Consider the following 123,950-nt stretch of genomic DNA (forward strand, 5'->3'; position numbering starts at 1 on the left):
CCTGAAAAGTGCCCAGTCTATCTCAGATTACCCTGGAAGGGCAAGGTATTGCAAAAATTTGAGCAACAGGTAAAGCTAGCTGTTTCACTATGCAGTAGCAACATGAATGGTATTCATCACTAACAGGGTGCTGCCATCACACAAATGAGTAATATGGTGTATGAATTTCAGTGCCAGTATGATGCTAGGTATATAGGCCATATGCCCCAAAGACTGGCAGATTGTGTCAAACAGCATGTCCTAGCGGGGACACAGCAGTTCACAATGGACAGGGTACAGACTGTACCCAACCAGCCCGTATTTGCAAAACTCACAACACAGTGTCCAACATTAGATCAATGTGCTAAAAGTTACATTGACATCCAACTTAAGATTGTTAGTTGGACTCGCAACATGGTGACATATATTAGGCTACATATATTAATACACAGGGCCCTGTTCTTTGCAGGCAGATAGAACATGTACATACATTTTGCCTGTTTCAGCTAAACAAAATAAGTGACAGCCACTTACTGGCTCATTCAAAAAGGCAATGCCTTGACCAATCAGGGTCAAGCTGCCTGGTTTAAATTTCAAACAATGCTTCACAGTTAGCTGTCAGCCACCATCAGTGCTGCATTCTCCATTGCAATGCCACTTGTCAGCCAATCAGCATTCTCTTCACATGCAGTATAAATTGTTGCTTTCCCCCTTATATTGGTATTCTTGAGTGTCCTAATAAGTGCAAGATGAAAAGCTTAGACAAGTCTCTTTTTTCAGCAATACAAACGACATGTATTAATGAAGCATTCAAGGGGTTGTAGTCTCAAATCTACGTTATCATGAGAACTTACATAAAGAACCACACAACTCCAGGAACCTAAATTAGACTCCTAAGGGCTGGTATTGGTAAACTTTCAAAAAGGTTTGGTCTGCTTAGACATACCTTGCTGTATGTTCAGTCCTAAGATAACCCAACCAGAATCGCCCCTCCCCAAACCCATCTGATCATTCGCACTGCCAGCGGGAAATCACACCAGTCCAGAACACACCTGGACCAACGTGGCTTGTACATCTCGGCACTTACCTTAAAAATGCCTCACGGCGATGAGGAGAAGATGGGGGCCTCCAGCGACTGGGTCCTGAAACACCACGTGCAACACTGGGTGGGTGGAGCATCAACCACATGCAGCATCCAGGAGGTGGATGTTTTCAGTGCGGAAACTTCTTCCATTCTTCCAGGGTTTGGATCTTCAAGCCGCAGGTGGTAATGATGGGCAGCAAGGGTCTGTGCTGGGTGGTTGGGGTTGGGGGCGGGGGGGGTGCATAGATTGGGAGAGGAGGAATGAAAAGGTGAGGCAGTTGTAGAGGCCTAGAGTGGGGCGCAGGAGATTGGGGATAGTAGGGGGAAGAGAGAAATGCTGTGGAGATCATGGAAAGGGTGAGCTAGTATGGGGCAGGAGGGTGTGAAGGGCTGTGCTGGAATGCGGGCGGGGCGGAGTTGTGCAGATGTGAAGGGGCATGGGGCTGTGTAGGGGTGTGAAGGGGTATGGGGGGATGTAGCGGGGAAAGGGGTTCAGCGGGAGGGGTCAGTGGAGTCAATGGTGGGCATACTGAGGGTACCGGTGGTAGGGAGTGATGGTGATGGTTAAAGGGAGGAGTGAGAGCCGGTAGAGTGGGAGGGTGAGGGTGAAGTGATGTCAAATGGAGGGGCAGTGGGAGTTATTGAAGGGGATGCGGAAGGTGAGGCGGATTCAGGGGGGTGCGGGGAGGATGGTCGGCTGAGGGGGGCAGGGGGCGTGTCTATTGTTCGGGAGGGTAGAGGACATCTCCATTTACCTGTATGGTGGAGGGTTGAAGGGTGACCGTAGGGAGGTCAAATGTGATTCCTGGGGGATCAATGGTGATGGGGGTGGTGGGATATGGGTAATGGGGGTAGGGGAAAAGCTATTAGACTCTACTTCAAATGTTACTAGCACCATGGCTGCTCGTATCCAAGCAGAACCTCATGGTGGGGATCTTGAGAAGATGAATGGGAATTGGGTCATTAAGGGTGGACGGAGATGCAACTCTGCTCAACTGGACAACTGAAGGCAAACCCCAGCATGTAGTTTTGACAAAGCTAGGGCCTTGGGATAGATGAGAGTATGAAGGACAAAGGCTCAGGATGCATGGGAGACTTCTTGCATATGGTTCGCAAGGGCCCTGGCAAAGACCTTTGTCTCCTGCACATGTCTGATTCCAGGGGACATGGGGTATCCCTTAGAAGATGATGGGGTGGGGAGTGGGGCGGGGGTGCGCACAGGTTTAATAACTATAGCAAATACACCACATCAGGATGATTAAAGTGCAAGTGAACTACATTTACAAAGGTGTAATATGTGTAACAATCATAGTGCGCGTCCATGCAACCACTTGTAAATTCAGGACTTCTTAAGTTTTCTTTTCCTAACACGTCTTCTAGGTGCTCCCCCGACATCCAGAGCAGGGGTGGAGGCAGCCTGCTGACCAGTTGGCCCTGTTGTCTTGGATGATCTTGGCGGCCATCCTCTGGAGACCCAAGGCCTGGAGGACCCTGGCTTACTTTGGTTGTCCTTCTGTGGGGCAGCTACTCCCTCTGCAGTCACAGAGGACAAGGCTGATGGGGTCACAGGCAAAAGGGGATTCAGAAATGCTGGACACAATCAGAGTCCTGAGCGAAGGTGGTGATTGTCCAACTGCTGCTCCTCCTCCCTTTGGGTAGCCAAAGGCCCCTGCCTGACTCCTTGAGGGGAAGTGGCACTTGGAGTGAGGTCGAGGTGCCCCATCATCCTCTCACATAGTTGCTGCAAAGCTCACCCATGGCTACAGCAATAGAGCGCAGCTCTGCATGCATCTCTGGCAGAATCCACTGGACCAGGTTCTCCATGGAGTCCACCACTCTCCCCATGGAGACCTCCATGCATGCACAGGTCGAAACCACTTCATCAGCCAGCAGGCAGACTCCTCCACCTGTTGAGAGCCTCCAACATCTCTGCTGATTTTCCCCCGTCTCTCGCTGCCTCTCCAACATCTCTTTGGAAGCCCAATTCCAAAGGTCCATCATCAGGCACAAACCTTGCAGATGCCTCTTCCCCAGCATTCCTCCAAGTGCCAGTGAGCTTGACTGACCCTGCCTCCTCCTGCTGCGGGCACATGTTGGTGCAGTGACAACCAGATGTTGAGATCCTTCCTAAACTAGAATCAATACCCACCAAGGTGTGTCTCTCGGACTTTATCTGCGTGCTAGACAGGGCTTCCTCACTTTTGGGCCTTGCCCTCTTCCTCGTGGCAACTGTAAGTGAGAGGGGAGGGAGTGGGTGATTGCATGCGCTCCGTCCAACATTGATCCTGAGGTTTCTATGACATGCATGGATCCTTACTGGATGGAGGCCACAAGCCAATCTCTCCATCTTCAATTGATCTGTCCCACTCCATCCCTGCCAGCTGGGCTGCCTGCTCCTTGAAGTCAGTCAGTTGTTTTTTGTGTGTGGCCGGCCCTCTTCCATCTTCCCCCTCTCTCCTCTATTGAGGCTTAACTTCTCCTGCACAAAGAGAGAAGATGGGGGTAAGAGCATTTAGGTTTCATGTATTTTTCGCATGCTTCCAATCTTACAAATAACCCACTGGATTGTCTGCCATCTGATTGTTGCACTGCAGGTTGTCCACAAGGATTCTGAGCCATGGTCCAAAGCATTGAGCCCAGGCAGATATAAGGATAAGGCTTAGAAAGGCATGTCATTAGCGGTGCTTGCTGGTGCCCTCAACACCTGAGCCCATTCCCCACCCCCCCATCCCCTCCACTCCCCATCAGATAGCAAGTGAGCTCTATGTGTGGTGGGGTGAGGGACCCACAGATGGACTGTAGCGGGGCTATGAGCTATCACCTTATCATGTTGCCACTGAGGCCCATGTCCCCTGTATCTTACATTGAGGTAAGTGTGAGCAGCTGAGGGTTCACTTGGCCTGCGGCATGGATGAGGCTATTCATCCTTTCTTGGCATTATAGGCCATTCGTCTGCTGGAGTTCCCAGGCACTAACTGCCCTGGAGATTTCCTCCCATGCCGGGTTCATCTCTCTGATCGGCCTCCTCCTCCTATCTGGTAGATAGAGGATGTCACTGCTGGCCTCCACTTGGTCGAGCAGGATGCCCAGAGAGGCGTTGCTGAATTTGGGTGCCAGAGCTCCCTGTCCTCTTCTAGCCAACTTCTCAATCAGTGTGTACATTGATGCCCGGCACCTTTTCAATATGAAGTCCAGATAGGACAGTGGGGAGCATGTCATCTAGCCCTCCCCACCATGCAAAACATCGGGAAACACCTGACTACATAATTAACAATGCTGGGTCATACGATACTATGCAAATTCTCAGTGGCCTTTGCAGCAGGAAGCTCATCCCGTTCCCTTCCCCACCTTTGTTTTTCTATTCAATGTCTCTATTAATAAATCTAAAGTTGCAATTCACTTTTTTAACAGGCTTCTTGTCATGTCCCATCATTTCCAACAATTTGCACTCATACATTCCCAGATCTCCCTGTTCCTGCATTTAAAATTGTACTACCTGGATTTGGTTTATATCACCTCTCATTATTCCTACCAAAATATATCACTCCACACTGTGCATCACTCTGCATTAAATTTTGTTTGCTATGTGTCTGCCCATTTCATCAGTCTCTTTCCTCCTGAAGTACATTAGTATCCTCCTGATTGTATACTACATTCCCACAATTTGTGTTATTTGAAAACTTTGAAAATATCAACCACATTCTACTGAAGTTATCACTTTCTACAAAAACAAGATTAAAAATTGACGAACACATTCTGCAAAAGTAAACTGTTAGGGTCCAGCTAGGAATATGAAAAGAATCTGTTGCCAGCAACAATAAATTAACAGTTAAAAATACTGAATTAAAATAAAATCAGATATAAAATAGTCATCAATCATTCAACTTAAGTACCAATGCCCATTTTGCCTGACATTGAGCCCTCGGTCTTCCTCATGCCTCCCAATCCAAGTCTTGGCTCCTTGCTTCCTTCTGGCTCAAGCTCTAGCTTCTCCAGATCCATCAAGTCAAGGGAACTATCTGACTGTCTGGCACCCCACCTGATTGACACAATACTCTGGAGGAGTATTTCAAGAGGAAAGTCGATTGGAAATGGATAATTGTGGATATTATGGAAACACGCAGCTGCCAATATGTTCCTCATTGGCCTTGAGATGTACAATTTTGTGAGGGAATTTTGATACCTAACTAGATATCTCATTTGATGGAAGCCAGGGAAAAACTGTGTTGTTAGACAGGGGAAAAAGTAAGGGGATGCAAGAGAAACATGCAACAAAAGGGATAAAAGTGGAAATATTTTTTCAAAAGCTAAATGAGAAAGAGAGGTAACAACAGGGAAAATGACCCATGTTGATTTGGAAAAGATGGGAACAATAAGGGAAAATGAAAAGAAGGAATGAAATGGGAAAAAAATATTTTACACTTTTCCCCCTTTGCGCAATAAGCGCCACTTTTTCATCCCATATAGAAAGCGAGACAGCGTCAGCTTTAATGTGTGCTCACTCATAGGGCTGAGCAGCAGAGTGGAAATAAGAGCCAAATTTCAGTACAATTTCATAAGAAATGCCACAGTTGGTGTATATGAATAAAATGACAATACATGGATTCAATTACATGATACTATCTCATTTAATGATGGTTTGTTACATCAACCAAACTCCTTAATGAGCTTCCTGCCTTTGGTGTATCTGATATTCTCTCTATTGACTTGTTTTGAAATTTGATGCATTAATACAACCCTATTTGGCTGTCATTTGAAATATGAGAAGATCAGCCAAACCACAGCTGTAAGTGCCAACCAGCTGGTCTAGTTCGCAAGACAACATGCTGTTTAGCCTAGTGTTGAAATATTAATTGCTATAGATCTGGACTGATTTCATGGACTTAGCATGAACAGGAAAGCAATCAAGAAACATGACACAGGAATGCAAACTGAAAGAGAAGATGAATTAGCTCATCTAATTCATTTAATACATTGAAGAATGACAGTAAATGGATTAACAATTCCATTAAGATAGAATTCTCTGTTATCTGATACTATAAGTACATTAAATATCTGTATCATAATACCTCACAGTCGTTTCTGAACTTTGGTATATCAACTTGTAACAAGTTTATTGTCTCTGCAATTAGAGGGCACAATCTTCCACACATTTAAAGCTGAGATGAGCTCCCGCCCATATATCTGTGCCATCACCAAAACCACCTACTTCCACGTCCATAACGTTGCTCAACACTGTCCCTGCCTCAGCTCACCTGCTGCTGAAACTTATTCACACTTTTGTTATCTCGAGATTTGACAATTACAATTCACAGTTGGTTGGCCTCTCATCTTCCACACTCCATAAACTCGAACTTATCCAAACCTCTCTGCTGCATGTATTCTAACTTGCATCCCTGACCTCACTGACCTACCTTGGTTCCCGGTCCAGCAATGCCTCAATTTGAAAATTCTCATGTTTCTTTACAAATCCCTCCGCAGTTTCATCTACTCCCTATCTATGTAGCCTTCTCCAGTCCTACAATCCTTCAAGATTTCTCTGCTTCTCCCATTTTAGCCCTTTGAGTATCCCCAATTTTAATCATTCCACCATTGGCAGCTGTGCTTTCTGCTGCCTAGGCCATAAACTCTGGAATTCCCTCCCTAAACCTCGCCACCTCACTACCTCTCTTTGTTCCTTAAAACCTACCTCTTCGATCCAGCTGTTGATCACCCGTCCTAATATCTCCTTCATGTGGCTCTGTATCAAGTAGCAAAGCCCTTTGAGACCTTTTACAATGTGAGAGGATATAAATCCAAAATGTCACTGTTGTCATTCTTGTACATAACAGTAAGAAATGTTTTGCTATTTTTAATGCCTTACATCTTTTACTGATCATTTTCTACCTGACAAGAGAAACTTATATTTATACATTACCTTTAACAAAATAAAATGTTCCAAAGTGCTTCACAGGAATGTTATAAAGCAAAATTAGATACCGAGTTGCCCAAAGCGATATTAGGGCAGATCACAAAAAACATTGTCAAACAGGTAGTTTTTAAAGAATGTCATAAAGGAACAAAAGGAGATAGCAAATCCAAGAGATTTAGGGAGAAAACTTCAGAGCTTAGGACCCAGGTAGCTGAAGCAACAGTCACCAATGATGGAGCAATTAAAATTGGGGATGCCCAAGAGGCCAGAATTAGATGAGCTCAGATATCTCAGAGGTTTGTGCAGCTGGAGGAGATTACAGTGACAGGGGGAGGGGGGAAGCCATTGTTATGATCCCCGTAGAGACCAATGTCTTTTAAAAAAGAGATGAATTTTCCAAGCGACTGACAAAAGGAATCACAGGATCAGATTTTACATTTTAAGACTTCTACTGTGCAAACAATCCAAAAATAATTTTGATCAAACATCACTTAAGAGGCAACTATTACACCAATCTAGAGAAAAGGTACTTTTGCATTAACTAATTAACTCACTTGAAATATGCCATATGAAACATGTTTACTTTGCGCCATGCAGATGGGTAGCAATACATGTTTCAGTCCCAAATTAATCCTAGTTTCCAGCAGGCTCACTTCTCCCTGCCAGACCCAGACGAATCTTCCAGTGTCCTTCCAAAATTGTTCCACTCAGTCTGAGTATTTGAGGACAGACTTATTGTTCCTTAAATCTTGATTAATCCTATTAGTCCTGTTCCCTTCATTCTAAACAGGAAACCAACTTTTACAAGCATTCTGTTTTGTCAAGGCAGTGGCTGCTGCTTCTCCCCCACAGCAGTAATTCATTTGTCCCTCTCTTTTTCCTATCTGTCTCTCTCTCCATAAAGCAGCTGACCCTTTTCTGTGTGAAAACTGTCATTTGATTTTCAATAGGTTTCAATTTGGGCTTCTTTCCCCATGACAACCAGATCTCTGGGCAGAAATTGAATATGAGTTCCACCTTCACCCCCACCCCCCACCAATGCAAAGCATTCTGTTTCACTTTAAGTTAAAAGAGACATTTTAAGTTGTAACTGTTTTGTAAACTCCAACATTTGTAACATATTGGAGGGATTTGAGAACAAGGATGAGCGTTTTAAAATCGAGGCATTGTTTGACTGGGAGCCAATTTTAGTTCAGAAGGTACAGTTGTAATAGATGAAAGGGACTTAGTCAAGAAAGTACACGGCAGCAGAAATTTGGATGACCTCAAGTTCATGATGAGTAGATTGTGGGAGGCCAGCCCGGACCGCACTGTAAAAGTCAAGTCTGTATACAGGAGGTTTTCAGCAACATGTGAGTTGAGACAGGGGTGAAGTCAGGTGATGTTACTGAGGTGGAAATACTAATGTTAGTAATGTTAGATATATTGGCAGAAGCTGATATCTTGCTCAAATATGACACCAAGATTGCAAACAATCTGGTTTAGTCTCCAACAGTTGCCAAAGAGAGGGATGGAATTTGTAATAGCTAGGGAACAGAGGTTGGAGCAGGGTCCAAAGATAATGGCTTCAATCTTTCCAATATTTAATCAGAGGAGCTATCTGTTGATCCATTGCTGGATGTCAGATAAGCAATCTGATGATTTCGCAAAAATTGAGGAATTGAGAGAGTTGGTGGTGAGGTAGAGCTGGGTGTCATTAGCGTGCATGTGCAAACAAATGCAATGCTGCTGAGGTGCATTGCATAGATAAGAAATAGAGGCAAGATTGAGTCTTGAGGGACAGCTGAGGTCCCTGTGTGGGTACGGTGTGGGAACGGGAAAGAGAAGCCATTCCAAATGATACAATTAAATAGATAAGAACAGAACCAATCAAGTTCAGTCTCACATAGCTGCATAGATAGGCTTTGGAGAATAATGGCTTGGTCAACCATATCAGAGTCTGCAGACATTTCAAGAAGGACAAGGAGTGTAAGATTTAGGTTGGGTTCAGCAGTCACAGATTACCCAAAATAGGGGACTAAGTAATAAATCGTTTAAATCTAGTTTATTAAGTATTACAGTCATATAAGGGGGTCATAGTCGACTCAAAATGTTAACTCTGTTCTCTCTCCACAGAAACTGCCTGACCTGTAGAGTTTTTCCAGCACTTTGTTTTTTTTTCAGATTTCCAACATCCGCAGTATTTTAATTTTATTTATTTATTAAGTTTTAAATAGTTTATCAAGGAGGTCCTGTGGCGCAGTGAGTAGTATCCCTGTCTCTGTGCCAGAAGCTCCAGATTCAAGTCCCACTCCAGGACTTGATGACCAAGGAGGTGTGTTCATAATACAGCCAAACAGGTATCAACTTGTAAATCCTTCCAACACACACCAATGGCAGATGGTGAGAATAGGAGAGGTTCTTCTTCAACCATGAGATGGAAAGAAATTGGAGTCTCTACCATCATTATAGCTCCAAACTATGACCTGCACTTAAATTGTAAATTACCGCAACAGCTCAGACTCCTTGGGGAACCAGTTGGCTGGACAGCCTGTGTAGACCACATTGGTGCCAGCAGCACAGGGTTTGATCCCAATTCTGACTGGGTTGGATTTGGGACCTGTCTCCTTGTCCTACCCGTTGTGGAGATCATGGCGCTGTGGGTCAGACCTGCATTCAGGCAGAGAACTCAATAAGAAATAGAAGTAGTTGATTAAGAAGAAGCAGGTCAAATGTTATGCAGAAGCCAGATATACAGGAAAAGTATACAACTCGTGACAGGTAAGAGCAGTTTACTGATCCCAGAAGGCGAACAGACAGATGCGTAGATTGAGTATTGATCTTTGTAGCTTGTGGCAGCAGTCTTCTGCTCTGTAGCTGAACTGATAGGAAGTTCCTGCCCCAGTGTTGCTCTTCTCCAGTCTTGTTCCATTTGAAGAAGGCAACCACCTGATGGGGACTGCCCCTCAATCCCCAATCACCCATTAATATACTTTGTTTCCAGAGACTGGTTGTTTACCCTTTGTCAATCACTTGTTCAAGTAGCTCTGACCAATAACCAGTTACCCAAGGTGCCACTTCCCCTCTTTCTGTCAATTTGACTGAGATCATCTTTCAGCTTATCTCATGCTGGCTACCATTTGTTAACTCCTACTAGACACTTGTACTGATAAGAGGATACACAAGGTGCCACAAGACTCCCTGAAAGAACCATTCTCCTTGGCTACAATCTTTGTTTATCTCAGTCTCAGACTGTGTATGTGTTTTCCAGAGAGACAAGAGAAACAGCATTCTGCCAGGTGTCCTCATGCTGTGCCTGCTAATTCGATATAAGAATTTTATAAAATTCTGAGACATATAATTTCTTACAGGAGGACCAATTTATCTTTGTCACGGTGACATAGGACATCATATGTGACTTTGATAAGCAAGATTTGGGCTTCATTGAATCATTGAAATATCTTCAATAAAAAAATTTCCCTACAATAGTGGCTCTCTCATTAGTTAGGCCTAATTCTTGATGAAATGGCCACAAACCTTCATACACGCAAAATTTACCCAGTCAACTGTGAGATTGCTTTAAAGAAACTGAGCCAAATTCTCATGCAAACATTGTGGAAGTGAAAAAGTCTGGAACCTTTATCCAGATAAATATTGTGTAATTGTTGGCCATTACCATTTTACTGTTTTAGTGTTGATATAAAGTGGCATCAAATACAAAACTACCATTAGTACTGAGGATTTAATATACGAACATACAAAAATAGGAATTAGGAGCAGGAACAGGCCACTCAAGCCTGCTCCGCCATTCAATAAGATCATGGCTGCTATGAATGTAACCTCAGCTCCACATTCCTATATACCCCCGATAATCTTTCACTCCTTGTTAATCAAGAATCTATCTAGCTCTGCCTTAAAAATATCCAAAGACTCTGCTTTTGTCCCCTTTTGAGGAAGAGAGTTCCAAAGACACTAAATCCTCTGAGAGAAACAAATTCTCCTTATTTCTGTCTTAAATGAGTGACTCCTTATTTTTAAACAGTGACCCCTAGTTTTAGATTCTCTCACAAGAGGAAATATCCTCTCCACATCCACTCTGTAATATAACTCAGCAACTAACTTCCAAACTCCTATCAGTTCACTAACATAAAAAGAATGTATAACAATTGCAACAACTTGCATTTATACAGGCCGTTGAATGCAAAAAACACCCCAATGCAATTTACTAACTTTTAGCTTTGGCTACTGATTTTTAAAATTCTCTCTTTGTTTCAGCCCATATGTCTTTCTCATCCCAAACCCACTACTCCAATATTCTCCTTCCATTAGTCACTCACCATAAACCAGTTCATTGAAAATTCTGCTGCTTGGGTCTGAATGTACACCGGGTCCCCGCTCACCTATCACTAATGTGCTTGGTGACTTATTTTGACACCTAGTCACCAAATGCCTCCAGTTTAAACAACTTCTCCTTGTGTGCAAATCCCCTCTTGACCAGTCCCTTCCCTATCTCTGTAACCCCCTCTAGCCTTACAATCTTCGAATAAGTTTGCATTTCTTCAACTCTGCCCATATGCATCTCCCACTCCCTTGACCCCAACACTGCTATCAGGCCTTCATTCATCTAGGCCTTAAATTCCTTTCCTGAACCTCTCTAATTTTCCACCTCTCTCGCCACCTCCAAAGACCCTCCCGAGATCCAATCTCTTTAGTCACCTCTCTTAGGTTTCCTCATTGCTGGATTCCCTCCTAGAAGAGCAATTTATCTAAAGATATGGACTCAGCATCCTCACCATGCCAGCTGATCCCTGTACATTCAGATTAGCTGTTGCTCTGTGTCACTGTACCAGCAGTGTGATTTTGAAATGGCTACTTGCCTCGTGACTTCGGCCCAGGCTCATTGGTTTAAAATTGGAGGCAGTCAATTGATACTGCTATTTCTGCTAAAGTACTACTATATAACAAAGTCTCTGTACGATCACAAGATTAAAATATTATTATGGATGTGGATAGGTATTTGGCACATCATAGCTAATCCGTGCAGAATGACCCTGAAGTCCCTCTCCTCATTGCAGCATCCTGTTGTCTATTAAACAACTGTCCTGTCAGTTCCAACATTAAAGTGAAACCAGAATTTGAATGTCAGTCAGCATAGGAGAGCAACATGGAGCTAGCAGTATAACTCATTTCTGCAGGCTCCACGTAACTCAAACCAGTTTGTTTCTAAATCATTCCTAGGTATAATGATATCATTATCAGCAGTACATGACTGCGGCAGTCCTCTCTATCCAAACGTGGTTCCAAAGGAATATTTTTATTGTTCATGATCTCAAAATAATTCTCCGACTATACCAAGGCCTGAGTAGGGAATACTAATTCTCATTTCATGCAATACCCCACTATGTCAAAACTGTATTGAAAAATCTTAATACGTAATTGTCATGTTTGATTATATTTCACAGAATGAATTTGAAAATTGCAGCTAATTTTAACTTTGTTATTTTTAAGCAAAGTGCACTCTTACAAGTTTGGAAAAAGACACCTAGGTGCAAAATGTTTAATAGGCTATTGCTTCCCTCTCAGAGAATATACCATTTGCAGCATGTTAGCTTGTGTGGACAATTGCTAAATACCTACATCATTGATTTGAAAAGTTCTTCGATCTCGGTCTGTGGACAGATAGGAGATAAAAAGGAGGCCAAAGGCAGGCTTATGGGAGGTAGGTAAGCTGAAGGGGCAACCAGGCCTTTCAGCATCAAGACCAAAAACTTTTAGGCAGGCAAAGCAAGTCAGAAATTTTAAAGCAACAGTTAGAAGATAACGCTTTTATCAAGTTTAAGCATGGATTTATCACTTACGCTTAGAGTTTTTTTCATGATGCATAAATGGGCTCATTTCAAACTTTTCTACATGATCTAGTCCAAAAGGTATTAATTATTAAACAGGTCAGGTATGTCAACAGCAGGACTGATTATTGTTTTTCCCCTTTTTGTGTGAAAAAGAAACAGACAATGAAATTGGGCTCTATTGGCTGAAATTCAGTGGTGCAGAAATCCTGAAGTCAAAGAATGGGGTCCAGAATGTTTCTGGCCACCTCAGCACAGCCCCTGTGGTGCACCCTGACTGGCAGAGCTCTAGCTTGGGTATTCTGTGTGTTGGCCAGAAGCAAGCAGAATGGATTGTGAAATCAATCAGCCACTATCACTGATTTTGTGCATATGTGCCATTTTACACCTCCCAGAAACCAGTTAACGCTCTCCCACAATCACTCCAAGCTGAACTAGTGCCATTTAAAGAGATAACCATTCAACTTATAGGTAAATTGCATATGATTTTTTGACTTATTTTTGCTGGTACAGAGTTTGTTAAAAAGCTATGTTATGTTCTTGAAGGAGTTTTGCTAACTTTTTGGATTTTCAAGGAAGTGATGTTGGTTTCTGTCAAGGAAGTCAGAGGAGTTTTTTGCCCTGTCAAGAGAAAGCCTCCCTCAGTAATGGGAGATATAATGTGTCCCTCCTGGGCTGCAGCATCACATGGAAATGGAGCTTAGACAGCAGAGCAGGGAGAAGTGCGCAGAAGGAGGAGAAGGAGAGCTTTCAACAGAAGGCCACCAAGGCTCTTTCAGGTGCACTTCTCCTACCTTCACCTCAGCCAGGAGTGGTGTCTGAAGCACTGGTGATTCACCAAGGAGGTGGTTACTGACCTGTGTCGCCTCTTCCAACTTGGCCTGCTGCCTCACACCAGGGCAGTTAGAGATGGGAAACATTCTGGCCTAGCCAGCGATGCTCACATCCTGTGAATGAGTAAAAAACACTCAGCCGCCTCATTAGCATTTTACTTCTAGGATACCTATTCAATTAACGTCAGCAGATATAATGATGGCTTGCATGACATGATCTGATCTGCAGTATTTAAAGGGACACTTACAAGCTGAAGGAGTTGGACATATGAACATACAAATTAAGAGCAGGAGCAGGCCACTTGCCCCCTCGAGCCTGCTCTGCCATTCACTAAGATCACGGCTGATCAATGATATCCAATTGAATATGGTCTGGGGATCTTAACAGCACAACCTCCAGCGAAGCATAGAATCACTGACAGCAACTTCTAGATTTCTGCAACTGCACACATGCGAACGCCAGAAGTTTTTGATCAGCTTCAGAATGGTTATAGTGGCAAACTCTGACAGATCCACTCTCATTTCCAGCACAAAATCCAGACAACTGGCATATTTCCCTTCCCTGGCCTCAGTCATTGCTGCCATCTTGTCCCCGTGTTCTCACTGGTGAGTTCCAGGAGGCCCAGGAAAGCCTTGGACCCAAAGTTAAGGTAAAAAGCCCATGTCAATATCAATCGAGCAATCAAAATATCTCAAGTGGTAACCTACCTCTTCTGGGATGGTTGCTCTCACATTGCTCCTAACTTTCACTTGCAGTGAAATATGGGTTGGAACCAGCTTCCTGACACCCTGTCAATTTTGCTAATTTTAATACCCCCACCCACTCCCAAACCCATGCGCTCCTGCGGATTAAAATTCAACCCTTCGTCTTCAGCCTCAACCCAAACTCCATTCTCTCACTAGCTCTTCCATATGGCCCCCAGCCCCTGTCTCAGGCTGAAACACAGTTTCGCAGCTTGGAGTCCTATTTAACTCTGGGCTGAAGTTCTGACCCCAGCACCTCTCCAACACAAAAGCTGCCTCCTTAACAGCGCCTTGGGATGTTTTACTCTGAGGATGGTGCTATATAAATGCAGATTGTTTATATTTCCGTTTGGTTTTGAAAAATGAACAATGTTTAAACAGTAAAATAAAGTTAAGCTTTGCGAATAATTACAAAGAATGGTAAGCTATGTTTTACGTCATTTTTGTAACATACTCTGGGAGGGACGAATGAAAACTTGAAATTCTGTGAATCTGTGTTAACCGTTAGCGAGTGAAAGGAGGCGGTTGTTGATAAGGTTTAGTAATTGGGTTTTCATCTAATCGCAGCGCCAGGGCAGCGTGGAGGGAGCAGTTTGGGGATGTGAATGTAATAAGTCACATGACAACCTTCATTCCACCCGCACCAAGTACAGAAGCAACGTGCAAGTAACTGTAAAGTTAAAGTGTCTTTGTGAGTGCACTGTCAATGTCATCTTGTACGGGTTGCTGTAAACTGGGTTGAGATTCTAGGGTATTGCATGCGGAGGAATTTACTTTCGGCTTTTGGGTTTGTGTTGTGTAGATAAGGAAGTGGATCAACCTAGTTTATGTAACATTGGATTTGCTGATCCGATGCTGAGAGTTGAAGTTGAAGGAAGTCTGATCTTGGTCTCCCAGAACTTTCTGGCTGACTTTATAGCAACAAATACTAAACCTGATCTGCGTTCATTGCAAACTGAATGATACTACAGCCCCCCGCGGGTTCTTGGAAAAGGCCTGTTTAACGCGGCCGCTAACTTCAAACAAAAGTATCGCATGAACCTGAAAGCGTAGAAAATGCACGGCCCAGTCCATGAGTAAAATGACGCTATCTCTGAGCAGGAGGCATGCATAGTACAATATTATTCTGTAATTCGTATGGTCACGCGAATTAGTTTATTTTAAGCCTTCTACTTAGATGGAGCCATAAATAAGCCGGTGTATTTTGGTAGGACTGGAGAGAAGCAACACAAAGTGCAGTTGGGGTATGTTTTAACAGGATTGGTATCATTCATTTCATATGTGTTGAATTGCAGAACGGCTTTATGATTAACTTTTGCTGATGGTGAGTGCTTACAGTATATTTTGTTAACTACCAAAGAAGGACTATGTTTTGGAATTATTTGCGCCGAGATCCCACAAAGTCTTAAATCTATGGGCAGGTGTGCATGTTCCTCAGTGCGCTGTATGTGCCCTTTTTACATGGAGCAGTAGCCCATTTAACCCCTCAAGCCTGTCCTACCATTCAGTGAAATCATTACTGATCTGTGACTAAACTTCAGGCCTTTGCCCTGTTATCCCACGATACCTTAGGATAAAAATCTGTTAATATCAGATTTAAAATTGATCTAACATCAGCTGCTATTTGCAGAAAAGAGTTCTGAAAGTGTTTCCTAAATTCACTCCTGAAGGTCTGGCTATTTTTAAAAACTGTGCCACCTAGACTTAGACTCCCCAACCAGCAAAAATATTTTCTCTCTATCTACCCTATCTGTTTCCCTTAATATCTTGAAAGCCTCATTCAAATCTAAATTCCTGAGAATACAACCTTAGTTTTTGCCATCTCTCTTTGTAATTTAAACCTTTGTCAGATATCAATGTGGAAAACCTACATTGCACTTTCTATTCTTTCTAAGGAGTGGTGTGTCCAGAACTGCCTGCCAACTTCGGTCTAACCAGGGTTTTATATAGCTATAGAATGTTTTTTACACCCTTGTATTCTAGTCCTTTTGATATAAAGGCCAACATTCCATTAGCCCTTTTAATTATTTTCTGTATCTGCTCATAGATTTCTGAAAGCCTGTGGATTAAGTTCCATATGAAAGGCTGTCACAGAATCTTAAAGTAGTTTGGGTTGTAGGTAAAAGTTTTAGGACAACAGAAATTGGCTGAAATGTATAAACTGCACAACTAAGTTGATTTGGTTTTGGAATTTCTGGGCTATAAAGTGACCCACTTTCAGATGTGTAATGCAATTTGGCCAAGTTTGTAGAAGAAGATTACTAAATGAACTGTTGACAATATTAACTCCGATAACATGGCCAAAGTAGCACAGAGTTCAAAACTAATCAGAACTATGATTGATGAAATTCAACACACATAATCACACATGTTACACATAGTAAAATAACATAATAAATTGTGATGAATGAAGTTAGTGTTTGGTGTTTGCTCCTATTCTTCATTTAATTACACTGGGAATCACTTGAGATGTCTTTTTGCTAAACTTCCTCTTTTTCCCACAGTCTTCCCTTTGGTGTTTATTCATTCTTTTTAAATTCTGGGTTGTGGAATGTAGAATGAGAAATATTTGAATGAAAACAAATTTAAATTTGCCTCTGAATGCAATGTTGTCCAATATATTTGTTACTAGCCCCATGTGGCTAATTGGGAATCATGATGTGGCTCTTTTCTCATCAGTTTTTTTTTAAAAGTATTCGACAACATTATTATCTCACAGACAGAGGAGGCCATTTGGCCCATCATGCCTGTGCCTGTTCTTTAAAAGTGCCATCCAATTAGTTGCATACTGCTGGCTCTTGTTATACCATTTTTTTCCTTTCAATCCTCATGTAGTGAACCCAAAACTGATTTCTTTTTACTTTGTCATTTTCTGGGGCAGTAACAAGAATAAGATTCTTACTGGTATTGGACTGTACATTGTTGATTTGTGGATTCTCCTGTAGTTTGTGGTCATTGCCCAGTTTGGTTTCCAAATCATAAATGGTTAAATCAATCAGTGGATGGTTGCCACAGTAGTGCGTTATTGGTTGTGTTTGGTTTAGATTGTTTTGGGGATCTTCCATGTTTCAGAATTTTTTTTAAATTGTTCTATCAAATGAACAGTAATGGAAGCAGCAGGAATGATTTTTTTCCTTGTACATGTTGCTCTTCTCTGCATCTGATCTTTGAGTCTACTTTCAGGCTGAGATGTACAGGCAGAATTATTGATCCCACTGCCATTCTTGTCTTGTTTTATATGAGTATTTTTGTTTTCTCTTCAAATCTCCATTGGATACGTCAAGTTCTATGAAACATCTTCAGGTGGTTATGATGTGTTTGTGAACTCTTCCTCCTCTTGAATGACATGGGTAGGCAGGTAAAGGTGAAGTCCTTCACTGACATTTACTTCAGCCTGCTGAAATTCTGAAACAGTGGTCACAGATGAAACAACTGTTTCACAGGTTGTTTCCAACATAAATTCTTCTTTCCTTGAAAGATGATTCTCGGCATCATGCTTAGTATCTCTATTCTCCTGTAAGATTCTGTTCATCAAGAATCTGTTGAATAGGTTTTCTAGTTCATCAACTAGATTTTGAATGTTGTGTCGCCTGATATGTGAGTCTTTCTTTATGAAAGGAAGGCTACAGTATGAAAATACACTGCTGTTTGTTAACTCCAGAAGGTCACTCTTTATTACATGTTCTTTAATTCTTTCACAGGATGTGGGTGTCGCTGGCTAGGCCAGCATTTATTGCCCATCTCTAATTGCCCTTGAGAAGGTGGTGGTGAGCCACCACCATGAACCCCTGCAGTCCATGTGATGTAGGTACACCCACAGTGCTTTTAGAGAGGAGGTTCCAGGATTTTGACCCAGCAACAGTGAAGGAACAGCAATAGTTCCAAATCAGGATGGTGTGTGACTTGGAGGGGAACATGCAGGTGCTGGGCCTTGTCCTTGTAAGTGGTAGAGGTCCCGGGTTTGGAAGGTGCTATTGAAGAAGCCTTGGTGAGTTCTGCAGTACATCTTGTAGATGGTACATACTGCTGCCACTATATGTCAGTGGTGGAGGGAATGGATGTTGAAGGTGGTGGATAGGGTGCTAATCAAGAGGGCTGCTTGGTCCTGGATGGTGTCAAGCTTCTTGTGCTTCATTGTTGGAGCTGCACTCATCCAGCCAAGTGGAGAGTATTCCATCACATTCCTAATTTGTGCCTAGTAGATGGTACACAAGTTTTGGGGAGTCAGGAGGTGAATTATTCTCCACAGAATTCCCAGCCTCTGACCTGCTCTTGTAGACACCATATTTATCTGGCTAGTCCAGCTCAGTTCCTGATCAATGGTAAGCCCCCAGGATGTTGATAGTGGGGGATTCAGTGATGGCAAAGCCATTGAGTGTCATGGGAAGGTGGTTGGAGAAGGTCATTGCCTGACACTGATGTGGCACAAATGTTACTTGCCATTTGTCAGTCCAAGCCTGGATGTTGTCCAGGTCCTGATGAATATGGACATGGACTGCTTCAGTATCTGAGGATTCGTGAATGGTGCTGAACATTTCACAATCTTCAGTGAATGTCCCCAACCTGACCTTATGATGAAAGGAAGGTCATTGATGAACCAGCTGAAGATGGTTGGGCCAAGGACACTACCCTGAGGAACTCCTGTAATGATGTCCTGGAGCTGAGATGACTGACCTCCAACAACCACAACAATCTTCCTTTGTGCTAGGTATGACTCCAACCAGTGGAGAGTTTTCCCCCTGATTCCCATTGACTCCAGTTTTGCTCTGGCTCTGTGATGCCACACTCAAGTCAAATGCTGCCTTGATGTCAAGGGCAGTCACTCTCACCTCACCTCTGGAATTCAGCTCTTTTGGCCTTGACGAAGGCTGAAAGGAGGTCAGGAGCTGAGTGGCCCTGACAGAACCCAAGTTGAGCATCAGTGAGCAGATTATTGCTGAGTAAGTGCCACTTGATAGTACTGTTGACAACACCTTCCACAACTTTGCTGATGATCGAGAGTAGACTGTTGGAGCGATAATTGGCCAAGTTGGATTTGCCCTGCTTTTTGTGGACAGGACATACCTAGACAATTTTTCAGTTGCTGGGTAGATGCCAGTGTTGTAGTTATACTAAAATATCTTGGCTAGAGGCAAAGCTAGTTCTGGAACAGCAGTCTTCAGTCCTATTGCCAGAATGTTATCAGGTCCCATATCCTTTGCAGTATCTAGTGCCTTCAGCTATTTCTTGATATTTCATGGAGTGAATCAACTTGGCTGAAGACTGGCGTCTGTAATGCTGGGGACCTCTTGGAGGAGGAGGAGTTGGATCATCCACTCATCACTTTTGGCAGAAGATTGTTGTAAATGCTTCTGCGTTATCTTTTGCATTGAGGTGCTGTGCCGCCCATCATTGAGGGTGTGGAGCCTCCTCCTCCAGTGAGTTGTTTAATTGTCCACCACCATTTATGACTTGATGTGGCAGGAGAGGAGAGTTTAGGTCTGAACCATTGGTGTGCTATTGCTTAGCTTTGTCTGTCACATGCTGCTTTTGCTGTTTGGCATATTAGTAGCTCTGTATTGTAGCTTTACAAGGTAACATCTCATTTTTAGGTGTGCCTGGTGCTGCTCCTGGCATTCCCACCTGCACTCTTCATTGAATGAAGGTTGATCACCTAGCTTGATGGTAATCTTAGAGTGGGGGATATGCTGGGCTATGAGGTTACTGACTGCAGTTGTATATAATTCTGCTGCTGCTGTTAGCCCACAGCGCCTCATGAATGCCCAGTTTCGAGTTGTTAGATCTGTTTGAAGTCTATCGCATTTAGCACAGTGGTAATGTCATACAACACAGTGGAGGGTATCGTCAATGTGAAGGTAGGTTTTCGTCTCCACAAGGACGCAGTAGTCACACTTACCAATACTGTCATGGACAGATGTGTCTGCAACAGGTAGATTGGTGAGGACAAGGTCAAGTAGGTTTTTCCCTTTTGGTTCCCTCACCACCTGCCGCAGACCTAGTCTAGTAGCTATGCCCTTTAAGCCTTGGCCAGTATTGGTGCTACCGAGCCACTCTTGGTGATGGACATTGAAGTCCCCTACCTAGAGTACATTCTGCGTCCTTTCCACTCTCAGTGCTTCCTCCAAGTGGTGTTCAACATGGAGGAGCACTGATTCATCAGCTAGGGGGCAGGGTGGGGTGGGGTTGGTGGGTTGGGGGTGGTAGGTGGTAGATGGTAATTAGCAGCAGGAGATTTCCTTACCCATGTTTGCCCTGATGCCATGAGACTTCATGGGGGCCTGGAGTCAATGTTGAGGACTCCCAGGGCAACTCTCTCCTGACTGTCTACACCGTACCACCACCTCTGTTGGGTCTGACCTACTGGTGAGCCCGGACATAACCAGGGATAGTGACAGTAGGGACTGGGATATTGTCTGTAAGGTATAATTCAGTGAATATGACTGTCATGCTGTTGCTTGACTAGTCTGTGGGACAACTCTCCCAACTTTGGCACAAGCCTCAGAGGTTAGTAAGGGGGACTTTGCAGGGTCAACAGGGCTGGGTTTGCCTTTGTTGTTTCTGGTGCCTAAAATGTCTCGGCTGAAAGATGGCACCTCTGACAATGCAGTGCTCCCTCAGTAGTGCACTGCAGTGTCAGCCTTGAATTTTGTGATAGCCCTAGAGTGGGACTTGAACCTGTGATTCAGAGACAAGTGTACTACCAACTACACCATATCTGACAACTTTGAACCATCTATCCATTTAACAAGTGTGGCATCACTAAAGCATAAAAGCATTTCCTGCTTGATCAGGTACATCATAGCAGTTTCTAAAAACCAATACTTTGTTCACAAGAAATTAATATTTTAAAATGGGATTTTCAGTGGTGATGGTGCATTAACCAGTATTATTTCATGAGTCATTGAAGACCTGAATGAATTTTAATTCTTTCCAAGACTAGGCTAGGAACATGTCATTAGTCACTGCAGTGAGTTATTCTGTGGCCAGTGAGTAACTAATCACCACGCCCAGGACATTGCGATATAGCTTCGTTTCTGTTACACCACTGACAAAATTCATCTACATTCTTGAATTCCATCCAGAAAGACATGTACTTGTCACATTGCAAAATCAGTAGTGTATTTAAGGAGATGGCTATCATTAAGATACTGTAATATTTTAGGTGCCGTACCTGCCTCAGCCAGTATTTAACATAACGCTCAATTTCTGAGTGAAGTATGTGATGCAAGGTTTCTTTATTACCTATACATTGATTGGTGCTGTTTATTTTTCCCCTACATTAAATGTTGCTGTTCTAACCTAGGAAATTTTTAAATATATATTTTTATATTTGCAGTGCTAACCAGTTACCCTATTGAGATAATATGGGGTAAATAAATTGGATCACCCAGACCTGCTTATCTTAAATAAGATGGCCCAGGTTTTGCTGGAGGAGGCATCTTGCTCCATGCCCCATTAGTCCATGATCTTACAAAAAGTTCCCTCAAAGCTGCTGTGTGATCTGATAATAATGCATGGAGGGACCTTGGCAAACAACAGAAGAAATAATGAACAGAGGAAGGACTGAGGAACAAAGTGAATTAGAATAAGGAAATGTATATATTTCTCACTGATAGTTTCATGGTAACTAATATTAATTGTCATAAAACCCACCTGATTCACTAATGTCCTTTAGGGAAGGAAATCATACCTGGTCTGGCCTAAATGTAACTCCAAACCTTCATTAATGTGTGCTTACTCTTAACTGCTCTCTGCCCTCAGTTCAAGGGCAATTTGGCATGGACAACAAATGCCAGCCTCACCAGCGACGCCCACGAGCCATGAAAGAGTAAAGAAAAAAAAATGTTTTTTGCCAAATTTCTTATCTATCCCCTTCTGCAATGGATCTTAGATATTTACAGCATTAAGGGTGCTATATAAGTGCAAACTTTTGTTATTTTGCAAAACAGTAATTTTATATCCCATTTATATTAGGACTTTGGCACTGGTTCAAGTAGCATTACCGTCACTGGCTCACACTATATCAGAGATAATTACGTTCAAAGTTTGTGGTTTTCAGCTACCCTCCAATAGTAATGCTGTCTAATGTAGCTGCAAGCGGTGCAGTTTTTTTTTCACTTTTTTGAAATTTTTTCAGTAACTTGGTGAGATTCCACAATATCTGCCTCTTGACTACAGCCCCATCTACAAATAATGCACCAGTATTTACACAAATATTAACTTAAAATGTTTTGTGTATTGCACAATGTGCATGAACTCCCGAGTAGAGACTTCAACTGATTTAAACATTTTCAGCCTCAAAATAGTCCTGTTGACATTGAGTAACCATTAGATCCTTAGGCATTGTGCGTAAAGAGAGTTTGAAATAAAAATAGATTGTATAACCCAATGTTGCAATGTCTTACAGCATGGCCGACTGTCTGTGGCCATGATTCCTTCGGTAAGGGTTCTGAATTTGCCTCATGTTCTAGGGGGAAGAGTTGAGCAGACAATTGTTTCTGCAGCAGGGCAATGGAAAAAGACAAAAGTTATTTTGGGGTATTTCCTTGAAGTAAGTTAGAAAAGCCAGCATTGACTGAAGCCTAGTCACAGATCACTTACCTGAGTTATGCTTTAAAGTTGAGAGTAGTAGTTCTGAGTAAAATAAAACTTCAGTGAATAATATAACTTCAAATAATCCAAATTTGTGATTTTGGGAACTCTGCAAGTTATATTACACAAGGAGAGGGATTAGTTGAGTTGTTCTTGCAGAGAGCCAGTATAAACAGAAAGGGCCGAATAGCTTTGTTATAATTGTTATATGATTCAGTGATGTGGTGAATAAGTTGCGCCATTTACACTCAGCAAATGAAAGAGACTGAAATTACTAATACTAATATGTTTAATGCTTTCATTTGGATTTCCCCAGGCAAATTAATCAGCAGAGGTAATAAATCATTTAAAATAGTGGAGGGAGGAATTTCAAAGAAATTAGTTAAGTTACAAAACATAAACAAAAATACCTGGAAAAACTCAGCAGGTCTGGCAGCATCTGCGGAGAGGGACACAGTTAACGTTTCGAGTCCAAACGACCCTTCAACAGAACTAAGTAAAAATAGAAGAGTGGTGAAATATAAGCTGGTTTAAGGTGGGGTGGGACAGGTAGAGCTGGATATAGGGCCAGTGATAGGTGGAGCTAACCAAAAGATGTCACAGACAAAAGGACAAAGAGGTGTTGAAGGTGGTGATATTATCTAAAGAATGTGCTAGTTAAGTGTAGAAAGCAGGACAAGCAAGGTACAGATAGCCCTAGTGGGGGTGGGGTGGGGTGAATGAATCGACAAAGGCTAAAAGGTAGAGATAAAACAATGGATGGAAATACATTTAAAAATAATGGAAATAGGTGGGAAAAGAAAAATCTATATAAATTATTGGAAAAAAAATGGGGGTAGATCGGAAAGGGGGTGGGGATGGAGGAGAGAGCTCATGTTCTAAAATTGTTGAACTAAGTATTCAGTCCGGAAGGTTGTAAAGTGCCTAGTCGGAAGATGAGGTGCCGTTCCTCCAGTTTGTGTTGGGCTTCACTGGAACATTGCAGCAGGCCAAGGACAGACATGTGGGCATGAGAGCAGGGTGGAGTATTGAAATGGCCAGCGATAGGGAGGTCTGGGTAATGCTTGCGGACAGACCGAAGGTGTTCTGCAAAGCGGTCACCCAGTCTGCGTTTGGTCTCTCCAACGTAGAGGAAACTGCATTGGGAGCAACGAATGCAGTAGACTAAATTGAGGGAAGTGCAGGTGAAATGCTGCTTCACTTGAAATGAATGTTTGGGCCCTTGGACGGTGAGGAGAGAGGAAATGAAGGGGCAGGTGTTGCACCTTCTGCAGTTGCATGGGAAGGTGCCTTGGGAGGGGTTCAAGGTGTAGGGAGTGATGGAGGAGTGGACCAGGGTGTCCCGGAGGGAACTATCCCTGCGGAATGCCGCCGGGGGGGGTGAAAGGAAGATGTGTTTGGTGGTGGCATCATGCTGGAGTTGGCGGAAATGGCGGAGGATGATCCTTTGAATGCGGAGGCTGGTGGGGTGATAAGTGAGGACAAGGAGGACCCTATCATGTTTCTGGGAGGGAGAGGAAAGTGTGAGGGGGGATGCACGGGAGATGGGCCGGACACGGTTGAGGGCCCTGTCAACCACCGTGGGTGGAAAACCTCGGTTAAGGAAGAAGGAAGACATGTCAGAGGAACTGTTTTTGAAAGTGGCATCATCAGAACAGATGCGATGGAGGCGAAGGAACTAAGAGAATGGGATGGAGTCCTTACAGGAAGCGGGGTGTGAGGAGCTGTAGTCGAGGTAGCTGTGGGAGTCGGTAGGCTTGTAATGGATATTGGTGGACAGTGTATCACCAGAAATTAAGACAGAGAGGTCAAGGAAGGGAAGGGAAGTGTCAGAGGTGAACCATGTGAAAATGATGGAGGCGTGGAAATTGGAAGCAAAATTAATAAATTTTTCCAGGTCCAGACGAGAGAATGAAACAGCACCGAAGTAATCATCGATGCACCGGGGAAAGAGTTGTCGGATGGGGCCGGAGTAGGACTGGGACAAGGAATGTTCCACATATCCCATGAAGAGACAGGCATAGCTGGGGCCCATGCGGGTACCCATAGCTACACCTTTTATTTGGAGGAAGTGAAAGGAGTTGAAGGAGAAATTGTTCAGTGTGAGAATAAGTTCAGCCAGGCGGAGGAGAGTAGTGGTGGATGGGGATTGTTCGAGCCTCTGTTCGAAGAAGAAGCTAAGGGCCCTCAGACCATCCTGGTGGGGGATGGAGGTGTAGAGGGATTGGACTTCCATGGTGAAGAGGAGGCGGTTGGGGCCAGGGAACTGGAAATTGTTGTTGTGATGAAGGGTGTCAGAAGAATCACAGATGTAGGTGGGAAGGGACTGGACAAAGGGAGAGAGAATGGTTCAAGATAGCAAGAAATGAGTTCCGTGGGGCAGGAACAGGCTGACACGATCGGTCTGCTGGGACAGTCCTGTTTGTGGATTTTGGGTAGGAGGTAGGAGCGGGCCATCCGAGCTTGGGAGACTATCAGGTTGGAGGCTGTGGGAGGAAGATCTCCAGAGGAGATGAGGTCAGTAACAGTTCTGGAAACAATGGCTTAATGTTCAGTGGTGGGGTCATGGTCCAGGGGGAGGTAGGAGGAAGTGCCTACGAGTGTGATGCTCAGCTTCTGTGGCGTAGAGGTCAGTGCGCCAGACAACAACAGCACCACCCTTGTCAGCGGGTTTGATGACAATGCTGGGGCTGGACCTGAGAGAATGGAGTGCAGCAAGTTCAGAGAGAGACAGGTTAGAATGGGTGAGAGGAGCAGAGAAATTGAGACGACTAATGTCATGCCGACAGTTCTCAATGAAAAGATCAGGAGAAGGTAGGAATCCAGAGGGAGGGGTCCAGGTGGAGGGAGAATATTGGAAGTTGGTAAAAGGATCAGTTGAATGGGGAGAGGACTCCTGCCCAAAGAAGTGAGCCCGGAGACGAAGACGGCGGAAGAAGAGTTCAGCATCGTGCCGAGCCCGGAATTTATTGAGATGAAGGCATAAGGGTATGAAACTAGGACCTTTGCTGAGCACTGAACGTTCAGCGTCAGAGAGGGGAAGGTCAGGGGGTATAGTGAATACATGGCCGGGGCTGGGATTGGAAGACGGAATGGGGACCGAGGGACAGGCAGTGGAGGAGGGTCCTGGATGGGTGTTGGTATCAATGAGTTGTTGGAGCTTGTGTTCCTTTGCACCTGAAAGAAAGAGACAAAGTTTCTTGTTGAGGCGTCGGATGAGATGAAGAATAAAATGAAACTGGTGGCACGGGCAGCTTAGAAATAGGGTGCATCAGTGCTGCTGGAGGGAGAGGTCGAGTGTGTTCATATGGCGGCGCATGGCACTGAGTGTGGTTCTCAGGATGCTACGAGAACAGCAGTCCGAGGAGCGTTGTATGTCCCCGAGATACCTGTAATCCTGGGTGGGTTCGAAAAATGAGCGATCGAACTTCAGTTGTAATCCACGTGGGGCAAGTCAGAGACGGCGACAGTCACTGAGAAAGGAGATATGGCTGTGAAAGCGGGTTTTAGTAAACACCTTGTCAAACACCAGGAGAGAAATGGAAAACAGTGAAGGTGAAGAAGGGGTTCACCACCATATGAACATACTCGACCTCTCCCTCCAGCAGCACCGACGCATTCTGCAGGGTTTTTAAAATTTTAAACTGCAGCACTGCTTTCTACTCCGATTGCTGGCTGTCACCTATTTAAAGTTAAGTGCAGATGCTCTTTCCAATGCTTTGCTCACCTGTCTTGAAATGTATTCTCTTTTGTTCTTTATCTTCATCGCCACTTTAATGTCTTGGGTAAATGAGTTTGTTGGCCAACTGAACTCTAACCGCACGCCTTCCTATTTTCTCATCAATTGCTGCTTGCAATCAATAATGGGGAGAGACTGATGTAAGAATAAACAGTGATGGTTTATTAAGGGATAGGGCAGAGCATCAAATCATATGTGCTCACTCAGAAACCTCCAGGACCTGACTTACAATTCCCAGTTGCCCATGCTGTACAGTGATTCATCAGTGCTGTCACATGATCAGTACACTTCCTTTCTCTTAAAGGGACAGGGTATCTCATTTTTTACCACAACATGCTGTTTACTTACCCAAGTAACAAAATACTAACACAATGCGTGCTTCTCCAACCAGACCCTACTCTAAACTACTCATTAACATTGTAGCCCGCGCTACAATGAGTAATACAGTCACATGGTCAATCTGCTCACATTCTCTTAAAGGTGTATTGCACCCCAGATTACCACAAAGGTCATTTTCAAATAGTGGAGAGAGGAATTTTAAACAACTGATTTAAATTTGTATTTTAATTTCAGAGCCATCGGAGTTAATGTGGCACTGAAATAAAGGTAAACCAGATATACCAAGGTGTGATTCGTGCCTTGTATTTCACAGTAAATCCCTGATATTTAAAAAGTAAACAAGTTTTCGGGGCATACTTTAATTGTCGTTTTCTGTAACCCACTATTATGGTTTACTTTTAAGTGGATTTAATAGTTTCTTTGGCTCATGGCTCCAGTTATTGGAAAGACTTTAAAAAGCTTCATTTTTGGGAATACTAGTTCTTCAACCAGGCCAGTTAATGGCACAATTATTAGTTGGATACTACTCTGTTTGCAGTATATGTTACTAACTTGCCTGCGAGATTTTCAGCCAAGTACAGATCTAGTGTTCACCAAGGGGAATTTGCTTGTGGGTGGCTATGGTGAATGAATTCTCTCACTGGGCAAATGTGTTTTCTGAAGAGTTGGAATAGTATTAATAATTCAGTTCTAGGTTGTTTTCTTTCTGGCTTGAGAATTAAGATCACACCAAAAGTTTTTTGGGGCTGGGGAATTGGAACTCTCATTGGTTCTGTGTACTCTGGTGGAAGTGTAAATTTTCAAAGTTGAATTTTTTAGTTCATCGGCCATTTGGCTTCATCCTGTCAGGATGCATTTATATTGCAAATTTGGCATTGTTATGTCGTTTCTACTTTTCAGCAATGATTGCAGTGTTAGAATATGCTGGAGGAGAGAGTCTTGCACTTCTTGGTTTGAAACCACATTAAGTCTAACTTCAGTGCAGTGTGAAGCCTGCTTTTATAAAAAGAAATGCCTGTGGGCCTGTTGGACCTCTGGAGCATGTTTTAAAATTACAGGGAGGTCAGTGGCTACTTCTATCCATGATCTTGAAGCATTGAATTTGTAACCTTTAGAAGTGGGGTTCTGTGCACGTCTACAATCTGCATGTGCAAGCAGCCTTCTGGGTGTCTCCTGAGAGAAATTCAGTTTGAACCAGGTAGTATAAATGAGAGGGAGCTTTCATGGAACTATTAGTTACAGCTGTCACTAAATTCTTGAGTCTGTCCTATGTTGCTTTTTTTTGCTCAAAAATGTAACTGTTAAATATTTTGGAATATTGTTAAAATCACCTGTCAGGATTGGATAGCAATAAGCTGGGATCTTCCTTGTAAACCCTACTTTCTGCTAGAAGAGCAACTAAAGCCCTGTTTTCCAGTAAACTGGAATTCCAGTAAATTTCTCTGAAGAAATGGGAGCAGATCTGGTAAAATTCCTGGCCACAGACTGTAGTTGTTTTAGTAAAGAATAAGGCATTCTTCACAACATGCCTGTGCTAATTCCATATCAGAGGTATTTATTTTAGTCCAATCTGTTCACTTTCTTGTCCTTTTTAATATGCTTATCTAATTACTAGTCATCAACTTGTATTTATAAAGTGCCTCTAAGCTAATAAAATATTCCAAGGTGCTTCACGAAGCATTGTAAAACAAAATTAGTCACCAAGCCACATAAGGTGATACCAAGGCTGAAAGACATAAAATCTACCACTTTGACCAAGTTTAAGGAGCATCTCAAAAGAAGAGAGAGAGAGAGAGGTGGAAAAGTTTAGGGAGGGACGTCCAGTATGTAGGCAGTTAAAGGCACACCCAGAAATGAGGGAGCAATTAAAACTGGGGATGTTCAAGCGGCCAGAATCAAATCAGCGCAGATATATCAAACATTTGTGGGGCTGGTGATTACAAAGATAGGAGGAGGCGAAAGTCACTTGGTAAAGTGTATTGCCACATTGTAAATCGAGAACTACAGGCCAGATAGCCTAACAGTTGTTGTTGGGAAAATGCTAGAATCTATTCAGGAAGTTGTAATAATGCATTCAGAAAAACATAGTATGATTAGAGCAAGTCAACATGGTTTTACTAAGGAGAAATCCTGTTTGACAAATTTATAAGACTTTGAGCATTTAACTAGGAAAGTAGATAAAGGGGAATCAGTAGAAGTAGTATGCCTGCATTTCCAAAAGGCATTCAATAAGGTGCCGTACAAAAGGTTAATAGGCAAGTTAGGGCTCATGGAGTTGGGGGTAATATATTAGCGTGGATAAAGGGTTGGTTAGTGGAGAGAAAACAGGGAGTGTGCATAAACAAGGTTTTTCAAGATGGCAGACAGTGAAGTGCTGCAAGGATCAGTGCTGGGGTCTCAGCTATTTACAATCTATATTAATCTGTCTCTTCATATAAGCTTGCTGATGATACCAAACTAGAAGGTGGAAAGGTAAGCTGTGGGGAGGACACAGAGGCTGCAAAGAGATTACAACAGGTTAGGTGACTGAGCAATAAGATGGAGTATAGTACTGGGAATTGTGAAGTTATTCATTTTGGTCATAATAAAAAAGCAGAATATCTTTCAAAAGTTGAGAAACTTGTAAGTTTTGCTGTTCAAAGACTTGGATGTGCTTGTAAAAGGAATGCAGGAAATTAGCATGCAGGTGCAGTAAGCAATTAGGAAGGCAAATGGCATGTTGGCCTTTATTGCAAGGAATACAAGAATAAAGAATTCACGGTACAGTTGTACAGGGTTTTGGTAAGACTGCACCTGGAATACTGTGTGCAGTTTTGGTCTCCGCATGTAAGAAAGGATGTAGGGTACAGCAAAGGTTTACTAAATTCGCCCTTGGGATGAGGGGGTTGACCTATGATAACAGGCTGAGTAAATTGGGCTTAAATTCTCTAGAGTTTAGAAGAGTGAGAGAGAATCTCATTGAAACTTACTTGGTTGTTTCTGCCTGTTGGGGAATCTAAAACACGATGGGGGACACAGTCTCAGGATAAGGGGTCAATAATTTAGCACTGAGATGAGGGGAAATTACTTCACTCAAAAGGTTGTGAATCTTTGGAATGCTCTACTCCAGAGGATTGTAGATGCTCCATCGTTGAATACCTTTAAGGCTGGGATAGGCAGATTTTTGGTCTGTCAGAGAATTAAAGGATAGGAGGAGCGGGCAGGAAAATGGAGTTGAAGCCCAAGATCAGCCATGATCATATTGAATGCAGAGCAGGTTCGATGGACCGGAAGGTCTACTCTTGCACCTGTTTCTTGTGTTCTCATGTGTTCTTGAGTATTAATACCAGCTTTATGTCTTTACCTTCAATGTAATCAACCAGTTGAAATATTTCTTCATAATTCATTCTCATTTTTCAAAATTCTGAGTTAAGTCAATAACATTTGCACACATGCTTCTATTAGATAATGACCAGAAAGAAGACATTCACTTTTCATTCCCTCTCCTTAGCAGCTTCATAACCAATTTCAGGCAATGTGGTAAACACATGAATTAAAGCCGAGTCAGGGTGTTGCTGAGGCATTTAGAAAAGGCACCATGTCCTCTGTATTAGTGACATCTGGTTTATGGAAGGTCATCCATAACAGTGGCATTATCGATCTCATTACAAATCCTGCTGTAGGTTTAAAATTATTTAGAAAGGGTAGTTGATGTTAAGAATTGCAATTTCATAAAACAAATACTTTCTAAGATGTGACCTTGTACTGAACAAGGATTGGCTTATCAATGTTTAATAAGTTCCTATTACATTATTTTGTAATTTAATTTCAATTATGCATTAACAGGTCACTGTCTCTGTTAAAATAATAGACTAAGGATTTTAATGTGAACACATTAACAACAATGACAGTTTGCACTTGTGTAACACTATTAACATAGAGAATTAGAACATAAGAAATAGGAGCAGGTAGGCCATTTGGTCCCTTGGGCCTGCTCTGCCATTCAGTAGATCATGTCTGATCTGATTGTGGCCTTAACTCCACTCTCTTGTCTGCCGCCCGCCCCCCCTCCTTACTCTTAACTACCTTGTAGATCAAAAATATGTGTTGGAATATTCCAAAGCATTTCGCAGATATGGTAATGGACAGTGAGAGATGAAGAGTTGAACTTTGAGCTTTTTAATGAGTTGGTGGAAGGTCAGAGTCAAAGGAACAAAGGGGCTTGATAAGGTTGCAAAGATTCAGTGGGGTGAAACTATGGATAGTTTTGAAGTCTTTTAAGAATTTTAAGTTTAATATCCTGATGGAGACCTGTGGTTAATATAGGCCCTTAAGGGCAGAGGTGATTGCTGAGCAAGATTTAATGTGGAACAGGATGTATGCAGCACAGTTTTGTGCAAGTTGCTACTGTAAGGAGGATGAAAGGAGGCCAGCAAAAATTGTTCAAATTGACAAAGGCACTTGAGTGTGTGTTCAGCTGCTAATCTTGCAGCATAATTCCAAACTCTTGCATTTCTAAATTATTTACATTTGAAGACCTGAAGAATACCTAAAACTTAACTTCCTCTGCATCCCCAAAAAGAGAAAAATGAGCCAACCTAAAAAAAAAGGATAAAAACAAAAAACTGCGAAGGCTGGAAATCCAAAACAAAAACAGAATTACCTGGAAAACTCAGCCGGTCTGGCAGCATCGGCGGAGAAGAAAAGAGTTGACGTTTCGAGTCCTCATGACCGTTCAACAGAACTGATTTTTCTTTACAAGGAGAGGGTTGAAATAAATGGGGGGTGGGGGTGGGGGAGAGAAGTGGAGGGAGGGGGTGTTGTTGTAGGGACAAGCAAGCAGTGGTAGGAGCAGACCATCAAAAGATGTCACATACAAAAGAACACAGAGGTGTTGTAGTTGGTGATATTATCTAAACGAATGTGCTAATTAAGAATGGATGGTAGGGCACTCAAGGTATAGCTCTAGTGGGGGTGGGGGGGCATAAAAGATTTAAAAATAATGGAAATAGGTGGGAAAAGAAAAATTTATATAAATTATTGGAAAAAAAACAAAAGGAAGGGGGAAGAAACAGAAAGGGGGTGGGGATGGAGGAGGGAGCTCAAGACCTAAAGTTGTTGAATTCAATATTCAGTCCGGAAGGCTGTAAAGTGCCTATCCGGAAGATGAGGTGCTGTTCCTCCAGTTTGTGTTGGGCTTCACTGGAACAATGCAGCAGGCCAAGGACAGACATGTGGGCAAGAGAGCAGGGTGGAGTGTTAAAATGGCAAGTGACAGGGAGGTTTGGGTCATTCTTGCAGACAGACCGCAGGTGTTTTGCAAAGCGGTCGCACAGTTTACGTTTGGTCTCTCCAATGTAGAGGAGACCGCATTGGGAGCAATGAATACAGTAGACTAAGTTGGGGGAAATGCAAGTGAAATGCTGCTTCACTTGAAAGGAGTGTTTGGGTCCTTGGACGGTGAGGAGAGAGGAAGTGAAGGGGCAGGTGTTACATCTTTTGCGTGGGCATGGGGAGGTGCCATAGGTGGGGGTTGAGGAGTAGGGGGTGATGGAGGAGTGGACCAGGGTGTCCCGGAGGGAGCGATCCCTACGGACTGCTGCCGGGGGTGTGAAGGGAAGATGTGTTTGGTGGTGGCATCATGCTGGAGTTGGCGGAAATGGCGGAGGATGATCCTTTGAATGCGGAGGCTGGTGGGGTGATAAGTGAGGACAAGGGGGACCCTATCATGTTTCTGGGAGGGAGGAGAAGGCGTGAGGGCGGATGCGCGGCAGATGGGCCGGACACGGTTGAGGGCCCTGTCAACCACCGTGGGTGGAAAACCTCGGTTAAGGAAGAAGGAGGACATGTCAGAGGAACTGTTTTTGAATGTAGCATCATCAGAACAGATGCGACGGAGGCGAAGGAACTGAGAGAATGGGATGGAGTCCTTACAGGAAGTGGGGTGTGAGGAGATGTAGTCGAGGTAGCTGTGGGAGTCGGTAGGTTTGCAATGGATATTGGTGGACAGTCTATCACCAGAGATTGAGACAGAGAGGTCAAGGAAGGGAAGGGAAGTGTCAAAGATGGACCAGTGAAAATGATGGAGGGGTGGAGATTGGAAGCAAAATTAAGAAATTTTTCCAAGTCCCGACGAGAGCATGAAGCAGCACTGAAGTAATCATCGATGTACCGGAGAAAGAGTTGTGGAAGGGGGCCGGAGTAGGACTGGAACAAGGAATGTTCCACATACCCCATGAAGAGACAGGCATAGCTGGGGCCCATGTGGGTACCCATAGCTACACCTTTTATTTGGAGGAAGTGAGAGGAGTTGAAGGAGAAATATTTCAGTGTGAGAACAAGTTCAGCCAGGCGGAGGAGGGTAGTGGTGCATGGGGATTGTTCGAGCCTCTGTTCGAGGAAGAAGCTAAGGGCCCTCAGACCATCCTGGTGGGGGATAGAGGTGTAGAGGGATTGGACATCCATGATGAAGAGGAAGCGGTTGGGGCCAGGGAACAGGAAATTGTTGATGTGACGTAAGGTGTCAAAGGAATCACGGATGTAGGTGGGAAGGACTGGACAAGGGGAGAGAGAATGGAGTCAGGATAACGAAAAATGGAGTTCCATGGGGCAGGAGCAAGCTGACACGATCGGTCTACCGGGACAGTTCTGTTTGTGGATTTTGGGTAGGAGGTAGAAGCGGGCCGTCCGAGGTTGGGCGACTATCAGGTTGGAAGCTGTGGGAGGAAGATCCCCAGAGGAGATGAGGTCAGTGACAGTCCTGGAAACAGTGGCTTGATGTTCAGTGGTGGGGTCATGGTCCAGGGAGAGGTAGGAGGAAGTGTCTGCGAGTTGACGCTCAGCCTCCGCAAGGTAGAGATCAGGCGCCAGACAACAACAGCACCACCCTTGTCAGCGGGTTTGATGACAATGTCAGGGTTGGACCTGAGAGAATGGAGTACAGTAAGTTCAGAGAGAGAGAGATTAGAATGGGTGACAGGAACAGAGAAATTGAGACAACTAATGTCGCGCCGACAGTTCTCAATGAAAAAATCAAGAGAAGGTAAGAATCCAGAGGGAGGGGTCCAGGTGGAGGGAGAATATTGGAGGTGGGTAAAAGGATCCGTTGAACGTGGAGAGGACTCCTGCCCAAAGAAGTGATCCCAGAGACGAAGACGGCGGAAGAAGAGTTCAGCATCATGCCAAGCCTGAAATTCATTGAGGTGAGGGCGTAAGGGTATGAAACTAAGACCTTTGCTAAGCACTGAACATTCAGCGTCGGAGAGGGGAAGGTCAGGGGGTATAGTGAATACACGGCTGGGGCTGGGATTGGAAGATGGGAAGATGGGGTCAGGACGGAGGGACAGGCAGGGTTGGAGGGTCCTAGATGGGTGTTGGTGTTGATGAGTTCTTGGAGCTTGTGTTCCTTAGCACTTGAGAGAAAGAGAAAAACTTTTTTGTTGAGGCGTCGGATGAGACGAAGAATAAAATGAAACTGGGGGCACGCGCAGATTTGAAAAAGGGTACGGCGGTGCTGCTGGAGGGAGAGGTCGAGTGTGTTCATATGGCGGCACATGGCACTGAGTGTGGATCTTTGAATGTGACGGGAACAGCAGTCCGAGAAACGTTTTATGTCCCGGAGATACCTGTAATCCTGGGTGGGTTCGAAACATGAGGGGTGGAATTTCAGTTGAAATCAACGTGGGGTAAGTTGGAGACGGAGACATTCACTGAGAAAGGAGATATGGCTGTGAAAGCGGGTTTTAGTAAACACCTTGTCAAACACCAGGAGAGAAATGGAAAGCAATGAAGGTGAACAAGGCAAACGAGAGATACGAAAATTTTGTCGCAGAGACGAACAGAACTTTCTCAAGGTTGGCATTTCTTGAAGAGCAGTGGCAGTCAATTAAACACAGAGATAAAAACAAAAAACTGTGGATGCTGGAAATCCAAAACAAAAACAGAATTACCTGGAAAAACTCAGCAGGTCTGGCAGCATCGACGGAGAAGAACAGAGTTGACGTTTCGTGTCCTCATGACCCTTCAACAGAACTGATTTTTCTTTACAAGGAGAGGGTTGAAATATAAGCTGGTTTAAGGTGGGGGTGGGGGAGAGAAGTGGAGGGAGGGAGGGGGTGTTGTAGGGACAAGCAAGCAGTGATAGGAGCAGATCATCAAAAGATGTCACAGACAGAAGAACAAAGAGGTGTTGAAGGTGGTGATATTATCCAAACGAATGTGCTAATTAAGAATGGATGGTAGAGCACTCAAGGTATAGCTCTAGTGGGGGTGGGACTGTCACTGACCTCATCTCCTCTGGGGATCTTCCTCCCACAGCTTCCAACCTGATAGTCGCCCAACCTCGGACGGCCCGCTTCTACCTCCTACCCAAAATCCACAAACAGAACTGTCCCAGTAGACCGATCATGTCAGCTTGTTCCTGCCCCACGGAACTCATTTCTCGTTATCTTGACTCCCTTCTCTCTCCCCTTGTCCAGTCCCTTCCCACCTACATCCATGATTCCTCTGACACCTTACGTCACATCAACAATTTCCAGTTCCCTGGCCCCAAACGCTTCCTCTTCACCATGGACGTCCAATCCCTCTACACCTCCATCCCCCACCAGGATAGTCTGAGGGCCCTTAGCTTCTTCCTCGAACAGAGGCCCAAACAATCCCCATGCACCACTACTCTCCTCCATCTGGCTGAACTTGTTCTCACACTGAAATATTTCTCCTTCAACCCATCTCACTTCCTCCAAATAAAAGGTGTGGCTATGGGTACCCGCATGGGCCCCAGCTATGCCTGTCTCTTTATGGGGTATGTGGAACATTCCTTTCCAGTCCTACTCCGGCCCCCTTCCACAATTCTTTCTCTGGTACATCAATGATTACTTCGGTGCTGCTTCATGCTCTCGTCGGGACTTGGAAAAATTTATTAATTTTGCTTCCAATCTCCACCCCTCCATCATTTTCACGTGGTCCATCTCTGACACTTTCCTCCCCTTCCTTGACCTCTCTGTCTCAATCTCTGGTGATAGACTGTCCACCAATATCCATTACAAGCCTACTGACTCCCACAGCTACCTCGACTACATCTCCTCACACCCCGCTTCCTGTAAGGACTCCATCCCATTCTCTCAGTTCCTTCGCCTCCGTCGCATCTGTTCCGATGATGCTACCTTCAAAAACAGTTCCTCTGACATGTCCTCCTCCTTCCTTAACCGAGGTTTTCCACCCACGGTGGTTGACAGGGCCCTCAACCCTGTCCGGCCCATCTCCCACGCATCCGCCCTCACGCCTTCTCCTCCCTCCCAGAAACATGATACGATCCCCTTGTCCTCACTTATCACCCCACCAGCCTCCGCATTCAAAGGATCATCCTCCGCCATTTCCGCCAACTCCAGCATGATGCCACCACCAAACACAACTTCCCTTCACCCCCCCCACCCCCGTCGGCATTCCGTAGGGATCATTCCCTCCGGGACACCCTGGTCCACTCCTCCATCACCCCCTACACCTCAACCCCCACCTATGGCACCTCCTCATGCTGATGCAAAAGATGTAACACCTGCCCCTTCACTTCCTCTCTCCTCACCGTTCAAGGGCCCAAACACTCCTTTCAAGTGAAGCAGCATTTCACTTGCATTTCCCCCTACTTAGTCTACTGTATTCGTTGCTCCCAATGCGGTCTCCTCTACATTGGAGAGACCAAACATAAACTGGGCGACCGCTTTGCAGAACACCTGCGGTCTGTCCGCAAGAATGACCCAAACCTCCCTGTCGCTTGCCATTTTAACACTCCATCCTGCTCTCTTGCCCACATGTCTGTCCTTGGCCTGCTGCATTGTTCCAGTGAAGCTCAACGCAAACTGGAGGAACAGCACCTCATCTTCCGACTAGGCACTTTACAGCCTTCTGGACTGAATATTGAATTCAACAACTTTAGGTCTTGAGCTCCCTCCTCCAACCCCACCCCCTTTCTGTTTCTTCCCCCTTCCTTTTGTTTTTTTTTCCAATAATTTATATAGATTTTTCTTTTCCCACCTATTTCCATTATTTTTAAATCTTTTATGCCCCCCCACCCCCATTAGAGCTATACCTTGAGTGCCCTACCATCCATTCTTAATTAGCACATTCGTTTAGATAATATCACCAACTTCAACACCTCTGTGTTCTTTTGTTCTTTTGCCTGTGACATCTTTTGATGATCTGCTCCTATCACTGCTTGCTTGTCCCTACAACAACACCCCCCCCCCCCACCTTAAACCAGCTTATATTTCAACCCTCTCCTTGTAGGAGAAATCAGTTCTGTTGAAGGGTCATGAGGCCTAGAAACGTAAACTCTTTCCTTCTCCACCGATGCTGCCAGACCGGCTGAGTTTTTCCAGGTAATTCTGTTTTTGTAAAAAAAAGGAACCGCAAATTAAGAGCTCCCCTTTCCCAAACTGTACCAAGGTGTTGGCCCAAACCTGTTGCAGCATTAATCCACTGAGAGAGGAGCTTCTATCTCTGTCCCAGCCAAACATTAGGAGCCATTTCCAAACCATCTTGATTCCCAAACATTGCCCTGTGCCCAAGTTGAGCACAACAACATCAATAACTCCAAAGTACTGGCTTGTACCATGTGAAAAAACAGTAACTCCACAGCACACATTTCTTTCTTATATAATATTTAAATTAGAAGTAAAATATGATATAAGTGCAATCCCTTAGTTGCATGAAGAGTTTTTAAATAAAACCATTTAAAACTATTCTGCCCAAAACTATGGTTGTGCTGATGTAAGATAAGCAGACATATTTCAAGCGATTCACAGTTCATGATCAGTTATAGTGCATCGCATTCCCATTGATGCAAAGTTGGTTATACAATTTTATCCTTCAGGGCAGAACATAAACAATATAAAGTCTTTGTCATAAACAAGGGCTGGTGTATATGCTGAGGACAAGATTGGTAGGAGTGTCGACCGCACAGGTCTTGTGGATACCAAGCCTCATCTTCAAACTGAGGCCATCTGCCATCATGTTGTATGGCATGACCACCATGCTAAATGGGATAGATTCCATGAAGTGCTGTGGGCCATCGGCAGCAGCAGAAATGAACATCCCCACAATCTGTAACCTCATAGCTTGATATATCTCTTTCTGTACCATTACTATCAAACCAAGGGACCAACCCTGGTTCATTGAGGAGTGTACCAATCCAATCCTGCCAATTTTCACCCCCATCAGTTTAATCCCAGTTATCAGCAAAGTGATGGAAAGTGTCATCAATATTGCTATAAAGCAACACTTAGCAATTACCTGATCACTGATGCTCAGTTAGGGATCCATGAAGGACCAAACAACTCCAAACCTCGTTGGACAAAACATGGACAAAAGAGCTGAATTCCAGAGGTGGTGACAATGACTGCCCTTGAATTCAAGGCAGCATCTGACCAAATGTGACTCAAGAAAAACTAGCAAAATTGAAGTCAGTGAGAATCAGAGAAAATTCTCCACTGGCTGGAGTCATGCCTAGCCCAAAAAAATGATGATTGGAGGCGAGTTATCTCAGCCCCAGGGCATTGCTGCAGGAATTCCTCGGGGTGGTGTCGTAGGTGCAACCATCTTCAGCTGCTTCATCAGTGACCTTCATTAGGTCAGAAGTGGGAATGTTCGCTAATGATTGCACAATGTTCAAGTCCATTCACAATTCCTCAGATATTGAAGCAGTCTGTACCAATATGCAGGAAGTCTTGGACAAACTGCATTGCCCACCTTAGACATTCATTCCAAGATCTGAAAGATGCACTCCATCACGTGCAGTCTCCCCTCCAAGTCACACATCACCCTGACTTCTATTTATGTTTATTTCACTGTTGCTGGGTCAAAATCCAGTACCTTGCTCCCTTACAGAACTGTGGGTGTACCTACACTACAATGACTGGAGTGGTTCAAGAAGGCAGCTTACCACAACCCTCTCAATTAGGGATGGGCAATAAATGCTGGTCTTGTCAGCAATGTCCATAACCCAGGAAGAAATTTTTTTAAGAATCTAATAGTTTCTGGGCTAGCACGAGAAAATTGTCTTCAAGCTACCATTTTTTTATACAAATACTAATGCCCTTCAAGGAAAGGAAACTGTCAACTCTACCTGTGCTTCCTGTTCCCATATTATGTGATTAACTTTATCTTCCGTAGCAACCAGTGATAGCCAATAAAGTATAACATTTGGGGGTGGATTTCAAATAAGAGAAGGGCAAACAAAGCACTAATGGATCTTGAGAGTTGGAAAAGTGATAAATGGCATTTTATGAATCAATGAAACTTTGGAAAAGAAACATAAACTGAATGACTTGACAGGATTGCAGCTACAGGACATAACCCATGAGAGGGATCTTGGACATTCTGGTGAATAGCTCACTGAAATCAAGAGAGTTGGCAGCAGTAAGGAAGACTAGCCAGATTGCATGGAGGACTAGAACATACATCCCAGGAGGTGGTGCTGAATCTGTCTGGTATGTGCAATTTTGATCACTATGTTACAGGAAAGATATCCTGTCTGGATACAATTTGTGGTAGGATGATTGAACTCTGTGGAGAGATTGAAAAGCCTGGGAGTGCTTACTCTGGAAAAGAGAAGGCTCCTGGTGTATGTTATTCATGATTATTCAGGGAATAGGTGAATTGAACCTCAATCGTACTGCAAACTCTGGAACCAGGTTGACATGGCTATAGCTTAGGTTATAGCTTTAAAAAGGGAAGATTCACATGCAGTTTAGATTTGATTTATTTTCTTCAGAGCATACTGAACATATAGAACAGAACTCTCGAGAGTGGAGGCAGCTATTGTGGAAAAAAATTGCAGGAAAATTTCAGTTGTCCATTCCACCAAATATTAATAGCCTATTAATTTTGAGACCTGCCAATTGGACTGGGAAGTCTTTTCTGATCTTATCTTTGTTACTGTGTAATATTAGAGAAAACTCAGTATTGCTTTGCTGTTGATATAAAAGCAAAAATGTGCACCAATTTTTTTCCACTATACTCTTGAGCTGTTTCCTAGAAGGTAAAAAAAGCAATGTCTCTAATAATATACCACAGATCAGGGAAGTTGTAAGTGTGAACTTGCTTCATCTTTTTCATAACATTGCAAGTGTTTTTTATTATTGGTCCTTTAAGAAGGGAAAGTAGTTTTAGGTGCTAGAGCCTACAATTCAATGGATGGAAAGAACGCAATATGTGCAAAAAATATTTGGTAATAGAAAAAACAATATTTATTTTCAGATCATTGTTCTGGATGGAGGAAGCTTCATGAATATCCCCATTCTCAACCATGGGTGGAGCCCAGAACATGAGTACAAGAAGCAAGCTAAAGTGTTTGCAAGTGTCTTCAGCCAAATTGGCCTCCTCCAAAAGACCTCAACATCATTGGTTAGACAGTAGTTATCAACCTGGTGCATGCCATAAAGCATTAAGCAGCAGCTGAGTGCACTGGATGCAGCAAAAGGTCTTGGAGCCATAGTATTCTGGTTGTAGTGCTTCAAAACCTGTGCACTAGAGCTAGCTGTTCTGCTCGCAATGCAAGTTGAGCATAGCTATGACAATGACATCAACCTGATGATGGGGAGGATTGCCCAGGTTGATTCTATCCATAGACATACAAGGTAAATCTAACCCAGTCAATTACTCTCTATCTACCTCCTCCAATCATCTAATTGATGGATAAAATTGAACAATAACATCAACCAGCATGTGTCTCCCCGCCCCCCGCCCCCACCCCCCCCACCCATAACCTGGTCAGTGCCAGAACAATTCTGTTCTAAGCCTCATCAGGCTGTTAATCAAGATTGAGATGCTAATTGGTGAGAGTATTTTCCTTCATTATTAAAGCAACATTTGACCCAGTACAGCACGAGCAGCCCTAGCAAGACTGATGTCAACGGAGTCAAAGGAAAAATCCTCCATTGGTTGGAGTGCTGCCCGACACACAGATTGTGGTGATCAGCCACCAGACATCACAATCACTGACTTATCACTGAAAGAGTTCTTTGGGGAAGGGCCCTTAGCCCAACCATCTTCAGCTGCTGCTATTACAAAAGTTCACAAACAGGGCTGTTTACTTTTGCTTCCACAGCGCTAATTTCCATTTGCAACTCTTCCAATAATAAAGTAGTCCATGCCAGCCCACAGCAGGATTTGGATAATATCCAGGTTTGGGCTGGAAAGTAACAGGTAGTATTTGCATGCAAGTGCCAGGTAATGACTTTCCTAACTAGAGAGAGCTCAGTTATCTCTCCTTGACCTTCGAAATTACCATCATCTACATGGTGGCGATCACTGTTGACCAGAACTGAACTGGGCCAACAATATCAACAGTATGGCTTGGAGCAGCAATTGGGTCTTTGTGTTGAGCAGCTCACCATCTAATCCATCATTGATAAGATTCAACTCAATATGATCAAATACCCACGCTGCACCCTTCCCCCCAGCACACTTTGCTAGATTGGAACAACTGCAACAACGCTTGAAATTTGACATCATCCAAGAGAGATCAATTCTTTTGCCCTTTCCACTGGTTTCAGTAGCCACCCCCTCTACCACCAACACTGGCTGCAGTGTTAACTATCTTCAGGATGTACGGCAGCAACTTGGCACCACCCTCCCCTGAATTACTACTGAGAGGGACATGGGCAGCAATGTTTTATGAACACAATCACCTCCATATTCCCCTCAAATGCACACACCATCCAAACTTGGATAGACATTGCCGTTCCTACAGGGTCACTGGGTCAATATCCTGGGGTTCCTATCTAACACCATTGCCACCAGGACTACAAATATTCAAGTAGAAAGCTCACCACCTTTTCAGGGTAACTGAAATGGGTAATAAAAGTCAACTTGCTTGTGTTGCACATCCTTGGAACGATTTTTTTTAAAATTGTGTTTTAACAGACAGTAGAAACTCTCAGTTGCAGATTAAAGATTTACAGCTGAATGTTTGGAACAAGATAGCAGATCAATTGAAGGTCAGCTACCACTTTTCTAGTTACTCTCTCCCACACATTGTGTTGTTTAACGGAGTGTCCTTGGTTGAGGATCCTGAGTATTTGCTTTGTAAAAATAAATGATTACAAAGTGAAATTTTTTTATGAATACAAGTTTTGAGGTTCAAAAGTTTGAATTAACTCCTCCCCCTGCCATTTTACTAACCTTGTCTGGATTATCATGACATAGCTGAGGGTATAGGTAGCATTTAGTCGCTGGTATTCCAATGTACAGCTTTGTCCTACTGTAGAAATATGCTCCAATATACTTGTGTGTCATTACCAGTATATATGTTCTTGTAATGGTCAGTTTCATTATTCTGAGAGATTTCATTTTGAATAGATAGTTTTCAAATAAAATGCTGTCAAAAACATGAAAGCTTTCAAGGTAACGCACACATTTATTTTTAAATTGTATAATGTCCACTTTTGTGTGATTACAAACATTGCGGAATTCCTTTATTACATCCAGTTGTACATGTGCTTTTAGGACCAAAAACTAAATGCCCATTCTTTTCTTTCTGCTGTTTATATCAAATACATCTTCAATCATCAAAAAAAATCAGAAGCAACACTATTCAAAATTCGCAAGGCCAGGATAGCAATACTTAATGGTTTTATTGACTCGACTCTGGGAGAGATCATAGAATAACTGTATTCAGTAATGGTGCAGTACACATTGTACCAAACTATACTCTGGTTGTAACATACTAATTACCCTAGGAAGACTGTCAGTCTCAGATGTTGTGCATTGTGGAATATATGATGCAAAAAAATTCTTAGACAGCTTTTCACTTTGTCCTTAGCACCACACTGTACCATATGGACACATGGCTTTTACTTTGGAGGGTTTGGTGATACAAAGTTGCTCAATCCTACTGAAGAGGTAGCTAGATATTGCAGCTTTTCTGGAATCTGATCAGATCTCCTCATCAGTGTTAATTTTTTGCCACTAAATAATGCAGCACTTTAATGTAGCACTTCCACTGCTGTGATGCTGTTCTTGCCTTTTTCTCATGGTGGTCATAATTTGAGAGAAAATTTAAAATAGAAACCTGCAGAAAGCTACGGGATGACAGAATAATTCCAAACAAAATGTATTGACACATGTCAAGCTCATTGCAATTATCATCATTCATTACTGGTAAAAGCAAAGTACCGCGGGTGCTGGAAATCGGAAATAAAAACAGAAAATGCTGGTAAAACTCAGCAGGTCTGGCAGCATCTGTGGAGAGAGAAACAGAGTTAACGTTTCAAGTCCATATGACTTCTTCAGAGCTAAAGAGAAGTAGAAATATGATGTGATGGATTTTGTTCTGTTTAAGAGAGAGTGAAGCAAGATGGAAGGTCAGGGATAGTGAAAGCTAAGAAGAGATTAACAAAGATGTCATGGACACAAGACAAAGGGAGTGTTAAACAAAAACAGAATTGCCTGGAAAAACTCAGCAGGTCTAGCAGCATCGGCGGAGAAGAAAAAAGTTGATGGTTCGAGTCCTCATGACCCTTCAACAGAACCCTTCAACAGTGTTAATGTGGTAGTGATAAAGAGTAAAGAAGGTGCTGAAAGTGGCATAAAGGTAAGATAGCAGAAGTTGTTAATAGCAGAACAAGGGTCAGTGCTCTGTGAAAACATTATATGGAAACAAGTGACAGGTGGCTCTGGCGGGGGAGAGGGGTTGGGGGGAAGCGGATTTTTAAAATTAACAAAAAAAAGAGTAAATAAAAAAAAAATTGGATGGAAGAGAGAGATCATGGTCTGACGTTGTTGAACACAATGTTAAGTCCGGAAGACTGTAAAGTGCCTAATCTGAAGATGAGGTGTGGTTCCTCTAGTTTTTGTCAGGTTTCACTGGAACATTGCATTAGGCCAAGAATGAACATAAGAACTAGGAGCAGAAGTAGGCAATTCAACACCTCGAGCCTGCCCCGCCATTTATTACGATCATGGCTGATCATTTTGGCCTCAACTCTAATTTCCCGCCTTCTCCATTTAACCTTTCAACCCATTACTAATTAAAGATCTGTCCATCTCCTCCTCAAATTTATTCAGCATCCTGGCACCCACTGCACTCTGAGATAGTGAATTCCGCAGATTCACGACCCTTTGAGAAAAATAATTCCTCCTCATCTCTGATTTAAATCTACCACCCCTAAGCCTAAAACTATGAACATTTGGGCATGAAAGTAAGATGTTGAGTTGAAATGGCGAGCAACAGGAAGATATGGGCCATGCTTGCGCACTGAGCGAAGGTGTCCTGCAAAGCGGTCACCCAGTCTGCGTTTAGTCTCCCCAGTGTAGAGGAGACTGCATTGGGAGCAGCGAATACAGTAGAACAAATTGAAGGAGATGCAAGTGAAGCACTGCTTCACCTGAAAGGAGTGTTTGGGGCCTTCATCAATGAGGAGGGAAGAGGTAAGGGGCAGGTGTTACATCTTTTGCGATTGCATGGGAAGGGGATGAGGAGTTGGGGGTGATGGAGTAGACTAAGGTGCCACAGCAGGAATGGTCCCTATGCAGTGCTGACGGTTGTGGGGGGGGGGGTGGCAAGGGGGAGATGTGTTTGGTGGTGGCATCATGCTGGAGTTGGCAGAAATGGCAGATGATGATCCTTTGAATGCAGAGGCTGGTGGGGTGAAAAGTGAGGACAAGGGGGATGAATAAATACATCACATCACATTTCTACTCTTTAGCTCTGAAGAAGTCATATGGACTCGAAACAATAACTCTTGTTTCTCTCTCCACACATGCTGCCACACTTGCTGAGTTTTACCAGCATTTTCTGTTCTTATCATCGTCCATCACTTTATCATTTCATAGCATCTAACCTTTTTTGGGATGTGATGTTGCTGGCTAGGCCAGCATTTATTGCCAATCCCTAATTGCCCTTGAGAAGGTGGTGCCAAGCTGCCTTCTTGAATCACTGCATGTGGTGTAGAAACACCCACAGTGCTGTTAGGAAGGGAGTTCCAAAGTTTTGACCCAGTGGCAGTGAAGGAATGGCAATATATTTCCAAGTCAGGATGGTGAGTGACTTGGAGAGAACCTCCAGGTGGTGGTGTTCCCATCTATCTTCTGCCCTTGTCCTTCCTGGTGGTAGTGGTCATGGGTTTGGAAGATGCTGTCTAAGGATCCTTGATGAATTCATGCAGTGCATCTTGTAGATCGTAAACACTGCTGCTACTGTGCACCGGTGGTGGAGGGAGTGAATATTTGTGGATGGGGTGCCAATCAAGCGGGCTGCCTTGTCCTGGACGGTGTCCAGCTTCTTCAGTGTTGTGGGAGCTGCACTTATCTAGGCAAGTGGAGAGCATTCAATCACACACCTGACTTGTGCCTTGTAGATGGTGGGCAGGCTTTGGGGAGTCAGGAGGTGAGTTACTCACCGCAGAATTCCTAGACTCTGACCTGCTCTTGTAGCCACAGTATTTATATGGCTAGTCCAGTTCAGTTTCTGGTCAGTGGTAACCCCCAGGATTTGATAGTGGGGGATTCAGCAATGATAATGACATTGAATGTCAAGGGACGATGGTTAGGTTCTCTTTTGTTGGAGATGGTCATTGTATGGCACAAATGTTACTTGCCACTTTTCAGCCTAAGCCTGGATATTGTCCAAGTTTTGCTGTTTTTGGACATGGACTGTTTCAGTATCTGAGGAGTTGCTAATGTTGCGAAACATTGTGCAATCATCAGCGAACATGCCCAATTCTGACCTTATGATGAAAGAAAGGTCATTGATGAAGCAGCTGAAGATGATTGGGCCTAGGACAATACCCTGAGGAACTCCTGCAGTGATGTCCTGGGATTGAGATGATTGACCTCCAACAACCACAACCATCTTTCTTTGTGCTAGGTATGACTCCAACTAGCAGACAGTTTTCCCCCGATTTCCACTGACTTCAGTTTTGCCATACACAATCAAATGCTACCTTGGTGTCAAGGGCAGTCACTCCCACCTCACCTTTTTTGTTCATCTTTGAACCAAGGTCAGGTAATGAGGTCAGGAGCTGCGTGACGCTGGCGGAACCCAAACTGAGTGTCAGTGAGCAAGCTATTGCTAGGCAAGAGCCACTTGATAGCACTGTTGATGACCCCTTCCATCACTTTACTGATGGGGCAGTAGTTGATCGGGTTGGATTTGTGCTGTTTTTTGTGCACTGTACATACCTGAGCAACTTTCCACATTGACAGGTAGATGCTAGTGTTGTAGCTGCACTGGAACAGCTTGGCTAGGGCCACAGCAAGTGTGGCCCAGTACTAATGCTGGAATATTGTCAGGGCCCATAGCCTTTGCAGTATCCAGTACCTTCAACTGTTTCTTGATATCACGTGGAATGAATCGAATTGGCTAAAGACTGGCATCTGCGTTGCTCAGGACCTCCAGAGGAGGCCAAGGTGGATCAGCACTTCTGGCTGAAGATTATTGAAATGCTTCAGCCTTATCTTTTGCACTGATGTGCTGGACTGCCTCTTCATTGAGGATAGGGATATTTGTGGAGCCTTCTCCTCCAGTGAGTTGTTTAATTGTCCACCACCATTCACAACTGGATGTGGCAGGACTGCAGAGCTTAGATCTGATCCGTTGGTTGTAGAATTGCTTAGCTCCATCTACAATTTGCTACTTATGCTGTTTGGCATGCAAGTATTCCTGTGTTGTGGCTTCACCGATTGACACCTCATTTTCAGGTTTGCCTGGTGCTGCTCCTGGCATGTCCTCCTGCACTCTTCATTGAACAGGGTAAATCCCCTGGCTCGGTGGTAATTGCAGAGTGGAGGATATGCTGGGCCATGAGGTTACAGATTGTGATTGTGTACAATTCTGCTGCCGATGGCCCGCAGCACCTCATGGTTGCCCAGTCTTCAGTTGCTAGAGCTGTTCGAGATCTATCATTTAGCGCTGTGGTAGTGCCAGACAACACAATGGAAGTATTCTCAATGTGCAGACGGGATTTCGTCTCCACAGCGACTGTGAAGTTATCACTCCTACCAATACTGTCATGGACAGATGCATCTGCATCAGGCAGGTTGGTGAGGTTGAGGTCAAGTGTGCTTTTCCCTCTTGCTGGTTCCCTCACGACCTGCCACAGGTCCAATCCAGCAGCTATGCCCTTTAGAACCCAGTCAGCTCGGCTTGTATTGGTGCTACCGAGCCACTCTTGGTGAAAGACATTTAAGTCCCTCACCCAGAATACATACTACGCCCTTGCCACGCTCAGTGCTTACTCTTAAGTGGTTTTCAACATGGAAGAGTAATGATTTATCAGCTGAGGGAAGGCGGGATGTGGTAATCAGCAGGAGGTTTCCTTGCCCATATTTGACCTGATCCCACGGGACAGGATATACCCAGGGATGGTGATGGTGGTGTCTAGGACATGGTCACACTCACGCAATCATAGCTTACAGACAATGTCAGGCTGTTGCTTGGTTAGTCTGTAGGACAGCTCTCCCAATTTTGGCACTAGCCCCCAAATATTAAGAAGTACTTTGCAGGGTTGAAGGGCTGAGTTTGCCATTGTCATTTCCGGTGCTTAGCTCAATGCCAGGTGGTCCGCCCAATTTCATTCCCTTTTGACTTTCTAGTGGTTTGATACAACTGAGTGGCTTGCTAGGCTATTCCAGAGGGCATTTAAGAGATAACCACATTGCTGTGGGTCTGGAGTCATACGTAGGCCAGACTAGGTAAGGACAGCAGATTTCCTTCACTTAAAGGGCATTAGTGAACCAGGTGAGTCTTTACGACAATCTACAAAGGTATCATGGTCATCATTAGACTTTTAATTCCAGATTTGTATTGGTTTCAAATTTCACCATCTGATGATGGTCAGATTGCCAGTAAATTCCCCAAAGTGATGCTGCTGAGCACTTCTTCCAGTACCTTGTGAGCCTGGTTTTTACAGAAATGCACAACGCAGCATCTCCCAGGGAACTCCGTCAGAGTGAACTAGAGTCAGGTGGAAGACAGGACAAGCCTCCTTTTTATTGCATTAGCTGCTGTACAGTCAGTTTAAATGTCCAGTCTTTGAATGTCAGTCACAGGGTAGGGAAGAGACCTCATCAGTTCGGGTTTGGGGGGAGGTGGGGGGCGGTGGTGGGGGGGAAGGTGTTGAATCGGGGTTCATTATGGGAGTGGGATGGTTAGTTGTGTAGCTTCTCAGATGTTAGTCTAGGTTTTAATCTGTGTAAAATTTCCTGAGTAACTATTCAGGTGAGTACCATGGAACAGTCTGAAGTCTCTGACTATAGCCCAGTGTCGGACATTCACTAAGGGTCCCAGGGTACCGGGCAATTACCTGTTGAAAGTTTAAACTTCCTGAGCCATTCCCAGGAGGTCCACACATCAGAACTTCTACTAGATCACAACATGCATCTTCAGTCATATGTCTGGTCTCCGACAATCCTTAGGCAGGAAGATTTGGCCCTTTTGTGTTCATTCTTGCAAAGCCGATAATGTGGTAAAAACATGAACTCTGCTTCCAGACTTCAAGTTACTTTGCAGGGTTACAGGAGATGGCCAGTAGCATAAACAGAAGATTTCAATTTGTATATGCTTTCTCCCCCCACCTTATCCTATGTATTTTAGTCCCTGGGAGACCTGAGGGCATACTCCTGGAAATTTGTTTCTGAAATTTGTATTATAAATGGGTGTTATGGTTAATCATAAACACAGGCATGAGGATCTGCTTGCATATTGGTCTGAGCCCTCATGCGTAGAATATCAGTTTCAGGGTTAACACATCTGTGGAATAAATGCTGAAGGAAGCTGAGGTAATGGAGACAAACCTAGTTTGCCAAGATTCTGACCTGTTCAGAGGAGACCAGGAAATTCCAGTGGGGTGGTTTAACTTCCAACACCTCCATTATTGTTGGTCTCTTTCCTATAGTATTTATACCTCTTCCAGTTCTCTCTTGGGTCTTTGAAAGCCCCAGAAATGCAGGAGGAAGAAAATTATTGATCATGGAGAGGATCGATATTCCACAGATAGTAAGAGGAGCTGAAGAGTTGAGTTGCTTGGTCACTGGGGTGGCCCTTTCTGATCTACCAGTGCCGCATTGAAGTAGCAAGGCACTAGTTCAAACCTGTGGGCCTTCATCATGGTTGATGCCACTGATGCACTCTCATGGACACTAGTAGACTGCTTCCAACATGCTAAAGATCCTGTTTCATCCTTCCTTCTCCACCCTCCAAATAGGGACAGAGACTATGGTGGCTCCATGGGTGTTTGTTCTGCTGACAGAGAAAGCCTTATGAAATTTTGGGTTTGAAATCTTTAATTGGCAAACTTCACACCAGTGCCCAAAAATATGTACGGTTAAGCATGCTGTGGGCATTCAAACTGTTCAAAAGAAAGATTATGAACTTAAACTGTTCTGGTTACTTAGGGATTTATGTTATTTGTTGACTGATTCAATCTGTAAATCCTCGCAACTATTTTGTGTTGTTTTTCACATTTTTCTAAACATGCAAGTGAAGAACCTCCACAGGGTGGAATGACTATTACAGTAAACATTAAATAGATGAAGGTTTGGCCAGGTTCTTTTATCCAGCCAGTTAATGTTGTTCAACGAGTAAATATCTCTAATTTTTTAATATTCTTGACAATCAAATTATACCTCCCAATTACAACAATAAGTTATGTTTACAGTAGTATTCTTTGTGCATAAGTAGATATCTTAGACTTCCAAGGGTGGTAAACAGCAAGGCACTTTAAGTCAGATGGGGAGCAAAGGAAGGGGCAAAAAATTGTCAAAAAGGAGGATCTTTTTTCTAGACAGGAAGAGAGATGGCAAGGCAGAGATGCTAAGTGTCAGAGTTCCAGAAATTGGGGAAGGGAGAAAGTGTCTGAATGAGTAGACACAAATGAGTGGAATGGGGAGAACTTGTAGTTTATGACTAGTGGGAACAGGGAGGCTAGCACGGAATGCAATTGAGAAATCAAGTTATGAGGTGGTGGTGTGGATTGAGGCCTTGTCGGCAAGGGGAAGACGTTGGGGTAAAGGTGGATTATAATGCAGAAGTTAAAGAAAGCAGTCTTGGTGACACATCAAATGTGGGGGAGGAAGCTAAGCTCAGGGTCATGTAAGAATATGATAAATAGGACTAGGAGTCGACCATTAGGCCTGTTGAGTCTGCTCCATCATTCAATACGATAATGACAGATTGTCAGCTTCAACTCCACTTTCACACCCGCTCCCCATATCCTTTGATTCCCCAAGAGAGCAAAAATCTGTCTATCTCAGCCTTAAACATACAAGAGCACAAGAAATAGTAATATGCAATATGCTGAAATTCTATAATTATATACTAAGCCTGATGCAACAGCTGGGGAATTGAGGTCAAAGACATTTGGGTGTTTGCAGGAGCTGAAGAGCATGGTTTTTGGCCTTGTTGATAGTAAGCTGGAGGAACTGTGAGCTTGTTGCAGTCATTAATGTCTGACAGTTGGAGTCTATTAAAGTCAAGGGTTGATAGATAAGCAGGAGCTTGGCATTGGTTGGCATGCGAGTGTAAGGTCACTCCCGTGTGTTTATATAACATTGACAAGGGGAATTCCATAAATGAAAAAGTTAGAAGCTGGGGTAAAAGCACGTACAATTTTAAATGTTCTGCTTATGCTGCTGACTATTTCCTTTTAATTCTATGGATTTCAACTTTGCTGGCAAGCCTATGAGATGGCACTTCATCAAAAGCCTTTTGGAAGTCCAGGTATTTCTGGCTTCTGTGCCCTCTTTAGAATTGTACCCTCTATTTTTTATTTCTTTACATCTTTCTGCATTAGATGTCATGTGCCACTTGTCTGCCTATTTCATTAGCCTGTCTATGTCCTTGCGTAGTCGATCATTATCCTCCTGACACAGGAGCAGGAATAGACCCCTCAGGCCTGCTCCGCCATTCAATTAGATCATGACTGATCTTCTACCTCAATGCCATTTTCCCATATCCCTTGAGGTCTTTAATATCTACAAAGCTATCTCAGTCTTGAACATACTCCATTACTGAGCCTCCATAGCCTTCTGGGGTAGAGAACTTCAAAGATTCAACATCCCCTGAGTGAAGAAATTCCTCCTCATCTCAGTTCCTAAATAGCCTACCCCTTATTCTGAGACTATGGCCATCACAAAACCTGGCTAATTCTCTTCAAGGTTCACTGTCATTCTCATCATTTACACCTCATGAAATGGGAGGAGTTCATGGACAAGTTCATATCCAGAATCAACAAGCAGCCTTCCACCATGGACACATCCTCCCTTTTACCTGCTCACTATCTGTTTTCAAAGTCATAGTGAAGGAGGGATAGTCAAGATACTGGAAGGGCTATAAATGGATGAAGTAGCTAGAAAGTCTGGCTGTACGTAAAGTTGAGAAGTCAAATGGACCAGATGCGATGCATCTGAGGATACTGAGGGAAGTAAGGGTAAACATTGTGGACATAATCTTCAAATACTCCTTGGATATGGAGAGTAGTGTCAGAGAATAGGAGAATGGGAAATATTACTACCTTGTTCAAAAAGGGAGTAAGGATGAACCTAACAACTGTAGGCCAATCAGTTTATCCTCGATGGTGGAAAGCTTTGAGGTGATAATCTGATTCTAGACACCCCCAGCCACTGACAACATTACAGTTCACAATACTTTCAAGTTTTGTGTCATCTGCAAATTCTGCCCTGTACACCAAGTATACATCATTAATATAGATCAAGAAAAGCGGTGATCCTAGTTTTGACCCCCGGGGAACTCTATTGTATCCCTTCAATCTGTTCATCACTTCTATTTCCTGTTATTCAACCAACTCATATATCCATGCTGCTACTGTTCCTATTATTCCATGGACTTCAACTTTGCTGGCAAGCCTATTAATTGGGGTTCACTCTAGCTAACAATTAAGACCTAATTGCAATTACAATTGTTAGAATCAATTGGGAGAGTTATCTAAAAGGAACCTACAGTTCCTAATGACCACTCTGGGTTCGAGTAAATTATCACAAGTTTCACATAACGTATTAAGTTAATTGCAATACCTAGTATAGGTATAGCAGTGGAAACAGTCAGTTCACTCTGGGCGCCAGCTCTTTACTTCCGGTTGACTGTGGCACTGTTTATTGTTCTGTTGACCGAAGTGTAACTTCCTGCTACTTCATGTTGCGTGCTAGCTGCTGAAAGTTGCTGCTTATTAACCCTTCTAGCCATTACCCCTCTGCATGGTCAGTCGCATCCCTGAGTATTGATTGGTCCAGGCAATGCATGATCAGTCCCTGATTGGTTAAGTGGTGCATGCTTAGTGTCCGATTGGTCTCTTAAGGGTGATGGTCACCTTACTGATGTCACTTGCTGTTAACTCGTGACTGGTACCCTAAAATGGCAGTCACTTGTAGGAACATCCTTCTCATTACAGCTTTTCCCTGTTATTTTATTAAATTTATACCTTTCCACCAAGATAATGAGACACCCAAGGTAGTTTGTGTGTCTGCTTATTTGAGGTAAGGGGATGTGTGGTGTCACTTCCTAATGATTAATACTTTAGTCTCCATATCCCACAATGCCTAATTGATCCATCTCTTGGTTGTTCTGGAGAGTTCTAACACCTATATGTCGCACCCTAGTGACTGTTGATGCCTGGAGCAATTTACTTAAGAAAATAACTAAAGAGTACAAAAGGCCGATTAATTGGCACTTCATAAAAAAACCTTTTGGAAATCCATGTAAGCTACATCAACCCTTTATGTTGCCTCAATCAAAAAACTCAATCAGATTAGTTAAACATGATTTGACTTTAATATACTCATGCTGACTTTCCTTAATTAAATCAATACTTATCCAAGCATCTGTTAATTTTGTTCTAGATTATCACCTCAAAGCTTTCCACCATCGAGGATAAACTGATTGGCCTACAGTTGTTAGGTTCATCCTTACTCCCTTTTTGAACAAGTTAGTAATATTTCCCATTCTCCTATCCTCTGACACTACTCTCCGTATCCAAGGAGTATTTGAAGATTATGTCCAGTACCTCCACAATGTTTACCCTTCCCTCAGTATCCTCAGATGCATCGCATCTGGTCTATTTGACTTCTCAACTTTAAGTACAGCCAGACTTTCTAGTACCTACTTCATCAATTTATAGCCCTTCCAGTATCTTGACTATCCCTCCTTCACTATGATTTTGGCAGCATAATCTTTCTATGTAAAAGCAAATGCAAAGTTAGCACCTCAATCATGCCCTATGCCTCCAGATGTGGATTTTCTTTTTGGTTGATTTTAGAGATAAGATTGCTGCTAGTGAAAATCAATGGACTGGGAATGGGAGGTTGGGTAGTTGGGAGTTAGGACAGGCAGGGATTAGAAAACAGATAGTGAGCAGGTAAAAGGGAGGATATGTCCATGGTGGAAGGCTGCTTGTTGATTCTGGATATGAACTTGTCCATGAACTCCTCCCATTTCATGAGGTGTAAATGATGAGAATGACAGTGAACCTTGAAGAGATTTAGTCAGGTTTTGTGATGGCCAACCAGACCAATTCCTTGTCTAGGAACGTACCAGCTTGTAACCAAATGATATTTGGCCACAACTGCTGTAGTGGGGGTACAGTGGACATGAAAGGGCTTATGTGAGAAAGTTGGAGGGAGGCAGCTTTTTCCAGAGATCAGTTGTGTTGATGGAGCATTTAGGAGCAGATGGAAGCAATAAAGTGAAAGCGATTGAACAAAGCTCTGCCACTGGAGATCTAAGAGGTAATGTGTGCTGATGAGGTCAAAAGGAGTGGCTGACAGTTGATGTGAGTTAGGAGGACCGTTATTTGGCTATGCCGTGTTTTAGGTAGAGGTTGAAATCACCAAGGATAAGTAGTCTCTCTGTTCAATCATTGACATAAGACATAGACAAGAGGCTCCAGTGAGGAGGATATTTTAGAAGAGGTGGTGATGGGTGAGGTCTCCAGTTTATGGAGAATCAGGATGAGTAGGGGGAGCGAATGAAGGAGGGATTTGGAGATTAATATTATGCTATCTGTTTAGCTGCTTAGTTGAGGAACGTATTGGAAGCGTGTTGGAACATGAAGCAAGGGGATGCCTTGGCTACGGGGGAAAGTTGACATCTGTGTTAATTCTATGGCTGCGCTAGTGCAGTCTGATAAGCTGTGGCATGTGCAGCAGTTTCGAAAGAACCATGTTGCTGAATCAAAGCACAAACCTTATTTAGACATTAGGCTTTGGAATGCTTCAAAGCAATTAATAATTCTGAGCTGTCTTGTTCCCTGTGTATGCAGATGGTATCCTCATCATCGCCTCCCTCAATTTCTCCAGTGTCTCAAAATTGTCAGACTGTCTGCTATCCAATAATGAGTAGAAATTTCCTTCAACTAAATATTGTGAAGACCACAGTCATTGGCCAGGATTTTCTGGTCCCGCCAGTGGCACGAGCCGTCTGGTAGGTTAGAAAATTTGACGGACCAGCCAAAGGCCCATCGACTCAGATCGGGAATTAAATCTCAGTCTTTGTCTTTGAATGCTGCCACAAACTCCGTTCCCTAGTCGTCAAACTCAATTTGACTCCCTGGCAAGCGCTTGAAGCTGAACCAGACCATTGGTGTCATATTTGACTCGGAGATGAGCTGCCAACCAGAAGTGATTAGATCACCAAGGCCGCCGACTTCTACTTCTGTAATTTCACCCAAATCTACCTCAACTCTTCTGCTGAAAAGGCATCCATGCCTTTGTTACCTCTAGTTTAGTCTAATGCGTGACACTGCTGGCCAGCATCCCATCTTCCACCCTCTATAAACTGGAGCACTTTGATGATTCTGCTGCTCATATGCTAACCTGCAGCAACTCCTGTTCATCCAGCGCCTCTGGAATGTGTTTGCTGACTACATTGGATCTCAGTCCAACAATGCTCGAATTTTAAAACTTTCATCATTGTTTTCAAATTCCCCATGGCTTCACCCCTCCATATCTCTGTAGTCTCCTCCAACTCTACAACCCTCCAAGATATCTCTGTTCCCCCAATTCTGACTTCTTGCACATCCCCTAGTTTAATCGCTCCATTATTAGAGGCCTCTCTCTTTCCCCAAGCTGTCCGAATATTGCCATATGTGGCTCAGTGTCAAATTTTGCTTGATAATACTCCTGTGAAACATCTTTGGACATTTTATTACATTAAAGATGCTACATAAATGCAAATTGTAATGCGTACCCAAGAAATGTTTTGCCCTTTTCAATTGATATGTTTTTTTTACTGGCCATTTTCTGCTAGTCAATCAAGATTTGGATTTTATTGAAACATGCAGCAAAATCAAACAAAAATCAAATCAGGCGTAGATGGGAATGTGGTGTTAAAGTTACTGCTCCTAACCTATATGTTTGTATGTATGTACACATTAGCGCTGGTTCTCCTAATAATTAAGCCTAATCATGTGACATGATGTCAAATTTTATTTCATAATGTTTCTATGAAGTGTCTTGGGATATTGACTATGTTAAAGGGGCTGTATAAATGCAAATTCTTGTTCTGAGAGTTAAACTGACTGAGTCATGTAACTCACAGTAAGACTGATGCGCCCATCACAAACTACTGGAGATTAGTGTTGATTTATTGCAATAGTGGGTTGTCCACAGAAAATAACATGTTCCCCTCTCTTTCAGCTATAAAGAATGGCTAAAAAAGAAATGGCAAAACCGCTCTTGGGAAAGGAGAGTGAAATTCATCAATATGACCTCCAGAAAATAACTGTTGGCATTCTGGGAACTGGAGATTTTGCTCGCTCTTTGGCTGCACGTCTGGTCTGTTCTGGTTATAGCGTGATTGTAGGAAGTCGGCATCCTAAACGCACTGCATCTTTGTTTCCCACTGCAAATGAAGTTACCAGTCAACGGGAAGCCATAAGCAAGGTCAACATTATCTTTATAGCAGTGTACCGTGAACATTACAGCACATTGAGTGAACTAAGAGATGTACTGACTGGGAAGATTTTGGTGGATGTCAGTAACAACATGCAACTGAATGTATATGACGAATCAAATGCTGAACACCTTGCCTCTCTGTTCCCAGGGTGCACAGTTGTGAAAGCATTTAACGTCATCTCAGCCTGGGCTTTGCAATTTGGTGCAAGAGATGGAAATAAACAGGTGAGTATCATAAATAAAATGGTGCAAAGTAATTCCTTTGTTATGATTATGATGGAGTCATTTGTGCATTAAAGTGCCTCCCAATAAAGGCAAGACCAAACATTTACATTCTTCTTTACGGCTTGGCTTGACACATTTTATAGTCAGCATATAAATCAACTCCTGTTTTTGGAAAGAATTTTGAAGCTTCAAAGGTTGACCTATATGCTGCAATCTACAGTACTCAGTCATTTCATGCAGCCCCTTTCAAAATTAATCTAATCTGAGGTGAATTGAAAGATTTACATTCAACATTCATGTGAAGTTCAGCACAATTCATATATGGTGGTGATTATGGTCATGTCTGCAATACACCCTCTAGAAGAGATCTACATTTTTAGATCCCAAGCATCATGCATTTATACTGGAACTTTAGCATTGATTCAAAGCAGTTTCTACTTTGTACTGAAGCAAAATTGGAAATCTGGAATTGGGACATGACTTTACTCCACAGTAAAGTTCACCAGAGTGAGATTGTTAAATAATGCAAGACGTGAGTTCCTTTCATGGGTATAAAAGTTTCCTCTGGTCTGCTACAGAATTCTGCATACTGCAGAGAAGTGCAAACTGATACATTTTGGTAAGAAGAAAGAAGAAAAGGCAATATAAAATGAAGGAGCTTGAGTATTGCTGATAAAAAGAGACATGCTGTCAAAGCTGTTTGTCTTGTACTCATCAAGACAGATTTGCAAGAATACTAATCGTAAAGAGAACAATAAGTTATATTTCATGAGAAGAGAGTGCTGATTGGACCAGGGAACAGTTAAATGCCAAGCTTTTGTTTAAATTCAAATCATGCAGGTGAACTCTGGTCAAGGAATTGCAATGGGAAATGAACCCATGAGAGATGAGCCAAAGGGAATTGCTGTCTGCCAAGTTTTTGTTGAGTTGAAAAAGCTACAATGCATAGACATGCTCCTTCTGTCTGCAAAAGACAGGGCACTGTGAATTTATAAAAGTTTCTAGCATGCGTAAGTGAGCCACACTGTGAGCATGACTGTTAGTCTTAAATTGGTTGTCAGCAATTTTCAAGTAATATAATAGGGACAATTCTAAAGTTGCTGCAGGAACAGATCAGAGCTCTGGGGGTATATGTGCACAAATTATTGAAGTTGACAAAGCAAGTTGAGAAAGTGCCCCATCTGCTCATAAAATCCAGCACTTCACCTTCATCCACCTACCTGCCCACCCCACAGAGGGCAGTGTTGGGCAGCCTGCCTACCCTTGGGCCTATTCAGGCTCTTAAGTGACCAATTAACATCCACTTTAGCGCTTCCTGTGCTTCCACCTCTATTTTACCTGCAGCAGTGGAGGTCCACACCATGTGGAAAACCTGGCAGCTTTAGCTGCATGGGCAGGTGATTGGCAAAGTCGGGGCGGTAAGGAGAGGGGCGAGACTACTTTGCAGGTCCCCATGCCTCCTCCCTCTTTACCTACACCCGTGTCCTCTCAAACCAGGCCCCACACTCCCATCTCCCCTCTCCCAAGGTCAGGTGGTCAGGTCCTGATGGAATGCCCCACTTATAAGGCTGAATTCCCCCCCCCCCACAGAAGCGCTATGTGCTCTCTATGCAGGGGGATTCCAAAATCAAGAGTGCACTCTCTCGCTCATGCACACTGGGGAGAGGGGACGGGGACATGGTGGTGTCCCCCTCCTCTCTCCCCCAGGCACAGGGACATCTCACACCACCATGAAGCTAAGTGCAGCCTCAGGGAGATCAGTTCAAAATGTACAAAACCTAAAAATAGAAAAGTAAAATTTCCCAAACATGTCCCCTCATGTGACAATGTCACTTGAGTTGGGACATGTCCATAATTTTAACAAAGACTTTATTAAATTTTTTAAAAAGTTAACATGAAACCTCATCCCGCCTGCGGATGAGGTTTCATGCTTTTTCCAGTTTGCGCCGGGACTCCTGGCCTGCCCGCCAACGTTAAGGTTGGACGGGCAGGTCCTTTAATTAAATAATTGACTCTGTTAATGGCCTTAAATGGCCATTGACAGGTTGGCAGATGTGCAGCTTATTTCACTGAGCCCCCGCCTTCCTGAAAATTTAAATGAGGTACGGTGACGACCGCGCGTCATTTTATGCGTCGGCGAGCAGGTCCCGTCCCCGCTTGCCGATTCATAAAATCCTGCCCATAGTGTCTGGCTCCAATAATTATCTCCATTGGCGACTGCCTGTAGTTGCACTTGTGGTCACCATTCCTGCCTGCCACTACTGGGACCACAGAGCTGCCAGCCCATTGAGGTGGGACTTCCTGTCCCTGAGGGGGCAGGAACCCTATCTCCAGCCCATTAATGGCCATTGATGACAATTAAATGACAGTGGGGCAGTCGTTCTTCTTCTGGGGGTGGGCTCCAAACTGACATTTAGGCTGGCAGGTGAGGACCACAGCACCTGGTAAAACCCGGTCCCAGTTCTAGACACCACTTTGGGAAGGATGTGGTGGCATTGGAAAGGGTGTAGAAAAAATTTACAAGAATAGTTCCAGGGATGAGGGATTTTTTTTTTACATGGATAGATTGGAGAAACTGGTGTTGTTCTTGAAGAAATGCTTGAGGTTATATTTGTTAGAGATGTTCAAAACCATGAAGGGTCTGGACAGTAGATAGAGAGAAGCCATTCCCATTAGCAGAATGGTCAAAAACTAGAGGACATTATAAAGTGAATGACAAAAGAACCAATGGCAACATGAGGTAAAGATTTTTTACGTAGCATGTGGTTAGAATCGGGAATACATTGCCTGAAGAGTGGGTGAGGAAGATTCTATTGTGGCATTCAAATGAGAATTGGATAAGCGCCTGAAGGAAAAAAATTGCAGTGCTGTGAGGAAAGGACTGGTGAGTGGAAGGAGTTAAATTGCTGTTGCAGAGAGCAGGCATAGATTTTAGCTGAATAATTATGGCACAGGAGGAGACCATTGAATGATTCTCTAAAGCTAATTCCTTGATGAAAAAGTGATACTTTTTAAACAGTCTAACTTCATGCGCATAATTTTAAACTTTAGAAGGACACCACTTTTCCTGATCTGAATTAATTAAGTTGGAAAAATAAGATACCCTATTCTCCTACAGGTGCTGATCTGCAGTGACAGCCAAGAAGCTAGATGTATAGTGGCTGAAATGACACGCAATATGGGATTCATTCCTGTGGATATGGGCGCATTATCATCTGCAAGAGAGATTGAGAATCTTCCACTACGCCTCTTTCCTTCATGGAAAATACCTGTTCTGCTAGCACTTGCCTTATTTGTATTTTTCTATATCTATAATTTTATTAGAAAGGTTATTCATCCATACTTAATGAAAGGACAGAACACATTTTATAAAATCCCAATTGATCTCGTTAATGTCACACTACCATGTGTTGCATTTGTGATGCTATCCCTTGTTTACCTGCCAGGAGTCCTTGCAGCCATTTTTCAGCTACGCAATGGCACCAAGTATAAATGCTTTCCACGTTGGTTAGATCAGTGGCTTCAACAAAGAAAACAGCTTGGCCTGTTGAGCTTTTTCTGTGCTACTTTGCATGCAGTCTATAGTCTCAGTCTTCCTATGCGCAGATCTGCACGTTACAATCTCCTGAATGACGCTTACACCCAGGTAAGAGAATTGTAATTTTAAACATTGCTAACAGTTCGTTCGTTCTTATGCAAAGATCAAAGATGGTGCAGCAAGCACACCACCAAGTGGGAGGTTTCATTAACAAATAATTATATGACCATTTTACAATGGTGCCAAATTAGGTGTCCCCCCCCCAGTTTTTAAATAAAACTGGTGTTTAGGAGAAACCTAAAATAGTCTATTCCTGGGGCGGTTGAGAGTGTTGGGAGGAGGGGAACAATTTTTGAATTACCACAAAATTTTAGTCAAGGTTGCACTTTTAAGTGCACTTAAAATGATCTACTAATTTGAACTGACAATCAATAGGACTAAAATACTATTAACAAAGATTGTTAACCTGTCTTTCTATTTAAATTTAGAGTATGTTATTTAATATACGAGATGTGTTCTCCAGTTTTCCAGAGTTACATTGATATATTAAGTGAAAAATTGCTCTTTGACTGGAAAGGAGTTTGCTGTAATCATTGGAATATAAATACTTCACATTTTAAAAATAAAATTAGTAATCAACAGACAATAACAGCAGCTATTATACTGAAAATGTACCATCACAAATAATAATTAACCACCTCAGACTATTGTATTGAGTCTACAGAATCTGCTCTCGATTGGTCTACCTGCCAATCACATTTGGGGTTGTAACTTGTTTGGGTTTAGTACTACTGTTTTCAGATACATTGAATGAAATTTTATTTCTGAAGAACCACTGTTAAGTAGCACTAACAATGCTGTCTGTGGCATTTTTAAAAAATCATGTAAATTAACACAACCATGACAAAAGCCGTGAATCCTGACTGTCTTTGTTACTTTCCTAGTTTTTTTTTATTCACTTCAAATTTGATCATGCGTTGAGGACCCTTAACTCCTATGTCATGTTTACTTAATGCTTAGAACAAGGTGAAAGTTTACCTTATACTTAAAACTGCCTAAAGTGGCTTACTGCAAGCAACAGAAAACTGAGGAGTCCTTTTACTTTGTACAGGACTTACTATGAAGTTCTGGGGTCCAAATTGCAGTGTTTGCCAAATGTTTTGAAGAATTAGGAATTCTATTTAGAAAACATCATTATTCAGCATCAAATTTCCAGGGTCTTACAATCAATGTAGTGATTGGAGAGGTTATTTTGATCTTTGTTCTCAACCATGCCACTTACACATTGTAAACTCCCAACACATAGCTGTGGTGACAGTAGGATATCAAATATGCAGTTCCTGGTACCCAAAAGATTGCAAGCGCTGCACTGAGGGAGGAGAAAAAACATCCATAAGGTGATGGAGTCCAAACTGAAATGGTTACATTCCCTCCTCTCGTAGTAAACATCACGTACAGCCTAAGAAACAGTTTACTCGACCAGTTAAGAAATCATCCATTTTGAAATATTAATGAACATTGTGGTTCTAGGATCTCAGATTAAAAACAATTTGATAGCTGATTAGACTCCGTAACAACACATTGACATCATTGTGTGGCATTTTATTTATATGGCACCTTTTCACATTTCTGACATCTCAAAACATACCAAATAGAGTGAAGTACTTTGAAGTGAGCAGTAACTGTTCCAATAAAAAAAAAATTGCAAATGCTAAAAATACACAGCAGGTCAGTCTGTCAGCATTTGTAAAAAGAAAAGGCAGGTTGATGTTTTGGATGTGGACTTCTCACCAAAACTGAAAACTGAAAGATTGTTTTCAATCCTTGCTAAATTGAGATAAAAGGGGAGATGATCAAGCATTAAACTAATCACATTGTGTTCCTGTTAAGTAGCCTGTAAACTGCTTGATAAAAAACGGATTATTCTAAAGGTACATTTATATATGGTGATCTTTTTCTGTTATCTTATCAGATTAAAAATGACAAAGATAATGCTTGGGTAGAGGAAGAAGTGTGGAGGATGGAAATTTATCTTTTCTTTGGAATTCTGGCTATAGGCGTGCTTTCACTGCTTGCTGTGACCTCACTGCCATCAGTGGCAGGTTCTCTGAACTGGAGAGAATTTAGCTTTATTCAAGTAAGAGAATTTATTTTTTTTAATTGTGCCATTTTTTCCACTAACTCAGTATTCTGATCAGTGATGAACTAAAATTACTTCAAGTGAAGTTTTCTTAGAATTGCTGAGGTGGGCATCTATTTTTGTTAAGATTCTTGCAAAATCAACAATGTGGCTGTTTATAACGTAAAGCATTGGCACCAGTTCTTCAGTGGGATTTAATTGTAAAGCTTGAACTTTGGTCTGTAATTTGAAAGCTGAGGTTAATTTTGCCGATTTACCAACCACATGCTGGTACTCCTTCAGTCTTCCATTAGGAACAGCACTCTCCTGCTGGTCACATTTTTAATTCAACTGGCAGAAATTCAGATGTAAAACAATGTGTCCTTTGATTTTTTTTGTATATTACTGTATACAGTAAACATATTTTAATTGTTTCTGAATCCAATATCTGTCAATTCAACAACAAGAAAAGGTCTTTGTCATAGATTATAGAAAATTTACAGAACAGGAGGGAGAAGGCCATTCAGTCAATCATATCATTTTGCTGTGTTAGATTGGCGGTATGTGCATTTTTTCTTAATTTATTTCATGGGAAGTGGGCATCATTGGACAGGGCTGCATTTATTGCCCATTCGTAATTGAAGTTGAGAAGGTGGTGGTGACCCATCTTCTTGAACCCAGCAGTCCATGTGGTGTAGGTACACCCACAGTCCTGTTAGGAAGGGAGTTCCAGGATTTTGACCCAGCGACAGTGAAGGAACAGTGATATAGTTCTAACTCAGGATAGTGTTGTGGCGTGGCGGGCAACTGGCAGGTAGTGGTGCTCCCATGCATCTGCTGGCCTCTTCCAGTAGGTGGTAGAGGTCCCGGGTTTGGAAGGCGCTGACGATGGAGCCTTGATGAGTTGCTGGAGTGCATCTTGTAGCTGCTACACACTGCTGCCGCTGTGCTTCAATGATGGAGTGGTTGAAGGTGATGGATGAGGTGCCAGTCAAGTGGGCTACTTTGTTCTGGATGGTGTCAAGCTTCTTGTGTTGTTGGAGCTGCACTCATCCAGGCAAGTGGAGAGTATTCCATCATGCTCCTGACAAGTAGATGGTGAGGCCTTGGGGAGTCAGGTGGTGATTTACTCACCACAGAATTCCCAACTTATGTCCTACTCTCGAAACTGCAGAATTTATATAGCTGGTCCAGTTCAGTTTCTGATCAGTGGAATCCCCAGGATGTTGTTAGTGGGGAGTCAATGACAGTAATGCCATTGAAGGTCAAAGGGAGATGGTCAAGTTCTCTTTAGTTGGAGATGGTCATTGATTGGCACTTATGTGGCATGAATGTTACTTGTCACTTATCAGCCCAAGGCTGAATGTTGTCCGTCTTTCTGCATATGGACGTAGACTGCTTCAGTATCTGAGGAGTTGTGAATGGTGCTGAACATTGTGCAATCTTCAGCGAACATCCCCACTCCTTACCTTATGATGGTCATTGATGAAGCAACTAGGATGGTTGGGCCTAGGACACTACCCTGAGGAACTCCCGCAGCAACGTTCTGGGACTGAACTGATTGACCTCCAACAACAATCTTCTTTCGTGCTTGTTATGACTCCAACCAATGGAGAGTTTTTCCCGTGATTTTCATTGACTCGAGTTTTGCTTGGGCTCCTTCATGCCCCACAGTGTCAAATGCTGCCTTGGTGTCCAGGGTAGTCACTCTCACCTCATCTCTGGAGTTCAATTCTTTTGTCCATGTTTGAGTCAAGGCTGTAATGAGGTTAATGAGTGAGTGGCCCTGGTGGAATCCAAATTGAGTGTCAGTAAACTAGTTATTGCAGAGTAAGTTGTCGCTTGATTGCACTATTGACGACACCTTGCTGATGATTGAGAGTAGGCTGATGGGGTGGTAATTGACTGAGTTGGATTTGTCCTGCTTTTTGTGGTGCATCATATCTGGGAAATTTTCCACATTTGTCAGACAGATGCCAGTGTTGTAGCTGTACTGAAACAGCTTGGCTAGGGCCGCAATTGGTTCGGGAGCATATTTTTAGTCCTATTGCCGGAATATTGTCAGAGCCAGTGACTTCAGCTGTTTCTTCATATCATATGAAGTGAATCAAATTGGCTGAAGACTGCCATCTGTGATGCTGGGGGCCTCCAGGGAGGTCGAGATGGATCATCCACTTGGCACTTTTGGCTTAAGTTGGTTACAAATGCTTCAGCTTTATCGTTTGAACTGATGTGCTGGGCTCCTCCATCACCGAGGGTGGGGATATACGTGAAGCCTCTTCCTCATGTTAGTTGTTTAATTGTTCACCAACATTCACAACTGGATGTGGTAGGACTGCAGAGCTTAGATCTGATCTGTTGTTTGTGGGATCACTTAAGTTCTATTACATGATGCTTATGCTGTTTGGCATGCAAGTAGATCTGTGTTGTAGCTTCAGCAAGTTGACACCTCATTTTTAAATATGCCTAGTGCTGCTCCCGGCATGCCCTTCTGCACTCAAAGTTGTTCCCCTGGCTTGATGGTAGTGCTAAGAGTGGGGGCTGCACCTGCCAGATTGTGGTTGAATAGAATTCTGCTGTTGCTGGCCCATGGTGCTTCATGGATGCCCAGTTTTGAGTTGCTAGATCTGTTCGAAATCTATCCCATTTAACACAGTGGTAGTGATACACAACACGATGGAGAGTATACTCAACATGAAGGTGGGACATCATCTCCCCAAGAACTGTGCTGTGGTCACTTCTACTGATACTATCATGGACAGAAGCATCTGCAACAGGTGAATTAGTGAGGACAAGGTCAAGTAGCTTTTTCCCTCCTGTTGGTTCCCTCACCACCTGCTGCAGACCCAATCTAGCAGCAATGTCCTTTAGGATTCAGCCAGATTGGTCATTAGTGGTGCTAACAAGCCACTCTTGGTGCTTTGACATTGAAGTACCCCACCACTGTACATTCCAACACCCAGAAAGTAACTCTTAGGAGTTATGATGCTTTTTTTTTGCTTATTGATGGTATTTTACTATTTTGAATTATTTTAAAAGTTGGATCCTTGGATTGTACAGCATAATATTAGTGAGTCAGAAAGACCTTAAAGGCTACAGGCTTAATCCCTACTCTGTTCTCTTTAAGATGTCAGCTTTGGCTCAGTAATAGCAAGTGAACTGAATTACCACCTTTTGTGCTATTATTTCCAAGATTAGGTACGCTAATCTTGGAAATAATAGCACAAAAGGTGGTAATTTGGCCCATGCTGGCTCTTTGCCAGAGCAATTTAGCTAGTCCCATTCCCCTCCTTCATTTCCTCTCAAAAGTCACAATTAAATCTATCCCCTCCACCTTTCAGGAAGTGCATTCCAGATCGTATTTACTGATCTTAACTCAATGCCTCCAAGTTCTGTACAGCTGAACACAATTTCACAGTTGTACTTTACTAATGTAATTTACTTATAGTTTTTACATATTTTATGAATGACAAAATCAAAATGTGAAAGTTATTCAAACATCAAAATTTAAAAATTACTGTCTTTTATCCTATCGTTATCATTGAGACATTTCAGAAGTACATTGAGATTGGTGGATTAGGATGTGGGAAAGAAACAAAGCAATATCCATGCATGTAATGCCAACATAAGATACAAAACAGAATACATAAATCTACCAGTATTAGGAATGTATACTAAAAGAATATGGTATAAAAAGTTTGATAGCTGATGTACATTAAACCCTTTACAGATGCATATGAATAAAAATGTAAAACTTAGAAATTGAGACACAATCAATTATGTGAACCTTGAAGTTATTGTTTTTCAGTCCAGGCTTGGATACGCTGCACTGGTGATCAGCACTCTACACACACTAACATTTGGATGGTGTAAAGCCTTCGAATCAGCCCAATACAAATTCTACCTGCCACCTACATTCACAATTGCTCTCATCGTGCCTTGCATAGTCCTTCTGGCCAAAGTGTACCTATTCCTTCCCTTTGTGAATCGCAAACTGACACAGATCAGACGTGGCTGGGAAGTTAATCGCCAAGTGAAGTTCCATGAAGCTGGTGACGTTAGTGACTTTTCAGATTTCAATGTAGAGAACACCAGCATAGTTTGAGTACTACCTTTGCAACTGCCATTTGTGAGAATTTTCAATTTCTACAAATAAATTGAAGCACTAATTCTAATTCTATAGCGCTTTTAAAATTTATAAGAAAGAGATAGGGATGATTGCTGCAGAATAGTTGTCTGCTCTTAAATATACAGAAACAATGATTGTTTACTTTGTGTTTATGCTTTATATAACAAGATAATTGTTAGTATTTTATTCATTATCTGCATGGGTAGCGATATAAAGGCTTTGTCATTTATTGAATAGTTTTGAGATGGATTGATACTGTGGCTGTTTCTTGAGCAAGAAAACAAGAGTTTCATTCCAAATGCTGAAAGAAGAATTTTCAGGATACAAAATAATATAGAAGAAATATACTGATTAGTATCTAGATCAATAAGTAGTTGTGAAGGCTTCTGCTTCTGTTGATATTCAAATGGTGTACCCATAAGACTATAGATCCTAAATCAATAAGAAGTCACATATTGTGATTACACCCATTTAGGAAAACAGTGCTTACTGTAAACTTTTATATGTCTTGCATAGCACTCTCTTCCTCTAAGTATTGCACTTTGTCAAACTAGGAACAGCCCACCTTAGTGTATCCTTAACTGACTATAATGTTTGTAATTAGGTTATGCAGGTATACGGTATACAGAATTAGATAATGTAAAGTTGACAATTACACCACAAGATATTTAATGTTGAGTCTAATGTAAATCATGGCATTGTGTTAATTAGAACAGCTGTACAGTGTTCAATATATTCTAGTGCTGGTACGACCTAAATAATGCCTGGAGCCAACCATCACCAAACATAGGGATGTAAAGAATTCTAAGTATATCTGTTGTTTAAACCACACTTGAGTAGAGAGTTTTGGTTTAGGGCACAATTGGGAAACTGCAATTTACAAAAATGAAGTTATGGTTTAAGTTTCACCCAAACTCATCTGCCTAATCACAAATATAAAACCTTGTGTGAACCAGCACGTATGGTCAGTGCAATCATTTTTTTCTCTTTACATGAAAAGATATTAATTGTATTTGAGTCACAGTAGATTCCTTTTTTAAAATAGTCAAAAATGTATTTATCACAAAAAAGAAACACATGGTGTCTAAGGCTCTTATCTGTGAGTAAATAGATGTTAAAGCCCTGGAAACTACTTCCAAAAACTATACAACCATTAACATGTTTCCTTGGAGTACACTAGTCAGTTTCTTTTTAAATTAATTATTTCTTAACATGTAAACTTCTAAAATGTGCCTGTTTGCCAAAAGAAAAACTCAATTTGAAGAGCCTTCTCAAATAGCTGCAAATAGGCACAATTGGCAGAAGCTTGCCTTCCGCATTATTTCGACTGGAGATATGAACAGCTATGTTGGAGAGGCAGAATACTTTTGAAACCAGCATGGAAGGTCTGAATTTTGATTTACACTTCACAAAAATTCTGAAATCTTTTGCACCGGTTTGGCCAACTTCAGCCAGGTTGCACTGATAAAACCAGCATAGACTAGCAGACAATCTAGGCCCCTATACATTTATTTTGTAAAGTGTCTGAAGTTTGTATTCTGCAAGATTAAATGTAAAGATTTTTGTTTACATTATGTACACTGCAACTTAATACATTTATTACACTTTGTAATTGGATTAAAATGTGTATGCTATGAAAAATTATAAACGTGTATACATGAAATGTTCTATCGGGATACAGATTTGTGGTCTATTGGTTTTTGTACAACATCTGCGTACCTCTTGTGTACATTTAAAAAAATAATTAAACTATATTCACAATTTAATTTCAAAACGTAATCAATGGTCATGGAGTAGAGGGGGGAGTGAGAAACATTAATTCTAGTTTACCTCTTATTCAACAAAGACTTTAGTAATTAAACACAACCATATTATGTATTCCAACTGAAATTGATTTAATTATCATACAGTAGCTGATTAAAGTTGTTTTCCTTCTAGATTGAAATGACATATCTCCGACTTCAAAATGAGAGTTTAATGCCTCTGTTGGCTATTGCCTATACTGTTGATATTTGTTTAAAAAAAAACATTTGATCACTTTAATAATTCAGTATTTAGCTAATATGGATATCTACATAGCAAGGAAGTTACAATTGCATGGTTAAACTGCCTTAACCTGAATTATGTTAATTAGCAAAGGATCGGGTTTTCCTTCAATGTACCACACAAATATACCATATGAAATGAGACGGGGGAGATCCAATACCATGCCAGCAACCTTCCTCTACAAGCATGTAGCAAGGACAATGGCTGGCCACTCCTTGACCTCATTGTATAAATTATAATGGGGAGGAAGACAATTTATTTCACCTCGTGTCTCAGCTACTGCCAACAAGACTAGAGGGTGTGGTAGTCTCAGGAGCAGAGGTGACAAGCACAATGCAAATATTTTAGGTATTGGGCCTAGTAGTATGAACCTCTCTCCAAGTGCCTTACTTGAAGAAGTTCAGTTTAATAAGAACTCCTTTTTAAATTCCCTCCTTAAAAGTGGCTTCTCTTTCATGTGACCTGGAGGAAAAATTCAGATCCAAAAGTATTGTATGTTTGATACTTTTGACAGGAATATTGAATAATAGACAATGAGAGATTTTAAATACAACAATTAAATTGCTGTCAGGTATTTTCACTCAGTTTTCATTTTTTTTTAACTGATTGCTGTGGGAATTCTTGCTTTACACTAACATTCTACAATTCATACTGCAAATAAAGCAACGAATGCTGATATGGGCATCTTGGAGGATTTATTAAAAGTATTTAAAATACATTGTAGATCACTGATTTATTACTAATTCTCAGAAATGAGTGTAGGTGCAAATCCCAGAGCTTTCCATCCCCAACAGATTCACGTCTAAGCTGGTGGAGCATATTTGATAAGTATTCTAGCTCAAGAAATTAAAATTGACTTCCCAGTCATGTTTACACCTATGCATCCAATTACATGATTATTAAATTGTCAGGCCTCTGCTAGTGTGTGTGAAAGTATGAAAAGTGTTGAACAAAACATAGGCTGGAATTTTACATGAAGAGGGTGGCCCTGCCCCACAGCCATAAAGTCAGGCGTGAGCACCTCAGACAGGAAACCGATTTAATTTTACAGCTGGTAGTTGGCTCAGGACGAGATTTCCACCCCTACCTGGGAAGGAAGAGTGATCCATGCTACGACTGCAGCCAGTTCCCAATGACGATCGTCACTGGAGCCGGACAGTGAACGGGGGCCCAGTCGCCAATCGAGTGGTGGGGGAGGAAACAAAGTGGGGGCAGGAAGGACCATTGGGTGGGTCCTCCATTGGGCACAGGATGCCCAAACAGCAAGGTTCCCATCTCAAGGCAGTCAGGGCTTACCTGGCAGTCTTGTAACATTACATGGTCAATCCTCACCCCTGGGAGGTTTTGTCCTTAAGTGGCCCTCAATTGACTATTTAAGGGCTTCAATTGTCTCAAGGGTGGACAGGGCACCTGACGCCTCCTCCGCTGGTAGCAAAATACCAGAGGTGGATAAATGTCAGGCACAACAGCCCCTGCCACCATGTCACCCAATGCCCTCTCTGCCAGCCTGCTTCTAGAGGAAGGGGGGAATTCTAGCCATAGTTTCATTTAGAAACATGAATGCTTATTTAATGAAATTACAGTCTGTACACGCTAGACTATTAAACTTGAGGTTCACACATCATTGTGTTCTGGACAGTTTCAAGCAGGTTTGGACAACATGCAGTATAAACAGTAAGAAAAAATTTGACCGGTTCAAGTAACCCTTTAGGAAAGTAATTTACAAAGCATTCATGGTAAATTTAAAAGATCTGAAGCAGAGATATTTTTTGCACACTGCCTTATAAAGATCTGCCATCCATAAATTTTCAGCTGAAACTGGGTTAAGAACGAGGACCAAGCTACACGCAAGTGGCTGGCCCTCCATTGGAGGTGGAAGAGATAAATTATCTATCTCAAAAATAGAATTACCTGGAAAAACTCAGGTCTGGCAGCATTGGCGGAGAAGAAGAGTTGATGTTTTGAGTCCTCATGACCCTTCAACAGAACTGAGTGAATATTCGGAGAGGAGTGAAATATAAGTTGGTTAAGGTGGGGGTGGGGGGAGAGAAGTGGGGGGTGTGGGATGTGGCTATAGGGACAAGCAAGCAGTGATAGGAGCATATAATCAAAAGATGTCACAGACAGAAGAACAAAGAGGTGTTGAAGGTGGTGATATCTAAACGAATGTGCTAATTAAGAATGGATGGCAGGACACTCAAGGTACAGCTCTATTGGGGGTGGGATGGAAAGGCTAACAGGGCATAAAATATATAGATTGAAAAATAATGGAAATAGGTGGGAAAAGAAAAATCTATATAAATTATTGGAAAAAACAAAAGGAAGGGAAGAAACGGAAAGGGGGTGGGGATGGAGGAGGGACTTCAGATCTAAAGTTGTTGAATTCAATATTCAGTCCGGAAGGCTGTAAAGTGCCTAGTCGGAAGATGAGGTGCTGTTCCTCCAGTTTGCATTGGGCTTCACCGGAACAATGCAGCAAGCCAAGGACAGACATGTAGGCAAGAGAGCAGGGTGGAGTGTTAAAACGGCAAGCGACAGGGACGTTTGGGTCTTTCTTGCGGACAGACCGCAGGTGTTCTGCAAAGCGGTCGACCGGTTTACGTTTGGTCTCTCCAATGTAGAGGAGACTGCATTGGGAGCAACGAATGCAGTAGACTAAGTTGCAAATGAAATGCTGCTTCACTTGAAAGGAGTGTTTGGGCCCTTGGACGGTGAGGAGAGAGGAAGTGAAGGGGCAGGTGTTGCATCTTTTGCGTGGGCATGGGGAGGTGCCATAGGTGGGGGTTGAGGAGTAGGGGGCGATGGAGGAATGGACCAGGGTGTCCCGGAGGGAGCGATCCCTACGGAATGCCACCGGGGGGGTGAAGGGAAGATGTGTTTGGTGGTGGCATCATGCTGGAGTTGGCAGAAATGGCGGAGGATGATCCTTTGAATGCGGAGCCTGGTGTGGTGATAAGTGAGGACAAGGGGGACCCTATCATGTTTCTGGGAGGGAGAAGGCGTGAGGGCGGATGGGCTGGACACGGTTGAAGGCCCTGCCAACGACCGTGGGTGGAAAACCTTGGTTAAGGAAGGAGGACATGTCAGAGGAACTGTTTTTGAAGGTAGCATCATCAGAACAGATGCGACGGAGGCGAAGGAACTGACAGAATGAGATGGCGTCCTTACAGGAAGTGGGGTGTGAGGAGCTGTAGTCGAGGTAGCTGTGGGAGTCAGTAGGCTTGTAATGGATATTGGTGGACAGTCTATCACCAGAAATTCAGACAGAGAGGTCAAGGAAGGGAAGGGAAGTGTCAGAGGTGGACCATGTGAAAATGATGGAGGGGTGGAGATTGGAAGCAAAATTAACAAATTTTTCCAGGTCCCGACGACAGCATAAAGCAGCACCGAAGTAATCATCGACGTAGGGGGCCCTGTCTCTTTATGGGGTATGTGGAACATTCCTTGTTCCAGTCCCACTCCGGCCCCCCCCCCACAACTCTTTCTCTGGTATATCAATGATTACTTCGGTGCTGCTTCATGCTCTTGTCGGGACCTGGAAAAATTTATTAATTTTGCTTCCAATCTCCACCCCTCCATCATTTTCACATGGTCCATCTCTAACACTTCCCTTCCCTTCCTTGACCTCTCTGTCTCAATTTCTGGTGATAGACTGTCCACCAATATCCATTACAAGCCTACCGACTGCCACAGCTACCTCGACTACAACTCCTCACATCCCACTTCCTGTAAGGACTCCATCTCATTCTCTCAGTTCCTTCGCCTCTGTCGCATCTGTTCTGATGATGCTAACTTCAAAAACAGTTCCTCTGACATGTCCTCCTCCTTTCTTAACCGAGGTTTTCCACCCATGGTCGTTGGCAGGGCCCTCAACCATGTCTGGCCCATCTTCCATGCATCCGCCCTCATGCCTTCTCCTCCCTCCCAGAAACATGATAGGGTCCCCCTTTCCTCACTTATCACCCCACCAGCCTCTGCATTCAAAGGATCATCCTCCACCATTTCCACCAACTCCAGCATGATGCCACCACCAAACACATCTTCCCTTCACACCCCTGGCGGCAGTCCGTAGGGATCGCTCCCTCCAGGACACCCTGGTCCATTCCTCCATCACCCCCTACTCCTCAACCCCCACCTATGGCACCTCCCCATGCCCACGCAAAAGATGCAACACCTGCCCCTTCACTTCCTCTTGCCTCACCGTCCAAGGGCCCAAACCCTCCTTTCAAGTGAAGCAGCATTTCACTTGCATTTCCCCTTAGTCTACTGCATTCGTTGCTCCCAATGCGGTCTCCTCTACATTGGAGAGACCAAATGTAAACTGGGCGACCGCTTTGCAAAACACCTGTGGTCTGTCCGCAAGAAAGACCCAAACGTCCCTGTCATTTTAACACTCCACCCTGCTCTCTTGCCCACATGTCTGTCCTTGGCTTGCTGCATTGTTCAAGTGAAGCCCAACGCAAACTGGAGGAACAGCACCTCATCTTCCGACTAGGCACTTTACAGCCTTCCGGACTGAATATTGAATTCAACAACTTAAGATCTTGAACTCCCTCCTCCAACCCCCTTTCCATTTCTTCCCCCTTCCTTTTGTTTTTTTCCAATAATTTATATAGATTTTTCTTTTCCCACCTATTTCCATTATTTTTAAATCTATATCCTTTATGCCCTGTTAGCCTTTCCACCCCACCCCCAATAGAACTGTACCTTGAGTGTCCTGCCATCCATTCTTAATTAGCACATTCGTTTAGATAATATCACCACCTTCAACACCTCTTTGTTCTTCTGTCTGTGACATCTTTTGATTCTCTGCTCCTATCACTGCTTGCTTGTCCCTAAAACCACACCCCCCCCACCACCTTAAACCAGCTCTCACCCCTCTCCTAATATTCACTCAGTTCTGTTGAAGGGTCATGAGGACTCAAAACGTCAACTCTTTTCTTCTCCGCCGATGCTGCCAGAGCTGCTGAGCTTTTCCAGGTAATTCTGTTTTTGTTTTGGATGTCCAGCATCCGCAGTTTTTTGTTTTTAAATTATCTATCTTCCACTTGGTGATGCACCTGATGACAGCCAATGTAAAAAAAAAACTATGTAACTGCAATAAATCAAATTGGATATTTCAACCTGCAACTGACTTCAGAGGGTAGTGTATGGATACTCACTTGCACAATTTTGTGACACTCGGTATAATTCATGACGTAGTAATTCACACCAAGTGCGAACTAAATGCAAAAACCTGGGGTGGGGGAGTACACGAGCATACACACACTGGGCAGGGCCATTGATTCCTTCCTCTCCCCGCCTGCTCACCAACATTTTTTCCATTGTGACTGATGTCTTTGTGTGTAGTGAATAAACTGAAGGTTTTTTTGGCTGTACAGTGTTCTTGAGGATATGAAACATGCTATGTAAATAGAAGTTGTGATTTTCACTCAACTTGTCACAGGAATAGAAAAGAACTAATAAACTTTACACTGCAAGTAACTTTTACTGTTAATCCCAAACATCAAATAAATTAACACAAATTTATATAAGAAACGATAAGTTAATTTATATCCATTTATTTGAAACAATGTTCACAATTTGATATTGATATATAAAAAGTGTAGTTGCTGATTTCAACTATCTACATTTCCATCCAACCTGTTCCTCAATGGAAAGTATGAAGACTACCTGCTCTGAGGCCTCTTTCAAAATTGCTCTGCAGCAAATCCCAAGCAGGCGATTAGGCTTCCAATTTTCTCCCTTTCATTGCAGGGAAAGTACAGAGTTACTGCTCAGCACTTTGTGGCAAAAAGATCATGAAAGAGACTATTAGGCCAGTCAAATTAAAATGTATATCTTTACTGTCAACATTTTAACAGGAAAAAAATACTGAAAGTTCATTTTAGATGAGCTTCTCTGTTATGTCGAACATATTTCCTTTCAACATTCTGCAGAAAGGTACTTGAGCTCATTAAAATTATTTAAGAAACTTAACATATATTACTTTCATCACCAGATTACTACAGGGTTCTTTCTGAACATTTCATAATCTTCTCTCTTAAAACAAGCCATTTCTGTTTCATGGGCTGCAAGATAAAGGAAAAGGCATGAAATTTTCTGTAATGCTATACAAATTTGTGTTTCACTCAAAACTGTAGCTGTTCAGAAAATCCACTTGCATTTCACCTTTAGATATCTGATAAAGATCAATTTGTTCTCTGAATTTTCCAGCAGTGACAATGAACAGCAATCAGAAGTATGAACCGTAGCTGAATTTTTTAATCATCCCTCTGCAGAAATGTTGAGATTAATTGTAGAACAAACTCTGCCCCAACTGAGATCAGACAATTTAGAATGGATTGCAGATTGAGCCCAGATCCTGCATTGTCTATATGACTGAATTCCACAATTATTTATCCACTAAGCCATTAAGAAGAGTTCAGAGTTCTAACTGATTACAATTTAGAGCAAAAAAATTGTAGCCATTTTTTGACTGTTTCTATTTGTATTGCAAATGTGTAAATGCAATTTTAAAGTGTATTGTCAAATTCTTTCATTAATATCAATATTGCATCTTATTTGTAACTTGGATATATAAATTGACTGAAAAATTATGTTGCAGCCCCTGTGAATCTTCAAAGAATCTAATGTATAGATATCTATATATCTTAAATCAGCAGCAAAATTGAGAACTGGAATTTAGAACAAACAACTGACAATCTTAGAATATACAAACAACCTGAAGTTTCATTTGATATGAAATTCTACCTTCTGTACTATAATCCATAAATTCATCTGTTGAGAGAAGTTGAAGTACTCAAATTTAAATTATATTACTGATGTAAAGTGCAACTTAATTGATCTGTTCAATTCTACCCACTTTCTACAGAACTATTTACTTCACATTTACTGTGCATTACCTTGTCAACATCAAGGGAAAATTTTATTTTCAATGTTGTAGTAAATGCTTGCAGTTGAGCTTTATCATAGTTCCAGATGTATATAGGTGCCAGGGTCAGCTTTCAGCTTAGTCAGTTAGAAACAGCATTTTGACATGCTTGTTACATTTAATTGTTTAGTTACTCCAACTTCTGATGTGCAAATGTAAACACTGCTTTCTGTGTTTGTTGCACGTGATTCTAAGATCAAATTAGTTCTTGCTCACCACAAATCAAAGCAAATTTGAATGCTACATTTATAACAATCATATGTTCACATAGACTCTGAATATACAGTTATACAAAATGTGTCAAAAACTAGAGGTTTTTCAATCACTTACCCACACCTGCTTCTTTCAGTGTGTTTGCCTCCTTTAACATAAGTTGATCATCATTATCCAAGCTCACTACAAGATCATTTGTCTGTAAAACAGAAAATGAAATGTACTACCTAGGCACTGGACACAACAAAAGACATTCCAGCCCAGACAACCCTGCAAATCCCTTAATAACATCTGGGAATTTGTCCCAAAATTGGGAGAGCTGATCCGCAGACTAGTCAAACAACGGCCTGACATCACCATGCTCTCAGAATCAAATACTACAGCCAATGTCCCAGACTCCTCAGTCACTATCCCTTGGTACACTTGCAAAACAAACCCACCAAAGGTTGGAGCCACATTAATATAGGGTCAAGAGGGAGGGGCCCTGGCATACCAGGCCCCAAGAAGTCTCAGGAAATCTCCTGTTTGCCACCTACAGCCCTCCCTCAGCTTTTGAAATCAGTGCTTCTCCCATGTTAAAGACCACTTGAACAAAGCACTGAGGGTAGCAAGTTCATAAAATGCATTCTGGATGGCGGACTTAAACGTTCATCATCAAGATTGGTAGTACCTCTACAACTGAGCAAGCTAAGTCCTGACGGGCAGCTACCAAAATGAACCTGCAGCAGATGGAAGGAGAACAAATATGAGGAAAAACTCACTGGATCTTGTCCTCACCAATCTACCTGTCATTGATGCACCTGTCTATGACGGTATTGGTAGAAATAAACAACACAGTTCTTCACACTGAGGACACTCCAGCGTGTTGTGTGGCACTACTAATGTGCAAAATAGAAGACATTCAAATCTATCTAGCAGCTCAAAACTAGGTATCCATATGGCACTTCAGACTATCAGCAGCAGTAGAATTGCATTCCATCATCTGTAACCTCATGGCCCAATATTTCCCTCATTATTATTACTTATGTCAGGGGATTATCCCTAATTCAATGAGGAGTGTAAGAAAGCATGCAAGGAGCAGAACCAGGCATATCTAAACAAAGGTGTCAGCCTGGGCGAAGCTACGAAACACAGTTACATACATACTAAACAGCAGAAGGAGCATGCTATAAACACTGGCATCTACCTGGCAAAGTGGGAAATTGCCCTGGTATGTGCTGGACAAGAAGCAACACAAATCCAACTTGGCCAGTCTATTCTCAATCATCCAAGTAACGGATGGTAACATAGACTCTGCTATCAAGTGGTACTTACTCTCACCAAAAACCTACTCACCAATCCTTAGATTGGATTCCACCAGTATCACTTGGCTACAGACATCATCATAGCCTTGTTCTAAATGTGTGCAAAAGAGCTGAATGCCAGGGTAAATTAAGAGTGACTGCCCTTGACATCAAGGCAATTTTGATCGAGTGTGGCATTCCAGGAGCCCTAGTAAAGTTGAAGTCAATGGGAGAGGGGTGGTGGGTGTGGGCAGGGTTGGGGGAGAGAACTCTCCAATGGCAGGAGTCATACCTAGCACAAAGGAAAATGATTGTGGAAGTTGTAGGTCAAAAGCAAGTTATTTCAATCCATGGACATCGCTACAAGGGTTCCTCAGGACAGTGTCCTAGGCCTAACTATCTCAGCCTCTTCAATGACCTTCCCTCCATTACGAGGTCAGAAGTGAGATGTTTGACGATTGTTGCGGTGTTCAGTCCATTTGCAACTTCTCAGGTAATGAATCAGTCTGTGCCCACATGCAGCTAGTCCTGGCTTAGGCTGTTAAGTGGCAAATAACATTCATGCCACACAAGTTGTAGGCAGTAACCATTTCCAATAAGACAGAATCTAACCATCTGCCCTTGACACTTAACACCAATACAATAGCCAAATCTGCTACCATCAACATCCAAAGGGTCACCAAAGACTATAAACTTAACTGAACCAGCCACATAATTATACCTCTTAGGAAGTCCCTCAAAATTAAGGGTGGCTTGCCTCCACTCTGGTTTGCTGGGTTCTGAAATGGCTGGTAAGTCCAATGTAAGACCTGCAATCTCTACCACACATGGGGCAAGTAATGCTTGAAAGGTTGGGTAGATGGATTATATGGAGGTTTGTGCACTCCCTCCAATGCAGCAACTTCGCCCCTGCAATGTCCCCAACAATGTCTCTTGACGTACTCGGTGACTTCCTGAATGAGCCTTCTCCATTTTGGTCAGTCACAAGCCAGTGTCACCCACAAATCAGCGGGTATGTTTGACCTCTTCAGGCTTTCAGGATGTTGCTAAATTGTTTCTAGTGTCCACCTAGGAGTATCCTGCCACCAAGTTCTGAGTAGAGCTTTGAGAGTCTGATGTCAGGTATACAAATGACAGAGGCTGGGTAATTTGTGGCCATGTGACACACATCCTGATTCCCTATAACCTCCCTACCATCTACAAGGCAGAAGCCAGGATTGTGATGGAATACTCCCACTTGCCTAGGTGAGTGCGTCTCCAAAACCATTCAAGAAACTTGATATTGTCTAGGACAAAACAGCCCACTTGATGGCATTCACCATCTTGGCTCATGTGACTCAGTATCTAACTTTATAATGGTCTTGTGAATTGTCTTGTGACACTTTATTACATTAAAAGCACTTCATAAATAAGTCATTAAACATTTACTCCCTCCACACTAGTGCATAATGGTTGCACTATGTACCATCTATAAGATGCACCACCACAACAACTCACCAAGGCTTCTTCAACAACATCTCCCAAACTCGCAACCTCTACTGCCTAGAAGGATCCCAAGGGTAGCAGGTATATGGGAACACCACCATCTGTAAATTGCTCTTCAAGTAACAGACCATCCTAACTTAAAAATATATCACCATTCCTTCTTTGTCAGAGTTAAAATCCCAAAATTTTACACTGACAGCACCGTGGGAGTGTCAAAAACAGCAGACTATAAATACAATTTTAATTTTCATCTTGATTTCAGTCCTTAATTTTACTTTGAAGTCTTTGTAAGCAAGTTTGTCCTATGTTCTAATTGTCTGAATTGATAATACAATTATTTTCAACAGTGATCAGTTCTTGCTTTGCTTCTATTGATGAAACACTATTGCTATAACTGCAAACTGCTATTTGAGTTCCCATCTTGCTTCTATGACAACTGGATTAATTTTGGGACTGATATTGAACATTAAAACAGATTATTAAAAACTCACTTGCATTCAAGCGCCAGTTTATTATTTCTTAAAATTTTCTGTAGCCATCCATTATCAGAAGTGAAAAACAAACATTTCTTTAAACAAAAACGTTAAAAGTGAAATGCTGAATAAAAATGAAAAACAGAAACTACATGACAAAAATTGGGAACAAAAGGTTAAAATTAGGATTAAATTTCTTATGAAATCTACAATTTAAATTAGAAATGGATTGACAGGGCCAAAACAAAATTAATTCCAGAACTAAAATGCAACTTGATCATTTGCAGCAGGGAAGATGCATGACCAAAGGCTAATTCGCAAATGATCTTATTGATCAGATCTCAACATGCAGAATGGATGCGTAAATGGCAAATGAATTTTAATACAGAGAAGTGTGAAGTGATGTATTTTGCTACGAGGAAGAAGGAATCCACGTAATACTTGGATGAAATAAATGAAACGAAAGTTCCAGAGAATTATAAAGGAGATGTGCGGGGCAAATTTTTTACACAGAGGGTAGTGAGTGTCTGGAATTCACTGCCAGAGGAGGTGGTGGAAGCAGGTACGATAGTGGTGTTTAAGAGGCAGCTTGACAAATACATGAATAGGATGGGAATAGAGGCATACGGACCCCGGAAGTGCAAAATGTTTTAGTTGACAGGCAATATGATCGGCGCAGGCTTGGAGGGCCAAAGGGCCTGTTCCTGTGCTGTACTTTACTTTGTTCTTTGACTATAGGCTGTTCTCTCATTAGAGAGAGACAACTGGTGGTGAGCTTAAACCGAGGGTCACCACATCTTAGGCGAGGCGTAAGGTTGAGAAGGCTTCATGGATGACCTCGGCCAGTATGGAAACTGAGCCCATGCTGTTAGCGTCACTCTGTATTCAAACCAGCTGTCCAGCTAACTAAGCTAAATAACACTTTGAATGGCATAGAGAAGAAAAGGGATCTAGGGTGCACATTCATAAACCATTAAAAGAAGCAACACAAGCTAAAAAGGTCATAAAAGTGTAGCATTTTAACAGTCAACCAAAAGTTGCATTAGGGTAAGTTTGCAAAGCCATCAACTGCCATGAATAAAGCAAGGAAGATGTATATAGTGCATTTGATTTAGCAAGATTGTGATACATCATGGTGTACTAAAAGCTACTTTTTTTCTAAGTGCTTCATAAGCTACAACTAGTTTTAGAAAAATCATGGTGAAAGAACAAAGCCAAAAAAAACGCTCTTCTGCATTTAACCATACCTTTGCTCCGTGTGCTTGATGAATAATCTTTAATGCATCTGAAGGAATAATATAAAATTAAAAGTTAAATTGTTCATCGACAAAAAAATTTGGCCTTTATGTTTGCATGCCTGTTTTTTTCGATGTGTACAACACTGTGGTATTTCTGATTTTATTCTATTTTCACCATCCACAGTGATCGAGCCAGACTTAGGGCTATAATATTTTTTTAGGCACAAAAATAATCTGTTTCCTCCCAAGCTATAGAGGGAGAAAAAAGTTGGAACTCCAGGCTGATAGGGAATATCAGGCTGGATTACAAAGTGACATACAAAATCACATTCAGAGATATTAAGAGACAGAAAGACACACACAATCAAGCAGTTCATACAAGATTTTTTAAAGAAAACTTCCACTGAGGTATGCTCAATTTTGAGCAATTTGGAGATAGCAGCCCTACCTTTCGGAATTCATAATTGTTTAAGCTCCTCCTAAAACAGGAAACTAAAACACCAGAAGCAGTGATGCAGCTTAGCCTCACTAGCTCTTCCCAAACACATGAAAAACAATTAAAACCAGAAAGAAGGTTTTCAGCTGCAGGGTGATAGTGGGGAGGCTGGCTCAAACAGCACACACTGTTCATCATTAACAAGTGGATAGGGAAAACATAGCTGTCAGTCAAGAGTAACAGCAGGGAGATTTATTAGAATATCCCACACAATGCAGGGCCAGGTGGGAATGAAAGTGTGACTTTAGGCTACAGAAAATAGTGGAAAGGCTGACTAATATACAGTAGTGCATGCCAATTGAGCTCATGGTCAGGGATATGCAACAGTCAGCTGGTGGATGATAGTTGAGAGGCTTGTTGCCACATTCCATGGAATTTCAGAATCAGTGAAACAGTTGTTAAAATCTACAATGCTGAATCAAGTACCTTACATCAATGTGACAGACTATAAAGGCTGACTATGTAATGATTAAAATGACAACTATATAAAGCTATTTCAATTCAAATGCAACATACCATAGGTGTGTTTCTTAAATGGTGGTGGAAGTCCAGGTTTTGACAATATGTCTGCACAAAGCAAAAACATAACATTTTTAAATAGCATTGATGCAGGCTGCCAAAAAAAAGATAGTCACCATTTTTGGGTGTGCAGTGGCAGTTACTCAAAGATGACATAAAAATGCCTTAACGTCACTTGAACAGGGAAGTCATAGTCATAACAGCACAGCAGGAGGCCCATCGAGTTTATGCTATCTCTTTACGTAATCCAGTCAGTCCTATTTTCCTGCTCTATCCCCATATATCTGCAAGTTTATTTCCCTCAAGCACCTATCTAATTTCCTTTTGAAATCATTGATCATCTCCACTTCTACCACCCTTGTAAGCAACGAGTACCAGGTCATTACCACTCACTGGGTAAAAAAGCTCCTCCTCACATTTTACCCACCCATATCCCTTGCCCAAAACCTTAAATCTGTGTCCTATAGTTCTTGTATCATCAGCTGATGCAAAGTTTCTTTTTGTCTACCTTATCTAAACCTGTCGTAGAGTAGTACAAATCTATTAAATCTCCTTCACTCCAAGGAGAAAAATCTCAGCTTCGCCAACCTTTCCTTGTAGCTAAATTCTCTCAGCTCCGGAACCATTCTGATAAATCTCCTCTGCACCCTCTCAAAGACTTTCACATACTTCATAAAATGTGGTGACAAGAACTGGATGCAATACTCTGGTTATGGCCTAACTAGAGCTTTCTAAAGGTTTAGCATAACTTCCATGCTTTTATACTCAATTCCTCTATTTATGAAGTCCAAGGTCCCATTTGCTTTGTTAACTGCTCGTTCAATAAATCCTGCCATTTTCAAAAATCTGTGCACAAAAACCCCCGGATCCCTCCATCCCTGCACGTTCCTCAAACTGTGTCATTAAGTATATATTGCCTCTCCCTATCAATGTTGTCAAAATTCATCACCACACATTTCTCTGTATTAAATCTCATCTGCCACTTGTCTGCCCATTCAGTTAGCCTACGTCCTTTTACAACTGATTGGTATCGTATTTACGGTTTGTCACACCACACTTCCAAGTTTGGTATCCTCTGCAAATCTTGATTTTTTACTCTATTCCAATATCTGAATCATTTATAGACAGACTTGCATTTTACACCACCTTTCACAACCTCAGGACATTTCAAAACAATTTACAATTAGTGAAATACTTTGCAGTGGAATCACTGCCGCAAGATAAGGAAATGCAGTTGCCAACTTGTACACAGAAAGATCCCACAAACATCAATGAGATAGTGACTAGATAATGTTTTACTGATGTTGGTTGAGGTATACACATTGGCCTGGACATCAGTGAGAACTCCTTGCTCTTTCTGGAAAGAGTGCTGTGAAATCTTCTACATCCATCTGAGAAGACAGACAGGGTTTCTACTTAAGGTCGAAAACGGAAGAGCACCAATTTCCCAATCCTTTTTGTAATTTAATCTCTCCTGCCCTCCACCTATTATAGACTTTTGTTCTTTTTCCTATCCTCCTCTCTTCATCACATTCCTATCGTTTCCCAGTTCTGATGAAGTGTCAGAGCCTGAAATATTAACTGTTTCTCCACAGATGCTGCCTGACCTGTTGCGTACTTCCAGCATTTCCTGTTCTTATTAAACAAAATAACTAAACAGATTTGTAGATACAGAACAAACAGTATCTCTTGGAGGTTATCTCACCATTCTGGAGAAAGTTAAGGAATTCCTTTACAGACTGATTTACATTAACATCATGGTAGACCACAGGTTTGAAATTGCGATGTTCAAAGGATCGAACCAGACGAACTGTGACAGTTACTTTTTCAGACGACATGTGTTGTACCAGGAATTTTAATATGTTGACCCTATAAATTGAAACAGAATCATGAAATTAACCACTGATGACAGAATCCTGTGTACAGATCAAATTCAACATTTGAATAGCAGACAGCATTGTGATTACAATTTTAGATTCAAAAATTTTAAAATCTTTTCCTGCAATTTGTACAATTAAAACATGTTAGTGTTGAAAATGGCATAAGAATTGCCTAAATAGGTGGTCCTCAAAACAGGTTCAGTAGTCAAACTGAATCCTGGGAATTGGCTACTGTTACTTTAACTATGAAATTTTAGACAAACAATTGTTAGGAACAGGAAACAAGCTACTACCAAGACCCCAGGCCCAGAAACAGCTCATCATTGGTACATAAAAATACCCTGCATCATCTTGACCTGTGTGAGACACTGTGAGTAGACCAAAGAAGTTAGGGAATAAACAAGTGACATAGTTGCTGCTACTTCATTGGCATGGCTGTATGCAGTGACTTACAGTAAAAATGGCTTAACTCTTCCAATTTACGCCGCTCAGATCAATCACTGAAACTGGAGAGATTTCTTTGTAAATTAATGGTATACAAAATGGTGTTTTTTATATTAAAGTTCTCAGTATAGTTCTAGTAGCAGTCTTTTTGAACAAGGTCCAGTAGTACTTTAGCTATTTTGTATCAGAGGGTGGCTCTGTAAACTCAAAGTGAATCTCTGAAAGAGGCTCAGAGAGGTTACAGAAATTAAGATGTTATAGTTGTGCCATCCAGACACAGGTGTGGGATTAAGGAAGTTGAGAGTTAAGTCTCCTCATCCTGATATAGCTACCAACATTAGAATGTGAATTTACCCAGATACAGAGATCTAGGAGGAATGAATATTAAATTGTAATGAAGTGGCACAGCAAAGTATGAATACCTAATGAAAATTTAAGTTTTGTTTCTAAGGTTTTAATTTGTGATTCCTCTTTTGCTGTTCTTCATAAATAAACAGACTGAATTAGCATAGATTGAGGTTTGGTTAATAGACAGAAAACAACAGTGTAGGGCTGAAGCAGTCCATGTCCAAATGCAACAAGACCTGCACAATATCCAGGCTTGGGCTGACAAGTGGCAAGTAACATTCACGCCACACAAGTGCCTGGCAATGACCATCTCCAACAAGAAAGAATCTAACCATCACTCCTTGACATTCAGTGGCATTACCATCACAGAATCCCTCACTATCAACATCCTGGGCATTACCATTGACCAGAAACTGAACTGGAATAGCCATATAAATACTGTAGCTACAACAGCAGGTCAGAGGCTAGGGATCCAGCAATGAGTAACTTACCTCCTGACTTCCCAAAGCCTGTCTACCATCTACAAGGCACAAGTCAGGAGTATGATGGAATACCCTCCACTTGCCTGGATAAGTGCAGCTCCAGCAACACTCAAGAAGCTTGACATCATCCAAGACAAAGTAGCCTGCTTCATTGGCACCCCATCCACCACCGACAAACAGTGGCAGCAGTGTGTACCATCTACAAGATTCTGTGCAGAAACTCACCAAGGCTCCTCAGGCAGCATCTTCCAAACTCACTACCACTACCATCTAAAAGGACAAGGGCAGCAGATACATGGGAATACCAACAGCTGGATGTTTCCCTCCAAGCCATTCAGCACCATGACTTGGAAATATATTGCCACTCCTTCACTGTCACTGGGCCACATCTGGAGAAATGGGTGCACTTTTGGTCTCTTTATACAAGGAAGGACATACTTTTTCCAAAAGGAATGCAACAGAGGTTCACCAGATTGAGAGGGATTGTGCTGTAAGGAGACTGAGTAGACAATCCCTACACTATCTGGAGTTTCAAAGAATGAAAGGTGATCCAACTAAAAAAAACATTTTAATTGACTTGACAGGGTAGATGCTGAGAAAAGGTTGCCCTCGGCTTGAGAATCTACAACACAATCACAGTCACAGAATAAGAATAATGGGGCCAGTTATTAGGACTGAAATGATGAGAAAATTCTTCACTCAAAGGGTTGCAAATCTTTGAATTTAGAGAGCTGTGAATGCTCAGTCATTAAGTACAGGGATAGGTAGATTTGGGGGTACTAAAGGAATTAAGGGATAGATGGATGGTGAGGGAAGGTGGAGTAGAGATATATTAGCCATGACCATGCTGACTGACAGAGCAAGCTAGAAGGGCCAATCGGTATACTTCAGCTCGTTTTTCTTATAAATTAACAGATCCAGCAACAGTTTGGTCACAACTTATTCAATTTTTGACATCCCACACATTGATGGAACCGAAAGCATACAGTCCATTTATCTGAATTTGCCCATCACATTACTGAAATAAATCAAATCAGAAGCCCACTTTCTTCCTCCAGCAGTCTCTATCCTCCCCTGAAGATGCTGGGATACAGTTTCAGTCGCCACCTCCCCATCGCCATTTATTTCATTTCCCAAGTCCCGCTGCTGGGTTATCATCTTAGATGGTTCTCCAGAACGTCTGCTGCCCCACAAACAAGATCAAGACCTCAGCATGGAGGAAACACTTCGCGCCCACCAAAACCTAGAGTCCTGCTCATTCCCCTTATTCGATTTGGGTTCAAGGAAGAAGCTGCAGCCCAGAGCCAGTCAGCCCCTGGGGAGAGGGAGGGAGCAGTAAGATAACATGGGGTCCATCTTAAGTCACACACTCCTGGGCCTAAGGCTGCTACATTCTCCCAACTCTGTGCCCACATTCAAGCCCAGCCCACACAGCCGCCATCACAACCATTACCTTCACCAACAACAACCGGTAGAAAAAAATTGACTTCACGCCTGCGCACTCGTGTCCGATTTCAAATCCCGCGAGATTTTCCATCAGCGCACCCCCCCCCCCCCCCCCCCCGGCCCCACCCCGTATAGCTCTTCTTCTACCGCACTCCATCCAATGGCCGCGCAGTTGTCAGTTTACTGCAATAAAGGAGGGATACTTGCATGCCATTTTTAACTCTTTTAAAACAGTAAGGAAACACTGGATTGCTTCAGTTTTCTCAAATAAACAAAACTCACACAAAGTTACCTCTTTTTATAAGCCACGAGTAAAAAAAAACTTAGTCAAAAACTAAAGAGATGTATAACTTAAGTAATAACACTATTTCCACATTCCACCAAACATTCAAGTACTTGCATTTCCCACAGGCACGAAGGCCTCAAGTGTACTGGTGGACTCTGCATATTCCTTCTCCAAGGCTACCTGGACATGTAGAAAACCATAGAATAGAGGTAGGCAAATAGATTGACTCCTCTCATGGATCGTGTCCAACCTGGACCTGTGAATGGTCACTTTAGCCAGGCCCATGCAGCCAGGAGGAAGCACTGCAACTTGCCCACAAACCCTCCACACGGGATGTCCAAAGATCAGCAGCAAGAGACAGAAGTATAGACAGAAGTTGAGGAGCAACCTCTTCAAATAATAGAATTCAGCTGCAACCTCTCAAGCTTTGTGTGGATGTAATGCACAGACATATGCAGGCTGCAAGAGTTACAGGCAGACTGGGAGGTGGTGAAGCAACTTAAAAATAAATTTGATGGAACTGCTCAGCAACACTTCATCATACATGTCGGATGGAAGAAAAGGGTCAGATAGTAGAGAGGCTATACAGGAAATCTTTCCATATAGAATGAAATGGCACAGCTTAAGGTGTGTGGTGCAGGCTCTGAGGGAGGTTAAATATTGGTATGCCTTTCCTGTTAACAAATAAGGAGACATGAGGTCACCCAGTGTCATCATTACAAATACAAGAAAGCTGTCAAAATGATCTATTTTTAGAAAGGCACAACTAATAGAATATAAAACAAAGTAAACTTAACAACCTAAATAATAATATTGTTTCCATTGTCCTGTATACAATTCACTCCTTGTGATGTCCACCAGATATGGAAGGCCTCAAGCGTACCAATGGATATCCCATGCTCTTTGTCCAGAGCCACCTGAGTGTGTTGAAGATGGGCTGCCAGCAATCAGAGTGACCGTCATCAAGGTCACATCCAACCTGAGACTATGAATAGAAACATATAGCACAGAAGAAGGCTATTTGGCCTGGTGTATCTGGTCCAGCCAAGAAAGAGCCTAATCCCAGTTTCCAGTTTTTAGTTCAAAGCCCTGTAGATTACAGCAATTCAAGTATTATCCAAATATTTTTTTCAATGCAATAGGTATTTCCACCACTAACACCCTTTCGACCTGTGAGTTCAGGACCACCGCTGGGTGAAAAATTTCTCCTCAAATCCTCCATAATCCTTCTGCCAAATACTTTAAATCTATGCCCTTGGTTAGTGATCTCTCTGCTAAAGAAAATAGGTCCTTCCTATCCTCTCTGTCTAGGCCCCTCATAATTTTGTATGTTTCAGTTCAAAAGGAAACAACCCTAGCTAATCCAATCTTTCCTCATTGCTAAAATTTTTCATTCTTGGCAGTATCCTTGTAAATCTCCTCTGTACCCTCTCTAGTGCAAACACACTGTTCCTGTGATGTAGGGACCGGTACTCTAGGCCTAACTAGAGTTTTATACAATTCTAGCATAATCTACCAGCTCTTATATTCTATGTCTTAGCTGATAAAGGAAATTGTTCTGTATCCTTATTGAGCGCCTTATCTTCCTGTCCTGTTAACTTGAGAGATATGTGGACATTCACTCCAAGGTGAAACTTAACTTCTTAATATCCTGTCATTTATTGTACAGCCCTTCGTATTCTTTGTCCTCCTCGATACTGACCTCACACTCATCTGGATTGAATTCCAATTGGCACTTTTCTACCCACCTCACTTGTCTATTGATATCTACCTGCAATCTACAGCTTTCTTTATATCAAACTCACAAACACCCTACATGCTGGTGGGGGAAAAAGGATAGAAATGGGATAAAAGGAGGAATAAAAGGAGATAAAACAATGAATAAAAATAAATGAAAATAAGTGGATAAAAAATAAAAATGCATTTTGAAAAAAGGAATTAAAAAGGGGCTAAGGATAAAGGAGAGAGCTTATGGTCTGAAGTTGTTGAACTCAATGTTAAGTCCAGAAGGCTGAAAGTGCCTTATCGGAAAATCAGGTGATGTCCCTCCAGTTTGGTTAGGTTTCACTGGAACACTGCCAAGGATGGACATGGAGGCGTGAGAGCAGGATGGTGTGTTAAAAAGGCAAGCGACCGGAAGGTTTGGGATATGTTTGGGGACAGACCGAAGGTGTTCCGCAAAGCGGTAACCCAGTCTGCGTTAGGTCTCCCCGTGCTTAGTAGTTTTTGAATGAATGGAGTGCAGAGGATGGAGACGGTGTTTCATTGTTAGTGTAAAAGCAAAAAACTGCGGATGCTGGAAATCCGAAACAAAACACCTGGAAAAACTCAGTAGGTCTGACAGCATTTGCGGAGAGGAATACAGTTAACGTTTCGAGCCCGTATGACTCTGTTCTGGTGAAGAGTCATACGGACCCAAAACTTCCGGGTTAGTGTTACAGTGGTGGCCGCTACCATTCAACATGAACAGAAGGACATCAGTCTGCAGCGAACAGCACCTCCCGCGTGATCTTACTGAGCTCGAAAGCAACGTGTGCCTCCGCCCACAGCAACCGGGGCCAGCAATGATGGGAAACAAAAACAGAATTTGAAGTTCTGTCGAAGGCTCATGAGGACTCGAAACGTCAACTCTTTTCTCCGCCGATGCTGCCAGACCTGCTGAGTTTTTCCAGGTAATTCTGTTTTTGTTTTGGATTTCCAGCATCCACAGTTTTTTTGTTTTTAACAGCAATGATGGGGCCAATCGAGATTGGGAGGGCGGGGCGAGTGGAGAGGGGCGGGGCGACAGCAGCTGAGGAGGTCAGCGCCCGCGATCAGCACACAGCCGCCCACCAATCAGAGGACGTGGTGTGCCGGCGCCTTCATACACCCTATCGGGATTGTGCGCGTGGAGTGAGGAGAGCAGCAGCAGCAGAAGCAGCGATGGCCCAGGTAAGAGGCTGGCTGCAGGAATGGGTTTGACTGCACCGGCATCTGGATTGGGAGTTGAAATAATGGATAGATTTGTTGTTTTCATATAAAAAAAATCGCGGTAGGTTTTGCATCTGGAGTCAAGTGTGTGCAGGTGTGTGTAGGTGGGTGGCCTGGCCTGGCCTCTCTGCCCCCGAGCCTGTGGATCAGCCTCTCGGCTCATTGCTCCGAGCTCTTGAATCCTGGCAATGGGCGAGGGCTTCACTCCCCTGTGCCCGGCTCATTGTTCCCACAGCGAAGCTGCCGTCGCCATTGTGTGAGGCGCCGGGTGTGGTTCGTTACCTTCCGCTGCGGGCGAGGAAACCTTTGACTGGATCCTGAGAAAACCTTTCCCTTAACCAAAACCTGCGGCAGCCTCGACACCCTAACTCTGACATCCCTCCCGCCCCGTTTGTTGCTCAATGCGGGGTTAGTGGGGGGGAATTTCCGGTTATCATCATGAGCCAGGGCTGCCACGCCGGCCTGCACGTTTCTCTTTCACATGGCCCCATTGCTTGTTACAAAATCGGTAATTTAAGACCCCAATGAGTTGTATGCAAATGGAGGAGAGGAAATAAGAGGATAATCTACAAAAAATAAATGTGGTTTCTCCTACCAGATTTCCTCATTGAAAATATTTGTGGCGTTAAAAGGACCCTATGTAGTGATCTTAGTGCACTTGAAATGTCTTAAAGCTGCACTGAGGCTCCAAAAGATTTTTTTTTAAAAACTTTTATTTAAAAAGATTGCAGAAAGATCATTGATATCATACAACCATGGACGTTGGTCATTGGCCCTGGAACTGTAGTCTACTATCCCCCTCACTAAACAAACAGCAATTCAGAAAAAAAAAATCATCCATTAGCACTACAAAATGTATATGAATCATTGAACAATTGTAGGCTCTCCCAATCTAATTATTGCGAAAGTAATTGCAAGAGACGGTCTGTTGTAAATCAGTTACAGAAGGCTTGCCTCCAAGTTTATCTGGTATTATCTGTTTTTTATATAGCACCTTTTAATGTCATAAAACATCCCAAGGTGCTTCACAGGCATATTCACAGTCATACAACAAATGTGACAGTGAGGAACTTGAGATACGAGGACAAATGACCAAATACTGGGTCAAAAAGGTAGGTTTTAAGGAGGGTCTGAAAGGAGGAAAGAGGTTGAGAAGTTTCAGAATGGAAGTCCAGAGTGTAGGGCCTCAGCAGCTGAAGATAGTGCTGCCAATGGCTGAAAGGATTTTTCAGGCATGTGCAAAAGGCCAGAATTGGAGGAGTGCAGATATGAGGCTTGTGGGACTGGAGGAGGTTACAAAGATAGGTAGGGGTGAGGCCATACATGGAATTGAAAATGAGGATGCAAATTTTAAAATTGAGGCATTGTTTAATCAGGAGCCAATTTAGGTTAGTGAGTACAGGGGTGATGATTGAATGGGACTTGGTATGAGATAGGATGCAGGCAGCACAGATTTGGATGAATTTAAGTTTACAAATAGTGAAAGATGGGGCGCTGGCCAGGAGTGTGGAATAGTTAAGGTAACAAAGGTAAAGGTGAGTCTTACAGCAGCAGATGAATTGAGGCAGGGGTGGAGTCGTCTGATGCTACGGACCTGGAAGTAGGCTATCTTAGTAAAGAAGTGGTTATGTGGTCGGAAACTCATATCAGGTTCAAATACAGCATCTAGATTGTAAACAGTCTGATTCAGCCTCACACAGTTGCCAGGGTGGAGTCAGTGGTGGGAGTTTGTGGCGACCAGTATTTAGTGGGAAGAAGTTTCAGCTCCTCCAGTACTAAATATCTCAGTTGTCAGACTGCTTGTACAATGTAGGGTGTTGAGAGAAGTGGTGGTAGTGTGATGTTGGGCATCGTCACTGTTCATGTGGAACCTGACCTGTTTTGAGATGATGCAACTGCAAAACAGCATTTCGATGACAAATGGTGGTGGGCCAAGACCAATTCCTGGAGGGATCTACAAACTAAATAATAAGCAACTCAATGGTTCGTTAACATTTCACAACCATTGCATCAGAAGGTTATTGATGTCTTTATGATAGCTACTTCAAAATGTCTATTCACAGTAAGTTACAGCTGAATCAGAAAAACCCCAGACTGGTCACGAGATTGAGGAGTATTTTAAGTTAAATGGCCCACCAAAGTGGAATAGCATAATGTATCCATTATTTTTATATCAGTCCATGATTGCAAGTTTTATTGATGGTGTTCTCCTCAGTGCTTAACATCCAAGGGGGGGTCACAGAGGTATATAGATAGGCTGGGGGGAGTGGGCAAGAACTTAGTAGATGGAATGCAATGTGGCAACTTGTGAAATTATCCACTTTAGTAAGAAAAATAAAAAGGCAGAATATATTTTGAATGGGAGAGAGACTGGGACGTATTTGCATTCACTACTTTGTAGTGATTGAAGAAATACGCACATAAAAGACTTGAATATCTGCTTCCTATTACAAAGAAGCTTCATTGTTGCCAATCCTTGATGTACTATCATGAAAGTAGATATTGTCACGACCCACTGGGGATAGTGCACTGCAATATCAAACTCCACTGCTCCCCGAGCTGTGATAAATGTGAAAAAGTTTGATCAACCCAAGTAACTGCTTAATTTAGGTTAACAGAATACGACCACCAGGTTTGTAAACTTAATAAGTAAATAACTGTTTATTGAACAAATTGACTTTAACCAGTGGCAAAAGAAAGAAATATGAACTGCTAATTTGTAAATCTATAACCTAAACTCTACCCCTTCTTAAATTCCTATACACACACATACAAAACACATAAGACATGCAAAAACATGGATTTTAAGGGTGGGATAAAACATTTCAATAGCACCAATTCCGGAGTACAGGATTCGATGGGTTGATTTTGATTGATGTCTTCCAAATACCTTTCACTTCTTTGATGACACGAGGTGGTCTTCCAGCACTTTCAGTCTTTAGGGAACATTGGTTACTTGGTTGATTAGGAACATGGGAGTAGGAATAGGCCTTTCAGCCCATTGAGCCTGCTCCGTCATTTAATATTATCATGGCTGATCATCCACTTCAATGTCCTTTTCTCTCACTATCCCCATATCCCTTTATGTCATTGGTATTTAGAAATCTGTCAATCTTTGCTTTAAACATACTCAATGACTGAGCTTCCACAGCCCTCTGGAGTACAGAATTCCAAAGATTCACAATCCTTAGAGTAAAAAAATTTCTCCTCATCTCAGCCCTAATTGGCTTCCCCCTTATTTTGAAATCGTGTCCCCTGGTTCTCGACTCCCCAACCAGGAGAAACATCTTGCCTGAATCTACCCTGTCTCTTCCTTTTAAGTATTTTGTAGGTTTCAATGAGATCATCTCTCAATTCTTCAAAACTCTAGAGAACACATGCCCCATTTCCCCCATCTCTCTTCATAGGACAGTCCAGCCATCTCGGGAACAAGTCTGGTGAACCTTCATTGTACTCTCTCTATGTCAATAATATCTTTCCTAAGGTAAGGGACCAAAACTGCACACAGTACTCCAGGTGCGGTCTAACCAAGGTTCTGTACATTTGAAGCAAGATTTCACTACTCAAATCCTCTTGCAATAAAGGCTAACATACCATTAGCCTTCCTAATTGCTTGTTGCACCTGCATGTTAGCTTTGTGATTTATTGATAAGGACACCCAGGTCCCTTTGTACATTTACGCTTTCTAATCTCTTACCATTTAAGTAATTCTCTGCACATCTGTTCCTCCTACCAAAGTGGTAACCTCACGTTTTTTCACATTAGATTCTGTCTGCTATGTTCTTGCCCACTCACTAAGTCTGTCCAAATCCCCTTGAAGCAGCTTTGTATCTTCCTCACAACACACATTGCCACCTAGCTTTTTGTCATTTGGAAATTTGGTCCTCACATCCAAATCATTAAATATTGTGAACAGTTGCAAGTACTGATCCTTGCGGTACTGACTCGTCACAGCCTGCCAACATGCGAATGACCCGTTTATTCCTACTGTTTTCTGCCTGTTAACCAATCCTTAACCCATGCCAGTATATTACCTCCTATCCCATGTGCTTTAATTTTGCTAACCAATTTCCTATGGGTCTTCATCAAAAGCCTTATGAAAATTCAAGTATACTACGCCCACCCCCTTAACAATTTTGCTCGTAATATTCTCTCAAAAAAACTCAACTGGCCCGTCAAACGTGATTCCCCATTTATAAATCAATGTTGACCATGCCCAATCAGTTCATTATTATCCAAGTGTCCATTTATCACATCTGTTGGAATAGATTCTACCATTTTCCTTACTACTAATGTAAGGCTAACAGGTCTGTAGTTCCCTATTTTCTGTCTCCGTTCCTTCTTAAATAGTGGGGTGACATTTGCTACCTTCCAATCGGCAGGAACCCACCAAGAATCTGTACAATTTTGGAAGACGATCACCAATGAATCCACTATCTCCATAGCTACTACTTTCAGCACTCTGGGGTATAGAATTAAGGGGAGGTGAAGGCGTAGTGGTTGTGTTGCTGGACCAGTAATCCAGAGACTGTGGGTAATGCTCTGGGGTCCTGGGTTCAAATTCCGCCATGGCAGTTGGTGGAATTTGAATTAAAAGTCCAATGATGACCATGAAACCATTGTTGATTGTTGTAAAAACCCACCTGGTTCCCTAATGTCCTTTAGGGAAGGAAACCTGTCGTCCTTACCTGGTCTGGCGTACATGTGACTCCAGGCCCCACAGCAATGTGGCTGACTCTTAAATGGCCTAGCAAGCCACTCAGTTGTAACAAACCGCTACAAAGACACAGAAAAGGAATGAAACCGGACAGACCACCGGCATTGACTGAGGCACCGGAAATGACTATGACAATCGCAGTCTCGTCGACACTGCAAAATCCTCCTTAAGAACATCTAGAGGGTCTAGGGCCAAAATTGGAAGAGCTGCCTCACAGACTAGTCAAGCAACGGTCTGAGATAGTCATCCTCACAGAATCATACCTTACAAATAATGTCCCAGACTCCTCCATCACCATCCATGGGGATGTCCTGTCCCACCGGCAGGACAGACCAAGCAGAGGTGGCGGCACAGTGCTATACAGTTAGGAGGGGGTTCTCTGGGACTCGTCAACGCCGACTCCATACCCATGAAGTCACATGGCATCAGGTCAAACATGGGCAAGGAAACCTGATTACCATGTACCGCCCTCTCTCAGCTGATGAATCAGTGCTCCTCCATGTTGAACATCACTTGGAGGAATCACTGAGGGTGGCACGGGCATAGAATGTTCTCTGGGTAGGGGTCTTCAATGTCCATCACTAAGAGTGGCTCAGTAGCACCACTACTGACCGAGTTGCCAGAGTCCTAAATGACAGCTGCGAGATTGGGTCTGTGGCAGGTGGTGAGGGGACCAACAAGAGGGGAAAACATACCTGACCATGCTCACCAACCTGCCCGCCACAGATGCATCTGTGCATGACAGCGGTAGGAGTAACTACTGCACAATCATTGTGAAGGTGAAGTTCCACCTTCAAATTGAGGGTACCCTCCATCGTGTTGTGTGGCACTACCACTGTTCCAGTACAGATACAACACTGACATTTACCCCGCTATGTGGAAAATTGCCTAGGTATGTCCTGTGTACACAAGGACAAATCCAACCCAATTACCGTCCCATCAGTCTACTCTCCATCATCTGTAAAGTAATGGAAGGGGTCATCAATAGTGTTATCAAGCGGCACAGTAACCTGCTCAATGATGTCCAGTTTGGGTTCTGCCAGGGCCACTCAGCTCCTGACCTCATTACAGCCTTGGTTCAAACATGGACAAAAGAGCTGAACTCCTGAGATGAGGTGAGAGTGACTGACCTTGACATCAAAGCATTTGACTGAGTGTGGAATTAAGGAGCCTCAACAAAACTGGAGTCAATGGGAATCAGAGAAAACTCTCTGTTGGTTGGAGCACAAATGAAGATGGTTGTGGTTGTTGGAGGTCAATCATCTCAGCTCCAGGACAACCCTGCAGGAGTTCCTCAAGGTAGTGTCCTAGGCCCAATCATCTTCAGCTGCTTCAACAATGACCTTCCTTCCATCATAAGGTCAGAAGTGAGGATGTTCGCTGACAATTGCACAAATGTTCACCATTCGCAACTCCTGGGATACTGAAGCAGTCCATGTCCAAATGCAGCAAGACCTGGACAATATCCAGGCTTGAGCTGACAAGTGGCAAGTAACATTCGCACCTCAAATGTCAGGCAGTGACCATTGCCCCTTGATGTTCAATGGCATTACCACCACTGAGTCCCCCACTATCAATATCCTGGGAGTTACCATTGACCAGAAACTGAACTGGACTAGCCATATAAATATTGTGGCTACAAGAGCAGGACAGAGGCTAGGAATTGTACAACAAGTAACTCACCTCCTGTCTCCCCAAAGCCTGTCTACCATCTACAAGGCATAAGTCAGAAGTGTGATGGAATACTCCCCACTTGCCTGGTGAAGAAGCTGGACGTTGTCCAGGACAAAGCAATCCGCTTGATTGGCACCACATCCACAAACATTCACTCCCTCCACCACCGCACAGTAGCAGCAGTGTGTACCATCTACAAGATGCACTGCAGGAATTCACCAAGGCTCCATAGACAGCACCTTCCAAACCCATGATCACTACCCCCTAGAGGCAGCAGATAAATGGATTCACCACCATCTGGAAGTTCCCCTCCAAGTCACTCACCATCCTGACTTGGAAATATATTGCCGTTCCTTCATTGTCGCTGGGCCACAATCCTGGAACTCCCTTCCTAACAGCACTGTGGGTGTACCTACACCACATGGACTGCTGCAGTTCAAGAAGGCAGTACACCACCACCTTCTCGAGGGCAACTAGGGATGGGCAATAAATGCTGGCCCAGCCAGCGAAGCCCACATCCTGTGAAGGAATGGAACAAAGCATATCGGGTGCCGAGGACTTATCAACCTTCAGTCCCATTAATTTCTCCAATGCAAGCTTCGTACTAATACTAATTTCTTTCACATTCTCATTCTCCCTAGTCTTTTGGATCTCTAACGTTGGGAGATTTCTTGTATCTTCCTCAGTGAAGACAGACATAAAGTAATCATTTAGCTTCTCTGCCATTTCTCTATTCCCCTTTATAAATTCTCCTGACTCTGCCTGTAATGGACCCACATTTGCCTTAGGTACGTAAAAAGCAAACATTTGGCTGTGAAAACTTTTACAGTCTGTTTTTATGTTTTTTGCTAGTTTACATTCATATTCTATTCTCCCTTTATTTGGTTCTTGATTCCTTGTGTCAGAGAACTGAGTTATGAGGGATAGGTAGGAAGCATGAATTTTTCAACCTTAAGTTGCTACATGTGATTGAACATGTCCTAGAGGTAAAGTGTATAGAAAAGTTTAATCCAGAGCCCTGTTTCCATTTTGCCAAAACTTCAGGAGGTGGGGATATAGATAGAAATTCCAAAAATGAAAACTATAGGTTGCTGTCTAAAAGATTACACAGATTAACACCTGATTTGGACTTCAGGAAGGGTAGTAAAAAGGGTGTAAAAGCTCTGGAATCATTTAAGAAGCAGTTAAATATTGTAATTCGAGGACAGGAATGGTATCTATGGAATGATTGACTAATTAATCTAGTGTCGCCTCCACCAGTGGCATGATGACAATTTCAACGACAATAACTGGAGCTGCCATGCACAATACTGTCAGCAAAAATAAAGAGCAACAGCTGAAAGATGGCATCTTTAATGTAACAAAACATCCCAAAGCGCATCACAGGAATATTAAAAAAGTATGACAGCAAACTGCATGAGACGATATTAGGTCAAATAACCAAAAGCTTGATCGGAGTTTTAAGTCTCTTAAAGGAGGAAAGTGAGGTAGCGAGGTGGGGGGAAGAAATTCTAGAGCATGGGGGCTAAGCAATTGAAGGCAGAGCCACCAGTGCTGGAGCAATTATAATTTGGAATGCTGAAGTGGCCAGAATTAGTGGAGCACAAATATCTCTGACAATTTGGGGGCTGAGTAGGGTGGTGGATTAGAGAGATTGGGAGGGCAAGGCCATGGAGGGATTTGAAAACAAGGGTGAGAATCTTAAACTCAAGATTTTGCTTGAGCAGGAGCCAATGAAGGTCAGAGAGCACAGAGATGATAGATTAATTGGTGAGTTAAGAAGCATGTAGCAGATTTTTGAATGACCTCAAGATTATGGAGGGTAGAAGTGGAAGAGCAGCCAGGATTGTATTGGAATATTCTAGTCTAGAGATGACAAAGGCATGAATCAGAATTTCAGCAGCAGGGAGCTGAGATGGGTGAAGTTGGGCAATGTTGGTCTGTGGTGGCATGCATGTGAGGTTGAAAGCTCATCTCGGGACCAAATGTGACACCAAGGTTGAGAACGGACTGGCTTAATCTTGATGTTACCATGAAAAGGATGGACTCAGTAGCTAGGGAACGCACTTTGGAGTGGGGACCAAAAATAATGCTTTCGGTCCTCCCAATATTTAACCAGTGGAAATTTCTGCTCATCCAGTAAAGGATATTACAGAAGCAGTTTGATAACTTAGCAGCAGTGAAGGATTCGAGAGAGTTGGTGATGAGGTACGCTGATGATAGCCAGTTCTACATGTGAAAACTAACACTGTGCCTTTGGGTGATGTCGCCAAGGGGGAGCAGGCCTGCGATAGATTCTTGGGTGACACCAGAGATAACGTTGTGGAAGCAGAAAGATAAGTCATTGCAATTGATTCTCTTGCTATGATTAGATAAGAATGTAACCATGTGAGAGCAGTCCTATATAGCTGAACAACAGTAGAGAGGTGTTGGAGAATAATGTTTAATGAGAACAGGATCAATGGAAAAGGAGGTGGGGCTCATGGACAAGATGAGCTGAGAAGGCATGAGGGGAAGATAAGAGAAACTGGAGAAAGATATGAGTTTAGGGCTAGGGAGAGCTTTAAGGGCTCTCTGGGCTAGTGGAACGGAGGGACACTGCAGAGGCAGCTGATCAGATTGTCTTAGTGACCGAGAAGTCAGTGAGTTCCTTACCCTTGTTGGAGGTGAGGGTTGAGGAGAGTGGGGTTTAAGATGATGGCTTGCAGAAGAGAAAAAAACCAGAAGGCTATCTTTGCATTCCAGGATTATCCTGAAATAATGAGCAGCTTTAGCAGACCAGAGCAGGACCCGAAAGTGTTTCAAGTGGTCCAGCCAGATCTAGTGGTGGTTGGCTAAACCAGTTGTCCTTTCAGTTCTGCGTCCCTTGGACTTAATGAAATGGAGATGAGGGCTGTACTGGGGTAACAGCAAGAATGAGAGAGAGTAATGGTTTTATTGGATATTAGGATCTCAAAGGTGGAGGTGAGGGTGCAATTAAGTAAATCATTAGCTGCAGAAATGTGTTAAATGGAGAGCCAAATACAAGATAGTTGGTATTTTGAGAGTGCAGCTGTAAGTGAATTGGGAGGGATGCAGAAGGAGTTGGGTTGGGTCATGTAAGGGTGAAGAGTGATACAAAAAATGATCAGAGATGGCTTCATCTGTAATTGATACAGTCAGACTAGTAACAGAATGTGAGATGGCAAGGTCAAGGGGGTGACCATGAATATGGAGGGAGAGATTTAGGGAGGATAAGATGGCAGTGAACTCAGAGGAGAGAGAATATAATGAGCTGAGATGAAGATTGAAATCACCCTGGTTGAGAAGTCATTTGTAGCAGAGGCTGAGGGAGGAAGGCAGTGAAGAAATCTTGATAACGTTTTTAGTGTATTTCGGGAAATTGGTACAGAATGATGATTTTGAAGGAGGTCAGGAGGGTGGGACAAGGTGTGGTGCTCAAAGGAGGAGATGGTGTCTGAGGAGCAGTGGGTGAGACCAAGGCATTGCTGCTTGTAGTGAGCCAGTGCTGAGTGCCTCAGTAAGCCTGTCAAAGGATGAAGAAAGAGGCACAGAGGGAAGATGTAGGCTTATCCAACAGTGAATCAAGCCTGGGACGGTGGTAGGCTGAGGAGTTTTGTAGGATTAGGGTAGGGAAGCAAAGGAAGCAGAGTACCTGAGTGGGCAAGTGAAACGAGGCATGACAATAGAAAAGGAGGGGTAAAGAAAAAAGTTAAAAAGTGTGTGATGCATTGCAAGATTTGACCTTTAACAAACTATTTTCAGTTTAATCACAAGCTAAATTCCTTTGAAGAGGACTCAAAATATGTCTTGAATCTACATCCACATAATCTAATTGAATGTTGTGTTGCCTGTAGCTCACTTGAACCAAGCTCCAAAGGAGCACTGAAACCAACTTTTATTTAAACTTATAATTTTTACCTCGTTATCAGCTGAATGTTGTAGAAGAGTTGCAATTTATATCCAGTCATGGCTACAGTCACCTACTACAAGGAATGGAGATGAAAGAGGAAAATAATGATTTAAAATATATTTCTCATATCAGCTAAAGGGCTGAAAGTCCCCAAACTATTAAATTACAAGCTATATGCTTCAGAGAAGGGGATGTATATCCTTGTAATTGACCTTTGATGTGCCTATGTCTGCCACACACTTAAAAAAAAACTTAGAACTGCATATCCTTACAGACAAATATGGCGGAAGGAATGATGAGACACAGTCTGTTATTGGTCACTTAATAGATTACATTGACCTTAATACACTTGATGTATCTAATCATTGTAGTACACACCTGATGTAATATATTAAGGGTTTGGGTTTGTTGGACCTCTCAAAAAGGAGCCTGTGTTTAACTAGTGTGCAACTGTTATGGAGACCACACAATGCACGCAACCAAGTATCTTGGACAGGATTTCGACTATTGACCATATTATAGTGGTGACCTGAAGTTTCATTCTTTCTGTTTTAGGATGATTTTGAAAAGGCAGCAGAAGAGGTTAAACAGCTCAAATTAAAACCATCTGATGATGAAATGCTGTTGATCTACAGTCTGTACAAACAGGCAACGGTTGGAGATGTGAATACAGGTTTGTTAGTGATAAAGCTTAGCACTAATATCACTTACAGTGGAACTGCTGTTTGTCTATTAAAATACCTCTTATTTTCCCAGATCGTCCTGGCATGTTTGATTTGAAAGGCAAGGCCAAGTGGGATGCATGGAATGAACGTAAAGGTTTGTGCAGAAACTCCAAATAAACTTGTTTCTTTATCAATTCTACAAAAATGAAGGCTGCTAATTACCCAAAATAACTATCTATGTACAGTAAATTGCATGGGTTTGAAGTGATCCATCAGTTATACTGTATATAAGATGTCGTAAGTTCTCTTGATGTGTTCCTACTCATAAAGCCTGTTAATTATCCTGTGATAAATTGCTGCTCTCTATCATCTATCCCTAACCAGTAACATGAGTTTCCTAGCTCATCTGAAATCTGGCTTGGCTTCTGACCATAAATACTAAATGGAACTATGAGTTGTAAAGATTTCTTAGTAGCTAGTAAAATTTGAGACTGTGTAAAATTAAATATCCTGTGAATGTAAAATTATAGTTTAAAACGTCTTACATTTGTGCCTGTTATAACTTGTTAGCTGATCCCATGTGGCCTACTATTATGGTAGCATCTTTTATTAAAGGGGGAGAGAACTTAAAATAAATACAAAAATTATAACCTGGCGTTCATAGTTTAAACTTATATACCCGAGTTCAAGAAATGTTTTGGTCCTTTAATATGCAGATGCACAATTTCTTTGGCACTTCCTGTCAGTGACAGTTTAGATTCTTGCATTAAAATTCTAACTTTTGAATTGAATGTAGTAGGGCTGTTTGATTTTAATTTGTACTTTGATAATCCAGTTGTTTTTTTTTTACTTAGCAGACCTGTATTGATTAGATTAAGATGTGTTTTAATTTATAAAATAAAAATCTGCTTGCTTGTAAGTGGGTTTAAAGGCATAGATTGCAGACAACAGCTTTTTAGACTGTATTAATAAGACCTTAATATCTTTAATAGGAACAAGCAAAGAAGAGGCAATGAAGATGTACATCTCAAAAGTTCAAGAACTGAAAGATAAATATGGCATGAATTAAAATATGACCTTTTAAAGAAGGCCTGATTTTTAGTTAACAATTGTAGAAAAAAGCACTGACTCATTGAGCTAATTTGTTTCCTCAATAATATATGGGGAGATAATATCTGAATGAAACCAACTGCCTTACTGGTAGCTATATTTTGTGATTAATTTTGATACTAATACATGGCAGTTCATATGACTTTTTGAGCCATAGTGGATTTAATAATGGCTTTACTGTAAAACTTATAAGAAAAAATAAAATTGCATCACAACCTTACTGATTTGTATCTGTTTTAAGTATGTGGTATCTCTGCCAGATTACTGCAACACATGTTTTCAGCTTGAGTTCAGAGTGTACTACTGTATCATGTATGTTCATCTGTGTGGTTAACTTTTTAGCCTTATAGAAGTGGATGACTAGTCTTTCCACCAGCAACTCCAGCTTCTGCAGACCGGATGGAGGCTCATAAAATATGTTCTAGTTTTGTGATGTGATGTGGATGGTGGTGAGGAGATGAAAGGTGTGATGAGTGTTTTTTTTTTTGGTTCTGGTTTTTTTACTCTTTCCTTACCCTGTTCCCTTGACGCAGTGGCTAGAATATGACTAGGTACCAGCTCTGTTTTGGTACCTTGCACCATTGAATTTTTGTCATGTGACTCTAGACTGAGGGAAACTGAGCTAACTATCTTTAAGAAAATTAGCTGAGTAACGGTAGATGAATTATATGAAGAAAGGAAAGTTAATTCACATTACCATGACTGGTGTCGTAGTTAATATAGTTTAGGCTATCAAATGCCTTCTAACACTCCAGTGTTCATTGAAACATCATGTTCTTTTTCAATAGTTCAGTCAGTGGAGCAACCACACTGCTAAAGTTTGCACAAATTTGTAGTAAAACCCACTCATGCCCAGAAATCTCAAAACTTCTCACTTTGTTGTAGGCACTGGGAAACCCACGATAACTTTGATATTCACATCTCTTGGAGCCACTTTACCATGTCCAGTGGTATGGCCTAGATACGTAACCTACGTTTTTGCAAATTAACTTTTAGTCAAGTTCATCATCAAATTAGCTTCTTGTAATTAAGTAAATAATTCTTCCAGATGCTGTAAATGCTCCTCCCAATTCTGACTGAAAACTATTAAGACATCAAAATAAACAGCACAATTGCTTAGACCTGCAGTTACTTCATCAGTCTTTGAAATGTTGTAGGTGCATTTTTCATACCAAATGGCTTGACTTTAACTTGATGTAGTCCATTTGGCATCACAAAAGCTGATATCTCCTTTGGTCTCTCCAATAACAGTACTTGCCAATACCCTTTTAGCAAGTCAACCTTTGTGATAAATTTTGATTGTCCCACTTTCTCAGTACAATCCTGCAACCATGGTATAGGATAGGAATCCATTCCTGTTACCACATTCACCTTTCGATAGTCCAGTCTTTTGTGTTCCATCCGGTTTCAGTACCAGTACCATAGGCACACTCCAGCAACTAGACTCAATATCATTTTGAAGCATGGAATCAAATTCTTTCTGTACTTGTGATAACTTTGCCAGATTTAATCCATAAGGATGTTGCTTTATCGAAGATGGAAGCTGCTATAAGACGATATGTATAGCTAAACCTATTTCCCCACCCCCCCCCCCCCCCCCCCCACAACTTAGTCCCACAAATAGGTGTGTGTGACTGCAATAGCTTTTCCAAATCACTGACATTTGTCTGGAAGGTAACTCAATATTATATTTAAGTTTAAATACCCCCTCATTATCCAATTTGATTAGAGGAAAATCGGTTTGAGTCCTGTACTTCTACCTCTCTTATCATCATCTATGACCACTAACACCTCCTATCGGTCGTCTTCCCTGTCAAAGTAATTTTCAAGCATATTTACATGACACACCCTCTGCTTTCTTCTATCGAGAGTATTTATTAAATAATTTACTTTATTCAATTTCTTTTCAATCCTACAAGGCCCACTAAACATTGCCTTTAATGAGTCATTTAGTACTGGTAACAGAACTAGCACTCCCTCCCCAGCAATAAAACTGTGAGCTTTATCTTTCTTATCTGCCTTCACTTTTATCACTTGCTGTGATATCTTTAAATGTTCCCTAGCCAACTCACTTACTTGATCTAATCTCTCTGAAGTTTGATGCATAATCTAGGACAGTAGTTTCTGGATTTTGACCCAGCAATTTCTCATAAATCAATTTCAGTGGTCCCCTTACCTCATGACCACAAGCTAGTTCAAAAGGACTTAAACCAGTTGATGCATTATGAGTGCCTCTAATAGCAAATAACAAGAATGAAATTCCCCCATCCCAATCCTGTGGATAATCCTGACAGTATGCTCTTATCGTAGTTTTTAAGGTTTGATGCCTCTTTCCAAATATCCTTGTGACTCTGGATAATCTGTTGATCTAAACTGTTTTATCCCAAAAATGTTCATTACTTCCTTAAACAGCTGTGACATACAGATCAGGGTTCAAATTTTATTTCCTTAGGCAAACCATATCTTGTTTTTTAAAAAAAAATTAGTTACCTCTTCCATAATCTTCTTTCTTGTCATATTTCTTAAAGGTATCACTTCAGGAAACCTGGTAGACATATCCGTTATTGTCAGTAAGTACTGATTTCCATTTTCGGTGTTAGGGAGGGGTCCTATGCAATCAATCATGACTTGAGTAAAAGGTTCTTCAAATGTTGGTATTGGGATTAAAGGCACTGGCTTAATTACTGCTTGTAGTTTCCCTATCACCTGATGTGTAACATGTTCTACAGAATTTGACTACTTCCCTATGCAATCCTGGCCAATAAAATGTTTCTGTACATTTGCCTGTGTCTTTCTAATTCCTAAATGTCTCCCCATTGGAATTTAATGAGCAATCTATAGAATATCATTTCTATACCCTAATGGATAATAATCTGATGTACCTCCCTCCAGCTTTCATGTGCTAAGATGTGATCTGGCCTCCATTTTCTGATTAAAATATCACCCATAAAGTAATAACATTCTCGAATAGATTTTGCCTCTGTTTCTGAGTAAACTGTCAGATATAAAGGTTTTAATTGCAAATCCTTTTGCTGCACTCTATTAACTGCCTTGAGTTAGGATAACTAGGGAAAGAGCAGGGCCCATAAGGGGGCAATCTATGGGTGGAGCCAGAGGACATGGCTAGATTGTTGCATGAATACTTCACATCCGTCTTCACCCAAGAGAATGAGGATGAAGGTATTGAACTCGGGGAGAGAGACTGCGAGGTTCTTAAGCAAATTGATATAGGGAGTGACAAGGTATTGGAGGTGTTGGCAGGCTTAAGAGTGGAGAAATCTCCAGGTCCTGATGATTTGTGTCCCAGACTGCTGAGGGAGGCAAGGGAGGAGATCGCAAGGGTTCTGACCCAAATTTTTAATTAGTCTCTGGCCACAGGGGAGGTGCCAGAGGACTGGAGAACAGCTAATGTAGTTCCGCTATTTAAGAAGAGTGGTAGAGATAAGCCAGGGAACTACAAGCCAGTGAGTCTCTCAGCAGTGGTAAGGAAACTATTGGAGAAAATTCTGAAGGAGAGAATCTATCTCCACTTGGAGAGGCAAGGTTTGATCAGGGATAGTCAGCATAGCTTTGTCAGAGGGAGGTCATGCCTAACAAATTTGATTGAATTTTTTGAGGAAATGACCAGGTGTGTAGATGAGGGTAGTGCAGTTGATGTAGTTTATATGGATTTCAGCAAAGCCTTTGACAAGGCCCCACATGGGAGACTTATAAAGAAGGCAAATGCACATGGGATACAGGGTGATTTGATAAGGTGGATTCAAAATTGGCTTAGTTGTAGGAGACAGAGGGTGATGACAGAAGGATGCTTTAGTGACTGGAAGCCAGTGTCCAGTGGCGTACCACAGGGATCTGTGCTCGGTCCAATATTATTTGTCATTTAAACGACACAGATGACTATGTGGGGGGTAGGATTAGTAAGTTGGCGGATGACACAAAGATTGGCCGGGTGGTTAACAGTGAGGTTGAGTGTCTTGGGCTATAGGAAGATATGGACGGGATGGTCAAATGGGCAGATAAGTGGCAGATAGAATTTAACCCTGAAAAGTGTGAGGTGATACACTTTAGAAGGAGTAATTTGACAAGGAAGTATTCAATGAACAGCATGACACTAGGAAGTTCTGAGGAACAAAGCAACCTTGGCTTGTGTGTCCATAGATCTCTGAAGGCGGAGGGGCTTGTTAGTAGGGTGGTGGAAAAGGCATATGGGATACTTGCCTTTATCAATCGAGGCATAGCTTACAAAAGTAGGGAGGTCTTGTTGGAGTTGTATAGAACCTTGGTGAGGCCACAGCTGGAGCACTGTGTGCAGTTCTGGTCGCCACATTATAGGAAGGATGTGATTGCACTGGAGGGGGTGCAGAAGAGATTCACCAGGATGTTGCCTGGGATGAAATATTTAAGTTATGAAGAGAGGTTGGATAGACTTGGGTTGTTTTCGTTGGAGCAGAGAAGACTGACGGGCGACCTGATCGAGGTGTACGAGATTGAGTGGCGTGGATAGGTAGCGGCTGTTCCCCTTAGTTGAAGGGTCAGTCACGAGGGGACATAAGTTCAAGATGAGGGGCAGGAGGTTTAGGGGGATGTGAGGAAAAACCTTTTTACCCAGAGGGTGGTGATGGTCTAGAATGCACTGCCTGGGAGGGTGGTGGAGGCGGGTTGCCTCACATCCTTTAAAAAGTACCTGGATGAGCACTTGGCACTTCATAACATTCAAGGCTATGGGCCAAGTGCTGGTAAATGGGATTAGGTAGGTAGGTCAGGTGTTTCTTACGTGTCAGTGCAGACTTGATGGGCCGAAGGGCCTCTTTTGCACTGTGTGATTCTGAGAGTTAAACACTCCAGCTGAATGATCCTCTTCTGAGTGGGTACCAGCTGGGAGAGGTGGCAGGAGGCAGCAGCTGGTCTGTGTGGACAGAAAGAATCTCTTCAGTATTTATTATGGATGTGGAAGGTTTTGGAGAAATGCTGCAGCAGGCTGAGCAGCTTGCAGCAGAAAATGAAGGTGTGTCTGAGCTTCCACATGTAGAAAGAAACCTGTGTCTTTCTCAGAATTGTTACCAGATACAGTGCTGGCTAATTGGATTTCAATACCTTCCTGCCTTTGAACTGCCTGTCCTCCTTGCTTTTCTTGCTTCAACCTGTATAACTATGATCTTGTTATCACACAATCTGGAAGCAATCTTGGAACACCTCTGTTGAAAACACTTCTACAGGCTGCTCAACTACCATAGGTATCACCCACATTAGTGATCCAGCTATATGATTACCCAGAATAAATTGAACCCTTGCAATGGGCAATTTTTCCACCACCCCAACAGTCACTTCACCAGTTTTCCACTTACTCTTTAAATTTACCTTCCACAAGGGAATAGATTTAGCATCTCCATGAACCTCACTTATTATCACCTGTTCCTGCAAAACTCACTCTGAACAACAAATTTATTTTTTTTATATCGTGTCCACGGACAGTCTATATGTGACCCAGCCAGAACTGGACACATTTTTGCGCCGTGTTGAATTCGGCAAGATCTGCAACAGTACAGGGTTCCTCTAGCGATAGGCATTGCAGGAGATGTTGCATAGTCTGTGGCTCAGTTCCACATTCACAAGTTGTCAGACTGGTTGTATATCCCCATTTGCTTAGTGACACCTTTGAATGACCTACACCAGTCCTAAATCTGTTAAGGCACTTCCAGGTTGCCCAGTTGCAATTAACTCCTGGGGGAAGGCTTTCATCCAGTAGAATTTCCATCGTTGGGAGTTGTCCGAAACTGGCGAGCCGGTCTTGTCCACAAGGTGATGCGGGCTTCAGATGGAGTTGATTGTAATGGAACAACACTATTCATGGAGCTCTTCCTTGACTTTAGGCAACTGGGTGTATGTATGACCATGTAGAGGGTGCCTCTCATCTGATGTTTGTTGGAGTCGCTCTTTCCTGCTGGCTACTGTTCTTATATCAGGGGGAGTGATACCCACCAGGATATATAGGCTAAAAACAAAAAAACTGCGGATGCTGGAAATCCAAAAACAAAAACAGAATTACCTGGAAAAACTATATAGGCTGCTGGTTTTAAACAACCTATGATAAGTCGGCAGCTTGCATTCAGAACAGCATCCATCTTCTTAGCATGAGTAGATCTTTCCCCTGCAGGCATATTTGGCAGTGGAATAGCAAAGAGCAAGTGCACTGGTTCGCAATGTTCTCGAGCTTTATCTCCATTTTGTGTTAGTGAGCTTATTCAGGATGTTGTTTCGTGCGGTCACTTTTGCCTTTGTCTTTTCTATGTGGTTCTTGAAGGTGAGGCATCTGCCAAGGGTGACTCCTAAGTAGATAGGGTGCTCGCAATTCATCAGTGTTGCTCCACACCAGGTTACTTTAAGCAACAAATATCGCTATCCCACAACATTAAGGGTTGACTAGTCCTGTGTCTCTTAAAATTTTAACATCTTTACCTACTCCACCCTGTAAGTATGGAAAGACTTTCCCTTCACATACAACATCTTTAAAAATTCCTGCATCCTGCTCCTAAAAATTCTCTTGGGTAAACTGTGAACACATCCCCCCATTTTTACCTATCGCTGATTCTCCCTGTTCTACCTATACACAAACCACTGGTTTCTCCTGTGCCTAAACCTCAGAACCCACAGTACTTTTACTTTCAGAACTTTTATGCACCCCAATAATTCCAACTGATTTTCCCAGCAATTTCCAGCACACTGAATTCATATGCCCCACTTTATAACAGTGAAAACTCCCCAACTTTTGAATGTCACTTCTACCTTCAGAACCTTCCGTTCATTCTGAGAAAAAACTTCCTGGGAATTTATAGCTACTCCCCTTCCTTTCACCTTCCCACTTTCTATCCTTTTTGGATTTAAAAGAGTGAAGAAAAAAAGGTTTAGCTCTATGCACTCATAATTATCAGCTATCTCTGCTGCTTGCCTTACAGAATCAAGTCTCTGTTCCTCCACATGAGCTCTCACCACTGAAGGAATTGGATCTTTAAATTCTTCCAAAAGAACTATTTCCCTAAGAGCTGCATACGTCGGCTTTATTTTTAACGCCCATATCCACCGATCAAAATTACTTTGTTTTACTGTTTCAAACTCAATATAAGTTCGCCTAGGCTGTTTTCTCATATTCCTAAATTTCTGCCTATATGCTTCAAGAACCAACTCATGCACTCAAAATAACCATATCATAATTCATTGATACTTCAGACAGCAAAGCATATATCTTATGTGTTCTACCCACCAACCTGGATTGTAACAATGTCCAATTCTCCTGTGGCCATTTCATCTGTTTAGCTATCTTCTCAAATGAAATAAAGAATGCTTCAACATCCCCTTTCCTCAAACTTTGGAAGAGCTTGTACAAATTTAAACATCTCCCCAATGGGTTCTACTCTGGAGATTTCTTTCTATTTTAATGGGAGGTGGGCATAGCTGGCTGGGCCAGCATTTGTTGCCTATCCCTAATTGCTCTTGAGAAGGTGATGGTGAGCTGCCTTCTTGAACAGCTGCAGTCCATGTGGTGTAGGTACACCCACAGTGTTGTTCGGAAGGGAGTTCCAGGATTTTGACCCAGCAACAGTGAAGGAGCTGCAATATATTTCAAAGTCAGAAAGGTGAGTGACTTGGAGGGGAACTTCCAGGTGGTGGTGTTCCCATCTATCTGCTGCCCTTGTCCTTATAGATGGTAGTGGTCATAGGTTTGGAAAGCGGTGTTGAAGGGGCCTTGATGAAGGCCTTCCTCATCTCCTGGTGTGTCATGCAACTGCCAATGTTTTCAGTTGGAATTCTCTCTTTTTCTCTTCCCTTCTTTATATTCACAATTTCTAACCCCCTTTCCTCTTTTCTTTATCTCTCCTGCCTTTCTGCCTGTTCCCTTTTGAATGCCCTTTCTCTGTCCTTTTCTTCCAATTCAATCGTTTTCATTTGCAACTGAATTTGAGCCCATTCCAGTGAACTACCTCTTGGAGAATTCTGTCTCAAGTATTCCTTCCAATTTAAAATGCTGTGCTATCACTTCAATTATGTCTGATTTCCTAGCCCCTGGAGGTAACCCCAATTGTAATTTAACTGCCAACTCTGTTAACTTACTCTCATACACTTTTTGTAACCCAATCAGAGTTATACCATCTACTTCCAAAAAAGATCTAGCCATGGATACAGCCATTTTTGCAGTCTCACCACTTTAAAAATATCTTACACCCACTCCTGAATTTAAAGTGCTTCTCATACATGTAACCATAAGATTCACCAATTCCCAAAAAATCAAGGAATTCCAAATATGTCCCGGACGAGCCCCCAGTTATTATGACACAGCTGATGGTAAACGCTGAGCTGTTCAAATCCCAGAGGGAAACGTGAAACAACTGTCATAACCCATCTTTATAATTTGCATGCTTGGAGATGCAGGCTTCGAATTCAGTAGTGATAAGACCACCGAGTCTAAATTAAACATTTATTAATACATGAAAGATTGCAAACACATATATATGTCTACAAAATTACTACTATAATAACTACATAAATCCCCTAATTAATCTGACACTCAGTTACACTGTCATTAAGGCAACAGTAAATCTCAGATTTAAACAGACTCTTGGCAATCACGCACTGGATATTTGCATTCAAAATGAGTTCCTTTCAGCTCTAGGTCCTTGCAGACAGACTTGAGACTTACAGGCTGGAGGCTTCTCACACTTGTTGGATCTTAAAATAACTCTACGTTACACACAATCTCCTTTGTCCTTTATACGTACCTTTCTCTTTGAATGTAAATTTTTCATTGTATTACTAGGCTTTTAATTTTACCTCTTGTAACAATAACATCCTTTCATCCCACCAATTTTATTAGTAAGCTGAAAAAAAGACTCATTGCTTGATGTCTTATAGCTAGGTGCAAGATTTCACCCGCAGTCTTGAATGGTTTTTAACAAATGCAAATTTGCACTTTACCTTCTACCCTCATGTTTATCTAATTAACATCTCAAAACTACTATACATCAAAGCACCCAGACTAGCTGGCTTTAATCCAATTAAGGCACACATATTGACACAGATCCCACTAGATTTTATCCTATTTTACAAAATATTTTCCAATAACATTATAGACAATATCTCTTCATGATATGGGGTACAGTGTTAGATTGATTCCGGGAATGGAAGAGTTGTCCTATGAGGAGAGATTGAGTAGAATAGGCCTATACTCTGAAGTTTAGAGGAATGTGAGGCGATCTTGCTGAAACAAGATTCTGAGAGGGCTTGATAGTTTATGTGCTGAAAGACTGTTTCCATTGCCTGGAGAGACTAGAACTAGTCCTATGCCCACTGGAATTTAGAAGAAATAGGTGATCTTACTGAAACATAAGATCCTGGAGGGACTTGATTGGGCTGATATGTGGAGGATATTTCCTCTTGTGGGGGAGGCTAGAACTAGACAATACAGCTTAAGAATAAAAGGTCTCCCTTTTAAGTCTAGGGTTGTTAGTATGTGGAATTCTCTTCCCCAGAAATCAGTACAGGCTGGATCATTGAATTTATTCAAGACTGACTTTGAATGATTTTTGATAGACAAGGGAGTCAAGTGTTATGGGGAAGACAGGAAAGCGGAGTTGAGACCACAACCAAATGAGCCATAATCTTATTGAATGGCAGAGCAGGCTGAATGGCCTACTTTTGCTCCTAATTCTTATGTACCTATGTAACCTCAAGTTAAGGAGATGCCCATTTTGGACTGAGGTGAGGAGAAATTTCTTCTGTGAACCTTTGGAATGATCTAACTTAGAGGGCTGTGCATGCTCAGTTGTTGAGTGCATTCAAGGCTGAGATTGATAGATTTTTGGACTCCAAAACCAAGGGATATGAGAATTGGGTGGGAGAGTGGAGTTGAGGTTCAGCAGCAGCCAGGATCTTATTAAATGGAGCAGGCTCCTGGGCAGAATAACACACTCCTGTTCCAATTTCTTTCATTCTTATGTACTGAGGTTTGTATAAGACGCAATGAATGAGTTTTAAGTTTGTGTGAGGGTTTGCCATGGATGAGCACTAAATGTGGAACATTTTCAGTTGATTTCCGATTGATTGTTAGTGTGCAACCTTGAGTTGTGTACCTGCTACTTGGTACCATATTGCCATTTTGTATGTGTCTATTCCCAGATCCTTTCGGTAGTGTACTGAGCCTGGGTACCACCTGCTGCAAGAATTAGTGCACGGCTGTCCTTTGGGAAGGATGCTGTGAAATTCCCGTGAGGCAACTCTAGTTCTGTCGAAGGGTCATGAGGACTTGAAACGTCAACTCTTTTCTTCTCCGCCAATGCTGCCAGACCTGCTGAGTTTTTCCAGGTAATTCTGTTTTTGTTTTGGATTTCCAGCATCCGCAGTTTTTTTGTTTTTAACTCTCTTCATACCTGAATCTTGAAACTATACATTTATTTTGCCTGCTATCAAGCAGTTGGCCAGATGCTATACCTTTCTGTCATACCCTAGAGGTGGTTTGTGCTTCAGTATGGGTTTATTTCTTTTGTATGATTCTCATTTACCCCCTCCCCACCTCTCCAATTTTATTTTTATAAAAGGTGACCATAAAGGAAATGTAAGCTTAAAATTTGGCCTGTTGGTCAGAAAATCTCATGGCTGGCTGAGAATTGTTTTTTAAAATAGTCGAACCAGCAAAAGAAGAAAGAAAGACTTGCATTTATATAGCACCTTTCATCTCTATTCCAATGTATTTTAAAGCCAATGATTTATTTTTGAAGCTGCTTTTGGAATGCAGAAGTAGATCAAACAGAGTTTTGTGACTTTGTTGGGATTGCATGAATATGGCAACTAAAGGTGAAGAATCTGTTTTATCTATTAAATCTAAACGATTCTTTGTGAAAACCATAAAGAAATGAAAATTAAATAAACTAGAAACCTTTCCAAATTCCAGTGTATTAAGCAGCAAGTTATTTTACACTCCAAGTAAATGTATATACTTCATGCTAGTTCATGTATGGGGCTAGAACTGGAGAAAAATCCACGCATTCAAGCACTTAAAGCAATAACCTCTGCAAATGCATTTGTTGTTCGAAATGCATTTTCACTGGATAGCAGATAGCTTCATTTTTGATTTTTTATTTCCATGCTTAAAGCAGAGATGCTATAAATTTATAAGTGGGCATACAACACTATAGGCAAAATGGCATATCACTTACAGCAATGATATATATCTGTACTTTAATTACACTCTGAATAATTGTTATAGTGCTGTCCTTGTTTAAAGGCTGTCACTTGTGAGTAAGTATTATAGCAGCTGTTTCAAAAACCTATGATTCACATGTTGTACAGGTGCAAGTTCTGGCCCATTACCTAAATGAAACATAACATGAAACATTGTTTTATTCTATGTGTGTGTGACTCCTTGTAGAACCTCCAGAGTCTGCAAATTATCTATGGAACACTGCATGTTGTTTACTGTTAAGTGTTTCATGCACGCAAATTGTCTGTTTTGATTTTCACTACTGGGACATGTCCATCAGTGAGTAATGAAATAGCCAACCAGTCTAGAATAAATTATTCATCTAGTTTACTATATTTGGCAGGAAAAAGTATAAGCCCAGAACATTATTGATTATTCCAACTGTGGAAGTCTGTTATGGTTTTGCTGTGCTTTGAAGTTGCCTCATTATCTGTGGCCCATGATTCATTCTTGCAGAGTTCCATTTTTATTTAGTGGTAGTAGGTATCACCCACAGTTCAGGATGCTACAGAAAGTTGAAAGAGTTGTGTTCTGTATCAGCACTGCTCATCCCATGGAGAATCACATGTGGTGCATTATAAACTTGGAGCGGAACATCAACATCCTGAGGAAAGGCAGAACTGAGATCCAGTTCATAGTGCAGAGAAATGGGAAAATCTAAGCAAAGGACCTAAAGTTGATAAATTATCAGGAAGGGGTAAGGAAAATAATGTGTGCATGCTGCTAAAACAAACAAGTAAAGAAAAATGGACTAAACATTTGCTGGATTGTGAACTGGGTTGTTAATCCAGAGGGTCAGACTAAAGATGTGGAGATGCATTCAAGTCCTATCACAGCAGTCGAGGAATTTAACTTCAGAAAATTAAATAAAAATCTGGAATAAATACCTCGTATCAGTAATGGTAACCATGAACCATAACTGGGTTGTCATACAAACCTGCCTAGTCCACCAATGCCCTTAGGGGAGAAAATCTGCTATCCATACCTGCTTCATCCGATATGTGACTCCAGATCTACAACAATGTGGTTAAATCTTAACCGTGCTCTTCAACAGTCTAGCAAGCCACTTAGTTGTATCAAATTGCTACAAGAAACAAAAAGATTAAAACCAGGCAGACCACCCAAAATTGACCTAGGCATCAGAGAAGACAAACATACACATGGCTCAACAGATGCTGCAAAGTCTTCCTCACTAACATCTAAAATTGGAAAAGCTGTTCCACACACTAGTCAAGTAACAACTTGACATAGCATACTCTCAGAATCATATGATTCATCCAGACTCCTCCAACACTATCTATCTGTGGGTGTGTCCTGTTCCACTGGCAGGATTGATACTGACGAGGCAGCACAGTGGTGTACAATGAGGAATGTGTGGTCCTGGGAGTACTCAATGTTGACTCCAAAAGTGTCACTGCATCAGGTCAAACATGAGCAAGGAATAACCTTTGGGCCTCCCTCAACTGATGAATTGGTACTGCTCCATCACTTGGAAAAAGGGCTGAGGGTAGCAAGGGGGACAGAATATCCTCTGAGTGGGGCACTTCAATGCAGTCATCAAGAGTAGCATATTACTGACTGAGTTGGCTGAATCTTGTACGACACAGCTGCCAGATTGAGCCTGCGGCAACTGGTGAGGGAAACAACATGAGGGGAGAAACTTACTTGACCTCACTCTCACCAGTCTACTTGTCACAGATGCATTTGCCCACGATGATATTGGTAGAAGTGACATAGTCCTTGTAAAGATGAAGTCCCAGTCTTCAGGCAAAGGACTTCCTCTATCATGTTGTATGGCACAAGTACTATGCTAAAGGAGATGGATTCAGAACATGGGGAGATGTTGGTGTAGTGGTAATGTCACTGGGCTAGAGCTCAGGCTCTGGGGTATGGGTTCAATTCCCACTGCTGTAGCTGGTGGAATTTAAATTCAATTAATAAATCTGGAATATAAAATTAGCCTCAGTAATGGTGACCAAGAAACCATTGTCAATTGTTGTAAAAACCTATTTGGTTCAGTAATGCCCTACAGGAAAGGAAATCAGTCATCCTTACCTGGACTTGGCCTACATGTGACTTCAGATCCACATGGTTGACTCTTTGCAAATGGCCTAGCAAGCCACTCAGTTCAAGGGCAATTAGAGATGGGCAACAAAGGCTTTGCCTGTGATGCCCATATTCCATGAAAAAATGAAGAAGGAAAAAAAAATTGTCCAGGTATGCCCTGCTGTAAATCAATTACTAATTACTAAACCAATTTAGAATTTACCAAACCAATTACCTACCTATCAGCCTACTCTCAATCATCAGTGAAGTGATGGAAGGTTTTGTCATCAGTGCTATTAAGTGGCACTTAATCAGCAATAACCAGATCACTGATGCTGTTTGGGTTCTGCTAGGGCCTCATTATAGCCTCAGTCCAAACATAGACAAAGAAGCTGAATTCCAGAGGTGAAGTGAGAATAACTGCTCTTGCCATTAGAACAGCATTTGCTAGGGTGTGGCATCAAGTAGCTCTTGTGAACCTTGTAAATTCAATGGGAATCATGGAGGAAACTCCCCAATGGTTGACACAAAGGAAGATGGTTGTGTTTGTTGGAGATCAATCATCTCAGACCCGGGGCTTTGCTGTGGAATTCTTCAACAGAAGTCCTAGGCCCAACTAAACTAAGCTGCTTCATCCAAGATACTTCTTCTAATAGAACATCAGAAGTGGAGATGAAAGCAAAATGCTGTGCATGCTGGAAATCTGAAAATGCTGGAAAAACTCAGCAGTTCTGGCAGCATCTGTGGAGAGAAAAACAGCTAACATTTCGAGTCTGTATGGTTCTTCTTCGGAGCTAAAGAGAAATAGACATGTGATGGATTTTATACTGATTAAGAAGGGGTGGAACAGAGTAGAGCAAGATCAGGGATAGGTGGGAGCTAAGAAGAGATTGACAACGCACCATCCTGACTTATAAAATGCTGTTTCATTGTTTTGTCAAAATCTTGGAACTCCCTATCCAACAGTAATGTGGATGTACCTACACCACATGGACTGCAGTGGTTCGAGGAAGCAGTTCACCATCATCAGCTCAAGGACAAGGGGTGGGCACTAAAGTTTGCCCTTCTCAGTGACACTCACAACCCATGAACAAAATTGGCCTTGTAGGGTTTCCAATTGTGATTAAATTAATTCCTGCAGGTTTCATTATGTGACTTGCCCCCATGCTCCATCCATTAATCAGCCAAAACATCCATCCTTGTGATGCACTGCCTTTTTATGTAAATTGGAAAGCAAAATGAATCATCATCCGATTGTGATGATGCTTGACTGTCAACCAAACAGTTTTCTTTTCCCAATTTCAATATTTTTATACCTGTAAAGAAAAATGTTCAAAGAAAGTGACAAAAAGAACAATGTTTTTTCATGTCCCATGATCTTTTCTGCAGGGTTGCACACATAAGTGTCCTGGAAATTGATCTTCAATTCCTGGAGAGTCCAGGCCAATCCTGGAGGGTTGGCAATTCTAAGACCTTGTGGATGAGGACAAAACCTGAAGCCCTGGCATTGGGGGAGAGGGCAGGGATGTTAGAAGGGGGCAAAATGGATGTTCTGGTGGGGTGAAGAATGGAGGCACCTGGAAGGGATTGGAAGCGTCAGGTAGTCCCAAAAAATTTTGACATCATTCTGTGCTCAACAGCGTTCATTTGCACTCATTTGCGATGATCTGTATTCCAAAGCGATTGTTCAATCATAATTTAACATCTAATAGTGATAAAATAAAATCACTGATCAGAAATGAAATCACACAGTGCTCAAATCACATCAATTGTGAACATTTTCTTTGCCGTCAAAGTGCTTAAAACCATTCAACTGACATCATTGGTGATCAGCTGCCAGCTGAAACAACATTATCTAGCGTCAAAGTGCTCAGCAGAAAGTATTCAACACCTAAAGCGATTCAGGAGCTGTTGTGGGAAACTCTTAAGTTCTATGGGGATCACAAAGCTGGAGACATAATATTCTTCTAGATCCCAGCTGATACAGTATATGCATGCAATGTGTCGATTGTTTAAAAAAATCCCTTAAAAACAGAAATGTGTGGGCTAAAGGCAGTTGGTGCGAGGATTCAGATTTTTAACACTTTAATCTCCCACCTGATCCAAACCTGCCCATTTTCTGAGGTTCAAATTCCCCCATAATATCATTAAATCAGCATTTTTATTTTACAGGAAGTATGTTTTTCTCATACAAATAAGATACTGTGTAGAAAAAAATTGAAGCATTCTAAAATGTTATTGCACAACATGGTCATGTGAGATAAAAGTAAAAAACTGCGGATGCTGGAAATCCAAAAACAAAGATACCTGGAAAAACTCAGCAGGTCTGGCAGCATCTGCGGAGAGGAACACAGTTAACGTTTCGAGTCTGTATGACTTTAGAATCATACGGACTCGAAACGTTAACTGTGTTCCTCTCTGCAGATGCTGCCAGACCTGCTGAGATTTTCCAGGTATTTTTATTTTTATTTTTGTTATGGTCATGTGAGACTTTGTGTATGTTGTGAGTTCTCATCATCTGCCATCAACCCTGAGGTAGGAAATGACATTTTCAAGCAACATTGTATTTTGTGCCCTTAATAACTTTGCATGAATTGAAATTTATTTTAAAAAGCACATTACTAAAGCAGTAAGAGAATGTGCAACCAATTTTTACTAAATTTTAGAGTGGGCCAAGAAAAATTTCAATCAAAATACTGCGTATGCTGGAAATCTGAAATAAGAACAGAAAATGCTGGAAAAACACAGCAGAGCTCTGAAGAAGAGCCATACAGACTCAAAACATTCTGTTTCTCTCTCCACAGATGCTGCCAGACTGGAGTAAATATTTAGTCTGCTATGAAGTTTGCATTGAATATAAAAAGCTGATAAACCAGTTTGTTGTTCACTGTTGGCTCCACAATTCTTTCAGTGTATTTGTTTTCATTTAATGAAGGCAAAGACTCAAACAATTTAATGCAGTATTGTCGAAAATAAAGACACAACGTAATTTATGTCAGTAATGTATGATCTGTGATAAATGGTATTTTCCTATAGTGTGATATTACCAAGCATTTCAAAGTGCTGGCCAGTGGGTGAGTAATTTTGTGTCCATACAGGAGGATTAGAATATACTATAAACTGAGAAATACAAAGTTCTGCCAAGCGTCTGCTTTGTACAAACCGAGATTTTTAAAGATTTGTATTTAAAGGTTATGAGCCCAGTAAGATCAATCTTGTAAATCTGCTCAATTTTGACATTGTTTAAAAATAGATTGATTTAGTATTTGTGCGTTACATAGGCCCACTTCAAAAGGTCATGTCAAACACTTGAAGTCATCAGATTGGTTCCAGTCTGCATATGGAAACCTACTCACTGTGATCTGAACTGAAAATGGCATGTTTATTGCCAAACAGATTTGAAACTGTCTATAAATTAATAGAAAAAAGACCACTACAAATCAATTTAGTGACATATAAAACACTGTCCCTAGCAGCCATTACCTCACTTGTAATATGATCATACAGCCAGTATTCCATAAATCATACTCCCAGTTATCCCCAGTATTAGCACTGGTGCCTCAAAAGTATTTGTGGGAAAGGTGTAGCTCATTTTTGAAGTAACAGCTTCTATAAGCAAGACATAATTTAAAAACCTTACCCATACCAGTACAGCCTTCCAGACTTATGACTTGCCAAGGACTGCTTAACTTTAAGCCCAACATAGCATGTATATTCTTTCAGTCTAATCAAAGCATATTTCACACAATCCAATTACACAGAAACCTGTTTGATACATCAGAATTTTAATAACATCCATCAACAAGACCACACTACTGACACAATGAAGACTTTATGTACCCTGTTACGGTTTTGCCATTCCATTTTCATTCTGAATGTGTGCTCTGTTTCCAACTAGACAACACAGTAGGAACATTTAATCAGTAACTTGGCTATTTTGATAGTAAGACCTGTATAGATTTACAGTTACAATAACTGTGTACATGCATAAATAAACTGGATTTGCTCATTTAACAACGGTACCTTCAGAGATTGATTCATTGTTTGAAAAGAAATTCTGGAATTTCAAAAATGCAACTTACTTCTCTTAACAGTAAAATCTTAACCTTAGCGTTGCATTAGCAGAAGAAATACAAGTATCAGTCTAATTTCTTGATCAGGTTAAGTTCACTTTCAAATATTCTCACAGATTTATAAATGTATCTAATGATGGCAGATTTATTGCAGTACCACCAGCTTAGAAATAAGGATTAACTCTTTCTGTTTGTGATGCCATACATTGTACAAGGCCATTTTGCAATAATTTCCAGATGTTTTCTGCTAATTTGTATCAGATGTATATAAATGACTAAGATCCGCTTTTTTACTGTAATAAAATTTAAGGAGAGGCGATGGCGTAGTGGCATTGTCACTAGACCAGAAATCCAGGATAATGCTCTAGGGATCTGGGTTCAAATCCCACCATGGCAGATGGAGGAATCTGAATCCACTAAAAAGCTGGAATTAAAAAGTCTAATGATGACCATGAAATCATTGCTGGTTGTCAGAAAAACACACCTGGTTCACTAATGTACTTTAGGGAAGGAAATCTGCTGTCCTTACCTGGTCTGGCCTACATGTGACTCCAGACCCACAGCAATGTGGTTGACTCTTAAACTTCCTCTGAACAAGGGCAATTGGGGGTGGGCAATAAATGCTGGCTGATGCCCACATCCCATGAACAAATAAAAAAACAAATAAATAAAATTTAAGTCAATGGGAATCAGTGGAATCATCTCCGTTCCAGGATTCCTTACAACAGGCTGAAGGCCCAACCATCTTTAACTGCTTCATCAATGATCTTCCCTCCATCTGTTCTAAGGTGATTGCACAATGTTAAGTTCCATTCACAACTCCTCTATCTGCTCCACCCCCTTAAACAATATAAATTTCATTACATTTTTACTTCTCTTTGGGTCTGAAGAAGAGTCATAAGGACTCAAAATGTTAACTATGGTTTTTTCTCTCCACACATGCTGTTAGATCTGCTGAGTTTTTCCAGTATTTTTTGTTTCAGATTTCCAGCATCCGCAGTATTTTGCTTTTATCCTCATGTAATGAAATAGTTCATCCCCGCATGCAGCAAGACCTGAATAATATTTAGGCTTGGGCTGATAAGTGGGAGGTAACATACATTCCTTCACTGTTGCTTGGCCTAAACCCTGGAACTTCCATTCTAAGAGTGCTTGTTGGTGTATCTACACCTGATGGACTGCAGCGGTTCAAGAAAGCTGCCCACATCCATCTTCTCAAGGGCAGTTAGGGATGAATAACAAAAGCTGGCCTTGCCAGTGACAATCCCATGAAATAATTTTTAGAAAGTCACACAGAAGAAGGTCTAACCAACAACTCTACCTTGACATTCAATGACACTACCTGTGTTGAATCCCCATGATCAATGTCCTAGGGTCATCATTAACCAAAAACTTAACTGGACCAGATACCTAAATACTGTGACTACAAAAGCAGGTCAGAGGCAATGTATTCTGTTGTGAGTGAATCACCTTTGGACTCCCCAAAGCCTTTCCATCATCTACAAAGCACAAGTCAGGGGTGTGATGGAATACTCTCCACATGCTGGATGAATGCAGTTCCAACAATGCTCAAAAACTATGCAACATCTGGACATGATTGGCACCCCACCCACCACCTTAAACGTTCACTCCCTCCACCACTGGTGCATCTTGGATGCAGTGTATACCATCTAGAGGTTGCAGCAACTTTCCAAGGCTTCTTCAAGAGCACCTCCCAAACACATGACTGCCCCAAGAACAAGGGCAGCAGGTGCATAGGAACACCTCCACCTGCAAAAATCCCTCCAAGTCACATCCCAACCTGACTTGGATATTTGCTGCTGTTCCTTCATTGTTACATGATCAGAATCCTGGAGCTCCCTACCTAACAAACATCACTATCCGTGCACCTTCACCACATGTACAGCAGCAACTCAAGAAAGTGGATCACCACCACATCAATTGCAGGATGGCCAACAACTGCTGGCCTTGCCCCCGTCACCCACAACCTGTGAATGCATAAATAATAACAAAAAAAGAAAATGCAAATTCCAAATAAAAAATACTTGCCTCACTGCAATAATTTTAATAAATGTAAATCAAGATGGCAGATACACACATTTCTGCTGTAAGTGAGTTTATAAAACTTAATTCTTTTGGAAATCACAAAAGAGAACTGGACAATTTTGATGTATCAAAAGTAAAGATAAAAGATACTTAACAGGGATAGCTGATAAAACTTTTTCTAACCCATCCAAATACTTTCATAAAATTTAAAAAAATACCTATTTACTCAAGAGAAAAGGAAGTTTCAGGTCTAAAATAATTGTCTTCTACCAATTTAAAGAACAATTCCTCAGGCAGTCGTCCTGATTGACTGCACTTGTCAATCACCAAAAACTCTATGGACCCAGCGATGCACATTTTATAGTTGTTTAATAACTTCAAATCTACAGCAGTAAATGTCATGATCTTACCATTAAATGATTAGTGCCGGTGGGATTGTGAGCTGCTATAGAACAAAAAATCTGGGGAAATAGATTAAAACAATATGATTATTGCATAACTGTTTAAATCACAAACAAAGGATTTTGTTGGATGGGAGTGACGCATATTTATATATAGAGATCTTATGTTTAAATTATGCTCCAAACTATATTCTATATAGTCTAAATATTTCTGTAACAATGTATTTGTGGGACAGGTCTTTCCATGAAAACCACAAATTTTATTTGACTGTAATAAATTGGTTCTGCTTGGAATAACAAGAAACAATTAATATTTGTGTAAATATAATTTATTTCTTTCAGCACCAGACTGCATAAATAAATCTATGAAGTAGGGTCCTATAGCTGCCAAAGTGATCAACGGACGGTCATTTTTTTTTACCCATGAGAGTTTGTTTCTATGTTCTACTATTATATATATAGACAATGACAAGATTACTACAAGTAAGAAATCAATTTGGCTAATCTTAATTTATCCATTGGAAGGACCTTACAATCTCCCACCCTAAGGTGCAACAATTGTGAATATCTAGCTCATGGTTCATGTTGATATTTTAGAGGTAATGTTTAGTTCTGGGAAGATTAAAGTTTAACTGTAGCAAATGGGATAAATGCAAATAAGGCAGTTTGGTGTCTATTGCATTTAAAAGGTTGAGACCCTGTTGACTTAAGGGGTTAACAGCTAGAAAGGTAAGATCCTAAAACAGCAGATGGGCTTACTTAGCTGGAGAGCTGGAGACATGATGTTTACACTGTTTGCAAAGAAGTGCAGTCCAGAGGGATATTCTGTTTTGGGAGTTAGAGCTAAGTTAGTTTAAAAACATTCAGTGAAGCCTGAAAGCCTATGTCATCATGGAGAGGGGTGGAGCTTAAGAAGATTCTCTGGTTTCAATTTATCTGAGTGTTCTACAGTAGGGGAAGAGACTGTACTGAAAGGGTACTGCTGGTAGCTGGTTCCAGGAAGTTAGGGATCAGCAAAGTCCTGGGGAGCCAAGGAGGTGACAGAAGGTCACTGGCTCTGTGCCAGGCAGTTAGGGCTCAGAGAAGCCCTGGGAGCCATTTATAGCTTGGTTCATCTGGGAGACTGGAGTTTGGGAAAGCCAGGGGCAATACCAGCTTAGTGAAGCTAGCAATTTGTGAAAGAAGTAGAAGTGTGCCCATTATTAGAGGCGGGAATGCAGCTTTATTCATCCCATGGAACATAGCCTCAGAAGAAAAGACTGAAACATCAGGAGGTGAGCAGCCGTTGAGGCAGTCTGAAGTGGAGCGGCTTTTGAGAAAATTCAGAGGCCAAATCTTCAAAAGTGAAGAGTTGAAATCTCTCACGGGGGAGATAATTTTAACAAGATTCTGTGTCTCACAGTGGTCTCTGACATCAGGGTGGGTTGCTGAGAAATCCTTAGGATCTTTCTTGGTTTGTATCCTGGTTGGTTAATGTGCAGTGTGGTGTGTTTGACCACAGTTTGCCTGTTAATTCATATATACCTCATGTTAATTCTTATGTTAGAATATGAGATAGATATTGTAACTTGTTTTACTTTTCTGACTTGTGCAGTAAAGTTTATTTTGTTTGTTTAAAACTGTGGAATCTTGTGGTTTTATTTTCCTTGTGGGTAACTGGGATTTCAAACTTTGTCCATTTTAACCAAAAGGAAAATGGTCCTAAGTGGATTATAATATAAAATTGGGGGCTCTTGTAGGATTTTGAATCCACAGGCACATACAGGTGCTGGGACTTGTGGAGTTTAAGGCTGATAAGATTTTCATGGTGAATTTTACTATATTCATTAAAAAGAAGAATGGCTTTGTCAGATGCTACAACTTTTCTGGAGAGGGCAGATGTATCCCTGAATGATTTGCAACAGTTAACCAAGGCCAAGTTAATCACATTTGCAGAAATGTTGATGTTAAAGTTAAAGCAGCAACTAGGAAGTGGACATAGTTGAGGTAATAGCACAACATTTGGAATTAGAAGAGGAAAAGCCTGACACAGGTATAACACAGCTTGAGTTGGCTAGAATTCAGTTGCAGGTGAAGCAGCTTGAGAAGGAAAGAGAAACTCGAAGGCTTGAACTTGAACTCTAGAGATAGAAGTTAGCAAGGGAGGAAAGTGAAAAGGAGAGAGAATTTCATAGAGGGATAGAAATTAGACAACATAAACTGGCTAAAGAAAACGTTAGGTTATGGGGTGAAAGAGAGTCTATAATTTTGATGATGAGTCAAGTCCCACTCTGAGCTTTGATATAACAAAGAATCTTTGCCTTATGCCGAAATTCACTGAGGATGGAGTTGAGAGATATTTTATCTCATTTGAAAAGATGGTTGCAAGGCTAAAGTGGCCAAAGGACACATGGAATCTCATTTTGCAGAGAATTTTGGTCAGGAAAGCTATGGATGTGTATTCTAGCCTTTCACCAGAACAATCCTCAGATTATGAGATAGTTAAAACTATGACATTTAATGCTTACAAGCTTGTCCCCAAAGTATATCAGTTAAAATTTCAGACTTTAAAGAAAAGACCAAATGAAACATTTGTAGAATTTGCTAAGAAGAAAGAAGCATTGTGGGACCAGCGCTGAAACTTGAACAGAATTTTGAGAATATGTGAGAGCTAATGATAATAACACCTGGAAGACCATAAGGTTTCGAATGTAAGGAAAGTGGCAGTTCTGGCAAATGGGGATGATATATCACATAGGCAGCTAGGGGGGCAGTAGATCTTCATTAGTTCCATTTCTAAACCCACAGGGAAGCTGGAGGAAAGGAAGATTTTGGTTTTAGGGGGAAGGCAAATCTTTTCCACTCAATGAAAATGATAGTATAGAGGATAAAAGTGATGTAAAGAAACCCCATTCCCCCTCTCCACCACCCCCTCCACCCACCACCACCCGCCCCCACCCCACTCCCTCCCCTACCCCAGCTCCCCTAATCCCTCACCACTTACCTTACACCTTTACCTTCTCCCTGGTTTCTCAAATTGGCTGGAAACATTAAGTTTATCTGGTTTATGGCAGCTAATGCCATAAAAAGGGGGCGTGGTTTCACTTCCCCCGACACTGCTGTCCTGCACAGAAAGGACTTCAGAGCTGCTGCACTGCATGTTTCTCAGCAGGCCTGGGCTGGAAGTTTAGGTGAGAAATGTAAAAAGGAGTGGCATGATTGCCACCCCACAGAAGCTCTGACCTATTGTTTTTATTGATAGCTGCTCTGCATCATGTTCAGCATCAAACCCACTAATATTTTGATATCAGTTTCACTATATGGAAAAAGTGTTACCCTTTTTTGATTCTTCAGATATTATCTTCTCTTGTCTATAGATCTACTGAATACTGACAGTTTTCATTTAAACTTGTCTCTTGTGTACAACTTTGTCAATTGCCTTTTGGAAGGTTAAGCGTAACATTGTAAGTTTCATAGCAATGCTGTTTGAGAAACTGTTCTAAGACATCTGGACAATCACTTTTTTTTCTCTTTCTCTCTTGTGATGAATTATGCATGTTCTTGGTTGAATCTTCTTGAACGTGCAGAATGCCAATTGTGCAG

General features: G+C 42.0%; 3 protein-coding genes across 14 annotated transcripts; 2 read left to right on the forward strand and 1 right to left on the reverse strand.

Annotated features, from left to right (window-relative positions):
- Positions 1-14,931: 14,931 nt before the first annotated feature.
- LOC121284747 (metalloreductase STEAP3-like) lies at positions 14,932-67,698 on the forward strand. 9 transcript variants are annotated; one of them, XM_041200303.1, is made up of 8 exons: positions 14,954-15,067; positions 39,350-39,504; positions 40,274-40,653; positions 41,942-42,015; positions 55,664-56,146; positions 59,265-59,792; positions 61,657-61,821; positions 65,612-67,698. In XM_041200303.1, the coding sequence occupies exons 5-8, from the start codon at positions 55,673-55,675 to the stop codon at positions 65,906-65,908; spliced, it is 1,464 nt and encodes a 487-aa protein (XP_041056237.1). In that variant the 5' UTR covers positions 14,954-15,067; positions 39,350-39,504; positions 40,274-40,653; positions 41,942-42,015; positions 55,664-55,672; the 3' UTR covers positions 65,909-67,698. The 9 variants fall into 9 exon arrangements, with proteins under 9 accessions (XP_041056234.1, XP_041056241.1, XP_041056237.1 ...); XM_041200302.1 differs by lacking the exon at positions 40,274-40,653; XM_041200307.1 differs by lacking the exons at positions 40,274-40,653; positions 41,942-42,015 and having other exon boundaries at positions 14,953-15,067; positions 65,598-67,698.
- A 5,825-nt stretch (positions 67,699-73,523) lies between these two features.
- On the reverse strand, positions 73,524-85,287 carry c12h2orf76 (chromosome 12 C2orf76 homolog). 4 transcript variants are annotated; one of them, XM_041201790.1, is made up of 6 exons: positions 85,227-85,287; positions 82,325-82,488; positions 80,617-80,667; positions 79,614-79,651; positions 75,243-75,324; positions 73,524-74,049 (listed from the first exon to the last, which is right to left on the reverse strand). In XM_041201790.1, exons 2-6 carry the CDS (start codon positions 82,455-82,457, stop codon positions 73,973-73,975), a joined length of 381 nt encoding a protein of 126 aa, XP_041057724.1. In that variant the 5' UTR covers positions 82,458-82,488; positions 85,227-85,287; the 3' UTR covers positions 73,524-73,972. The 4 variants fall into 4 exon arrangements, with proteins under 4 accessions (XP_041057724.1, XP_041057722.1, XP_041057723.1 ...); XM_041201788.1 differs by lacking the exon at positions 85,227-85,287 and adding an exon at positions 84,819-85,210 and having other exon boundaries at positions 73,524-73,761; XM_041201789.1 differs by lacking the exon at positions 85,227-85,287 and adding an exon at positions 84,819-85,209 and having other exon boundaries at positions 73,524-73,723.
- Positions 85,288-88,283: 2,996 nt separating this feature from the next.
- On the forward strand, positions 88,284-100,774 carry dbi (diazepam binding inhibitor (GABA receptor modulator, acyl-CoA binding protein)). The gene is made up of 4 exons (XM_041201517.1): positions 88,284-88,436; positions 99,335-99,452; positions 99,536-99,598; positions 100,437-100,774. Exons 1-4 carry the CDS (start codon positions 88,428-88,430, stop codon positions 100,511-100,513), a joined length of 267 nt encoding a protein of 88 aa, XP_041057451.1. The 5' UTR covers positions 88,284-88,427; the 3' UTR covers positions 100,514-100,774.
- The last annotated feature ends 23,176 nt before the right edge of the window (positions 100,775-123,950 follow it).

The sequence above is a fragment of the Carcharodon carcharias genome, chromosome 12 (genome assembly GCF_017639515.1).
Source record: "Carcharodon carcharias isolate sCarCar2 chromosome 12, sCarCar2.pri, whole genome shotgun sequence".
Classification (NCBI taxonomy): domain Eukaryota; kingdom Metazoa; phylum Chordata; class Chondrichthyes; order Lamniformes; family Lamnidae; genus Carcharodon; species Carcharodon carcharias.

Bases quoted from the DNA above. Each gene is read 5' to 3' on its own strand.
- LOC121284747 (XM_041200300.1), top strand. From the start codon at position 55,673: ATGGCTAAAAAAGAAATGGCAAAACCGCTCTTGGGAAAGGAGAGTGAA. The intron at 56,147-59,264 runs GTGAGTATCATA...ATTCTCCTACAG, and splicing joins CAAGAGATGGAAATAAACAG to GTGCTGATCTGCAGTGACAG. The intron at 61,822-65,611 runs GTAAGAGAATTT...ATTGTTTTTCAG, and splicing joins GAGAATTTAGCTTTATTCAA to TCCAGGCTTGGATACGCTGC.
- c12h2orf76 (XM_041201787.1), bottom strand. From the start codon at position 84,931: ATGATAACCCAGCAGCGGGACTTGGGAAATGAAATAAATGGCGATGGG. The intron at 80,668-82,324 runs GTGAGATAACCT...TGCTTTGTGCAG, and splicing joins CCTTAACTTTCTCCAGAATG to ACATATTGTCAAAACCTGGA. The intron at 75,325-79,613 runs GTATGGTTAAAT...TCTGTTTTACAG, and splicing joins ATCAAGCACACGGAGCAAAG to ACAAATGATCTTGTAGTGAG.
- dbi (XM_041201517.1), top strand. The intron at 99,453-99,535 runs GTTTGTTAGTGA...TTATTTTCCCAG, and splicing joins GGTTGGAGATGTGAATACAG to ATCGTCCTGGCATGTTTGAT. The intron at 99,599-100,436 runs GTTTGTGCAGAA...TATCTTTAATAG, and splicing joins TGCATGGAATGAACGTAAAG to GAACAAGCAAAGAAGAGGCA.